Raw genomic sequence first — 142,737 nt, 5'->3', positions numbered from 1 at the left:
GATTTTATTTATTTATTATTTATACAGTACTCTGCCCCCATGTGTGCCTGCATGCCGGAAGAGGGCACCAGATCTCATTAAAGATGTTTGTGAGCCACCATGTGGTTGCTGGGAATTGAACTCAGGACCTTTGGAAGAACAGCCAGTGCTCTTAACCTCTGAGCCATCTCTCCAGCCCCCCAAAATTATTTCTTGACTCTTCATAGCCACTCCACGCAAAATTTAGGACACTCTTATGATTCAAATGGATTTGATTACCCCCGAAACGTTATTTATTTTTAGGCCGAAGTCCTTTAGTAAGTGGGAGGTACATCAGCTTGTTCTAGTTTGGTAGCCAGGAACTGCGGCGTCTGCACCCGCCTGTGGCTGTGAGGGCTGCGTATGCACCTCAGTTCTCATGCAGAGCCCATCAGAGAGTGGGAAAGAAGCAGCAGCAGCAGCAGTGACCGCTCCAGGACTGTAATCTGTGTTTCTCTGCTAAGGCTACTCAGTGTTGTCATGTCAGGATCAAGCCTGAAGCCTACCGTTGCATCTTTTTTGTTGTTTGTTTGTTTGTTTGTTGTGCTTTGTCTTTCAAGGCAGGGTTTCTTTGGACAGCCCTGGCCATCCTAGACCTTGCTCTATATAGGCCAGGTTGACCTCAAACTCACAGAGCTCCACCTGCCTCTGCCCAAAGTCCTGGCATTAAAGGCGTGTGCCACCACGCCTGGCTCGTTTGTTCACTCTTATAAAACAAGTATTTCGTAAGTTTGAAAACTTTAACCTACAGATGGGTTTCCGGAAGAAAGCAGTGGCCACCAACACACATGGAAGCTTGTTTCGTGAATTTTAACACCTTGTCTCGCCAACCCAGCTCTCTCTATACATGCCACTCCTTGCTAAACATCTGGCGCAGGCCATGAACTTCATCAACCCTGCCCCCACAAAGACTTCCTCAGCTTCTCAAGGACAAGATTCTGCCTTAATTCTAGGTTGTTAATGCAGCACCCTTATAAATACTTCTTTTTAAATATTTATTTAATTTTAATTTGTGTACATTGGTGTGAGGGTATCAGATCTTGGAGTTACAGACAGTTGTGAGCTGCCATGTGGGTGCTGGGATTCGAACCTGGTCCTTTGGAAGAGTAGGCAGTGCTCTTAACCACTGAGTCATCTCTCCAGCCCCTATAAATACTTCTTAATAGAAAAATGGAGGAAAGAAAGGAGCCTCTGTTGAAATGTAGGCTCCTCGGCTCTGTTCTGGCCACAGAAATATGCGTGTTAGCCAACCACTCAAGCGTTCCTCACCGCCACTCCTTGAAGGCAGGAGACTGAGGCAAGGTCTTCCCCTCACAGGTCAGGCAAGCATGGAATTCTCCACATTCAGGCTGCCCCTCAAACCCTCAGTCCCTGTCTTAGCACCTCAAGCCCTGGGCTCACAGATCTGATCCATTACTCAGTCCCGTGTCTTAGCATTTCAAGCCCTGGGCCCCATTCCATGGAAACGATTTTGATCTCCTTTTACAGGATGGAGGGCGTTGGGTCCTGCTGCAGAGTGAGGCTGACATGCCCTCCACCTAGGGGCGGGGCTTCCTCTCTCCCAGAGGCCCTTAACTATATAAACCAGCCGTTTGGGCTCCACTGCACCCTTGCTCCCTTTCCCCACCTCTCCGCCCTCTCTCCTTCCCTTACCCCCACCCCCAGCACGTTCTCCCTTCCCCTCCCCATCCTGCGCTGTTTCCTATATATAAACCTGCATCTATATATTATAGTTTTTGTCCTCATTAGCTCATTCCGATGATCTCATCGGAGGGTGGGCTTTGTTGCTCTGGATCTTGCCTCAGCTTGTGGTTTTGGACAGGGTCTCACTCTGTAGAGAAGGCTAGATTGGAACTTACTGCGTAACTCCAGTTGGCTTGAAAACTTAGTATATCTCATCCAGGCTGGTGTTGAACGTTCAGTGATCCTCCTGCCTCAGACTCCTGAATGCTGGGATTGCAGGCCACCATGCTTGGCTTTTACCTCTCTTTCCCCCTCAACAACTCTATGGGCCTTGCCAGAGTGATTTGCTCTCAACAACTCCATGAACATCTGGTTACATCACTGGATGAAATCTCTACAATCCAAAAGCTCTCCCCACAAAGCCAGACTGCGTATGTTCCCATGGCTTAAGCCCATTTAACGTCTCTGCATCACCAGTCTGCTAAGAAGAAGAGAGCTTCGGCTGACACACTTAAGCTGTCTCCTAAAACTAGAAGCAAGTCTTCTGTTTCTGTTTCATCCTGCCCCTTGCTCCATTCTGGCCAAATTCTCTGCCTCTGAATCACACGGTTTAAAAACAACTTCGTATACAAATGAGATCACGCAATATTTGCCTTTCTCGTTTCACTTCGCACCATGTCCTGCAGGCACATATAGATTTAGGTCCCACTAGATTTAGCTTTTGAAATGCTCCCCTTAGCCGGGCATGGTGGCGCACGCCTTTAATCCCAGCGCTCCAGAGGCAGAGGCAGGTGTATCGCTTGTGAGTTCAAGGCCAGCCTGGTCTACAAAGTGAGTCTGGGACAGTCAAGGCTACACAGAGAAACCCTGTCTTGAAAAGAGAGAGAGAGAGAGAGAGAGAGAGAGAGAGAGAGAGAGAGAGAGAGAGATATGCTCCCCCTTTTCCACTCAGCCACTGATGAGCCCTTAATTTGATTATATCCTGTGGATGCTGTGACTGGCTGGGGAGATGGCTCGGTGAGTAAAGGCACCTACTGTTGACACGCCAAGCTCCATCCCCGAAGTCCTCATGACGGGAGGAGAGAACAGTTCCTCATGAGGTGTTGCTTGTTATCCACAAAAGTCCCGTAGTACTCAAGTGCTCACACACATAATAAGTAAGTGTAAAATATTAAATACCAATTTTTTCCCAACACGCTGAGTTCACATCCTTTGACTATACCTAGAATTCCTGGATCAAATGGTTTTTAATTTTTTAAGGACCTGCCATGCTGTTTTTTGTGATGTCATGCTAATTTACATACCCATCAACAAAGTACAAGTGCTGGGCCTAGGGTTACAGGCATGCACCTGCCATACCTGGTCTAACAACAGCTCTTCTCACAGATGGGACATATTTTACCATGGCTATAACTCGGTTTCCCTGGTGACTGGTGGAAGCCATTTGTGTCTTTGAGAAATGTTTCTTCAACTTCTTCCCCATTTTCCAACCAGGTTACTTGACTTTCTTACTATTAGGCTGTTTGGATTTCTTACGTCTTGGAGGAATTAATCCCTTACGTGGTTTCCAAGTATATTTGTCTTAATTTGCTTTTTATTGCTGTGATAAAAATATCTTGACCAAAGGTAATATGGAGAGAAAAGGGTTTATTTCAGCTTAAAACTCTTGGTTTACACTCCATCACTGTTGGAAGGCAGGCCAGGACTTCAAGGCAGGAACCTGGGCTAAGAAGCTGAATCAGAGGCCATGGAAGGATGCTGCTTATGGGCTTGCTCCTCATGGCTTGCTCAGCCTGCTGTCTTATATACCCCAGGGCCACTGGTCCAGAGTGGCGTGGCCTGGGCCATCGCAAAACAAACATTATTACCTGCCTGAGCCACTCTCTCTCTTACCAACTTGTCCCCTCCACCTGCCCAAACACCCAACCACTGGCCTGGCTTGTCATCCCAACCACTGGCCTGTCTGCTGGGTGCTAACAAAGCTCTCACTACTAAAATAAATAAATAAATAAATAAATAAATAAATAAACAAACAAATAAATAAACAAAAAGAAAATGAGTCAGAGGCTTGCCCACAGGCTCGTCGGGTGGGGCGTCTATTCAGCTGAGGTTCCCTCTTCTCAAATGACTAATTTGTGTCAAGATGATGAAAAACCAAGCAGGACCCATCCTCTTATTTTATAGGCTGTTTCTTTACTCTGTTGGTAGTTTCCTTTGTTGTGTAGTTTTTTTAGTTTATAGTAATTTCAATGGCTTTGCTGTTATTGCCTGTGATTTGAGGCTCATAGTAAAACAAACAAACAAACAAATTTAAAGAACAAAACAAAAACGAAAATGCTGGGCGTGGTGGCACACGCCTGTGATCCTAGCACTCAGAAAGGCAGAGGCAGACGGATCTTTGTTAGTTTGAGACCAGCCTGGCTGACAGATCTTGCCAGCCCTCTTCTGGCAGTTTTAGAATTTTAGACCTTACATTTAAAGCCTTAGTCCATTTTGATAGATTTCTGTAGTGTGTGAGGTAAGGGTCTAATTTTATTCTCTGTATATGGATATCCATGTTTCAAGCACTGCCATTGAATACTGTCCAAAAAATGCAAAAAAAAAACCAAAAAACAAACCAAAAAACCCTTTCTAATAGGGTTGTCCAAAGATATATGAAAGCCGCCAAACTTCTAAAAGTATCGACATATGTGCCCTTGAGTCCACAACACCTGTACAGAGGACACAAAGAAGGAGAGTATGATGAAGCCAGATGATGACAGGCCAGGGACACCAAGATGAGGGACACATTGGCCCTGTGGGAGTCAATTTCAAAAGGAAGCATCTATCCTCCATCATTCTGGGGTGCTTTTAGTTTGTGTGATTTTTTGGCGGGGCCTCACATACAGAAGGCTGGCCTCAAGCGTCCTATGAAGCTGAGGGTGACCTTGATACTCCTACCTCCTCATTCACATTCCCCCCATTCTAAAGTTCTGGGACTGCAGTCAATCACCACCGCGTCTGTTTTATTCAGCAATGGGGACTGAACCCCAGGGCCTGGTGCATGTTAAGCAAGTGCTCCATCAAGTGAGCTACAGCATCAACGCCTCTTTAGTGATATCTTCTCCAACTTTTCACTTCCAAAATAAAGATTCTAGCCGGGCGTGTCAGGAGGCAGAGGCAGGTGGATCGCTGTGAGTTCGAGGCCAGCCTGGTTGACAAAGCAAGTCCAGGACAGCCAAAGCTAATACAGAGAGGCCCTGTCTTGAAAAGCCTAAATTAATTATTAATTAATTAATTAATTAATTAAAGATTCTATCTCTTGCAGCTGAGTGTGGTCATTTGGCTAAATTCTCATTAATGAATATAAAAGAAATAATGTTGTTTTGGCGGGTTTTTTGTTCTTACTTTTTATTGACTCTTTGTGAATTTCACATCATGCACCCCAGTCCTGCTCCCTGTCCTTCCATATCCATCCTCTGCCCTTGCAACACCCCCCAAATAAAAATAAATAATGAATGAATGAATGAATGAATGAATGAAAAACACCAGTGTGTCCTGGTGTGTCACACAGGATACCCTTTTGCCCAAACATCTTTATGTTCATTGAAATGAGTTATTGGTCTGGTTCAAGGCCCCTGACTTCTGATAGGAGATCCTCACCAGGACTTCCAGATATCCTGCTATTGCCCAGTGTGATGGAGATCCTGCAGCTTTGGATCTGCAGGATGGTCCCTTCATGTACTCCAACAGTTTATACGTGGGGTAGATGTTGGGGGGGGTCCATTCAAAGCCCTAAATCTGGGCCTAGGTGGTAGCTGAGTTGATTAGCTTGCCAGTGCATGCCATTAGGGCCACCTCTCTCATTTTGCCCAGGTGAGATGTAGGGCTGGCTGCTCTCCCGAGTTCTGTAGCTTACCAGGGGTGCGGCAGCTCTACCACCATGTTGATGACCTAGGGCTCCACGTAGACCCTCAGTGGCTGCAGCACTCAGGAGATCAGGCCCTATACCTTGCCTGGGCAGTGAGGTTGAGTTATCTCTGGTGGCAGAGACACTGGAGAGTTACCCTACCCCCACCCTTTACGTCCTATAGCAGGCAGGAAAGCTGGACCCATGGGTGTGAGAGCAGCCGGAGAGCTGGCCCAGCCCCTCACTGTGTACATCACGTGGCAGAGGGGGCTCCACACCTCACCTGGGTAGCACAGTTGAGCTGGCCCTGGTGGCATGGGTATGAGAGTGCTGCCTTCTCCCTGGAGGGGGCGGAGTCTGCTCTGAGGTGCTATAGCCAGCAAGGGGCATGGTCTGTGCTCCTGATCTCATGTCCTGGGGCCAGCTCTCCCAAGCTGCCCAGGCAAGGGGCAGGGCCAGCCCTGAGACATCAGTGTGACCCTAGGTGGCAGCCCAGAGAGAGGGACACCTCCACAGCCTTTGGTGGTAACATGCACCATGGACATTGACACAGACCCCTGCTGCTGCAGAGACAAGGACCTAGACATAGCTGTAAGTGGCAAGGCTGCACTAGCTGGGACTCCAGCACAGCCTCAGTGGCAGGATAGGGTGTTCACATCAAGGTACTCCTTTCTGTTCTTGACTCTCCAGTTCTGCCTCTCTTCATAGTGCTCAAGCCAATTCCACTTCTCCTTCTCCTCCATCTCTCCACCACATACTTGCTCATCATAGAGTCTGCTATATACCAAAGCTACACGGTCATGGGCAGAGGCCTCTGGCTTGTCTTCCAGCCTGCCCATCAAGCAGGTGTCTTGTTGTTGTTGTTGTTGTTGTTGTTGTTGTTTTTAAGCAAGCTCTCACTATGTAGACCTGGTTGGCCTGTATCTTCCTAAATAGACCAGGCTAGCCTCTATTCATAGCATCTTTCCTGCTCTGCTTCCTGAAGTCTGGGATTACAAGAATGTGCCATCAGCTGGAGCCGGGCGGTGGTGGCGCACGCCTTTAATCCCAGCACTCGGGAGGCAGAGGCAGGCGGAGCTCTGTGAGTTCGAGGCCAGCCTGGTCTACAGAGCGAGTTCCAGGACAGCCAGGGCTGTTACACAAAGAAACCCTGTCTCAAGAAAACAAAACAAAAACCAAAAAACAAACAAACAAACAAAAAAACAAAAACAAAAGAAGAAGGAGAAGAAGAAGAAGAAGAAGAAGAAGAAGAAGAAGAAGAAGAAGAAGAAGAAGAAGAAAACATGCCTGGCTTTTAAGATAAAGTAAGAATTCATGCCCTCACTGCTACCATTGCTCTCCTGGAACATTATCCTGAGCAGGGGTAAAACACGGGTTACCTGCAAAAACAGATTCACTGAAGGTGAAGACTGCTCAGAATACCTCAGATGACTAGATAAGTGAGGAAAGCATTGAGTATGGTACTCACGCTGATAACCGCGGACACAGGAGTCTGCAGGCTCAAGAGTTCCAGTCTAGTCTAGGCCTCACAGCAAGACTCTCCCGTTCAGCAGTTAAAAGCAGTTGCTGTGCAATCACGAGGACTAGAATTCAGATAGAATTCAGATCCTAGCCCGTGTCTAACAAACTGGAGTCCTGTGCTTTCTTAGAACTTCAGCTGTGAAGTGGTGGAGGCAGGGGGATAACTGGGAGTTTGCTGGCCACAGGTTCAGGCAGAGCGCACACAAAGCCCTGGGTTCAGCCAAGTCTGGAATGGGGCACACACCTGTAATTCCAGCACTTGTGTGGCAGAGTCAGGAGGATAAGTCATCCTGTAGCTGTTAGAGAGTTCAAGTCCAGCCCAATTATACATGAAACTCTGTTTCTAAACAAAATAAAGTTTCAAAAACCTAGATAAGGGTTTGGAGAGATGGTTCTGTGGGTAAGAGTTCAGACCCCCAGCACCTGCTCAAAAAGTTGGGTGTGGCCATGCACTCCTGAAACTCCAGAGCTTTAGCTTAGAGACAAGAGGATCACTGGGTCTTATTGGTCACCAGCCCAGCTCCAGGTTCAGTGAGAGGCCCTGTCTCAAAGTCAGAGAAGCTGACACTCTCCTCTGGCCTCCACAAGGGTACACACATAGACACCAGAAAATAAATACACCAGACGCCAGGCGGTGGTGGCGCACGCCTTTAATCCCAGCCCTCGGGAGGCAGAGGCAGGCGGATCGCTGTGAGTTCGAGGCCAGCCTGGTCTACAAAGAGAGTCCAGGACAGCCAGAGCTTTTACACAGAGAGACCCTGTCTCGAAAAAAAAAAAACAATAAATAGATAAATAAAAAATAAACAACAAACAAGAATATTAATTGTTTAATGTTAGATTTAGAAGTACGGAGATAAGCAAGGTGCAGTGACACATACCTACAATCAGAAAGTGGAGGCAGCGAGATTGTGAGTTCGAGGCTTGCTTGGGCTGCATAAGAAGAATCTGTCAAAACTAGTAAGGAATCAAGAACATAGCTAGTGATAGCAGCAGCAGCAGCAGTAGAAGAGAGACCAGGCCTGGTAAACATTACCAAAGGAGTACCTTTGGGACTTTACAACTGATCAGAGAAGACTTAAACTTGAAGGCTCACAGAGTCAGGTCATAAAGATGGAGGCAACAGAAACATGGAGTCAAACAGAGGGGCAGGCTGGAGGGAGGCAGTAACAAACCTGGCTCTCACTATGCTGAGCTGAAGAGCTGCAGGGTACCTGGGTGGAGGCGTGAAGGGGGGGCGGCTGGAAACCCATTTCTGGAGCATGACCTCAGTCTTTTGCATAGAAGTGGCAGGCTAAGCCAACGGAGGAGGACGCGCTGCTTGGAAACAGGAGCACGGCTCTGTAGAAATCACCCACCCTTGCACACAGAGACAAACCATGTTCCAGGAAACAAGATAAAACTACGAGCGGGTCCTAGTCTAACGCACACTCCTCCTTCCCACCAATAAGGCCCTGCTTCAAAAAACCCTACATGACAGCTCAGTGACTTCAGGTTGGACAGCGTCTCAGAGTCCCTCACGAGGGCGTATTGATTTGCACAGGTATCTGTTACGCTATGCTTTAAGATTACTTTTCTTCACCTTGTCTTCCTCTTTAGCTTAATTTAACTACACCTAGGATTCTCAGCAGTCTAGCGAGTCGGGGAGGGAGGGGGGTTGGGGAGGAAAGCTCTGAAAGCAGAAAGAGAAAAATGTAAAAATAAATAAATTACACAATAGATGACTGCAAAGGTTTCCCTTCTATCTGCTGTGGCCAAAGAAGATAGTAAATAAATGACATTTACAGAAAAAAAAAATCAATTGAATGTAAGCACAGGGAACCATCTTGGCCAGACACCGTGCCAACTCTGGAGCCCTAGTATGAGGCGATTAAAATCCAGTGTGTGTTCAGCTGACATTACGTGTCAGACACGCCACCCAGAGTGATGGCGTCAGAGCTCTGCTTCTCTAGGAGAGGTTACGTCTTCAGTCCGCAACTCAGAGACCCGGCACCAGCCCAGAGCGCGCTTGTTCCTGCAGAGCTGCCTCTGCTATGGGCTCAGTGCCACCCGGAGTCCCCGGTCACCTAAGGGCAAAGCTCTGCTAGCGCCCCGTGCGTGCACGCAATGACTTTCCCCATCCACCCACTCCTTTGTCTCTGCACCACAAGAGCCAACGGGTCTCTTGGAAGAAAGGGTTTCCTGCAGGAGGGAGGGTGGACTGTCCCGGGCTCCCTATCGGAGGGCGGGCACCAACCTCCGAGGGGCCCCTCTAGTCCACGGGCAGGGGCGAAGAATGCCGCGGCGTTCCAGACGCTCCCCTCCCTCTCACGCCGAGGTCGGTGTGTAGCACCGAGAGGTCCCTCTGCCTGCACTGGGAGCCGCTTCCGTTAGCCAGGGTGGGAAGTGACCAGGCGACAGGATTGGCCCACCGCCGCACGCCCCGCGGTCTCGGGAGAGCACCGCCTGCTAGTCTCACACTCCCTTTGCTGAGCCTCAGGGAGGGAGGGGCCTGGGATAGTCGTGGGGTGGGGACATGGATCTTCAGGGCTCTAATTGGTTGTAATATAGGGGGCGGGACAACGGGGCGGAGAGAGCTTCGTCCCCTCCCTCCTTCCTAAGCTGCGGCCTCAAGCGCGCCTCCTGGGTTGCATCATCTCCAGCCAGCAGCGGCTCTGAAGGGAAGGCTGGGCGCGGCGCGGTCGGCTCTGCTTCGGCTCCAGCCCGCTGCCCAAGTCTCTTCTCATCTTTCTGGAAGCTGTTCCTGTAGGGACCCGCTGAGCTCCGGAGCGGCAGGTGGCTCAGGCCACCGTCTCCGCCTGATCCATTCATTGGAACCGGTCTTTCCTCCGAGTCCAAGTTCCTTGTGTGCTGCAGCTTGGAGCGGCGGGCAAGCGACATGGAGAAGAGCAGCGAGACCAACGGCTACCTCGACGGCACCCAGGCAGAGCCTGCAGCCCGGGCCAGCGCGCCCGAGACGGCGGCTGGCAAAGCACAGCGCTGCGCTAGCTTTTTTCGGCGCAACGCGCTGGTGCTGTTCACCGTGTCGGGGGTGTTGGTGGGCGCGGGCATGGGCGTGGCGCTGCGCGAGCTGCAGCTCACCCGCACGCAGATCACCTACCTGGCCTTCCCCGGCGAGATGCTGCTCCGCATGCTGCGCATGATCATCGTACCGCTGGTGGTTTGCAGCCTGGTGTCCGGCGCCGCCTCCCTGGACGCCAGCTCCCTCGGGCGTCTAGGCGGCATCGCGGTCGCCTACTTCGGCCTCACCACGCTGAGCGCCTCTGCGCTCGCCGTTGCTTTGGCGTTCATCATCAAGCCAGGGGTAGGCGCGCAGACTCTCCAGTCCAGCAGCCTGGGGCTGGATGATTCGGGGTCTCCTCCGGTCTCCAAAGAGACGGTGGACTCTTTCCTCGATTTACTCAGGTAACGGTCCCCACCCCGCCAAAGGGCATGGTGGGAGACGCCATGTGCACTCATATCACTGAGAGTTAATTCAGTTACTGTTGGCTTTTAACACTAAATATCAAAATTACCTCTGGGCTGCGTGCTGGCCGCACCTTTAAAGACTGGAGGCCACAGCTTTTGGCTGGAACCGGTTTTCCGTTAGGTGGGGGTTATAAGAGTCTGCTTTACGCTTTACACGTGGGCTGCTCTCACTTTTTAAAAAATTGTTCCCTCCGTGACAGGAAAACCTTCACTTTCTTCCTACATTAACCCCAACGCATCTAGGACATTGAATGATTTTTGCCTGCGGAGCCATCCAGCTTGCAGTCTGAGTCTCTGATTCAGCCTTCTAGCTGTGAAGGAAGTTGGCAGTTTTCTGCAGAATTCATGGATGTGTCCAAGTATAATAAACCTGGAGTTAGTTACGTGACGCTCGTTGGCCATACACGTGGCTGTTCCTCGGGATCGAGACAGGTTGCAGACCGTCTTAGTCAGGACCACTGCCTAGCATTGTTTTTTTACAGAAAGGTGTGAGTTCCAGAGGGCTGAGAGACAGCTCTTAACTATCTTTGCTTGGTTGGTTGGTTGGTTGGTTGGTTGGTTGGTTGGTTTTGTTTTTTGTTTTTCACTTGGGGGGGGGGGTTGTCTTTCATCCCCTTAGGTGATACGGAGTAGTTTTCAAAGCTTCATCTCTCTATTTTCTACACTAATCCAAAGTTCACAGATGGGGGAAACAGCAGCCTGCAGTAGTTTACTAATCTAACCAGGTTTGTCTGAGAGCTGAGTCCAGCTGGCTGTCCTTCCAGCTTTGGGAGCCTCAGCGGTATGTTTTATCTTGAGTAGGTGGGCAAAGCCCCCCGTTGCTGAGGAGGAGAAAACTAGGAAACTCTGGGGCCGGTGACTTGTCATGTTCCTCTTTCCATTTCTTCATTTGGAAAATGTGACAACTGTCTGCCGCCACTTAAGAAAAAGAGTAGTCATCTAAGCCAAAACCAAAACCCTGAGACATGGTATTGGAAGGAAAATTAAAATCTGAGACGGACTAGAAAGTTCCTTGGAACAGAGCATGTGGGGGTGGCCTACGGGGACTTCGATGGGATTGTGGCACCTTTGGCTTGTTGATTCAGGTCAGCTCCCCTCAAGGACAGAAGATGATTATGGGGCTTCCAGGACCTTTTTTTTTTTTTCTTTTGGGAGCAATCTGGCCCAGGACAGGAGTAATATGTTCATCTGTGCATCTCTGTTGCTAAGGCACAGGGAGGAGTAACATCGATCTTTCATCTCTGTTAAAGGAACTGGGCCACGCGGTGGTGGCGCACGCCCTTAGTCCCAGCACTCGGGAGGCTGAGGCAGGTGGGGAGCTCTGTGAGTTTGAGGGCAGACTGGTCTACAAACTGAGTTCAGGACAGCCAGGGCTACACAGAGAAGCCCAGTCTCAAAACAAAACAAAACAAAACAAAACAAAACAAAACAACAATAACAAAAGAACTGACCAGAAGTTGGGGGCTGAAGGAGTGAAAACCACTTCATTGCCATATCCCACCGAGAAAGGACTTACTGCTTACAGACTTAGGGCTGTGGTTTCAGACCCCGAGCTCAATCCACACCTCCTTTCAAAGTGAATGGTGACCCAGTGTCATGGCCTAAGGGTCAGTGTAGGTAGAACTGCTCAGCGACTAGGGCCACACCTATCGCATCTGCACAGAAGAGCTGCCCCTGGCCCGCCAGCACGGAATGGTGTTTTCTAATGCTTCTACCACCTAGCAGCGCTTGCTCTAGCGGCTCCTGGATACGGGCAGGGCAGGTGGTACAGTCCTGCTCCCAAACCAGGAAACCGGGGCAAAGATTAGGGATGAGAGTGTTTAGGACCCTTAGGAGGCGGAGGCTAGTGCATCTCCTGTTTGAGACCAGCCTGGGCTACTAATGAACTCTTAACCAGGGGCAGAGTTTATGGTTTAATGGTAGAGTGCTCGTCTGGCATGCGTAAGGCCTTGAGTTTGACCCTCGTGGGGGTGGGGACTTTAGGAGAACAATGGGTCTTCTGCCCCACGGTTCAAGGCTGTTGGTCTTGCCCATTCCCCAAAATAAAGTGTGTGGTAATGGTATTATGCCCCTGTCTGAGAAATGTCCGCTGCAGGCAAAAGAGGAGCTAAGAAGGGAACGATTATAAGCCAGGTCGGTGCTCGCTCCCTCCAGCCAGGCATTTGGATGGGGCACGTAGTGAAGGGAAGTAGGCCTGCGTCTGCTTATGACAGGAAACAGGCCCTAGCCACCTGGAAATGCTTCCTGGCTCTAGTGTGGAGTCTCTAGGCCTTTTCTGCTTTTTGTTTATTTTTATTTTTATTTTTTTAAGACAGGATTTTACACTCTGTCCCTGGCCACCCTAGAACTCACTGTATAGCTAGGGCTGGCCTCACCCTTGAAACTACACACACACACACACACACACACTTATCAACAGCATCAGCTGTGCAAGTCTGCCATTCCCAGTCCTTCCTCAGCTTCCATCCTTACAGGGGGTACCAAGATCTGAAAGGAGAAGTCTTTGTTAAGTAGCTCTGAGACAATAAACACAGGGCTAACAAATACTTCGCAGGTATACATGCTATGCCTTATCCTGTTCTGAAGTCTTTGAAGTCGCTACAGCCTTAGTAAAGAATTTTTGAACTTAAATAAAAGGAAATACTTCTGTAGCAACCAGGACAAAAAAAAAAAAAGAAAAGAAAAGAGCAGAAGCGCACTACTTTATATCCGTACATAGAATGGGGAAATGCATACCCCTCACGTGACAATACATCAGAAGGACAAACAGCCCCCGATGTGTACAGAAGAAACGGTTTGAAGATTTTCACGCTGGGCTGTGCATCTGAGCAGCCCAGACAAGCCCTCCATCTGCCAGTTCAGATAAGCCTTACACCTGTTTTCCTGCTTAAGTCACGTATCCCCGTGACGTGAAGGCTGGCCCGTTCACTCTGTCCAAGTTTGGTCTGAGTGACTGAGTCACTGGATTGAACAGTGCACTCAGCATTTTTCTGTTTCCATAGTAAGAGATACTTTTTATTCTGTGGCATCTACACCCATACACTCCCAGGCCTGCACACAAAAATCACAGCAAATTACAACAGTGCCTTATATGTAGTACATGGTCATTTCTTTTTTTTTGCTTTTTCGAGACAGGGTTTCTCTGTGTAGCCTTGCCTGTCCTGGACTCGCTTTGTAGACCAGGCTGGCCTCGAACTCCCAGTAATCTGTCTGCCTCTGCCTCCCGAGTGCTGGGATTAAAGGCGTGTGCCACCACTGCCCAGCTAGTACATGGTCGCTTCTAAAAAGCTAATGAAGCCAAGAAATTTGATTTTTGTGGCCAACTCAAGTGTGAGACACTTTGGTCTAATGCGTAAGTGCTGCTCTGTAACTCAGGTGAGAGTTGCAAAAGAGAAAGCTAGGTAAGGTGAATAGTCCCAGGGTTAGAAACACACAACACAGCTCCACCCTTGGAAGGCAGAGGCAGCGGGATCGGCTGTGTGAGACTGTATCTCAAAGAAACAAGAAACACCCGTACTTAGGGAGATTAGGATGTCTAGAGATGGGGATTTCAGGTTCTGGGTCTCAGAACAGCATGTGTGTAGTGCTCAGTGAGGCTATACACCAGTCAGGTGTAGCTATTTAAATAAAATTAGGGTCAGGGATATAGCTCTGTTAGTGGAGGGCTTGCCTAGAATGCACAGAGCCCTGGGCTTGACCCCAGCACTGCATGAGGTGGTTACAGTAGCACCTGCCTGTGACCTTTGCACTTGGGAGGAGCAAAAAGTCTAGGCTATCCTTGGCTACATAGCCGGAGGCTAGCCTAGGATACACGAGACCCTGCCTCAAAATAGAACAATAATAAAAGTACTTACTTATAAGTAAGTAAAACTTGCATTTCCTCGTTTGTACTGTCAGATGGTTTTCAATGTGTAGTCTAGGCGTTCCCAGGTTATTGCCCTCTTATTTGAGGAATTAAAATAAAGGCTTATACTGGCTTGCAAAGTAGCAAGGAAACCTTATTCAAAAGCTAAATGATGGTACCAATCAGAAATAAAGTATGCCGCCGTCAAGAATGACAGGTGGCCACGTGGCAGGTTATGCAAGGCCCCTAGTTACTGTTTGAGTAATCCGTTGGTGGTGCAATTCAAGAGAAAGAATTGGGGGGGGGGCACTGAAAAGATAGCTCAGCCATTCAGAGCACAAACTAAACTCTTGAAGAGTACCCAAGTCCGGTTCCCAGCGCCCAGATGGTAACCTTCAGCCATCCCTAACTCCAGGTTCAGGGGATCCCAACACTCTCTTTTCTGGCCTCTTTAGGCACCAGGTACACACATGGTATGCAGACAAAACACCCATGCATGTAAAATCCACTAGTAAATAAAAGAAAGAGCAGTTGATTGCTAAGGTGTATCACATGGGTGGTTCTGTTTTAACCGACAGTCTTTTGGTTGACATTGATGGATGGCCGTGGGGCTATGACGAACAACGCTACGTAAACCTTCCTTCACTGCCACGTTCTTTTCTATAATGTATCTAATTTTAATCCTATGCATTCCCAGTTAAGCACAGGTATAAGACTGTAAGTAGTTTTTCCCTAAAAGGATATGTTGAGAATACTTTTTACTAGAACCTGTTTGTGTTTGATGACCATTAGGGGGAGGAGCAACTTAGTCCATTGTTTGTAGAGGAACGTGATGGAGCTCCATGCAGGTGGAGAAGGACTTAGGTTGCTAACAGATTCCTGGGTGCATTGTTCTGAGGAGTGTGTGTACGCGGATATGCAGGGAAGGGGCCTCGGTTGTCAGGCGCATTATTAGAAGGCGAAAGCGTACATAACCCAAAGCGAGCGGAGTCCCAGCTTGCAAAGCTATTCTTGCCAGTCCCTGAAAGTGCTCAGTAGCCACAGTGACCACTGGGCAATGCGCGTACAAACAATTCTATTGGATGGGGCTGGTCCAGGTAGAGCACAAAGGAAAGCAGATCCGTTTCTTGACTCTGGACCTCGGGAAAGTGTAAAATCGCCTTCAGAAGCTTTTCCTGCCCCTGCGTCCTCTGTTGGGAGCCCACTAAGGCGCGGTGCGGATGTGAGCAGTTGGGGAAATGCCTACAGACAAAGCTTTGAAGGAACCCAACTGCACGCCTGGCAAGCAGCTGTTGCTGGGGGGCCGGGTGCTCAGGCCAAGAGAAGCATCCATCTGTGTTGGAAAAATCAAAGGAGACAGGGAGAATTATGCTCCAACCCCCGCAAACCCTCCACCTCCGCGAGCCCTGGGAGCCAGGCAGGGGGAGCCCCTCCAGGCCCCCCCGCCCCGTATGTAGCACCTAGGGCACTGACTGAAAGAAGTAAGTTGGACTGAGAAATTAGTGAGGCGTACTCCTAAGTGTGGCTGTAAGGGCATTTCCGTAGATGAGTTTTTGGATCCTGAGGCTTCTGACATAAGGAATGGTTGAAATAAACCTTTGAGTCCATTTTAATGGGCTCAGAATCTGAATGGACTGTTAGGGTTGCTGGGACTGTGGGAGAGCCTGCCTGGGGGACGGAGAGCACCGCACAGAATGTTCTCAGGAGTTGCGTCTTGCCCCGCTCTGGACTTCTTCCGCTGGTCCCTGTCTGCTGTGACGTGAGCTGCTCTCTGCTATGACACACTGACCCTCCAGAAACCTTGGTAAATAATCCCTGGCTCCAAGTTGTTCTCTCTATTTTCCATTAAACACAGCTATGAGGAAGCGAACACCTCCCTGGGGCTTGAGATCTGTGCTGTAAGCTAAGTTTGGCCGTCCTGTTGAGCGTGCATATTCTTCCACTGTGGAGCCTTCTTGGTAGTGATCGTTGTGTGTTTCTGAGTTTGTTTAAGGTGGGGCCCAATGTAGCCCAGGATGATCTCCTGACCCTCTCAAGTACAGGCTCCTTTCTTCCTTCCTTCTTTTCTTCTTTCTTTAAGAGTATAAGCAGGTTTAAGGTATGGTTTCAATGTAGTGAAAGGCACCCAGGGTAAGCACACAGTTTAGTGAATTTTGATACATGAATAACTCACGTAACGACCACCAAAATGAACACCCCGAATGAAGTGTCCTCACAGTGTCTGTTCTCAGCGTTTCCCACCCTTCACCTGGGTCTTAGACAGCCAACTTTTTTTTTTTTTTGAGAAAGGGTTTCTCTGTGTAGCCTTGGCTGTCCTGGACTCACTTTGTAGACCAGGCTGGCCTCAAACTCACATCGATCCTCCTGCCTCTGCCTCCCGAGTGCTGGGATTAAAGGCGTGCGCCACCACGCTCGTCGACTTTTCTTTTTATAAACCATCAGTTTGATTTTCTAGAGTGCACTATCAGTGCATCAGTCAGTATGTATTTACTTTGGCTTCTTTTGCGCAGCTCAGTGCTATTGAGATGCTCTGTGCTGTTGTGTTTATCACTTGGTTCTTTTTATTGCCAACTGGTGCGCCACTGTAGTGATTTATCACAGCCTGCTTGTTCATCTGTGATGGGCACGGTCCTTGGGGCCTTTGTGAATAATGCTGTCATGCGTACAGATCCTTCTGCAAATACATATTTACGATTCTCTTGGTCGGATTTCTAGGCGTAGAAGTGCTGAATCATGGTGAGTGTGTTTTAACTTTATCATGGACTGCCAAAGCACAGCACTTTCTTTTGAACTTTTTTTGGGGGGGGGTCAGGAGTTGTTTTGCATGTAGTACTGTCTATATCCCTTTGCTTTTGTTGAATCTCATCGGTGGTCTTCAAACTCTGCGTTAGGATCCATTCTGGATGAGATGGTAGAGGCTTAGGGTTCATGATTAAGAGATTAGGTAGGACAGAAAAGGATTTGACCAAGGTTTGTGCTCCTTGTGAGAGAGTCCATTCCTATGCTGTGAGTGGAAGGATGCTCACACCCACCCGGGGAAGCAGCTGACCCTGAAGGATCCCAAGCATTTGCAGGGCAAATTCTTCCCTGTGGGAAGGTTACCCTAGTTAGGGTTTCTATTGCTGCAATGAGACACCATGACCAAAACAACGTAAGGGTCTATTTGGCTCACACTTCAAATCACTGTTCATCACGGAAGATGATTAGGACAGGGACCGAGGGGCAGGAAGTAACGTAGAGGCCATGGAGCAGTTCCTGGACCAGCAGCCCAGGGTTGGCACCATCTACAATGGGCTGGGCCTTTCCTCATCAAGATTAAGAGGATTAAGAAGATGCCCTTCAGCTGTATCTTAACGGAGGCATTTTCTCAACTGGAGGTTCCTTCCTTTCAGATGACTCTAAACAGTGGTTTGCAACCCTCCTAAAGCTACGACCCCTTTAATAGAGTTCCTCTTGTGGTGAGAAACCATGAAATTATTTTCATTGCTACTTCATAACTGTAGTTTTGCTACTGTTTTGAACCATAGTATAAATATCTGTGCTTTCTGATGGTCTTAGGCAGCTCTCTGTGAAAGGGTTGTTTGACCCCCACACATGTTGAGTCTAGCTCGTGTCAAGTTGACATAAAGCTAGTTGGACAGAGGTGGACGTTTTCTAACTTGGCAGTTTCCCTGGCTCGCCTGTCCTCACAGAAAGAGAGCTCTCTGGCCAACTGGGTCTGGGAACTGAGAATTGGCAAGTAGTGGGTAGAGGCAGGGAAGGTTGGCACCGGCTCTCTGCTCCAGGGGAGACTGCAAACAAAAGGAGATGACAGACTTAGTCACATGGCTAGGGGGTAGGGACAGTGGAGAGAGGTAAATGTATTGTTTTTCACAGATGTACCAAAAACTACTCAATATAAGTTGCCTGTTTATCTTTCAAAATGGGGTTTTATATAACCCAGGCCAGTCTTCTTCTCTTTTTTGTTTTGTTTTGTTTTGTTTGTTTGTTTGTTTGTTTTTATTTCTGTTTTTTGAAACAGAGTTTCTCTGTGTAGCTTTAGCTGTCCTGGACTCCCTTCTTGGACCAGGCTGGCCTCGAACTCACAGCGATCTGCCTTATTCTGCTTCCCTGAGTGCTGGGATTACAGGCAGGTGCCACTGCGCCGGGCTGCCCAGGCCAGTCTTAAACTCACTATATAACCAAAGATGACTTTAACTTCCCATCCTCCTGCCTTTGCCTCCCAAGGGCTTGGACTAGAGGTTTGTGCCCAGTTAAGTGATGCTGGGAACCAAATCCACTTCCTACATGCCATCGGCTGGGCCACCTCTCCCATACCTACTTGCTTAGGGGAAATATGCCCGTGATAAGAATTTATCACAAATTTCAGCAGTTAATTCAGCCAAGAATCACCCCTTTCTGGTTTGTTTCTGCTCTCCCGCAGGTGTATACTTTCTGGTTGTTCCTGAAGATGCCAAAAACAATTCAGGATTCACAGAGCAGCAAGTGCAGGGAGGCTGTACATGCTAGCGGGCCTCTGGGAACACAGTGAGGCCTCCGATGTTTTGTTTTTCTTTCTTTCTTTCTTTCTTTCTTTCTTTCTTTTTTTAAGATTTATTTATTATGTATACAGTGAGCATCAGATCACATATAGATGGTTGTGAGCCACCATATGGTTGCTGGGAATTGAACTCAGGACCTCTGGAAGAGTAGACAGTGCTCTTATCCGCTGAGCCATCTCTCCAGCCCCCGCTTTTGCTTTTCATCTCATTTATACTGTTGGGTTGTATGTTAACAATCTAGTACTACATAACAAGTGAGTGCACTAAAGCAGCTTAAACTCCCACACAAGTATAACCCTGGGGATCTAGGAGGCAGGAATCCTGGCGCTGGGCTTCCGTCTGTTAAGAGGACTGCAGCCAGGCCTTGAGGCATCAGCCCGGGCTGGGCTCTCAGCTGAAGGCTCATCTAGGGAGACTTCCTTAGGAGGTCATGCTGCTGTTGGCAGAACTTAGCTCCAGGAGGTTTGGACCAGGAGCCATGGTTCCTTCTTAGTTGTTGGCTGGATGCCACTCTCAGTTCCTTGTCAAATGGAGCTTTCCAGGACGGCTGCTTCCTTTCTATAGGTATGTAGGTCCAGAAGACCCCGGGAGAGTGCACTAGCGAGGCAGGAAGCTACAATTTTAGGGGACCAACCCATCACTTTTGGTGCGTCGTACCATTACAAGCAAGGCACAGACTGCATCACACTCAAGGAAAGGGTATACACTAGTGAACACCAGGAGGCTATTTTAGGTTGCCCACCACTGGGTTCTAACCATGCCTGCCATCTCAGAACCCCAACGCCATATAGTGTGTGTGTGTGTGTGTGTGTGTGTGTGTGTGTGTGTGTGTGTGTATGTGTGTGTGTGTGTGTGTGTCCATGCTGAATGAACCAGCCTCCCTTAGTTTCTTGTCCTGTCCCTGTGACAAAATGCCCTAATGAAAGCAACTTAGGGGAGAAAAGGTTTGCTTTAGCTCACAGTTCAGCGTGGGAGGAGCTTGAAGCAGCTGGCCGGTTGCATCCACACCAGAAAACAGAATCTTTATGTTCAGCCCAGGCCCAAGGAATGGTTCTGCCCGCTTTTAGGCTGTGGCTTCCCACCTCAGTTAACCAAGTTAAGAAAATCCCTGAGAGGAATGGCCAGAGGCTCATCTCCCAGGTGTTGATAATTAATTCAGTCGTCCCTGGGCTCGTCCAGCACAGGGACCTGTGTAAAGGATGAGCATGAGCCTTTCATCCCTCCAGACCTCCTGTCCCTGCTGAAAGTACACAGCTGGAATAGAGTGTCTTGTACATTCTACACAGAGTTGGGCTCCAAAGAGGATATTCCCCAGCACTTGGGAGGAAGAGGCAAGTGGATCTCTGTGAGTTCAAGGCCATCCTAGTCCATATAGAGAGATGTCTAAAAAAAAAAAAAGACATCAATAAAATTGTTTGAGGCTATGGGTGTGATGGCACACGCCTTTAATCCCAACACTCGGGAGGCAGAGGCAGATGGATCACTGTGAGTTCGAGGCCAGCCTAGTCTACAGAGTGAGTCCAGGACGGCCAAGATAACATAGAGAAACCCTGTTGGAGAGATGGCTCAGTGGTTAAGAGCTCTGGCTGCTCATCCAAAGGTCCTGAGTTCAATTCCCAGCAACCACATGGTGGCTCACAACCATCTATAACAGGATCCCATACCTTCTTCTGGGCTGCAGGATGTGTATGCAAATAGAATATACATAAAATAAATAAATAAATCTTAAAAAAAAAAGAAAGAAACCCTGTCTTGAAAAACCAAATAAATAAATAAATAAATAAAAATTTGTTTGAGTCAGGCATGGTGGTTCATGCCTTCAATCCCAGGGAGGCAGAGGTAAGTGGATCTCTGTGAGTTTGAGTCCAATCTACAGAGTGAGCCCAGAACAGCCAAAGCTACACAGAGAAACCCTGTCTCAAAAAAAAATAAAACAAACAACAAATTGTTTGCTTGAGTAGATTTTTAGATTCAGTTCTTCTGGAAACTCATGTATTTGTTTGTTTAATCTGTTTGTGTGCGTGAACCCCAGAGATCAAAGCCAGACATCTTTTTCCTCAATCATGCCCCATATTTTTGTTTGTTTGTTTGTTGTTTGTTTTGAGACAGAGTCCCTCTGTGTAGCCCTGGCTGTCCTGGAACTTGATATGTAGATCAGGCTAGCCTCCAACTCACCTGCTCTGCCTCCTAAATGCTGGGCTTAAAGCTGTGCAGCAGCACGCTAGGCTACTGCAGTCTCTGGACTCCCAGCACTGGGATCTCAGAGCTACGTCCCTGTTCCTGGCTTTTATGTAGGTCTGTGGGATCTATTTCAGGTCCTCATGTCTGAGCATCAAGAACTTTCCTGACTGAGCTGTTTTCCCAACCCCTATTGCTGTTTGTTTGTTTTTGTTCTTTTCTACAACAAGCTTTATGATAACCTCCATCTGAACGTAAAGTCCATCCCTATACATATATTTCAAGACACCAAGATGACTCTACTAATATAAAAGATAAAAAGAAAATAGTTACACAGTGTTTATTTGACTTTATTCGTTTTATGTGTATTGATGTTTTGCCTGCGTATATATCTGTGCACCACATGTGTGAGTTACAGAATGTTGTGAACTGCCGTGTGGGTGCTGAGAATTAAAGTCTTGTCCTCTGGAAGAGCAGTCAGTGTTTTTAACCGCTGAGCCATCTCTCCACTAAAAAATGTGCTTTAATATATAACTGGAGGGCTCGAGAGATGGCCCGTGGTTAAAGTGATTGCCGCATGCTGTAAGGAGCAAGGCTTGGTTCTCAGCACCCACGGAACAAGCCGGGCACCCCACATATGCCTTTAACCCGAACTCTGAAGAAGAGGAGGAGAGAGAGGATTGCTGGGATTTGCTTGCTCCAGAGTCAGAGAGAAACCTTATCTTACAAAAATAAATAAATAAATAAGATGGTGAATGATTGAGAAGGACCCCTGACTTTCATCAACATCTGACTTCAGCACGCATGACCACACAGTGTATGTACACACACACACACACACACACACACACACACACACACACACGTAAATAATTCTTTTTAAAAGTATGTGCATTCTCTAAAACAGAGAAGTTGGCTCCTTATTTCTGTTTTAGAATCACTGCTGACTGGGTATGGAGGGGCAGACAGAGAGAGCAGAGCCACGGCCGTGAGTACAGACTAACACGCCAGTGTAAAAAGGAGGACTCGGATCTTATAATTCGCCATCCATGCCACAATTTCTTAGCAAGATGAGTAATTCTTGGAAACTTTCAAGTCAAACCAACCATTATCCCATACTTTACCTAGTAGCTGTATTCTTGGAAGGTAGAATGTGTGTTGAAATTCTAAAAAGAAAAAAAAAATCTCTTCGTTGGAGTTAGTCCAGGCTCAGGCAATTATTACTAAGGCCACTGCCGTGCTGAACACTGGGGACTCTGGTGTGTTTTGAGAATGTTAATTGTGTAGGATTTTGTCGTACTTGCCAGGACAAATTTCTGGACTCTGGTACCCTCCCTTCTCAAACCTCCCGGTTCCACAAATGGATTTCAATTACTGTTAAAAAAAAAAAAAAAAAAAAAAGGTTGCTCCAGTGTGGTGATGCACACCTATAATCCCAGCATTTGGGGAGCTGTGGAGGGTTTAAAGTCAGCCTGGACTATATAGTAAGACCTTGCTTCAAAATTAGGTAAATATGCCGGGAGTGGTAGAGCACGCCTTTAATCCCAGCACTCGGGAGGCAGAGGCAGACGGATCACTGTGAGTTCGAGGCCAGCCTGGTCTACAAAGCATGTCTAGGACAGCCAAGGCTACACAGAGAAACTTTGTCTCAAAAAAAAAAAAATTAAGTTAACTAAAAATTCCTGAGTCTGGAGAAGAAGGCTCAGCAGTTAGGAGTGTGTCTACTCTTTTGAAGGGGACTATCTCGAAGTTCTCAGTGCCTATATCAGATTGCTCAATTGTCACCGCAGCTCTGTAGGATCCAGCACCCTTGGTGGACCTCCATGGGTGCCTATACACATACACACACACACACACACACACACACACACACACACACACACACAAAGTAAATCTTAAAAAAAAAAAACCAGCTGGGGGTACATAGAAGATCCATAGTTCAGCATTACCTCTGCCTCATTGTGAGGTTCAAGGTGGCCTTGGCTATATGAGATACTACCGATTTTAAAGGAGGAGCTGGTGTGTGCCTCAAGGACAGAGCTCAGAGCTCTTGCTTTCTGTAGTTATCCAACCATGACAAACTGCTTTTTTGTTTTCCCCAACAGAAACCTGTTTCCTTCCAATCTTGTGGTTGCAGCGTTCACCACGGTAAGGTTTGATGCTCTTTTCAAATATAGGGACCCTCAGATGGGAAGCTGTATAGATTAATGCCCCAGAGCTTGGTAAAGTGGGGGGAGGGAGGGATCCTGGTGTGGGCCATCCCCAGACTCCTTCAGGAACAAGGCTCATTGTGAGCAGTGGCTCTGAAGTCACAATTCCCGCCTATGAGGTGGGAGGGAGATCATGAGCCAGAAGATGGGGCGGGCGGTAAATGTTAGAGTCAAGGGATGCGGCCATGGCGGGACAGAGGGGCTTCCCTTTGAAAGCTGACGCTTTGTTAATAGTAAGAGAAAGAGGGATTGGGGCGGGGACGAAGATGAAGGGGGCGGGAGGAGCCTCTTCATGGATATCCTAGAACAATCCAGAGGGCTCTTGTTACTAACAAAACTTAGTAACACTAGGCTTGGGTTTTTTTTAATAGATGGATACTTGGAACAGAATCACAACAACAAAACTCTAAACTGTAGGAAGGGGGACTCCAAGGTCCTTTCACATCGTCTAGAAATGCCTTCAAACCGTTATTTGGAGACTATCCTAAACATTATAGATTTTTTTCAGAAATAATACTTTTGTTCTGGTTGTAAAGTATGTACATGTTGCAAAGGGAAAAAAAAGTGAGTGACTTGTATATATAATGTGAGGTAGAGAAAAAATGGATACATAGAACTTCGGGCTGTGTTTGTCACAGAAGGGATGGGTGGGGCCGGTCACACCAGTCAAGGGACAGCCGAGTACATCTGCCTCTCTGAGACGTTGACAAAAGTTGGGAGAAAGCAAAGCTCATGAAACATAAGCAGGCACTCGGGTCTGCACCTCCATGTGGACACCTGGCAGTTCTGTGGCCACGTGACCTCGGTAGCTAGCGTGAGGACGTGGGCTCCAGCGGACTTCACTCGGTAACAGGGACAAAGATGCTGTACACACCATGCAAAAGTGTGTGTCTAGTCAGACACCTGGGAGATGTGGCCCGCAGACACTGCCTTGCCTCATGTCTGTTCCTCAGGAGGTGGCAGCTCAAGCCAGATTAGAAACCGACGCCAAAGCGCAGCCACCCTCGGGCCGTTCTAGAACACAAAGTAGCATAATAAATGGTGCACCTTGGCTTGCTGGGATTTGTGTCAAACTCCTTGAAACAATATGAAACGTAGCTGTTGGCGCCTCAACAGGAAACTGTGTACATCTTCTTTGACCAATTGCCCAAGGAACGGATGGAAATTCTCTGCTTCCTTGGGTTCCTAAGTAGCCCCACAGCATTTTGAAGGGCCTTGGTGTTAATGTAAGTTTTATGCAGGTTTCAGAGGTTGGTATCGGGCCAGCCAAGGGAAGCCTGCAGCAGCACACTTGCATACGTAGCAGCAGCAGTAGACCGGGGCCTCGCCACGCCCTCAGTGCCGCTGGGTGGGGCCTTATACCTGCTCACTAACAATGGTTTTCTTTCTCTTTCTCAGTCTTCAACCAATTACACAGTGGTGACCCATAACACCAGCTCGGGGAACGTGACCTACGAGAAGGTGAGGCTCTTCAGAAGACCGTTTATGAAAATGTGCACGAAGCAAACCAGTTTTCCTTAGTGAAGGGCATCCATGATGTGTCTCTTACTCGCTGGGAAATTACTTGGAAATCAGGGTCTGAATATTTGAACCTCCAGATTAGGTTTGTTTCCTATACTATGGGGCCAAATGCCAGGGTGTGGAGCACAGGAGTCAGAGGTCTGCAAGCTGTTTCATAACGCCCCTTCTACCTAAAACTCAGTGGGAATGTGACTCAGCGTAGCCCTACACACAGAACTTTTTAAAAAGCCTGATACAGCTGGGCGTGGTGGCCCACGCCTTTAATTCCAGCACTCGGGAGGCAGAGGCAGGTGGATCGCTGTGAGTTCGAGGCCAGCCTGGTCTACAAAGTGAGTCTAGAACAGCCAAGGCTACACAGCGAAACCCTGTCTCAAAAAACCAAACAAACAAACAACCCCCCCAAAACTAATATAAGGGAGAAATAAAAATAACATAATAACCCAAAACCTATTTTACCATATAAATAGACGATAGAAGATACAACAAAGGTTTTCCATATTTGTATGTACTTGGAATTAATAAAATTGGATTTAAAAACATTGAGACCTGGTAGTGATAGGGCATGGTTGTAATCCCAGCACTTATGAGGCTGAGGCAGGAGAATCACTGTGAGTTCCAGGATAGCCTGGGCTGTACAGGAAGATTCTGTCTCAAAAGTAAAATTAAGTAATAATAAAGCCAGAGTAAAGCTGTGTGGTGGCATGCACCTGTAGTTCCTGCTCTGTGAGGAGGCTCTCCTGGACGCAGCTACAGGCCAGTCCCGTCGCTGTAAACGTGATGAAGTTGTGTCCGCTGAGAGTCCTACTACCTCAAAAAACCAAAACCACACCAAACCAACGAAAACAAAATAGTTGAGGAACTGGCGAAATGACCCAGCAGGTTAAGTCTCTTCCTGCTGAGTTTTGATGAGCAGGCATGATCTGTGGGACCCACTGGGAAGGAGAGAAGTGACTCCTGTACACTGTCCTTTGACCTCCGTGTGTGTGTGTGTGTGCGCGCGCGCGCGCACAAGCGCACGGACACATGAGTGATATGCCAAGTGTGTACATGCATAGCCATGCATGTAACAAAGAAATGTGATTGTAAAAACAGCAGCTGGCAGCAGCTACTTAGTCTTTTTTTTTTTTTTTTTTTTTTTTTTTTTTTTTTTGAGACATGGTCTCTCTGTGTAGCCTTGGCTGTCCTGGACTCACTTTGTAGACTCACAGCGATCCACCTGCCTCTGCCTCCCGAGTGCTGGGATTAAAGGAGTGGGCCACCACGCCCGGCTACTTAGGCTAATTCTTATCTGGTACAAGAAGAACTTGGGGCTGGGGAAGGCACTTGAACCCTGACCTGGGACTGCTCTGGAGTTTATACCATGTGCGCGCTTCCTATCCGTCACTTTCTGGAGGTGTTTCTTCTTGTTGTTTTTTTTAGAGTTATTTTGTTTTTAGCTATTATGTGTATGTATATGTATGTGTCTTGTGTGGGGTGTGTGCCTGAGTATAGCCATCTGAGGGGGCCAGAGGAGAGTATTACATCCCCTGGAGATGGCGTTACTCACAGTTGTGAGCTGCCTCTTGTAGGTGCTGGGAACTGAACCCCAGTCCTCTGTAAGAGCTGCTTTAACCAAAGGGTCATCTCTGCAGCCCCTGTTTGCTTCCTTGCTTGCTTCCTTGCTTGCTTGCTTGCTTTTGAGATAGGGTCTCAGTGGCCTTGGACCTCCTAAGTACTGAGTCCAAGCACTATCAAGCCAGGCTGTGATGTTTTGACAGGATGGGGTGCTTGTTTGCTCCATGCCTTTGGGAGTGGAATTCGGCATTGTTAGAAACACAAAAGGCTCTGTTATGTCTACACATTTTGGGGGTGGGGGGTGAGGTGGGGGGAGTTGTTTTTTAAGACAGGGTATCCTGAGTAGCCTTGGCTGACCTGGACTCACTTTGTAGACCAGGCTGGCCTTGAACTCACAGGGATCCACCTGCCTCTGCCTCCCTGAGTGCTGGGAGAAAAGGTATGCACCACCTCCGAAGGGTTATGCTCAGTCAGTGGTTGAGCAAAGATCCTTGGGGGGAAAGCCCACACGAATCCTGAAGATCTCGCGAGACTTGTGAGCTAGGAGGTCAACCTAAGAGCCAAACAGCAAAGGGTGTGTTGACATGTGGGAGATGACCGTTACAGTCCTTGAGTCTCTGAAGGAACTTTAACAGCCAACTTTTTGTTTTGGTTTGGTTTTTTGAGGCAGTTTCTTACTTCATAGCCCAGGCTAGCCTCAAATCTCAGTGTTCCTTCTTTCAAACCTCCTGAGTGCTATGATTACAGGTAAGAGCCTTCACTCCTGGTTAATAGGTAAAATTTTACTTGTTGACTGTGTATTATCCAACTCTATCTCCCATTGTTTTCTGCTCCTTTGGTTTTTTTTTTTTAACTCACTGAAGGTTTAAAAAAATGAAATATATATATATATATATATATATATATATATATATATATATATATATACATATATATATATATATACACATACATACATACATACATACACAGGGTGTCAGACACTGAGCAGATCCGCTCTCCAGCCACACCGTCTGTGTTGAACTTGCGTCATTCTGTCTCTTCTGACCTGCAGATCCCCGTTGTCATCGATGTCGAAGGGATGAACATCCTGGGACTGGTCCTTTTTGCCCTGGTGTTGGGAGTGGCTCTAAAGAAGCTTGGTTCTGAAGGGGAAGAGCTCATCCGGTTCTTCAGCTCCTTCAATGAGGCGACGATGGTGCTGGTGTCGTGGATTATGTGGTGAGTGTCGCGACCATCTCTCATCCTCTCGTGTCCCCCTGGCATCTAGGGAAGGTTTCAGTACTCTAGGTTACCCTGCGGGGCACCCGGCCCCATGCCCAGTGTGCAGCTGGTGACGGATAGGCCGGTCACGGTACAAAAGTGCCGGGTTGGACCAGTAAGAGTGCTTGCCGTGCAAGCAAGCCCAGCAGCCTGAGTTCAATCTCTGGAACCCACTATGGGGGGAGAAAACAGATGCCCAATAGTTGTCTTTCAGCCTTCATATGTACCCGCATGTCATACACAAACACAATAATGGTGACAATGATGATGACGACGACAACAATGACGATGCTTTAAATCTTTAAAGAAGTGACGCGGTGCAGTCTTGTCTGGGTCTCCTGGAGAATTGGTACACACATAGTAACTGTTTGGTATCCACGCTGGCTCCTTGACCCCTGCCACCACGGTCCATGTATGGGTTCCCGTGTCAGCCCGGATATTTGCCATGTCCAGTTTGCTATCTGGCTGCATAAAATAAGGTTCTTTTGTCTTAAAGGGATAAATTTTAACCTTCAGAGCTGGCTTATCAATGTGACCTTTTACAACAAAGGGGACAAACTTATATCTTCCCCCCCCCCCACGCTTAGGTAAAACTTGGAAGGTTTTTGTTTTGTTTTTTTATGAAAGCTTTTAATTTATAAGTGTTTGTTTGTGTCGTATTAATGAAAGGATGATTGCTCAGTAGAAACCGTTAGTTTGATTCCTGGCTATAATTAATTAATTAATTAATTAATAACAGCGATGATAATAATAATAACAAAAAATAATAAATTATTTGACTATCTCCTTCAAAGCAACTTTCCAGCAATCAGATCGGTCCCAGGCCTCATATCTTAAAAACTTTTCCTGGCATTTCACCTGTCTTACTTAGGGTTTCTATTGTTGTAATAAATTACCGTAAACAACATGGGGAGGAAAGGGTTAATTTACCTTGCACGTGATCATGTACCATCTTAGCAGGAAGACAGGGCATGAACTCAAACAGGACAGAAACCAGGAGGCAGGAGCTGATGCAGAGGCCATGGAGGGGTGCTGCTTACTGGCTTGCTCCTCATGGCTTGCTCAGCCTGCTTTCTTATAGCAGCCAGGACCACGTGCCTAGGGGTGGCACTGGCCAAGGTCAGCGGGGCCCTCTTACAGCCATCATACCTCAAGGAAATACACTACACCGTGGGCCAATCAGGTGGGGGCGTTTTCCCAATTGCCGTTCTCTCCTCCCAAGGACTGAGCTAGCCTGTGACACGTTGACATAAAAACTAGCTAGCCCGTCTCCTAAGCAGACCTCTGGGTCTTAGCCTCTACCCATTAGTTCTTTATGCTTTCACATACTAAGTACATCTTACTGTCAACCACTAATGATCCTGCCACTTTTCTCTCTCTCTCTCTGGTGGCTTAGGTGCCAACTGGCCCGTTTTAGGAGAAATTTGAAATGGACAGGCCAAATTTTAGACCCCGCCAGTGGTGTTTCTCTTGCTTGGTGTAGAAGTCATGCAAGCCGGCTCTGGCTGGGAACGTGCCTCTTCACTCGAGTGCCGCTGTTCTGGGGAGCGAACTGTTGTTGTTCACCTTGGCTCTGTGGGGCAACCTCTCATGTAGCCCAGGCCGGCCTTGCACTTGCTAGGCAAGCGCTCTACCACTGAGCTAAATCCCCAACCCCAGGGATGCATTCTTATCTGAAGTTCAGACTTAAAGTTCCTGATTCTGCTTAGAATGTCTGTAGAAAGAAAAGTCAAGAAGCCAGTCACACTGGCCATGGCCACCAGGGTGCCGGGGGCGGGGGAGGGACTTCTGTGAGAGACATCACACTACTCTCCCTGTCTGTGCCCCTCGAAATCTGAACTAAAAGGCATTGTTAGCTACCAGTTAAAATTTGCAAATTGAAACAACTGTAGAACTGTCACTGAACTGATATTAAATTTTTTTTATTTCAAATTTTTATAGCAACTGACTTTTGTTCTTTGCAGTTTCTATAATTTATTCCTATTCTCCTTTTACAAGGAAAAAAAAAAAGACTGCCTCTTCTGGCAGTGTTCCCAGAACCTCACTGTTAATAACGTGTTCCCACGGGATCATGTCTTCCAAACCACAGGGAATGTGAACCGTCACAGAGGCCCTGGGCTATACGCACTTTGTCTCACAGTTCTGTGGGATTCTTATGTTTCTGAGTTCTCAGGACAAGCCTGAGAAATGCTAAAAGTCAAGTTTATAGTCTTGGGGCCCTTAACTTTTAGTCTGTTGCCTTTTTTGCCATGTGGTTGGTAGTATCCATCAGTTAGGAGCAACGCAGAGCCAGGCATGCCTATAAACCCACGCCTCATGAAACTGAGGCAGGAGGATTTCAAGCTCCAGACTAGCCAGGACTAAATAGTGAAGCCTGGTCTAAAAGGAAGGAAAGGGAAAGAAAGAGAAAAGAGAGAAAAAGAAAAACTAAACGACACTAGGTATGTATATACCAAAGGAAAAGAACGCTAAAGTGGTAATCTTCATTTCCCTTAGTCAAACAACCTGTTTATCTAAGCATAATAATAATAGTAATTTTTTAAAAGGCCTTCCCCATTCTTTTCTGTTTACTCTATGGAGAGATGAAGGTGGCCCAGTTGAAGTCCCTGTTTTGGGAGACCCAGCCCCTCCTCTGACCCCTCCTCCAGCACCCCAGCACCCCAGCACCCAGCCCCTCCCCCAGCACTCCAGCATCCCAGCCCCTCCCCCAGCACCCCAGCCCCTCCTCCCAGCCCCTCCCCCAGCACGCTAGCACCCCGGCCCCTCCCCCAACCCCTCCCTGATGAAGTCTGTCCTGATCTCCTAGGTACGTGCCTATAGGCGTCACGTTCCTGATCGGGAGCATGATTGTGGAGATGAAGGACATCGTCACCCTGGTGACCAGCCTCGGGAAATACATCTTCGCATCCATCCTGGGCCACGTCATCCATGGGGGGGTTGTTCTGCCTCTTGTCTATTTTGCTCTGACACGAAAAAACCCGTTCAGATTCCTCCTGGGCCTCCTCACACCGTTTGCAACAGCTTTTGCCACCTGTTCCAGGTGAGTGAGTTTGGGACCGCCCTCAGCTACTCAGAGCCCCGCCCGGGCGTGGAGCCAGGTGCGCCCGGGGGTCCTCGGAGGAACATTTTGTACTGAGGTGGCACGTGGCCCTGGGTGAATCCCAGGACTCATGTGTGACATTGATAGTTACACTGGGGACATGGAAGGCAGGCTGGCTGTCCTCCTGTCCAAGGGAAGAAGGCTGGAAGCCTGCCGGGATGCTGCCCAAGGCTGTGTCCCAGGCTCCCCGGTGAGCGGTGTCCGGCCTGGGGAGGGCTATTTCCATGCTTGCTTTGCCCGTTTCCAGCTCGGCAACCCTTCCATCTATGATGAAGTGCATTGAGGAAAACAACGGCGTAGACAAGAGGATCAGCAGGTTTATTCTCCCCATTGGGGCCACCGTGAACATGGATGGAGCCGCCATCTTCCAGTGTGTGGCGGCAGTCTTCATCGCCCAGCTCAACAACGTGGACCTGAACGCGGGACAGATTTTCACCATTCTGTGAGCCCGTTACTCTTTCCTGTGTTTTTAGGTCTGGCTTAAAACTTTGATTTGTGTGTGAGTACCTGCCTGTGGTGTGTGTGTGTGCGCACACGCACGTGCGCATATGTGTACGTGTGCATATGTTTGTGCATGCATATGTACATGTGTGCATATTGTGTGCATATGCGTGTGCACATGTGTATGTGTGTGCATGTGTGTATGTTCATGTGTGTGTGCACATGTGTGCCTGCGTGTGTATGTGTACATGTGTGTGCATGAGCATGTGTATGCATGTGTGTGTGTGCATGTATGTGCACGTGTGGTTTCCTTTGAAAGACCAATCTCCCCATCACTCAGTGTCTCCTTTATAAAGGTAAGGTGATCAAGTCTCATCACCTTACCTTGGGGACTGTATTAGTTTTCTTGCTGCCGGAACTGAGTACCTGACAGAAAGCAATGTAAGGGAGGAAAGATGTTTTTTGTCTTACAGTTTGAGAGAGCACAGTCCTTAGTTGGCGTGGCAGTGCGTGGGAAGCTGTTTGCTCACATCTCGGTGGATCAGGGCACAGGGAAGGACGGGTGCTGGCATTCAGCTCGCTTTCTCTTTTTTCCTTTTTTATGCAGTCTAGGATTCTAGCCTATGAGGTGGTGCTCCCCACATTAGGGTGAGTCTCCACACCCCAGCTGACCCTCTTTGGAAATGTCCACACACACCAAAAAGTGTGCTTCACTAAGGCTTTTGGCATGTCTTCTTTCAGTCAAACTGATCATCCAAATTATCTATCACAAGGGCATTGGTCCAAGGACCATCTTTCCCCAACAGATGATGGGTAGTTGTTTTTGGTTTTTGTTTGTTTGTTTTTTGTTTTGTTTTGTTGCATTGCTATGACAAGACATTTGCCAGAAACAACTTAAAAGAGGACAGGCTTACTGGGGCTCCTGTTAGAGGGATTTTATTCTGTTGTGGTAGAAAGGATAATGTCTCATTTACATGAGGATAGGCAAGAAGCCGAGGGTACAGGTCCGGACAGGGGCCAGGTGTGAGCTTCAAGGCCCATCCCTAGTGAGCACAGCCAAGCTCCATCTCCCAGAGACGCCACGGCCTTCAAAGCACAGCTGCCAGCTCAGAAACAAGCGTTAAAAACAGCCTGTGGGGGACACGTCAGGTTCAAACCATATCAGTAGTGTCTTATAGCATTTGCACATCTTTTCCTCTGTATTTTAAGTCATTTCTAGATTTCTTATGTACTTAATATGTAAGTGCTGTGTGAGCCATTGTTATACGGTACCACTAAGGGAATAAGAAGAAACTATAGATGCTCAGTCGTGACAGTTCTTAGTATTTTTTGATCTGTGGTTGGTTTAGTTTGCGAACACAGGACCGGAGGAGATGAGGGTCTGAGTGGTATGCTCGCAGAGTGTATCGCGCCTCGAGCTCCGAGAGAGAGCGGCTGTTATTTATGATAAGTCGTGGCTGCAATCTCTGTAACTCTCTGGGTCCCATCGACGCTGTGTGTTCAAGGCTGGCTTGGCTCTGCTGTCCCCCCAGGGTGACTGCCACGGCATCCAGCGTTGGAGCAGCAGGCGTGCCGGGGGGAGGGGTCCTCACCATCGCCATCATCCTGGAGGCCATCGGACTGCCCACACACAACCTCTCTCTGATCCTGGCTGTCGACTGGATCGTGTAAGTAGCTGACACCAAGGACCCCGGGGAGAGTCTGTTGAGGCCCCCTGGGAACCCAATGCCCCACTAGACCTGGCGCATGCAGAGAAAAACGTAAACCCATCCTTGCTTTGGAAGGAGTCTGCAGATAAGCTGGCAAAACCAGGTTTTGCACTGTAAGAAGTCATCAATATAGCAGGCAAAAAGCCCGCGACTATCCAAGAGCAGCGTGAAACCCGACCTCGCAGGACTTGCTTGCAAGTGTTCAATAGGTCTCAGGGGCCGTGCAGGTGATTAGAGCAGTGGATGGCCCTGGCCTGCAAGTATCCAACGGATGGCCTCCCTGCAAGGAGAGCAAGCAAACGCCCTGTGCTTGGACTCGGGGGAAGTTAGGTAAGGGCATGATGACCAGGCTGCTGTCCCTGTGGTTCCTTACAGACACAAGAGTGTCTGGAGATTGATGGCCTGAGCCTTGTGATGCCCTTTTGCGGGTATAAGCAATACTGTTCTATAGGTAATGATGTTGAGACAGCAAAGAACAAGGGTAAGAAAGCGCAGCCTTGAGCCTGGGCTCTTCTGCGTATGTCCTCTTGCAATCAAAGCAGAAGCCACAGTAGCCACGGTGAGGACTGAGTCCCATTGTGTACAGTGCACAGCACATGGGGCACGTGGGACAGCGCTCACTGAACACGCTTGAGGAGGACAGCCCTGCTGGGCTGGTCACACAGGCTGGGAGACGCCTAGAGCTGGGCCTGCGATGGTCCTTGGAAATGGTCGTCTTTCCAACCTAAAATAGCAGGGATGAGTTCGGGGGGCTCTTCACAGAAGTGGGGTGACGTGTCCAATAGATTCCTGTGCTCCAAACACTTCGTGAGACGGAGCTCCCTCCCTGAGCTGTCAGAACCAGAGCCATGTGAGGAATCACCTGTCCCTTCCTCCTCCTCCTCCTCCTCCTCCTCCTCCTCCTCCCCCTTCCTCCTCCCTCCTGAAGGATGTATCTCAGAGGTGTTCAGCTGGGAAGGGAACTGATACCCCTGTGGCTGCCCAGCAGAGGCCTGAAGTCACACAGGTCACTCTCAGATGGCTTCTTTAGCCCTCCAGCGCCCTTGAAGAAGATCAGTTTTTCCTGTCTTCGAAATGGCTACAGGACTTTCTCTGAGCTCCAGTGACAGGGGTAGATGTTGAGCTACCCTGGGCTGACTAAGTAGGCTGTGGGAAAGCCGGTGCTGTTTTCTGTGACATGCTTGCCCACAGCCATGGGACGCACGCGCTGCCGGCATGCAGGATTGAAGTTCAAGTGTACTGTGACACTGAGGGGAAGAACAAGTGACCACAAAAGCCACTCTCTTCCCCCAGATGCATGCGCTCTTCTCTAAAGCAAGGCCAGTTATGTGTAATAGAAGTGTGTGCAAAGATGGCCCATCCAGGACTGTGGAATATGCACGCGTGACTTGTTTGTTCCCTTCACCCTCTCTCTTTCCGACATTTTCTCCGCGAGAGTCTTAACTCTCCTAAGAGTAAATGCTGTTAGAAGAAAAGCAGTCTAGAGCCGGTCTGTTAGTGGTGTGCCCCTCAGGATCACAGCATGCAGCAGCTCCTAGCTGGGGTGCTGGGGCAATGAGGAGAAAGGACTGACATTGGAGAAAGGACAAGCACCCGCCCAGGCCCAGGGAGGCTAGGATCGCTTGTCCTGGGCTCTTGGATGGAGAAGCCGCAGCACCCAGGAAGTTGTGTTGATCAGGGAGGCAGCGTTATTGCGTGTAGCTCAGTCAGGAATGCCGCGTTTGTGGTCCGTGTCTGGCTTATCTCAGAAGGAACAGGCTTTGTAAGACAACAGTCTAAAGGCCATAAATTGTGTGTGAGCGCGTGCGTGCGTGCGTGCGTGCGTGTCTGTGTCCTGTGTCTGTGCGTGCTATGCTGTACAGTGTCTGCATACGCTGTCAGCATCCTCGCGAGGATTGGAAGAAGGCTTTGCCGTCCCTTCTGAGCCTCACCTGGCTTTTCCACTCCCATGGGGTCCTTGGCATGGCCATTCTCATGTCGGGCAATACACATTCACTCAGGACTTCGCTCACTATAAAATCCACTTCCCCTGTGGCCACCAGCCTGCTTGGGACAGCGCCCTCTACTGGTAACTCTGGGTATAACATCGGTCCTTTCTCCCTCCTGTTTCCACCAGGGACCGGACCACTACTGTGGTGAACGTGGAAGGGGACGCCCTGGGAGCCGGGATCCTCAACCACCTGAATGAGAGGGCAGTGAAGAAAGGCGAGCCGCAGGAGCTGCAAGAAGTGAAGGTGGAAGCCATCCCCAACTGCAAGTCTGAGGAGGAGACGTCGCCTCTGGTGACACACCAGAACCCGGCAGGCCCTGTGGCCGTTTCTCCGGAACTTGAATCCAAGGAGTCGGTGCTGTGACGGGCTGGGTCTTGGGCCAGCCTGCTAGTACCAGCAACCCACCCTGGTAGCCGGCCCCATTGGCATGGGCCATGGCCCTCACAGACATTTGTGTCTCCCAAGCAATGCTTTGGCCCAATCACCAATATGAGGGTGACCTCACAGCACAGGCGTGGGGCTCCCAGGCCACGACTGGTCACTTGATCCATGTCTCAGTGGTGCCAGATACACCTTGATTCTTTTTGGGACCCTCCCCCCCTTGAGTTGCCAGACCTGGGGGGTTTCCAGGTTCGTGGAAACCCGGGGATAAAGGCTAGGGGAAATGCAGGTATATTCTTCTCTGCCCCTGATGGCTCCGCAAACCAGAGGGTGCTTTCTAGGCAAACCAGAGGGATTTAGAGTCTCTCTATCAGAATCGTCGCATTAGCCACAGACACTGAAGAAATTCCCAGAGTCTTAAACTGAGCTGGAATCTGCTGAGCTGGCACTCGGGTTAAAGAATTGGGTCCCACCTGGGTGGGTGGTTTCTAAGGAACCAGCGTCAAGTTAGATTAGGTTCCAATGTTAGCTGGCACGCCTGGGGTCTCAGTTTGCGTGAACCATAAATTCTGAGGTCCGGGGAAAGACTGGAGAGCACCCTCAAGGGGAAGAGGACAGGATTATTCCCATCCTAGGCCTGAGGCGGTTTCCTGCCCCTGCTGAGGCTTGGGCCTCTGCCAGCACTTACCCTCTAGTTCCATTTTGATTTGGCAACAGGCCCTAGGGCGACCTCCTCTTGGAGAGGTCGTGTGGGCTATGCATTGCTGACCCATATTGGTTGGTCAGTCTATTAATCCAGTTTGACGAGGTCCTCCCTAAAGTGCTGCAGGGCAGCAAAATCATATAACTCCCCCCAATAAACCCAAGCACTAACTGAGGGGAAGCTCTGTTCCCAGGCTTTGGTTTCCACAGTAAAGGCCTCGGTTGTGTGTGTCCTGTGGTAAGTCCTAGGCCTCATGTCACCTGCCTCTTACCTACACCGTTGGGACCTGGTGAGGCCAAGTATAAATCTGTGGAAATTTACTGTTTTGCATCCAATACCCTTAAGTGCCCAACGTGCCTGAGAGACAGCTCCCTCCGTGGAGGCCGCCTGGTGGTATAAGCTGCTCTTCTAGATTGTTCTTCTCATACGTCAGAACTCCCATTCTGAAGAGCTGTGGTAATCTCCAGCGCAGCCTCTCCTACCACATTTCATGGTGCCCAACTCCATTGTTACTGCTCAACCAACAGTCTCTGCCAACCCCACCCACAATGGGAGATTGATCCCCTAAGTCATTGACCTCACTCATTCGCTTGCTTTCCCCTCGGGTGTCACGGGACCCCCACAGACTTGGGACAGAGTGAAGGGGTGGGGAAGGTCCCCATGAAGAACAGAACACGCAGCCAGGCTGAGGCCCAGCCCTTTAAACCAGCTGAGCCACTCCACTCTCCTGTGGGGCCAGGAGTGGCAGGAACTAAGTGGGGGAGTGGCAGACCTTGTTGCCAACACTGCTTTTAAAGGGGGGACCGATTACATTATTTGATTATGAATGAGTACTTGATTTTTTTTTTTTAAGTTTCAGTGTATCATTTCCTCTGTGTATTTACATATACTTTATGGTGTGTGTGTGTGTGTGTGTGTGTGTGTGTGTGTGTGTGTGTGTGGTTTTATCTCCGAGCAAGTTTGAGTTTGGATAAAGGGGGACTGAACTACAGTTAATTCACATCTTTGGCATCCTGATGCTGCCATTTCTAAAGACCTTTACTAAGTAGGGACTGGAGCTGCGCAGTGCAAGCCACGGCTGGACATGGGCCCCCAGTAAAGAATGCTGCTGTGGTCTGGAGGAACGCGCTTCTGTGAGCCATGCGTGGCAGCTCCCACTCAGAGGCCAAAAGAGCCGACAGTGCCCTGTCCCCCTGCGTGTAGGCTCTGAGAGGAGTGTACGGAGCCAGTAATGAGGATTCCGCTGCAGCTATCTGAAATGTCCCCTTGCTATTTTTCTAACATGTTCATCTCTTGATGTTTTGTGTACGTGTGACATTTGCCTTAAAATGTAGCACAGCATTCAAAAGTGAGTACTGTGTTTTTACTGGCCCCTGCCTGTCCCTGAGTCCTGTCTCGTCTTTGATGGCGCTGTGTCACTCTTCTACAGGGTGACCTGGGGCGGCTGAATGCAGACAGTTTTCCTGTTCCTTTTCAGCCAGCATGAGCCCTCGGGGTAAGGAGGATGGTTCCCTGGGATGGGAAATTCTCTCTGGTGACCTGTGTCACTCCGTCCTCTGCGACTGCCTGCCTGCCACTCGTGACCATTAAGCTGTGTGTTGGTTGCCCACTCCCACGCGATTAGGGCTAGGGCAGAATTGTGTGGGTTTGCCACAGACCTCTAACATGAAATCTTAGGCTCACAGGAGCTAATTAAGAATCCACGCTAAGCCAAGCATTGGAGCAAGAACAAGCCCCATACAGTTCCTGGGCACGCCCATATTATAAAAGTCCCTACAGGCAAGGCCGTTGCCCATGCTTGTATTAGCCTCACCACCACACCCAACTTATTCTTTTATATAATCTTGGTTTTGTCTTTTGAAAACAAACCAAAAAAAAAGCTTTTTTTTTTTTTTGAGATAGGTCATTACTATGTGGCCGAAACTGGCCTTGAGCTGGTGAGGTTCCTGCCTTCTGCTTCCTGGGCACCGGGATGACAGGCATGCAGCACCTTACATCGCCCTGTTTTCAGTGACATCACATTCCTGCAGGGAGCTCTAGAGGCTAGCACAGGAAGCAGTGGTTTCCAGACCCTGGGGCTCTAGGGAAACATGCCTGTTCTGACCTGGATAACGTCAGATCTCTACGTAGTGTGGAAACTGGCTTTAATTCCTGGCCCTGCAGAAAGGGTGGGAGAGTTTGCCTACATCAAAGGCCTGATGGGAGCTGTGACAATTTAGACTCCTCCCGGGAGCTTTTTAAAAGGGTGTTCCAAGATTGAAATCAGCACCTGGTGATTCAGCTTTCCAAAGCAATCAGAGCAAGAGCAGCTGCCCCGTGGGCTGGGCGCAAGCCACAGCTGTGCAGGTGTTTGGGGAGGTCTGTTAGAACTCACCTGCTCAAAAGAAATGGCTGTTATCTCCATGAATGGCCCAGACCTCACAGCTAGGCGGAGTATGACCTGCCAGTTCTTGACTTTACTGTTTGCTCCTCTCCGACCAAGGCACCGTCACCTCCCTGTGCCTCGGCCTCCTCAGATTGAAAGGTGGATCCTAGCTGCAGCCATCACAGCCATTGTAAAGCCTGGGTTTCATGAGTGTTAAGTCTTCAGGAAAGTGCCCAGCATGTCAAAGTCGCTGTGTGTGATCTGGTTTTCACATCAAACGGTGGCTGGAAATGTTCCTCACCAGCCTGTATCCCCTTGTGGCTGGATCCATGTTTGCAAGCTCCCCCTTGGACACCCCCCCCCCCCCCGCATCACCACCACCACCAAGAGAACATCAATTCACCCAAACAGGCAAAGGATCCCACTCAGGTCTAGCTTGGGAAGCCATGGGTTCAGTTAGAGTTACACACAGAGTCATGGGCAATCATGGACCTACACCACTGAAGAAGATAGAAACACCTGTCTTCTCCACTATTAACTGCCTGTAAGTCTTGAGTTGGAGCATGTCCTCAGGAGTACCCCACACACACACACACAGTCTCTCTGTGATGGAAACCTAATGGGCCCAGTCTTTGCAGGACTCCTTTAGGTAAGCATAGCAGCTGACCCAGTGGCCATGTTACAGCTAGCAGTGTTCCACAACACTCCACTCCTTTGTCCAGCTACAGTCTCTCCTCCCCCTCTTCCCCGATGCCCCGCTTAAGGCCCAACACTCAACAGTCACTTATTTTCAGTACTCTGATGACTTACAATTCTCGGCAGTTACTGCTCCCTTCATAAGAAGAAGCTCCTCTGACGACATAGTCTATGGACATCTTATACGTGTTTAGAAGGCACTTTGACAGACGCATCATAGCCAGTGAGCAAAACAACAGCTGTGGCTTCCCCAGTACAGCAGGGCAGTAGAGTAGGCTTTGGACCAAGTGTGAAATCCCTTGTGCAGAATGGGCCTAGAATCCAATCAGAAAGCAGCTGGCTACACTCTTAATGGTCACATCACTATTAACCAATGGGCACATCTTGCCTGGTATCTCGGTGAGACACAGACCACACAGGGCCCACAGCTGAGCAGGATTGCTGCCAGGTCTACGCCCTGCCCCCCAGGAGCCTACATCTGCCGTCACACTGTGAAAGTTAACTAGTAGGGAGGAGGCCCAGCTTGATGGCCCTGTGTTCTGCACAAAGCAACAGAGTTGCTTCAGCCATGGGGCTTTGCCATGGCGAGCAGACAACAGCAGTGACAATAGCCTGTGTTCAGGAGATCCCAGGCCTCCTTGACCAACAACAAGGGAGTCAGACAACCCCAGCAGTGGGATTTTTATTTGATAAAATCTTAAGGTTTCCAGGGGCACTTCCATTCAAACTTTTGAACCAGCTGTTAATGGGTGTGTCATTCATGGTTTACCCAACTATAAGGTTCCCAAGAATTTGACAGGAGTCCTGGCAGCCTGTGTGAACTGATTCCCTACCCTTGCTCCTTAAGATTTCATACAGGCCTTCCAGATGCTTCTCTAAATCTGTAAACAAAACAAAACCCCTCGCTAGGCATGGTGATGCACGCCTTTAGTCCCAGCACTTGGGAGGCAGAGGCAGGCAATCTCTGTGAGTTCGAAGCCTGCCTGGTCAGCAAAGCTAGTCCAGGACAGCCAAGGCTGTTACACAGAGAAACCCCTGTCTTGAAAATCCAAAACCGACAGAACCCTCAAGGGTTAGAAGCAGTACATCATCTGTGAAACAAAACAAATTTGCAAAGGGTGTGCAAGGTTACTGAAATCCCACTGCTCGTCATACCTGATGTTGCTTGGTCTCAGCAGCTAAGCAGGCACAAAGGGGACCGCCAGCAGGCACAAAGGGGACTGCCAGCAGGTCCGACTGCGTGACGATATCCCAGCATTTGTAGCTACTGTGTCTTCAAGAGGTCAGTGCTGGGTATGGGGGTGTGGGTGGGAGACACTACCTTAGCCCGCCACAATCCAGTCGTCCTCTATGAACTATCCTAACTCTCATCACCATGCAGGGGCTGTTGGCCTTCCGGATTGGGTAGGAAGGCGTCCAGGAAACCCACAGCTCCAAGGACTGGGAAGGTATCCCAGCTCTGAGGCAGGGCAGTGTCCCAAGGCTGAGACACATGGGAGCCCAGGAACCACAGTTCTAAGAGGAGGCCTCTTCAGCAGGGATGTTGTAGCTCCCAGGGGGAGGGGAGGTTACCCCAACTCCTGAGGAGCTGAGGAGCTTAGAGCTTCTCCTCTTCTGGACTTCATGGCTTCTTCTGATGAGAGTCACATCAGGCAGTTAAGTCTCTTTACAAAGATTTATTGGAGGGACAAATCCAGGAGGGGCTCTTCCTGGTCTATTTAGTAAGTTCCAGGCAAACCAGGAATAGATAGTGAGACCCTGTCTTAATTAAAAAAAAAAAAAAAGAGAGAAAGAAAGAAAAGCTGGGTGGTGGTGGTTCACACCTTTAATCCCAACGTTTGGAAGACAGAGGCAGGTGGGTCTCTATGAGTTTGAGGCCAGTCTGATTCCAGGACAGCCAGAGTTACAAAGAAACCTTGTCTCAAGGCAGGGGGGTGGGGAGAAAATTTTTAAAAGGAAGGGAGAGCGAGAGAGGGAGAGAGAGAGAGAGAGAGAGAGAGAGAGAGAGAGAGAGAGAGAGAGAGAGCGCTTTCTCTCCCTCTATCCATTACTGAGGGATGGCAAGATGGGCTTGCATGTCCTCCTGGTGGGCCCCAACCTCAAGGTCTTGGTCTGCAGCGCTTGGAGTGTGGAGTGACTGGAAGGGATTCGCATTAGATGGAGAGTGAGTTCCTCCAGGACATCACGCCGATGCTCACCAGCCCTTGAATCCCAGGACCAAAATGTGTGGGCAGGTTTTCTAGTAGCAAATTTGTTCTCATACAAATGAAACCTGCTCTATAAAGACAGGCACCCGAGTCTTAAGATGGCGTATACACACTCCCACTTTGAAGGACTCTGCAAGGGAGCAGCCCTCTCTAACAGCATATCCACAAGCCAACGGGCAAGGGGCAAGGTCAGGCAACAGCCTCGTCTACAATCGTTTGCTGTTGGAGAAGTTGTGCTGGACAACAGTTGCTTGTGTTCAAAGTAATTTCAGTTCAGCTTTACTAATACTGAAAAGCATAAACCTCAGTTGTTTGCTCCACATACACAAAGCTCTGTGTTTAGTCACTAGCACCACATAAAACCAGCGCAGTTTTGCAGCCTGTAATCCTAGCATGGGGGATGTAGAGGTAAGAGGACCAGAAAAAAAAAAATTAAGGGTCATTCTCACTGCAAAGTGAAGTCAGTGCCAGCCTGGGCTATGAGACTCCATGTCAAAAAGTAAAATTGAAGTGAGTGATATTTTTCAGGTGGGGGTATTGTCTAGTCTTGTTTTTGAGACAAATTTTCTCTGTATAGCCCTGGAGGTCCTTGAACTTACTCTCTAGACAAGGTTGACCTCAAACTCAGAGATCTGCCTGCCTCTGACTCCCAAGTGCTGGGATTAAAGGCATATGGGACACCACTGCCTGGCTATAATTTTTTTCAACAATTTTTTTATTTAGAATATCATTTTTGAGACAAAAAGCAGTTAATTTTATTCAGCAAAATAAAATGTAAGAAATTCATTTAAATAAGGTACATTCTAGACTCCGTTAAAAATTTTTTTTTTCTTAGCTACTTGCTTTTCTGTGCCCTTTGGAGTCTGCTGCTGCTAGTCTAGGTTTCTTTCCAAGGCGACATAGCCATCAGAGAAGGAACTGTTACATATAAAATTTGAATAATTCAAATACACCCGTGTTCAACCACCAGTGCATTAAATGAAGCAGAAGGAAAAGGGCGCAGGGAAGTGGACTCAGGTGTTTCCCCGCCTGTTCTGTTGTCTTTTCAACAGTTGCTAGGCAGCTCTGAAGTGGACGGTAACAAGTGCACTGCTGCTACTGCAAGGTGACAGTCAAAGGCAAACAAAAGGCATGTTCCCACATCATCTTTCATTAACATTTAAAGCCACTTCCCTTCCCCAGCCAAGCCATTGCTTTACACAGAAAACACACACACACACACACACACACACACACACACACACAGAGGTTAAATAGGACAGCAAACAACGGAACATTCAACTCTGTACTGAAACATTAAAGCAGCCTGGGTAAGCTGAGGCAGGGAGGAACAGGCAGTATTCACAGAGCAAGCACATGTGCCCAGCTCTCTAGTTCTTTTTTTGTTTGTTTTCGAGACAGGGTTTCTCTGTATAGCCTTGACTGTCCTGGAGTTGCTTTATAGACCAGGCTGGCCTTGAACTCACAGATATCCACCTGCCTCTGCCTCCCAAGTGCTGGGATTAAAGGTGTGTGCCACCTGCATTCTGAGGGCAAGCCTTCTGCATTCTGGGCCAAGCACTGCTTAAACCATTTCTGCATCTCCTCGTTGTCGGCGAGCCTCGGCTGCAGCTGTGATGAGGCAGAGCATGGTGGGGTCTGGGTGCTTGCTGTAGAAGCTGCACTCTAGGGTCTCCACCTGGTCCTCCCTCCATGGGACCACTCGCAGTCTCTGCAGACACTGTCAGGGAGCATCTGGCCAGGGATGGAGAGGAGGAAGGAGACATCTCGCAGCTGCCACTCAGAGGGGACAGTAGAGAAAGCACCTCAAGACCCTGAAGAGCCTCCAGTGGAGATCCAGAGCTGCCCTGGGGACTGAGGACACACTCAGGGCTGGGCTCCCAGCAGCTGTGAGCCTGTACTTTATTATTATTATTATTATTATTATTATTATTATTATTATTATTATTATTATTATTAATGAAAGGCATAGGCTTGATATTCACAATATACACCTGATATACACCTATTTGTAAAGACTTAGGAGAGAAAAACAACAAACAACTAAGCTCCATTATGCATCAGATCCCAAATCCAACCTGCTCCTGAGAGTTAGAACCAGAGACAAGGACTTGTCCACTGTCAGTAAGTCCGTGGCCATGTAAGAACATTAGTAATCAGGGCTGGAGAGATGGCTCAGAGGTTAAGAGCACTGGCTGCTCTTCCAGAGGTCCTGAGTTCAATTCCCAGCCACCACATGGTGGCTTACAACCATCTATAATGTGATCTGATGCCCTCTTCTGGACTGCAGGTGTACATGCAGACAGAGCGCTATATACATAATAAATAAATTAAAAAAAAAAAAAAGAAGAAGAACATTAGTAATCTCCCCTGGACACATCACAACACTTTATAAACATGGAAGGTCATACATCCGAAGTTACAAATGGTAGGAAGGTGTAAAGATCTTTAATGAACTGAATAACGTAGCATCTCTTTATAATTCTGATGTTTTGTAGTATTTTGATTTTCCTGGCAGACAATGGGGCAGGGCCCCTGTGTCCTGCAGTCACTTCTGCGCTAGCTGTGTGTCCTTAGGAAAGCCATGTCACCTTGCTTCCCTCTCACTTCAGACCCTGGTCTCTTAGCTCTTAGTCTCCTCGAATCCTTTGCTAACAGAATGTGAAACAAACAGAAGGAAAGAAAGAAGGAAAGGAGGAGGGAAGGAAGGAAAAAAGGAAGGAAAGAAGGAAGGAAAGAAGGAAGGAAGGCACAGCTCTAGGTGTGTAGGAAAGAGCATTTCCAGAGAGGATTAACTAGTGGAGACGGCCCTACCCTGGTACAGGTGACAGCATGCATGGGTCGGTGCCAGAACAGAAAAGGAAAAATAAAAAGCCAGGCCAGTGCCTGCATTCCCGCCTTTCTGCGCACTTTCCACTATAAAGTGAGCTTCTCTGTTCTGCTCCGCCATCTTCTCCTCACCATGAGGGCTAAATCATCTGAAATCATGAACAAAACACTTGCCCCTACCTAAGTGTTCTCTTGGGTATTTGTCACAGTGTATTAGTTATGGTTTTGTCGCTGTGATGAAACGCCATGGCCAAACCCAATTCATACAAGAGATTATTCTGGTTGACGAGTCCATAACTGCAAGGAAGGCATGAGAGCAGGAAGCTGAGAGATTACATCTCAACTACACACAGGAAGCAGAGAGAGAGAGGACAGACAGACAGACAGACAGACAGACAGACAGACAGACAGACTGACAGACTGACAGACAGAGATAGAGAGAACAGGAAGTGGAGGGTGGATATAAAACCTCTAAGCCTGTCCCCGGTGGTATACTGTTGCAGTTATTTTACTAGTATGGCCTAATAATAAAGATTATTATTACGGCAGTATTTTCTAGCCTGCTAGCAATAAATCAAGACACGGACACCTGTTATATTTTAAAATACCCTTAGTTAACCTGAGGCTGGGCAGAAATTAATCCCCTAAACTACTTCCCATAGTGGGGCAGGTATGGAATACCTCTCCCAATCCCATGCCATCTGGTTCTAATAATTTCTATCAAGCTACCTCCCATCCATGATCCCATATGCTTGCTAATGCTCTTCATCTGGGCCAAATCTCCACCCACGACAGCCGTGTGCTTCTCCTCCACCTAACCCATAATGGCGCAGCCTCCTTCTCCCCTCTCCTCAGGTCTCTCTTCTTCCTTAGATTCCCTCTGATTCTCCCAGCCCTGGAACCTTAGCCACGCCCATCCCATTTGCCCTGCTCAGGTGTGATGGCCTCTTATTGGTCAAATAGGTTAGGCTCTTAGGCAAGGTACAGGTGGGGCAGACAGCAAGCAGTAATTAGCATCAAAATACATCCGACCAACCTCCAATAGTGTACTTCCTCCAGCAAAGCTCTAACTCCCCAAGGTTCCCTGACCTCTAAACAGCGCCATCACCCGGGGACCAAGTGTTCAAGTACATGAACCCGTGAGGGACATTTCTCATTCAAACCACCGCTCACAGTGACAGTAAAAATGCCTAATATACAATCGAACCAAATCGTCAGATTTTCTGGGAGTAGGACCCAAACACTACTGTTTTTCAAGATACACAGGATTCCAGTGTGTCTAAAGTTGAAAAACCGCTGGGTGAGCAGCCATGTGGGTAGGCATTTGACAAGCTCTCCACTGATTCTTGGACATGTGACAAATCTGGGCACCACAGACCCAGAAGCTTCAGCACCTATAGGTGATCCTGGTTCATGGTCTTTTCTTGAAAACTCCATTCCATATAATTCTCCAAAGGCTTCTAACTAGGGTGTCCAGGGGTGGACTCATTTGTGGAGGCTCTGCTTGGTTGGCATCTGGCTACCTACCAGGGGCTCTCGCTGGTAAAACGATGGTGCAGGTCTACCTTGGGTTTTTTGTTGTTGTTGTTTTTGTCTTGTTTAGTTTTTCATTTGTTGTTTTTCAAAGCAGGGATTCTTTGTGTAGCCCTGGCTGTCTTAGAACTGTCTCTGTAGACCAAACTGGCCTCCAACTCAGAGATCCACCTGCCTCTGCCCTTGTCAGCATTAAAGGTGTATACCACCACACCTGGCTCTCCACCCTGATTTTAATCATATGATTATAGACTTGGTGCCTGCTACATTTCCATGAAGGATCAGAAGGCCCTGCTGTTGTGTAGAAGCACCTGGACTCTTTCCAGAGAAAGTCTTTGGCTAAGAAGCGGCCTCTCTTGCTACAGGTGGGACTAACTAGAAAAAACCGATGTGGCTCCTTCCTCCGGAAGCCTTAAATGGCCCCTGTGAAGAGAAAAGAAAAAGCCACATTCACAGAGGTAAAAAGAGAAGAGGGAAGAAAGCTCCGGCCAGCCATTCTCTGCCTTGAAGACCCGTTAGAATAAGCCAGCCCAGTGGCTGCTAGAGCCCACACACAGAGACTCCAGTGCAGCAGTGCTAGGCTTGAGGCTTGGACACTGACGGTCCACAGGAGTGTTCTAGGTGATTCTAATGTGCAAGTCGTGGGGCAGGTCACTTTAAAGCTGCCTCAGAGCACACCTAGGTGTCCGCCTCTCACTGTCTAGTCAGTGCTCCTTACATGGAGAGGCTCCCAGATTTCAGTATCCGTACACTTGCATTTCTAGCCACCGGCCCCCTTTGTACAACAGGGCGGTAAGTATTGTTCTCCGCCAGTGGTTTTCAACCTAATGTTGTGACCCTTTAAGACAGTTCCTCATGTTGTGGTGACATAAAATTCTTTTTTTGTTGCCTTGTAACTATAATTTTGCTACTGTTATGAATCGTAATATAAATATTTTTGGAAGTACAGGTTTGTCAGAGGGCTCACAACCCACAGGTGGAAAACCACTGTTCTGTCAGAAGCCGAACAGTTCACAGGAGACATTACAGTATTAAATAACAAGTTTAGCATAGTTTTTTTTTCAGTACTACACATCAGCCAGTATAGCAAAGCACTCCTGAGAGCTCTGATCTAGGCTTGCTCATAGGCAATTTTGCATTGAGGCATGCACCTTACAGTATGTTTGCTTCCCCTTGGTCGTTGTTTCTGTGGCAATAGCTAAAAAAACAACCACAAAACACACACACACACCATACAAATAACAGTTCCATAAAGTGCCAAGTAGACACGTCAGGCTAATGTCAAAATGAAAACCTTCAAAGAATGCATAAAACACAGGGCAAGAACCAGCAGTCAGGAGGAATTCAGGAATTCAGGACACTGATTAACATCTGAGTGGGGAGGTAGCGGTCACATCTGGAGGTAGAATTCCAGTGCAGGGAAGACTCATCACAGCTGGGAGAGATTTAAGAGTGAAAAGCTATGCAGCAGCCTCCCCGGTGCCATCTCCCAGGCTCAGAATAACGTAACTGGTGAGCACCCGGAATAGGCCTCCAGAACTAGTCTGCAGTGTCTGCCGTCACTCTGTGGGGCACATCCCCTTTTCCCGACAAGCTCTGGGCTGCCTTAAACATCTGCCGTTGTATGATTTTCATGCAGATTTTTATGAACGGGCCGTGGCTGCCGCTGTGTTGTCGTCACCATTGCTAATGAGATCGTCTGTATCTCAGCTCTTTGGTACCTTAGCGCATGTGATTCCCCCGCGCCCCCCCCCCCCCCCGCGCCTCAAATGAGCGAGGAACAGAGAAATGTGTAAGGAAGAGCATAGGCCACATAAACTTTACAAAACTTCAGCGAGGATAGCTGTCAACAGTGCCTAATTCGGGTAATCTACAGCCTCAACTACACGGATGCTGGGAAAGGGCTTTCTGCGCATGCCAAGAACGCGCTTCCAGCGCTCTGGGTGTTTCTGGAGAACGTGGCTGCTTGGACACAGCGCCCTGAGGAATCTCAGAGGGAAAGCTGTTTTTAACTTTTGCATCTCCTCACTTGGATACCATTTTCCAGTTTTCATTAATGCTGGAGGGTGTGCTCTATTCTGCAAAGTAAGAAAACAGAACAGGTCCAGAGCGGGGAAGGGAAGGCTTGGAGCTTGGGTCCTTTTGTGTTGCTCCACTAGGGCGGCTCCTAGCACTCACCACTGGGCCAGGCAGCCCAGCGCCACCTTCTGGGTATGAACACAGTGCCAGGGTGATGGCTCCGGAAGGTCCTCCATCTTCGTTCGTGTTTGTCGCTCTTGTGGGCAGCTGGAAACCGGAAGGAAGCGTTCAGTGTGGATCTGATGTTGCTATTCCAGCAAGCGAGTGACCAGCACTCACTTACAGGGTGCCCACTGTGTGTAGGGACCCTGGACTGCTTGTGGGTGGATGATTGTCCTGTGCGTGGGCTCTCCTTTGGGATTACTGTGTCTGGCTAACAAATTCATTTTCGCTTATCATTTCCAATTGACAGTAGAGACTCACGTTGCTAAGGAAAACGCCAACACGCCCCAATATCATGTTGGCCTGTTGCAAACAGTGAACCCATCTGGGATGAGGAGGTTGCTAAGTGAGTAAGACTGCTTGCTCTCCAAGCATGAAGACCTGAGTTCAAATCCCCGGCACCCATGTAAAAGTTTGGCATGGTTCCTTACGTCTGTAACCCCAGTATTTGGTGGGTAGAGAGCTGAGAACTTCCCGTCTAGGCAAATGGCAAGCTTAGGGGCTAGTGAGAAACCCAGGCTCACGGCAGTAGGGCAAAGTGGCAAAGTGACATAGCGTGATGCTCAATGTCCTGCTTTGGTCTCCTCATGGGAGTACTTGTGTGAATACATGCACACTCATATACGTGCAGCACCTACATATGCCAAGTCATATGTGTACACACACACACACACACACACACACACACACACACACAGGGTCTCCAAGCCAAATTCACCTTTATTAGCTTTCAGAGAAATGGGTTAGAACATCTCTGAGTAGCAACAGCTGTTGTCATTGGAGGCCCATGAAGCTGTTACAGATGTAGAAACCACCCTGTGGCGAGTCTCCCAAAGCACAGGGCTTAAGGCCACTCTTGGGGAGGCTCTGACTCGGGCCTGCGGATGCCCCACGGGTCATTCAAAGCTTCATCTTAACTTGTCCTTTCTCTGAGCTATTCGGAGATTTTTGTGTCAGTGTGTCAAATGGCCGGATCTGATTTGTTGGCATGCCCAGAGTCCAGTAACCTTTATACCAGTGGTTTCAGCCTTCCTGATGCTGGAACCCTTTAATGCAGTTCCTCATGTTGTGGTGAGCCCCAATATGCTACTTTATAGTATAATTTTGCTACTGTTATGAATCATAATGTAAATATCTGTGTTTTCTGATGTCATAGGTGACCCCTGTGAAAGGGTCATTTGACTCCTCAAGGGGTCAGGACCCACAGGTTAAGAACCATTGCTTTATACATATGTTGACTTGAGCTTGTATAACACAGGGGTCTTTTAGCCTTGCCTGGAATAATCCATTCTACAAACAACTTTTGATGCCTATTCATATGCAAACACAGACACAAGATAACTCTACACCTTGGTGGGCACCAATATAATCTGTCTAGCACCACACATGGCACAGATCATAAAAGCTCATTCCTAAAAGTAAAAAGGCTGCTGCTCTATAAATTCATCAAAATATGCTGGGAACACATGAGTACCTGGACTTATTAAAATCCTGTCAGGGAGGCTGGAGAGATGGCTTAGCAGTTAAGAGCACTGGCTGCTCTTCCAGAGGTCCTGAGTTCAATTCCCAGCAACCACATGGTGGCTCACAACCATCTATAATGTGATCTGATGCCCTCTTCTGCTGTGCAGTGTACATGCAGATAAAGAACTCATATAGCTAAAATAAAATTTTAAATCCTATCAGGAGGCTGGGTGTGGTGGCTCACACTTTAATCTGAGCACAGGTGGCTAGTAGCTTGGTCTCTGTGTGTTCCAGGCCAGCCAAAATTATGTAGTGAGACCCTGTCTTGAAACAAAATAAAACAAAACAGACTGAAATTAAAAGCCTGTGTTTCAGCCAGGCATGGTGGCACACGCCTGTAATCCCAGCACTTGGGAGGCAGAGGCAGGTGGATCGCTATGAGTTCAAGGCCAGCCTGGTCTACAAAGTGAGTCCAGGACAGCCAAGGCTAACACCTTATCTCGAAAAACCAAAAGAAAAAAAAAAAAAAAAAGCCTGTGTTTCCCTCAGCTGACTGTCAAAGGAATTTGGGATTACTTAGCAAAGTGCTGTTAATAAATCCAACATAGTATTTTTTAAAGCAAGTGTTTTAATAGAAAAAAGCAATAAAATTAAGATTATATGCTGTTTTAGCTTCCATACAATTCGCCAAACTCTTCCTTTGCTTGTGTGTATGCCCATGTGTGAGGGTGTCATTGGGAACCACAGACCTCTTTTCTCCTCAGGCACCAGGGCCCCATCCATCTTGGCCCCCAGCACTGGTATTGTAAGTGAGTGTCACTGCCCTGCTTCTCACAAAAGAGCCAGAGACTGAGCACAGGGACTTAGAGACGCCACTCATCAAATTCCTTGTTTTTGTTTTAGACAAAACATTTTGTCTTTTTGTTGTTTTAGATTTGTGTGTGTGTGTGTGTGTGTGTGTGTGTGTGTGTGTGTATGTGTGTGTGCATATGTATGTGTGCTGGTGCCCACAGAGGCCCAAGAAGAAAGGCATCTGCTTCCCTGCACCTGCAGTGTTAGGCATTGTAAGCTGCCTGACCCGAGGGCTGGAATCTGAACTCTGGTCCTCATGATGGAGCAGCAAGCACTCTTACCCACTGAGCCAGCCCCTAGTCCCTTGATCTCCTTTTCCGGCAACACATTTGAACTTTGTAGTGTCGGACTCCAAAGAGAACACTTGTCTATATTGTTATCTGTCATGAAAGTAGCTGTTCTTAAGGTGGTCAGGGCTGGAGAGACAGCTAGGTGGCTGAGAGCACACACTGCTGTAGAAAGATAAATTATTCTTTCTATATTAGTCAACACAGTAAATTATTAAGGCAGTAGTTTTTGTTAACAAGCTAGTCCCCCAATGATTGACACAGAGAGACTATGATTTATTTTTAAGCTGTAAGCACTATGCTGGGCAGAATCTGAGCTACCCTACTCCTAGTACCTTTAAAACCCACATAAAAACCAATCACTTGCCAATCTGATGGCTCCAGGGGCGGCTTCTGCTCCATCAGTGTCCTTACAACCACGCCGTGCTCACTGTGCTTGTCTCCTGGCAACTTCTCTCCTCCTGGCTGCCTCTCCTCCTCCTGCTGCTTCTTCTCCAGCTCCTCTTTCTTCTCCTTCCCCTTCCTCTCTCAAACCCAAGCCCAGGCACCTAAAACTCCGCCCCCCCCTTCTACCCAGTCACAGACTTTAGCATCTTTATTTATCCAATCAGGGGCCAATTGGGGAACATTCCTTATCATCACATGGTTATAGGAGATAGTTCAACATTCATAACAATGCCCTTGGCAGGGGGGTAACCAGATCTCAAGGCACTGAAATTCAGCATCTGAAACACAGTTGGGCCTCCCTCCAACACGCTGATCTTGCAGAAGATTGGAGCTGGGTTCTCAACACCCACATGGGTGGCTCACAACCACCTGTTACTCTGGTTCCTAGGGATCTGATACCCTCTTCTGCCCACCAGGGATGTCTGCACTCTTGTGCACACACACACACACACACACACACACACACACACACACACACACATAGACACACACAATTAAAAGCAAATGTTTGAGGTGATTGAGAGCTACTCCTCATGACATGTAGAAACAGGATTCTTTTTTGGTTTGGTTTGGTTTTGTTTCCGAGACAAGGTTACTTCAAGTAGCCTTGGCTGTCCTGGAGCTCACTCTACAGACCAGGCTGAGCTCAAACTCAGAGATCCGCTTGCCTCTGCCTCCCAAGTGCTGATTAAATCTGTACTGCACCACTCCCTCTGACACTCCACTTGTTCATCAGTGTCTGCTTTTATTTCCCCTGCAAACCAGCAGCAATCATGTCTACGTGCAAGCACAGTTAACATACAATAGAGCCTTACTGCCATTCAGCAGTCAGACTCAACATTTACCACTCAGGTCCGTATGGATCCCAAGCCACACTCAAGAGCTGCGGGAATGGGTCTAAAATTAAGGTTAATGATTTAACTCCTTTAATTACACAAGCTTCCTCCAGCAGTCACCCAGTCTTCCCAAGTCTTATCTAATTCAGTAAATGCTTGAGTGCTCACAGCACACAGAGAGCCCTGTTAGACTGTGATGATGAATGAGGAGAGAGAGAGCAGAGATTATGACTCCATGGCAGGCAAAGGAAGCAGACATATAATTGCAGCCAGGGAGAAAGCAGGACTTGTTCCAAACACAGAGGAGGAGTAAAGTCTCTGAGAGGCCAAGTGGTCACGTTAACATTGATAATGAAATGGCGCCCTCTACTGGATCACAGCTGGGATGGTGCCTGGGGTTTCATAACAAGGACCGAGTCACTATTGTTGGTTTGTTTTAAAAAGGAAAAAAGAAAGCCAATGAGGGGCTGGAGATGGCTCAGAGGTTAAGAGCACTGACAGCTCTTCCAGAGGTCCTGAGTTCAATTCCCAGCAACCACATGGTGACTCACAACCATCTGTAATGTGATCTGATGTGCACTGTATGCATAATAAATAAACAAATCTTTAAAAAGAAAGAAAGAAAAGAAAAGAAAAGAAAGCCAGTGAGATGACTCAGAGAGTAAAAGTGCTGGTCATGTCACCCAAGCCTGACCACCTGAGTTCAAGCCACAGAACCTTCTATGGAAGGAGAAACCAGCTCTGGAAAGGTGCCCCCTAACAAAAAATATGTCTTTTGTTCTTTTTTTCTTCCTTTCTTCTCTCTCTCTCTCTCTCTCTCTCTCTCTCTCTCTCTCTCTCTCTCTTTCTCTCTCTCTCTGTGTGTGTGTGTGTGTGTCTCTCTCTCTGAGACAGGGTTCTCTGAGTAGCCTTGGCTGTCCTGGACTCCCTTTCTAGACAAGGCTGGCCTCCACTCAGAGAGCTCCACCTGCCTCTGCTTTGTGAGTGCTGAGATTACAGGCGTGCGTCACAGCACCCGACTATCTTCAAGTCTCATAAAATAAATTTTTAGATTTGTTTATTAAGTATAAATTGTTCTGCCTGCATGTGTGCCTGCCCACTAGAAGAGGGCATCTGATCTCCTTATAGATGGTTGTGAGCCACAATGTGGTTGCTGAGAATTGAACTTAGGACCTCTGGAAGAGCAGACAGTGCTCCTTTTTTGGGGGGGGCGGAGGGGAACTTTTTGAGACAGGGTTTCTCTGTGTAGCCTTGGCTGCCTAGACTTGCTTTGTAGACCAGGCTGGCCTCAAACTCACAGCGATCTACCTGCCCCTGCCTCCTGAGTGCTGGGATTAAAGGCATGTGCCATTATGCCTGGCCAGACAGTGCTCTTAACTGCTCAGCCATCTCTCCAGTCCGTAAAATAATGTTAAAAAAAAAAAATACAAAGCAAGCTCTGGGCATGGTGGTACATGGCTGCAATCCAAGCACTCAGGAGGCAGAGGCAGGCAGATTACTGTGAGTTCGAGGCCAGCCCGGTCTACAAAGCAAGTCCAGGACAGCCAAGATAACACACTGACCACTCAATCACCAGACTCGGGTCCAAAGAAATTTATTGAACACTGAATCAAAAACTGACCAGGCAGGGATGCAATCTAAATTCGGGAGTCATATTGTGCCGTTGAGCTGTTTTCAAAGTGAGTTTTTACAGGGAAAACACACAACCAGGCAGGAAAGCTATCTATATATATTTTTTTCCGGGTACAGTGTGTTCATCCAACTGAGAAGAATTAATTTTCCATTGTATCTGGGTAGCTAGACAAAGCACTTTAAGCTGATTGGCTTAGACTTAGGGTAGGGGAGCTCTCAGGGGAGCTTCCAGGTTTCTGGGAGTAAGGAATGCAGCAGTATATTAGAGTCTTAACTCTAATAGAACATACATTTCTCTTTAACTCAAGCAGAATGTGCATTTATCATCTTTTGTTTTGTTTTGTTTCTGAGCAGCAAGTACTGAACCTTTGAATTGTGCCTGAGAACTTGAACTTAATTTCGCCTTATGATCAAAATAGAGACTTGAGAGTAAAATGGCTTCTGAGATGCTAAGAGTGGTAGCAGGCGTTAACAAAGGAGCTAAGAACTAAAGTAGGTCTCAAGGAGGGGCTGTAGTTATGTGAAAAAGTTTAAGCTGATTATAACATAAGGTATTTATTTATTTACTTATTTGCATGCATTTAAATGTGGGCTGGGCTACCTATGGATATGCCATGTGGTAGCCAAGAACAGCTACCAGAGGTCTGTTCTCTCCTTCCAACAGGCAACAGCAGAGCTCAAATAATCAGGCATGACATCACGTGCCTTTACCTGCTGAGCCATCTCAGTGGCCTGAGAGATAGCGATTAGATCCATAAAACAGGCTCTACAAAACCACACTGCCTCATCATAGTTCACAGGATTTTCATCTACTCTGATAGACATGTGGAATACTACAAAAGGGACTTCGATGGCTGCCCGTTTCATCCACCAGCAGAAACGGCTTCTTGATGCCATCTCCTGAAGAACAGTGGCACCCCCTCCTTCCCCAGAGCCATAATCTCACCTTGGCCCTGCCTCGGATCTCTTGTGAAACGGGGAGAGGGGATCTGTGTAGTTTTTAAATTTAAAAATGGCATTTATTTTATTCAGTGTGTGCTTGTTTATTATTTTGTTTCTATAAGTTTGTTATCCAGTTTGTGTCACTTTATTCGGTCTGTATAGGCCAGAGGATTACTTGTGTGAGGCGAGTTCACTCCTCCGCTGTGTGGATCCTGGAGATTGCTGTGGTTGGTTTAATGTCAGCTGAACACAGATTAGCATCCTCTGACTCACCTGAAGAACTGTCCTGTTGGCCTTGATTCATGTAGAAGACCCACGGGACACTGAGCAGCATCTTTGGGTAGCAGGCCAGACTTTAAAAAAAAAGGGGGGGGGCGTTGTATTTCAGAGAGAAGCTTATTCTGGCCTTTTGCTGGTTCGATCTTTCCCGGCTGATGATTCGCCACTGCTGATTCCTTTGCTGAGAGCAGAATCGGCATTTCCGAGTTTTCATCATGGACTAGGGACCAGTTGCTCTCTAGGAGCTTTGTGGGCTTCCGGCACCAGGTTGGGACCACAGAGGCCTTGTGATGACTGCTTTCTTCCCTCCAACCCCTGCTGTCCTGTGGGAGAGACAGGGAACTGTGGTACTCTGGGACTACTCAAGCGTGGTGAGGCATCCAAACTCAGGGACTGAGGTGTGAGTCATTATTATTTTAAAAGTACACACACATACACACACACATATATATGTATATATATATACACAAGCATACATATACATATATACACACCAACACATGAACATATATGAATACGTATTCAACCCCTCAATTCTGTTCCTCTAGAGATCCTGACTAAAACAAACTGGTACCAAGAGTGATTCTGGAGAAACAGAATTTTAAGGCTGAGTTTCTCTAATGGACTTAGTGGTATCTGGAACAGGGTCCTCATCTGGATTTCTAGAACCTATGATGGCTAAAGACTCCTCAGATAGTGCTCAGAGCACTGTAAATCCATGTTGTGCACTATTTTAAAAAACTTTTCCAAGCTGGGCATGGTGGTTCCATCACTTGGGGAGGCAGAGACCAGCCTGGTCTACAAAGTGAGTCCAGGACAGCCAGGGCTACACAGAGAAACTCTGTCTCAAAAAAACAACCCCCCCCCAAAAAAAAAAAGAAAGAAGGAAGGAAGGAAAGAACAAAGAGCTTCCCTAGATAAATGTGCTTGTTCCCAATCTTCCTCTTGAGAGGTGTAAAGAATTTAGTGACTCGTACATGAAAACTCCGAATGTTGGTGGGAGGTGCTAGTTGGCTCCTTTTAGCATCTTGGAACAAAGCTACAAAAGACAATGAGCTGAGTAATAAAATTAACTGGCTCCAGAGGCACATATGCAGCCAAAGGTTTCTAAGTGTGCACTGGAAGAAAATCTTTTCTCTTGCGACCAGAGTTTGTGTGAAAGTCAGTCCCCACTCTCCACTCAACTGTGAAGAATGTCCTGTCCATTGGCAAAGATCTAGGTAGGGGTTCAAAGTTTATTGCACTTATTGTCCTTGGCTGGTGCTATAGTTTGAGCAGGACCCCTGGGCCCAGATCCACCCATCATAATGTTCTTCTTGTAGGTTTCTAGGACCCTCTGGATCCTTCTATTTCCCCATTCTCCCATGCTTCTCTCATCTAGAGTCCCTATAGGATGTCCTCCCCTCTGTCCCACTTTCCTGGTAAGTGAAGACTTTCATGGGACATGCCCCTTGGTCTAGTGTCCAGATATAAGTGAGTATATGCCATTTGACTCTTTCTGCTTCTGGGTTAACTCACTCCTTATGATCATTTCTAGTTCAATCCATTTGTCCATAAATTTTGGGAATTCTTTGTTTTTAAAAGAACCGGGATCCTCCCGACGGTGACATGTGGGAGGAGCCTGATGACTCCAGATTCTGAGGGCTCCACTCTCCACCATTAGCAGAAGACTCATCCGTACCTCACCCAAAGCCTTCTCTGCCTTTTCCTACGATAACCAGTCCTGTTCTCTATGCAACCGCCTTCTCTAAAGATGTCAGACACAGCAAAGCTGATGTCCCTCGGACCCACATATCATCACCTCTAGACCTAAAACTAGACTCCAGGATAAGCAGCCCCTGGAGGTGAAATACAAAGCGTGATCCTTGAGGAACCGCACTACACCACTAAAAAACCTAATGAGTCTGCTAATTCAGTCGAGCAGAAGTCTGGAGCTTCTGAAGCTAGAGATGCCTAATATTCCTTGGTTTCGTGTGGATGGAGGATTTTTAAGGCTTAGAGAATTTGGAATGCTGGACTGAAATCTCTGCTCAAACCTAATCCTCAGGGCTGGAGAGATGGCTCAGTGGTTAAGAGCACTGGCTGCTCTTCCAGAAGACCTTGGGGGTTCAATCCCCAGAACGCACAAGGCAGGGCAGCTCACAACTGTTCTGTAACTCGTTTCACACAGGCATACACCTTTTGGTGCAAGCAAAACACCAGGTGCGGTGCTGATGCTCAATTGGAAGGGTTAAATACAATGGATATAACTGTGTCCCAGAGTAGTCGGAGCCAGGTGGCAACACTGAGCCACCAAGGGCAACTAAGCAGTTACCATAATGGGTGGTGCATGCAAAGGGATGTTTATAATGTCAGGGCTCATATGGAACTGTGGGACTGGCTAATCAATCAGGGTTTTCTGGAATGAATTAGGCAAGATCATTCACTTTTTGTTTGATCTCTACAGGTGGAAAAACCCTAGAACTAATGAAAAGCTGGATCATCATACATTGGATCATCATAACAGAAATCACAATTTCCAGACTGGGTCCAGTTTGAGGCAGTTCCCCAGAGGAAGGACCTTGCTGATACCCAAGAGTTTTACTGTTAGCCTTTCCCCATCCCACTGAAGGAGCTGCAGTGTTTTACTAGAGGAACTGCACGCTGGGAAAAGGGTTTTGAGGGCTTATTGGATACTGATTCTGAGTTGTTGCTCTTCCAGGAGACAAAACACTGTGGCCCTCCAGTCAAGTATGAGCACGCCAGGAAGCAGCACTCCTCCACGAATTCTATCAGTTCACACCTCCAGAATCCTGCTGGGGTTCCTGCCCTGCCTTCCCTGGACGACAGACCTCAGGGTGAAAGGTGAAAGAAACTCTTTCCTTCCCAAGTCAGTTGTTGTAGGTCATAATGTTTTATCACAGCAAAACCCCTAAGACAGAGATCAAGCTGGAGTTGTCAGTCTTGGCAGCAAGCCTCTTCACCCACTTAGCCCTCTTGCCCTCACTCCCATGAGTGTGAAGACTTCTGAGGTAGAGTCTTATAGCCCAGGTTGATCTTGAACTCACTACGAAGCTGAGAGTGTCCTTGTTCCTAATCGTCTTGCCTTTCCCTCCTGGTGGCTGAACTGCAGGCGAGTGTTACTACTCCAGATTTATATGAAACACTAAATAGCTCTTGACAGGTTCCCAGTCCCCTTGCCTGCCACCATGTCACCAGAGAGTATTTACATTTGTTGTTTTAGATTTTGGAGACTGGATCATAACAGTAGATCAGGCTGGTCTTAAACTCCATATATTCAAACTTTTGAGAGAGTTCAAGTTAAAAATCCAGATCCGGAAGGCAGGATGCACTCAGAATGGCCCGAAACCTACTACAGAGCTGAGGCTGGCCTCAGACTGCAGCAACCCTCCTGCCCTCAGATTCTTAGAATGCTCAGTTTAGGCAGGAGTCTCAGCTGTGATACATAGGCATGATGGTAACACTTAAAAATAGATTTCATCATGACACACACACACTCACATGTGCACACATCATGTGTGGGTATATGTGCACATGTAGGTTTAGAGGTCAATCTTAAGGGTCACCCGCTTTTTTATTTTGTGACAGTGTCCTCTTTTGGCTTGGGGCTTACTGATTATGCCAGGTTGACTGGCCAGTGACCTTAGGGACCTACCTGTCTCTGCGTCCCCAGTGCTGGGATTGCAAGCATCTCCCACCAAGCTTGGCTTTAGCTTTTTTTAGAATGTGGGTTCTGGGGGTCATACTCGGGTCCTCTTATTTTCACAGTAGGCCCTTTACCAACTGAGCCCATAGTGGTTAGTCTTTATTATCACCCTGGCTGGATTTAGAATCACTTAGGAGACACTGAAACACACCTTTAGTATGTCTGTGGGGACAGAGGACTGAGGGAAGAGCCACCCTGAATGGAGGCAGCCTCATCCCACAGGCTGGGGGCCCACACTGAACAGCAGGGAGAGGGAAAGAGGCAGCTGGGCACCGCCACTCCCTCCCTCCTTCCTGGCTGCCAGGATGTGAACTATCCATGTCCAAGGCTCCGACATGCCCTTCATGCCATGGTGGACTGGCACTTCTGAAACATGAGCCAAAATAAACCCTCTTCTGAGAGAGACAGAGAGATGAGAGAGGCCGGTGGGGAGAGAGAGAAAGAGAGCACGAAGCCAGGAAGGAAGGTATTTTATAGGCACCTTTAACGTTCAGCCTTCCTTAAAGATCTCCTGAGGAAAGTAAAGCAAGCCTGCTGCCTGCTTCAGGATGGGAAAAGGAGAAAATTGGAGAAGGGAGAATTCCACATTTGTAGCCCAAAACATTGCTCAACCTCAAGCAGCTTAATAACATGACACTGTGAAACGTAGATGTTAAAACACGCAGTCTGTGGACTGTGCATGAATTCCCACAGTCTGACACCATGCGTTTGGCAAGGCCAATTCTGGTTGTTCTAGGTTTAAATTTCTAAGGTTATTATAAAAAATGTTGAATAGGAACAACCCAGCGAGTAAAAGTGCTTGCTGCCAAGTCCCATGACTGAAGTTCAGTCACTTGGACCCCATGATAAAGGAGAGGAGCACCTTTTTTTTTTTTGGTTTTTTCGAGACAGGGTACCTCTGTGTAGCTTTGACTGTCCTGGACTCACTTTGTAGACCAGGCTGGCCTTGAACTCACAGCATCTGCCTGCCTCTGCCTCCCAAGTGCTGGGATTAAAGGCGTGCGCCACCACGCCCAGGAGAAGCAACTCTTATTTCCACACGTGTGCCACGGCACAACACACACTATAATGTAATAAAACTTATAGGAAAAAAAGTAACAGATGGTTCAGTAGATGTTACAGCACCTGTCTGTGGCCTTCCCAGCATTCCACTCTTCTCTCACCTACGGCATCTCTTTCCTGACTGGAGTTCTACAGGACAGACCACTCATCTTATTTCTCTAGCCACAACTTCTAACTTCACCTTTGTGTCTGTGGCGCAGACACCATAAGACAGAGCCATTATGAGCATCTCACTGTCCTTCTGTATCATAACCCCACATTTGGGGGGGGGGGCGGTTGAGACAGGGTTTCTCTGTGTAGCCTTGGCTGTCCTGGACTCACTTTGTAGACCAGGCTGGCGTCGAACTCACAGAGATCGCCTGCCTCTGCCTGAGTGCTGGGATCCCAGGTGTGCGCCACTGCACCCGGCTAACTTTCTTTACTTAGCTTTCTCTATGCAGGTCCTTGTCAGCGAGACAGCAGAGTGGAGTTCATGCCAGGTTTATTCCTCTGCACTGTCCTCTCTAGAGACCTGGAAATGTCTCCTGACGTCCCTAGCATGGGCTACTTTGCAGAAGTCAAACCTATTGGAGGGAGCACTAATTCTAAGGGTACCCAAGTTGTCAGCCAACCTGGACCTGAAGTAGCTCAGAATGAAAACTACCAGTAAATAGGGAAACACTGAGATCTTCCCTGGGACTTTAAGGAGACAGGAGATTGATACGAGCTGGGAACAGGACAGATAACAGCTGAACTCCCACTGGGAACTCTTCATCCTATTCTTCACAAGAAAGATGAGCTTTGCACGTAGGTGGAGGAGAAAGTACAATGAATACAGATGTTTCTCCTTTTCCTTCTTTCATCTTCATTTATTTATTATTTGGGTAGTTTTCCCAGCGCTTGCCGAATGTCCCTGCTGGAGAGTAATGCCCACTGCTTGAATCTGGCATATTGTAGGGCCAGAACTCCTACTGTGGAACCTTAGAGAGCCAAGTACATGTCTCTCTGCACACCCCAGAGGCCTGAGCACATGCTGATCTGAGATTCAGAGTCAAGAATTTACTCCGGCAGCATCAAATATCAGCAGCAGCAGCAGCAGCACTTAGTGTCCAGTGGTCATGGTGCCAACAGCCATGACCAAGCTGGGTTGTCCCTGTAGTAGAAAAAAAAAGCTGCAAATTTATTTGAGTTCAGCTTTAAGGAAATAAGTGACTTTTCTGAAATCAGAAATAGGATCAATGAAATAATATTTTCATTGTAAGTAATTCTCAATTCTCTGACATTTCACTCACAAAGTTGCTAGAATATGTGCCATAATAAAAATGTTATTGACCTACAGGGCAGTAATGCTCACACCTTTAGTCCCAGCACTTGGGGGGCAGAGGCAGGTGGATCTATAAATTCAATGGCAGATGGTCTAAAGATTGAGTTCCAGGATAGGCAGAGCTACACAGAGAAACCCTGTTAAAAAAAAAAAAAAAAAAGACATTGACCCATTGAGTCTAAAAAGCGACTTCCAGGCCAGCCAGGGCTGTACAGTGAGACCCTGTCTCAACAAACAAACGAACAAACAAACAAAAAACATGTAGTTGAAATAAAACAGTGACATGGGATTAAGACTTGGAAGGCAGGACCAACAAGATGGCTCAGAGAACGGAGACCACTGTTCTAATCCTGATGAGCTGAATTCAATCCCTGAAACCGACACGGGGAGAGGAGACTGGACTCTCACAAACTGTCCTCTGCCATCTACACTCACACTGTGGTGTGTGTGCCACAGCCCCCATAAAGTGTCATAAAGATGAAATTAAAATCTAAAAGACTTGGAAGATAGTGCAAACCATTATTAATACCTATAGTCAGAAAATATCAACGAATAAAACAGAAGTAAGAGATCAAGGTGATGACTACAGCACAGGAATAAATGTTCCACCGGAAATGGAAACTTCCTGCTTCGGAGAATGTTCAAGTTTTGTTCACTGGTTCACTTTACTGTTTTGGTTGTGATCATGTGTAAATCCTGGTTATCATTACCATATTCCGTAGCCACGTGTGAAAGGCTCAGAAAATCAACTTACCTTATTAAGACAACCGATTAAACTATAATAGGTTACTTTTATGCCAAAAGTGTTTGAAAGCGGGTCTAGTTCAGTTGGTTGAGCGCTTACTGAATATACATGAGGCTCTGGTTTACGGTCCACTAGCACATCAAGTGTCTAATCCCAGCACTGGGGATACAGTGGCAGGAGGACCTCAGAAGCTCAAAGTGATTCCAGACTAGCCTAGGATATATGAGACCTTCTCTCAATAATAACTATGATGATAACACTACTACTAATGATGATAATAATAACAATTGAATAAAGCATACTGGGTGGAAGACAAGAAGGGCCATAGGCAAAGGTTAAAGAACACATCTGGTTGAGACTATCCAGATGCTCAATTGCATTTACCGCATTTACTTCGAACTGAGTTCATAGACCCCCTTTTTTTTTTCTTTAATCGAGTAGCTTAATGCACGCTGGTAAATGCTAACTACCCATTTGACATATTTCTGTTCTAAGTTCCTTTTTTAAACAACAACAACAACAACAACAACTTTTTCCTTTTGGGCTGAGGTGTGAACTCAGGGCCTTGCGTACACTTTTACTTAGTGTAGCCCAGTACTCGAGAGACAGAGACAAAGAGTCAAGAGTTCAAAATCAGCCTGGGCAACTATGACATTTACTCTCAAAAACAAAACAAAACCAAAGCCAAATAAAAACGCTGGGCGTGATGGGTCTTGCCTGGGCTTCCAGCACTACGGAAGCAAAGGCAGAACCACCGTTGAGTTCGAGGCCAGCCTGGCACTCATGTTTGGACAGTCTCTGGCATGCGTAGCCCAGCTCCTCTAACGGCACAGGCCCAGGAGACATAACCAGAGCTGGGCTCCAGCATCCACAGAGAGCCCCGGGAACCGACTGTGGAAGTCGCTTCTCCAGCTACTGGTGTGACAGACCCTGCGCAACGTGCAGCAGGACGCAACCCACACCTTGTCCTCTCCGGGCTCCCAAGCGCCGCACGGGGGCTCCGCCTCCAGCTCGTGCTTCGGCCACGCCCCCGGGGGGTTTCCAGCCCAACTAAATGGGAGCACACAACCTGGGACCGCCCTCCCTGCCGCCGCGAGCACGTCGGCTCCAACGCAAGACTGAGCCCACGGCGCCCCCCACCCTGCAGCCGAACCCCGGAGAGCGCGCCAAGCCACCCGCGTGGGCCCGCGGGGGAAACCGCCCAGCTGGCACGAGCGTCCGAGCGGCGGCGAAAGAAGGCACGGCTTCCCATTGGCCAGGGCTCCGCAGGGGGCGGGCACCCGTGGCAGAAGCCGGATGCGGATTGGTGAGGCGTCCTCGCCGAGCGCTCGGATTGGCGGCTCCGTCGGGCGTCCTCCGCCGAGGAGCGGCACGCGCGGAGGGCGTGGCGGGAGCTCGGCCCTCCCTCCCTCCCTCCCCCTTGGAGTGCGGGCGCCCGCGGGAGGCCCGCAGTCTCCGCCTGGGACCCCGGCTCGGCTACCGGGGCTGCTCCGGACGGTGCGGCGGCTCGGAGTGAGGTAAATAGGCTATAGCCGGCGCGGGTGTTACGGCACCGAGACTCGAGGGAGGCCGGGCGGCCCCTGCGTGCCCGGGGCTCCGCGTGGTGGGGGGCCGTGGGAGGCCCGCGGCCCGGAGGGCACAAAGGCTGGCCGCGGTGGGGGCGCCTCGTGCCTTCGCCCGCCTCCATCTTGCGGACCGAGCGGGGCCGAGGCGAGCAGGGGCAGGCGCCGTGGAGGGCCCGGCCCGGCCTGCAGAGCGCGGGGCGGCACATCTGGCAGCCATGCAGCTGTGCGCGCGACGACCTTGGTCGTGGGGAGTCACGGCAGCTCGCAACCCGGCGGCCACCGCTTCCCTGGCACGGTGAACGCAGCCGAGGAGGAAAGCAAAGCGTCTCACTTTTTATCTCGGAGATCTACCCTCGTCAGCTGTCACCTGTTAACCAGTCTCCGTAGCCCGGGGACATGGACATACCCCAAACTTAGGAGAAGCCCTTTATAATTACCAGGTTTAATTCCGTTGTTGTTTATTGTTATAAAAAACAAAACAAACAAACGAGCGGGAAACTGCCAGAGCAGAGTAGACCTCACTGGGAATTGATGGGGTCCGAGACACGGAAGGAGGTAGTCTGGTATGCCTCCCAACAGCTTCCCACACTTTCTGGTTTGGTCTTGGTTAAAATAAATACAAGCCACTACTGCTCATCTTGTTCTCTCCAGTGAGCTGGGTTAAATTCTGCATCACTTAGGAATACTGTAAGGATCGCATCATCAGGATATCCTCTGGGCAGCCTCTATGGGCCTCTGTTTTCACACATGGCACTGAATTGTAGTTTCCCCAGCCCCTAGCAGGTCTGTAAGGGAAGGAAGCCAAAAGAAAACAGGAACAGCAAGCAAAGGCAAAAGTTGAGAAAACAGGAACTTCTAAAAGCCTTTACGTTGTTGGATTATTTTTACAGGTTAGGGGAACAGCCCACTGAGTGGAGTCAGACTTCAGTGCCTTCCATACTACGAATTCAGGATAAGTTAACTTTGCTATACCTTAGTTTTCTCATCTATAAAGTGGAATTCAGGCCCCAGCGTGACCAGGAAAAAAAAATGTAGGTAGATATCTTCGATACGAGGCCAGCCTGGTTACATAGTACGTCCAGGACAACCAGAGCTATATAACACCTTACAATACCCACCCCTACCCCAAAATACCGGTATCAAACATCTGTATAATTTTTTTTTTAAGATTTATTTATTTTATTTATTGCACTTGAGTGCTTTATCTGCAGAAGAGGGCAGCAGATCACCTTATAGATGGTTGTGAGCCACCATGTAGTTGCTGGGAATTGAACTCAGGACCTCTGGAAGAGCAGGCGGCGCTCTTAACCACTGAGCCATCATCTCTCCAGCCCAAACATCTGTATAACTCTTAATTCTTCAGGGTCTCTGCCTTTTGGAGCTTACCTGAGGCCAAAGTGTTCATAGATTTACGCTTCTAAAGCCCTACTGTCCATTCACGATCAGTTACGTGGCAAAGAATTGGTCAAGTTTTACAGTAGTGTATTTATTTCTGAGACAGAGTCTTCCATTATAGTCCAAGCTGGCCTGATTTGGCATCTTCCTGCCTCAGCCTCTTTAGTCCTGGGGTTGTAAGCTTAGATCATGTTGCCTGGTTTGGTGCATGATGTAGCCCAGTCTTGTCTGCAATCAGAGACCCTCCTGCCTCAGCTTGCCACAGTTTGGGGATAACAGGCCTGATGCCCAGCTCGATAAACTCTTCCACTTCTTTGGTCTTATTTGGTCATGTAAGAACAGAGGGATCATCTGCAGGTGATCACTTGTCTGCCTTCTGGTTAACAACTAGTATAGGAATATCAAGAGAGTAATTTTTTTTTAACTCAAAAAAAATCTTGATGAGAATCACACACAAAAAAATTTAGAAATGTGAAATTGAGCTATGACAGTTTCTTGCCTTATATTAATATATTTGAATGAAGAAGCTGTCTTTTTGTCTTCAAAGTTTTTCACAGACATCTGAAAAGTGGAAGAAAACTCTATTTTCTGGCATGCCACCCCTGGGGAGTACTGCCTCACTTCTGGTAGTCTTGTGTCACAGGAAACAGACTGAAACATGTATTTCCTCCCAATTGTAATTCCCTTTAACATGTCTTTCCCCGGCGAGAAGGCTCGGTGGGTAATCGCACTTGCATGCAGGCCTGAATCCCAGGAACTCAGAGTGAAAGGAGCTGTCCTCTGCTCTCCACACGTGCACTGTGGCGCGCACACACACACACACACACACACACACACACACACACACACAATCATTATCTTTTCCTTCCTTCCTTGTAGCTCAAAAGAAAACTTAAGTATGTAATTCTGGTTTTATTGTTCCACATTTTACTTTGAATCTTTTCTAAGGAATCTTACTGTTTCTGGGAATTCCTTTTTGACATTCTGGTAGTTAGCTCTTAAAATCTGGCCACAAAGTGTGAGTTTTTTCAGTTGTCTGTTGCAAAGGGCAGATATTGTTTTCTGTGCCCTACCCTGTGCTAGTCAGTAGTCACAAGGCCATTATGGTTGATCCTTCCTGGGAGGCTGAGACAGTCCTGCTTACTTCCCTGGTGTTTAAGAAACAGAGCTGTGTTTAGCAGTTCATCTGAAGACCCTGCTAAAATGTGCGTTCTCAGCAAGCTCTGAGGCGATGTGGATGTGGATACCTGGTCCCAGATCATACTCTGTTTTTGATTTTTTTTCACTTTACAGCTGAGTCTGACCTCACACTCAATGATCCTCCTATCTCAGCCTCCAGGTGCCGGAATTAATGCACAAGAGCCACTTTACGTGGGTGTAGATCACGCTTGAGCAGGAGGTACTAGCCTAAGGGTCTGCATTTGCTTTACTTAAAGTCATGGGTTGATTTTATTTTTACAGTTCTGGAATTGAAAAGTGCCTCATTCCATAAAATATATTCCTTTTGTGTTTAATTTTAGAATTATTGGTAAACAAGGTATTTATTTATTGTTGTTGTGCATATTAAGCATTATTCTACCCCTGAACTATACTAAAACTTTATTGTGTGATTGTGTGTGCCACAGTGCGTGTGTGGAGGGCAGAGGACAGCTTTGAGAGTCAGTCCCTTCACTCTTGTTCCTGGGATTCAAGCCTGCATGGCCAGCGCAGTTACCCACTGAGCCATCTTGCCAGTGTTGTTTCTGTAGGACAGGGTTCCATTTTGTAGCCCTGGCTGGCCTGGCACTATGAAGCAGAGGCTAGCCTTGAGTTTCAGCCACTTCTCTGACTTTAGCTTATTCAATTCTGGGAAAATATGTGTGGTCCCACACCTGGCTTGTGGGGGTTTTTCTTTTGGTTTTTTGAGACAAGTTCTTTTTGTACCCCTGGCTGTCCTGGGAAGCAATGTGTAGACCAGCCTGGCCTGGATTTGAACTCTCAGAGATCTGTCTCCTCCGTCTAATTCTGGGATTAAAGGCTTGTGCCACAGTGTCTTATTCCTAAAAATGTTGGAGAATTCTAAGGTACTGGCCAAATTGGCTCTACTGACTTTCAAGTTTCTGTCCTCCTGCATCAGCGTCATAAGTGCTAGGGTTATAGGTGTGCACGACCACCCAAAGTCTCTAAGGCTTATATTTTTAAAGCCTGTAAGGGCTGGAGGCATAGCTAGGTAGTTAAGAGTTCTTTTAGAAAGCTGGTGTTTGGTTCCCAGTGCGCATGTCAAGTGGCTCACAACCTCTTTAACTCTGTTCCAGGGCCTTGTCTAGCTTTTGCAGGCACACACAGACACATAAATAAAAAGTAAAGTTAGAATATGTATTTATTTCTGTGTGCACATGATTGGGTGTGTTCATGTGGAGGTCAGAGGATGTCTTTGAATGTTGCTTCTTGCCTTCCACCTTGTTTTTAAAACAGTCTTTCTTGTTGTTTGATGCATACATATCCCAGGCTTGCCCATAAGCTCTGAGGGGATCTTCCTGTCTGTCTTTCATTGTCATAGCAGCCTAGGATTACAGACAGGCACCATCATGTCCTGCTTTTCCATGGGCTCCAGGGGTCCAGTCTCTCGTGGTCAGTCTTGTGCAGCAAGTACTTTCACTTGATCAGTTATTTCTCTGGCCTCTATAACACTTGCTGCTTTTTCTATTTATATATTTATTATGTATACAGTGCTTTGCCTGCATGTACCCCTGCAGGCCAGAAGAGGGCTTCAGATCACATTATAGATGGTTGTAAACCATCATGTAGTTGCTGGGAATTGAACTCATGACTTCTGGGAGAGCAGTCAGTGTTCTTAACCGCTGAGCCATCTCTCCAGCCCTACTTACTGTTTTTTTCAAGACAGGGTTTCTTTATGTTATCTTGGCTGTCCTAAACTCACTTTGTAGACCAGACTGGCCTAGAACTCAAAGTGATCTGCCTGCCTCTGCCTCCCGAGTGCTGAGATTAAAGGCATGCGCCACCATGCCCGGCTGAATTTTTGCTGTTGTGTGTGCACTTGTCTATATGACCCTCATAGGAGTACAGGAGGAGAGGTCAGAGAGGGCATCACTTTTCTGGAACTAGAGTTACAGTTCACTATGTGATGCCCAGGTTGGGGGTGGAAACCAAACACAGGTCCTCTTGCAAGAGCTGCAGATTCCCGCAAGAGCTGAGCCAACTCTCCACTTCCTGAAACAAAATCTCATTAGAATATTTTATTTTATGTTTTGCCTGCCTGTAAGTTTGCCATATGTGTGCAGTGCCCATGGGGGCCAGAAGAGGGCATTTGGATCTCCTGGAACTGGCTCCAGTTCACAATTGGATGGTTATGAATCCAGTTCTCAGAAAGGGAGAAATGGCATAATATTATAATCTCAAAAAGAAGTTTAAAGGGGGCTTGGGGCTGGGGAGGTGTCTCACGGGTTAAAGGCACTAGGCCCAGATTCAGTACCCAGCACCCACAGGAGCTCACAACCATCTGTACTCTAGTTCAGGCGTTCTGACGCCCTCTTTTGACTTCTGTGGGTACCAGGTACACACATGGTGCACAGACATACGCATGAGCAAAACACCCACATACATAAAATGAAAAATCTTTAAAAGTCAGAAAGTGGTGACTGCCCAGGAGAAAGAAAGGGAGTTTCTGTTGACAGTCTTCTGTGGAGTCTGCAGACAGGATGCTCTGTACCATACATGCCTTTCTTTCTTTTTCTTTTCTTTCTTTCTTCCTTTTTTTTCCCCCCTTCCTTCCTCTTTTTTTGGTTTTTCAAGACAGGGTTTCTCCCTGTAGCCTTGGATGTCTTGCTCCCATTGTACACCAGGCTAGCCTCGAACTCACAGAGATCTACGTGCCTCTGCCCCCCTGAGTGCTGGGATTACAGGGGTGTGCCACCATGCCTGGCAGGGTGCCAATGCCATTCTGTTTGTTTTGAGGCAGGGTTTCTCTGTGTAGCCTTGGCTGTCCTGGATTTGCCTGCTGGTATTACAGGACTTGTGCCACCACACCTGGTGCCATTCTTAATAGTATCTCTTGAAAAACTTTTTACTCCTTCAAAGGCACTTTTTAGACTTATTAAAGAGTGTATGCTTTTAATCCCAGCAGGCAGAGGTAGGTGGATCTCTAGTTGAAGGCTAGCTTGATCTACGTAGTGATTTCCCAGGCCATCTTAGGCTACCTTGTCTCAAAAAAATAAGGGGATAGGGGATGTATGCTACTGAGTCAATGTGAAAATAAAAAGTCCTATACCTTTAATAATTGTTTAAATAAAAAAAAAAAAACTAAGGGGTCAAGGGAAGACGACTCTAGCTCAGGGATGTGGGAAGGCCTTGCTTGTGGAACCAGGTCTGGCCACAGGGTCTCCACTGTTACTCTTGCGATGAGATCACTGGGGCAGCAGTGGTCCTGCAGGATCCATGCAGGATCCATGGTCACCTAGATCAGGACCCTGACTTCTTGGGTGTGTTGTGTCAGCTCTTGCATACCCCAGATCTTGTGTGTAGGCCTAGGTGAAGATGAAGGCCCTGTGACACTGGCAGCCTGTCACCCATCCACATCACTCTACAGCTCTGGGGTCTTTTCTCCTAGCGATTGTTAGGGGCACTCGGACTGTTCAGGCTTCTCGCCTGCAAACGTGCTTCTGTAGCATTGACCCTGAGTCTCCTTCCCTTGCCATCACTGCCTACCCTCTGTCAGGGCAGCGCCAGGGCACCACCACCATCCGCCCAGGGCCACAGCGCCAGGGCACCACCACCATCCGCCCAGGGCCACAGCGCCAGGACACCACCACCATCCACCTAGGACCACAAGGTTGAAACTTTAAAATTGTAATTTTTTTTAACATTTCATATGGGGGCTAGAGAGATGGCTTAGCATTATGTGCTCTGGCTGCTCTTTTAGAGGACTCAGGTTCAGTTCCTGACCCCACATGACCTCTCACAACTCCATTCCCAAAGATCCAGCCCCGTTCTGGCTTCGGTAGGCATTGCATACATGTGGTGCAAACATGCATCCAAGCAAAATACTCATATATTTAAAAAATAAACTCTAAAAAGGAAAATTCCATACATGTATACAGTGTCTGTATGGTGCCTGCCCCTCACTGCAGCTCCCCCCAGGAGTCCCCATCACATCAGCCAGGAGTCGGAGGCAGCACGTGTACTGTGGTGGGAGGACAGTGTGTGAGGGCATCTCTCCTCCTCCTGGGTGCTGGGGAATGAACGCGGGTCGTCAGGCCTGGTGACAGGCGCCTTCACCAACTGCATCATCTTGCCCCACCCCTTGCTAGCTTTTAACTTGGTACTGTGACTACAGAAGCCTGAAAGAGTAGAAGTGGGTCTTGTGAAACTACACGCCTGCCGTCTGTGGGAACAGTTTCAGCTACCAGGGGCAACTTGGGTTCCAGGAGAGTGGTTTTCCTGCTTTGTTCTGATAGCAGACTGAAGAGTTTGACCGTGTGCTAAGCCCTCAGCGTCAGTGCGTTTGAGGCTTGCTGGACAGTCTGCTGACGGGTGAGACGGCTGGAGAGCTTAGGCTCGAGGGGTTGTCCCAGAACCCAGCGTGGCTCCTCACAGGCACAGCCGTCTGCAGAGTTCTAGTGAGATAGGAGACTGACCTTGCTCTGCTCTTGGTGATTCTAGTCTGCCAGCCACAGGGGGGTGTCTGAGAAAGTGGGGAAAGGCTTTCAAGTAAGTTGACTCCTGACCTCCCCAGCACAGTGATTCATAGAGACCCACAGGTTCCTCTAGGACCTGGAAACACTTCCATTCTGTCGTCTTTAGGAAGAACTTAAAGGAGCAGCCCTGGGAGAGGAGGGGATCCATTGCCATGCCTCAGGAGTCATAGTCATACTTTAATTTTATATGCAGGGCCCAGGTCACCTCCCCCATGGGGAATGACAGCCAAGCTAGAGGCCTGGGGGTTCTAGGGCCTTCTGCAGCTAAGGGAGGGACAGGGGATGGGACAGCAGCTGCTTTTTTTTTTTTTTTTTTTTTTAAATCACTGATCGCCTTCTTTCCTTTGCTTAAATCTATGACCACAATTTTCCTGGGATCCACCATGCGGGCAGCCAGCCTCAGGGCTATCTCAAGCCTGTCTTTCCTTTTGTCAGTCCAGATTTACCTCCTTTGTGTTGCCATCCTGCCTAGCTTGGCCTCCACTTTGACTCTCCCAGAAACCTCAAAGCCACATGCCTGCCGAGTTCCATCTTCCTGCTCACTCCTTTCCTCTTTCTTGCTTGTTAGACATGTTCAGCCACTGGGGGTTTGTGGCATTTCTCTCTGTACCTGTGAGTCCTGTGACATTTCATTGTTGGGGCCTGAAACTGAAGAGGTGTACATGTGTCAGCACAGGTGGCTGTGCGTGGCTGTGGGTGCAGGACAGCCCTTGTCAGAACTGCTGACAGTTGGGATAAATGCAGGGGAAGCTGTTGTTGAGAGAATTGCTCCTTGGTGAATCATTCTTCTATTTGAATGAGTTAGACAGAAGTGAAACACTGCCCCTTTCCCCACTTGCCAGTCCTCTCCTATTTGGTCTAAACAGGCATGTCTGGGAGAAGCCAGGCAGCTGGGACAAGCTTGCTTGAGGGTGACTCAACAGATACCAGCAAAGGTCAGGTGTCCCATGGTGTCGAGCGTGGTTTTACTGTGGACAGCTTGCAGTTGGTCCTTTTCCTTCCCCCATGTTGCTCCCAGGGCTTGAACTCAGCTGAATTTCAGACTCCACCTTGTGTCTTAGTTACTGTTTCATTGCAATGAAGAGTCACAAGGGAACTTATAAAACAAAATATTTAACTGAGGGCTTGTTTACTGTTTCAGTGCCTCAGACTGTCATGGTAGGAAGCTTGGTAGCAGACAGGCAGGCATGGCATAGGAGCAGTAACTGAGAGCTTACATTTGTCTTTTATTTGTTTGGTTGTTTGGTTTGGTTTTGGTTTTTAGAAACAGAGTTTCTCCCGTAGCCTGGAAGTCCTGAACTCTGTAGACCAAGCTGGCCTCGAACTTACAGAGATCCATCTGCCTCTACCTCTGAGTGCTGGGATTACAGGCGTGCACCACCACACCTGGCCAGGGCTTACATCTGCACCACAAGTTGGAGGCAGAGAAAAAGTGAGACTGGCCTGGCTATCCATACTGCCTTCCTTAGGACAAGTTGAAACTTTTTGTAAATAATGGCCTTCAGGCAAGACAGAATTTTTAAAGATCTGTCATTAAAACAAAATAGGGCCATTGAGATGGCTCATCAGGTAATGAAAGGCATTTGCTGCCAAGCCTGATGACCTGAATTGAATCCCTGGGAGGCCACCTGGTAGGAGAGAACAGACTCTTAGACCTGCTTACACCCATACATGCAGAAATAAATATAGATATGCTTATACATTTTAAATTATACCGATCCTTGAATGCTCAGCTTCATTTTACTGCGGAACCAAGCCTTAACATCATACTTGTTAAGGGCACTAAGGAGCTATGGCCATTGAGAGTTTCTATGAATGGAGGAAGGAAGTAAGAGGTAAGTTTCTTCACCCTAAGTCTCCAGTTGATAGGGTCAGCTGGTGCAGGAGCTGGAGAGGTGGTTCAGCAGTTAGTGCTGTCTGATCTTCCAGAGGACCCAAGTTCAGTTCCCAGGACCCATGACAAGTACCTCATAGTTGCCTCTAATTCCAGATCCAGATCTCATGTCTTCTGACTTCTGTTGGTGTGTGTGTCTGTGTGTCTGTGTGTGTCTGTGTGAGAACACTGACACAAAAATAAGTAATGTGCAGTTTTTTAAAGAGCCACAAGGTGAGGATGTGGCTCCATGAAAGTATCTCCTCAGAACTTGGGCACTCTGCCTCCCATCCTTCGCTGGCTCTCTTCGGTTTGTTTCCTTACTGATCCTTATTTGGCACGTCAGGAGCTTGGTCCTGGAGTCACTCCTTTGCATGAACAAGGTTCTAGGTTCGAGATGTGAGGCTGATCTGGCTAGTGAGCCAGTGTCCCCTTTCATCTTCACTGACCCGTGTGTGTTCCTCCTGGTTTGATGGAGAGGGGGAAAAGGCCTCATGCACACAGATAAACACTGGAGGAGCCAGGAAAGTTCAACACACAGCTTACCTCTTTAAAGAGGTGCGCAGCTGCTCTTCCTGGGGTGCCAGGAACGATACAGTTTTATAACCTGCTGATCCTTTGCTGTCTGAGGAAACAAGCTGCCCATATCTTTGAGAACTTTTGTTTTTACTTATCCCTGACGCTCTCCCCCTAAATCTCGAGCGTTGCTTTTAGCCATAAAATCCACTCTTATGAGAGATGTCACTTGTGCTTTACAACAGCCTAAGTGTCTTCTGTTATTTTAGTGCCAGGGCAGTCCTGACTCCACAGGCGTTGTGCTCACCTCAGTCATTCTCCCTAGCCCCGAGTCCTGAGCACTGTTTCTAAGTCAACAGAAACCATCTTATGGGTTTCCATATGCCCTTTGCAAAGAGCTTCAACGTGACCGCGTCTTAAGCTTTGTTGTATCATGGGGCTGAGTTTAGTATTATCTGAATACTCTCCCCCAAAATTGTGCTGTGCTTAAATATAGCTAAAGTAAAATGATCTGGGCCAGACTCTAGAAGTGCAGGTCCAGCGCCAGCTGTAATAAAACTGGGCTGAGCCAAGTTTCATTCTTAGCCTTATCCTCCCTGATCACTTTTTTCCAGCTTGCTGTAAACTCTGCAGGGGAATCGGCACAGTTGATTCAAGAGGACAACTTCCCTCTAACAAGGAGGCTGGTCTTGGTCAAGGACACACCAGTAGCTGTGCTGCCCTTAGCTCTTAAGGTTCTAGACTCAATCCCTAGTGCTGTTTTTTTCTGAGAGGAAGAGGGAGGGGAACAGGTGGACAGGGTATTGGAATGGTATGTCCTGCCCTGTTCAGCACTTTTAAATAAAGGTATGTGTGTGTGGGAAATACTTGTTTTTGCATATGTATCATGTGATAGGAGTCATACACAGAAACTGACAACACTACTTGCCTGTGTTTGTGGACCTGTTCAGCGTTCAAGTACTTGGCTTGTTATATGAAAGGTTAGGAGGGCAGCGTGTCGAGCGCTGCATTGGAACTTGCTGAAGATGTTCTGGGTGTCTCAGTTGCAACTTTAACTTCCCTTCTAACCCAGATTACTTTTTACAGATGTCTGTTAGGAAAAAATCAAGTGACATGAAAAAACGTTTTGAAGTGTTTCTTCTAGATTTATATGTTTTGCCTGTGTTTATGTATGTGCTCCATGTGAGTGCTTGGTACCTATAGAGGTCTGAAGAGGACTTCCAATGGTTGGGAGCTGCCCTGTAGGTGATTGGAACTGAACCTTGGGCTTCTACAAGTGCCCTTAACTTCTGAGCCTTCTTTCCAGTCTCATGAAAAAAAAATGTTCAGTCAAAAGTAAACGAGGTCCCTGTCCCCAGAAAAAGCTTGCATGTTTAATACACAGAAAGGAATAGATGTCCAAGTTATGTACGGCACTAAAGGACCTTTGCCGACACAGAGAAAGAAAGCTTAGATTTTATGAAAACGTTTTGTGGGTAATTTGTCAGTTTAAAGGAATATTGTTTTCTTGTTCGTGTTATCCTGTTAGTGTACTTGCTTGCCATTGGGCTGTGTTACTTAAAGCTTGTTCATGAACTAAAAAAAAAAAAAAGAAAAAGAAAAAAGAAAAGAAAGGCTAAGTGCTATTTCTACCAGAAAAGAAATCAGGGTGGGGTCTGAGTACCCTGAAGGGTCTGGTGCTTACAGGAGTGAGCTGGTTGCATTTGAAATTCATGCTTTTTCTCTGACATCACCTCAGACTGGCCTGGAGTCCCATGGGCTGAGTTAGGGAGGGTAGGAAATTCATAGTCTACCTGGTTGCATTTCCTGGAAGGAAAGCCAAGAAGGGTGTTCCTGACAAGGCCGCTCCTACTCATTTTGGCAGCTTCCTGTGTTGCCACCAGCAACCTCATTTTCCATGCTTTGCCTCTAGTGTCTGAGGAAAATAGGCTGTTCCTGTCCAGGGTTTAGTCTTGAGATTAGCCCCGGTGCTTGGCAGGTGGCTGCAGACTCCCTGGGTGCCCACTGTTCCTTTGTACCCACTTCTGTGTCATTTCAAGTTAGACTTCCTCCTCTTATCCCACTAGTGCTCAGGAGCACTGGCTGGCCTGACAGGCCAGCCTGGTCTTGCTGTCGTCCGGAGCTCTTCCTCTATAGATCGGGCTGATTCTTCTCCTTTTCCCGCAGCTCCTCCCTCACCAGTCTGCCTGGGCTGCTCTCCTTTCTCACATGAACTCAGCCCATTATCACCCAGCCTACCATGGCTTCGGAGGCTGCCAAGGCAGCCTGAGAAGGGTGCTGATCTGTTTCTGATTATTGGTCATCATTGAGTGAGAAGCCCTGTCTGGTTGTGGTTCCTGTTCCAACAGTCTGCTCCCACCAAGACCAGTTAGAAGCATCGTCCTGAGCCCAGTGAAGGCCCAGGCATGCCTGGACTTGCTATCCTCTGGCACAGAAGGGACAGAACCAGACTCAAGGCTGCTAACAAACAAGCACGTGGTATAAGAGAGCCACTGTGAGGCTGGTGAAAAGGTAACACATGCAGGGCCCAAGCCTGGTCTCTGAATTGTCTCCGTGGAGCTGCACACTGAGGGAAGGCCTTGTGGTCAGCTCCCCATTTCATTCCACCTGAGTGAGTTCAGTAATCCCAAGAGGGCTTTGGCTAGCCTCCTTTCCACTCTGTCCATGTGTGATGTCCAGAACAGCACATGGGAAACCAACCAGTGAGAAGAGTGGCCCTAGGAAATGGTGATCTGTTCTGAGATGTGCAGAATTAAAAAGCATCTCAGGAACAGACAGGGTCAGGTGTGTCTCAGTCACAAACCTCCACCTATGGGAAGGCACCATTAGCCTTCACCTCCTCCTGTGCTGTAGGCCTCCTCTCTTCACCTCCTCCTGTGCTCTAGGCCTCCTCTCTTCACCTCCTCCTGTGCTCTAGGCCTCCTCTCTTCACTTCCTTCCAGGCAAGGAGGATAGCCTTGGAATAGAGGTCTTCCACCCGGCTCATACTACTATTTTTTTTCTTGTGTTGCCTTGGTTTGTTTGTTTGTTTGTTTGTTTGTTTGTTTTTGTTTTGATTGTGCAGCAGGCTGGCTACGCCTTTTGCTTGGTCACACCTGTCCTGGCTCTTGGGAAACAATACTACAATGACAGAGGACAAAGTCTTTCTTAGGCATCCCCTTTGAAAGGGTCTGAGCTGAGGAGCAGCCAGACCTTGGTGCTCCCCTGAGAGAAGTGGTCACCATTCCTTTGGCCAGAAAAGTTTGTCTTCACTTGAAGTCAAGATTTTGCTGCACACATGAAGAAAATCCATTTTTCTCTTTTCTTCCCTTGTTTTGTAGGTTCCCGAAGGCTTCAAGGAAAAACAGATTTAGAGAAGGCTCGATGGCCCTGGGTGAAGATGAGGCTGAGGCAGAAGCATCTGTCAACAGGAAGGTCCCGTCCTGCGACAGGTGGAACTCTGGGGAGCTGCTGCCCCCAGGGCTTGAACCAGAGCAGCCCCCACATCTGGAAGTTGAGGGGGCACCGCTGTGGAGGGCTGAGGCCAACCCTGGCTGCATCTCTGGAGTTTTCTTGTCACAGGCCCACACTGCCAGCAGAGAACCAAGAGCAGACAGGTCTAAGCCTACCCTCGGTGGCCCACTTCCTTCTGCAGGTGTGGGGACTGGAGAGCCTTTACACTCTGTGGAAAACCAAGTAAGTGCTGAAGCAGCGCTGCATTTCCCTGACTGCATGCCCCCCCCCCACCTGTCAGTCTGAGGTGGGAGCTTGGGATCCTGGATATGAGCTGTTTCACAGGGTTACTTGAAGAGCTGGACCTTGAAGCCAGCAGAGGGGTCTGTGTGCTATCTCCTGTTCTAAAGAGTCACTGGGGACCTCTTAAAGACAGTGAGAGGTTCATCAGGAGCCTACCATCCAGAGGACTAGGATCTCCTAACAAGGGGATCCCCACCCTGACCTGATAGACGGCTGTGGCTTCTCAGACCAGATCCTGCTGGAACTAGTCAGAACCTGAAAGTCCTTTCATGGGCAGCATTGTCTCAGACCTCCGTGACTGCAGACTACAATGCAGCTCCCTCTGTAGTGGGAGCCACATGGGGCGGGGCAGGGAATCCTCCCATGTCCTAAGGTCAAAGCAGGGCTCTGAATCTTTGTTTCTTTGTTTTGTTTTTTGTTTTTCAAGACAGGGTTTCTCTGTGTAGCCTTGGCTGGCCTCGAACTCACAGTGATCCACAGGGCTCTGAATCTTATAAGCCCTTGTAGTAGAATAATCCAGTGATCTGTTCCTCCTGGCTCTGGTAGCCTACCACGTTCAGCCTCCCAAGGTCCAAGAACAGCTGTGATTTGAACATTGTGGCTTTGGTTGCTACTCACTTTCTCCTTGGAGCCCCATCCTGTAAGAAGGCCCTGAGCAAGCCTGGAAGAAAATAGCACCTGGGGCCCACTTGGCTGAAAGCAGGGGTCAAGGAAGCCTCTGGCACATCTAAGTCCTATTTGTAAGTCAAGAAGCAAACCAGCAAGCCCAGGACTAGCTGTTTCTCAAAAGAGGCTATGGTGTCTGTTCTCATGCCTACTAGTGAAGGACTCAGTGTTTTCTCAGTGAGTCCCTAGGAAGGCAGTGCTGCTGCTGTGTCCACTCCTCCGCGCAAGGAAGTAAGCTCACAGCTGTACTTATGGAAGGTAGTAGAAATAGGAGTCCGTTAACATTGGGTCATTCCGGTTCCAGAGTCGTTATGTTACCCTGTCTTCCTCTAGAGTGAGTTACTCACTGATGATTAAAATCCAGAGTAAAGCCAGGTACCATGGCACATGCCCGTAAACCCAGCACTTGGGGATGCAGAGGCAGGTGGATCTCTGAGTTCAAGACCAGTCTGGTTTACAAAGCAAGTCCAAGACAGTCAAGACTACACCAAAAAACCCTGTCTCAGAAAAAGAAAAAGAAGCAACCCAAGGGAGCCAGTCATTTTGCTCCAGTGTATTGGCATGTGAGCTGAACACGGTGCCCCCTAGTGGAGCCTGCTGGATCTCTAGTTAATGGTGATGTGGGGCATGTTTTACTTGCCTTGACCTATAGTCAAAGAAGAGGCGTTGACTTCCAGCTTCCGCATGCAGATCTGTTTTGAGTTCTGTTCTCACAGAGTGAATGAGTAACACTTGAAAAGATGAGTTAGGATTCAGCTGTAGGAGACTTCCCAGGGTAGGATGGGTCTCTGCTAAGTACTAGCAGCAGGCACCTTGAAATCTTCGCTGAATACTTGTGGACTATACAAGCAAATCTATCCATCTTTCTTTCTTGTTTTTCTTTCTCTTAGTGTACTAAGCAGTAGGTTTTACCATAGAATCCTTAAACATAAGTTGTTTTCATTGATACTCTCCCCCCAATTCCCCTCCCTCAACTTGTAAAGAAAACTGTTCTTTAAAAAAAAAAAAAGTCTTTATTTTCACCTCAGTGCCTTTCCCCCTTATTATTGTAGATGGAGGAGAACAGACTTCCTGCCTCCCAGGACCTACTTCAGACTGTTAAAGTCTTTGGAACTATAAATGTTTGCTCAGAACATAATACCGACAGTGAAGATGACAGGTCCGTAGTTGGTTCATCTCAGGGCCTGGGTCTTCGCCAGCAGCCTCACGCCTCAGGTCTCCTCCCTCTCCTATCACAGTGGAAGTCCACAGCGAGCCCAGGTGCTCCTCAGCTCTCTAGCAGAAGCATCTCTGCCTCCTCAGTGGGCAGTAGTCTGCAGGATCACCAAGAGAATGCAGAGCCTCAGAGTGGCTCCTTTGCCAATGTCTCCCCTCTAGAATTGACTGTGCCCCAGGTAGCACCCTCTGTGTTGGGGGCAAGGCCTCAGTTCCACTGGCAGGGCCTCAGCTCACAGCCTGTGGCCTCTGGTGGTGACGCTACAGGCCGGGGTAAGAGACAGCTCTCCTTTCAGGCAGAGTACTGGGCCTGTGTGCTGCCAGATTCTCTGCCTCCTTCCCCTAACCGCAACTCCCCACTCTGGAACCCAAATAGGGAGTATGAAGATCTGCTCAATTACACTTACCCACTGAGGCCGGGGCCTCAGCTCCCAAAGCAACCAGAAAGTCACGTGCTGACTGACCCTGTGATGCACGACTCAGGGGTAGATCTGGACAGTTTCTCTGTCTCCCCAGCAAGTACTCTCAAGTCACCTGCTAATGTCTCCCACAACTGTTCATCAACAGAACCGCCTGCTCTGCCATTTTCTGGAGCCAGAGAGCCATGTCTTAAGCGCTGTCCCTTGGGAGTATCCCAGAGACAGAGTGGCATAAGCCTGGCATCCTGGAACCAGCTTGCCTCAACCCCTAAAGCCCCAAAGACTGAGGATGCCTCTTGGGGGAACAGAGGAGCAGCTCTAAGGGGCACAAAGGACTGTCCACCTATAGGCAGGACCCTCAGTGTGGCCTCTCCCCAGCTGAGGACGAAGGAGAGAAAGCAGCCCTTTCCCAGGCTAGAGAGGGAGAAGAAAGCCAGCCAGAGCGTTGGGCGTCCCACCTGTGTGAAGCCGGGATGGGTATCAGAAGAGGAGGTGGAAAGTGACGATGAGTACCTTGCTCTGCCCACGAAGTTGACTCAGGCTTCTAGTTTGGTGACCTACTTAGGTGCCATTCCCACCTTTGTGAACCTACCCACCGGAGCTGCTGAGGAGCACAGCTCACTGGAAGTCTCAGACAGTGATGGGCCAGCTTCCCCAACAGTGGACTCCAGCCAAAGGCAGCATCCTTCTGGCACTGCCTTTCAAGGGCCTGTGGGCCAGAACCCCTGCTTCATGCACTCTACCCAGCCCCAGGACTCCACAGGCAAAAGTAGTCTGATGAGCAGCCAGGCCCTCGGGGTCTCTTCTGGACTGCTGAACACTCAGCCCTCCTTGCAAGCTGCGCCAGACATGTGGCCATTCACAGAGCAAACTGCCAAAGAGAAGTGTTCCAGGAAAGCAGAAGAGCAGGAAAAAGCTTCCCTGGTGCAGTGTGTGCAGGTAAAGATGCTGAGCATGGAGAAGCTTCTGGAAAAAGTGTTCTTTCCCCAGCCCACCAACAGCATGTCTGAGCACCTGCAACACACATGACCCCAAAATATTATAGGTATTGTTCTCCTTTAATGACTACAAGAAAATGGCATGACATTTAGGTAACGTGTAACACTTGACATGAAGTTTATACGCACAGTTTGTTTTTACTGTAGCTCACGTAGTTCCCATTCACTCATTCATCATGCGGCTGTTTTTCTGCATAGAAAGTTTAGTGGTTGGTAATGGTCCGCGTTCCTTTGTAGTTTCAATCTCACCGTCAGGACTGTGTATTCTGAGCCTGGCTGAGGAGAGACACAACCGAGTATAACATTTGTTGTCATGGCAGAGGAAGGTCTGGAGTTACGGGGGTAGAGGTGGAGACAAATGACCCTATGAAAGAAAACTCTAGAAAGATACCTGTATGCCATAGTGCTGATATCTTTAGCCTTTGGACAAGGTATACAGCATCTCATTCAGTTGCACCATGTAGATGTCAGTTGGTGTCGCACTGGTCCCTGAGCAGGTAGGCCGGCTTCACCCACCATGTGTTCTTGTCATCACAGGCATTTTGCTGTCAGTTGGAAGAGCTGATCTGCTGGTTGTACAAGGTCACAGATGTTGCTGACTTCAGGACTCCACCGAGGTCCAGTCTTACAGGTCTCAAGTCCTCTCTGCAGCTTTACCGGGTAAAATGTGTTCCTGGCTTGTTCACCCACAGGAGTGGTGGTTAAATTACTTTTTTACAAAATAAAATCTCAAGTAACTGTAATCTTGTAGCTCAGTTGACTTTATCTGAGTAAATCTAATCAAAATGCCCTTTTCAAACTCTTAGTGCTGAATGCTACAAAATATGAGTTAACATCCAGGGCAAATAGAGGATAATTATGTGTGTTTTGAATCAGAAATATTTTAGGGCAGTTTGCATGGTATTTGGCAGCTATCTCAGGGTTAGAATCATATGCTGTGATTTACAGACACTGGTCATGTGCGGCAGTTCAGACATATGTGCACCACAGCTGTGAAGTGGCTGCCACACCACACAGTGCACACCCAGAACACATCAACTTCATCACAAGTTCCTTTGAACTGTGTTGCTGTTTATGGACTGAGCTGAAAGTGCTGAATCCAGGCATAGGCAGGCAGGCCATGTGAGAGGACAAATGTATATCAAGTTTACCTCAAAATCTGACACCAGTTTGTGTCTATGTTTGAGACTTAGGGTTTTGTCTTATGCCTGTTTGTTAAGGTCTGTTATTTCACAGCTGTGAATTTTAGCTAACTTGATACTAGACTAAAGGTTATGTTGAAATGGAGGGTAAACTCCGTTAGCTGCTACCTCAGTTGGGCTTGGCTGACTTTGGTCACATGTTGTTGGGCCATGTTTATGGCCCAGGCTAGCTGCTAGTCTGGTAGGGAGGGAGGGACACAGATTTGCAATCTAGCACTTCTTCAGCGGCAGAGAGATTTACTTCTTCAGCTTAATCAGTTTACCTCCAAATTCTGACTCATAGCGTCATGCATACCCACCTGTCTGGTGGGAGGGCCTTTGTTTTCTGTCTCGGAATCAACTGAAACCTAGCTTGGACTAGCCAGCCGTCCTGCCCTGGAAGGAATGCTGTTAGATAGAGTGTAGAGATAGAAACTAGAGGAAGGCTGAGCTGAGGGTCTTCTCTGTTCAAACACAGTGTGCCTGCATGCCTGGGGAGTGCACGGGCGAGTCCCTGGAAGAGGAGCTGCTCTATCTGACTTACCTCAGCAGCCTTTCCTGGCCTAGCTGAACAAGTCAGATAAGATTTACTCCATTCTCCATTTTAGCCCTCATAACGCTCTCTGTGAGTCAACTTCCAGGCCAGCCAGCTGCACCATCCTGCACTGTAGATAGCTAGGAGCTGAGCCAGCAGTGATCCCTGCGTACTAGTCAGCCTGAGGCCTCTTGTGTCGTACTGCATCAGGGAGACGGCCCTGCGGACCTTCCTCAGAATGCTGTGTGACTTAGGAATGAGCTCCCATGGCCCCTGCTTAGACCACGGCTGAGTGTTTGGATTTATGTGTGCTCACATTTTAGCTGTCACTCATCCCCCCCTAACCCTGACCTTATCTTAATGCAGTGGGGATGAAGCAACATTGAACCACTAGAGCACAGACGAGGAAAAAAGGAATATTGAAGACAGGAAAAGAAATCCAAAAATAAAACTAGTACCCTCAAAATATTAAGCAGGGAAGTCTGTCCCATGTCATGGGTTTAATTTTATACAGTTTCTACAGCTAAAGAAGGATTTTAAAAGTTAGCTATAGCTGGCAGTGATGGCACTTGCCTTTAATCTCAGCACTGAGGAAACAGAGGCAGGCCTGGCTCTATGAGTTTGTGGCCAGCCCAGTCTACATAGTGAGTTAAAGAGCAGCCAGAACTATATAATGAGACCCTATTTTTTAAAGAAAATAAGGATAAAAATCAACAAGGCCTAGTAGCTGTGAGGGAAAGCCTGCTTGGCATGAACTCTTGGGAAAACAGTAGCTACCCTGATGCCAAGGTGTGGCATAGAGGTCAGCAGAGGGTCATGAAGGTGGAGACCACAGCTCTGCATGCTCAGTATAGTGGGAAACTGCTGCTTGTAGCTCTTACCTACCGTGTCCATTGTAAGGGTGTAACTTATCTTGACAGTCCCTTGCTTCTGGATTTCAGAACACCATAAAGTATACAAAATGGAATCCCCTACTCCAACCTGTTCAAAGCCAGCCTCTTCCGGGGAAAACCTTCTGTAGAGCTGGGCTTGATAGTGCAGGTTTAGAATCCTAGCACTAGGGGAGGGTAAGGAAACCTCTAAGACCAGCCTGAGCTAAGCAAGACCCTGTCTAAAAAACAGAAGAAACAAAAACAATATATTCTCTAAGGGCTCAGCAAAGCTGCCACTAGACTAGAACACTGATGAGTTCTTGACTGCATGACGTCAGTCTTCCATGTTAGAGAAATCAGGTATAACCCAGTGGTGTAGTGTTTGTTTTACACAGCTTCTACAGGCACTAGTATTTGAAACCTCTTTTCTTTTTTTAATGTCTTAAGCAATTTAAGAAAGATGTGGAGGAACATCAGTCCCTGACAGAGCGTGTGTTGGAGCAGGGGGAGGTTCTTCTTCAGTGCCTGCTGGACAACACCCCAGGTGGGTATCGAGAGCAGCCTTGTCTGCTTGTGTGTATTGACACATAATGTACTCAGCCCTGGGTCCACTGTGATACTCACGCTCACTGTGTGTGGCTGTAAACCAGAGCATGCCTTCCCACTGAGTGTGTTAGAGCAGCCCTTAGGAATTCAACCCATTCACCTATAGTGAATTTTAATATGAAAGTCAACATAACATTAAAGATGAAGAGCCAGGCGTGATGGTGTACATGGTTTTTGTTTTTGTTTTTTTGTTTTTGAATTACAAAGCTACTTTTAATACTTTGGGGTGTGCCCCACAGGAATAAAAAACCCTGGGAAGGGATAACCCCTTCACCCCCAGGAGTGGCCCAGGGGGAGAGAGGCTGCCTGAGGGGAAGGATGCACAAAAGAAACCCGCTGCAGACGCAGGGCAAAGGGGAGGCCATCGGTGCTAGGCCCTGTGAGCACTGTGAGCCTGGTGGGACTGCCCAGGGCCTGTGAGCACTGTGAGCCTGGTGGGACTGCCCAGGGCCTGTGAGCACTGTGAGCCTGGTGAGACTGCCCAGGGCCTGTGAGCACTGTGAGCCTGGTGGGACTGCCCAGGGACACAGGCGCAGGGCAAGAGGGTCGGACACAAAGCCACAAAGCTACTTGGGTTCCTCCTCCTTCTCATTAGCCTTTTTCTGCTTCTGCTGCATGATCTCCGAGTCCCTCTGCTTGCGGGCGGCGGCAGAAAGCCCATCATCTCAGTGCTTTCTCTTAACCGAGTTGCTCTACTTCTTCATGTTCTTCTAGTGGGTGAGCTCTCGCTAGTTACCGGGGATCATGGCGACAGCAGCGGCTCCAACCTGCCTCCTGTGCGTCCTAGGTGTACATGTTTTATCCAAGCACTTGGAGCTGTCTTAAATTTCTGGCTAGTCTGGTCTAATAGTTCCAGGCCAGCTTGGGCTACATAGTGAGATCCTACCTCAAAACAAAACAGTAAGAAAATAATAAAATAAAATAAAGGTAGCGCCCAAATAGAACTACCCAGGAGTTGGAGAGACAGCATAGCTACTGTGAGGACTAACCTCAGCTCCAGCTCCAGGGCATCCACCGTGCTCTTCTAGAATCACATGTGCATGCGTGCACATGCGCACATACACAAAACTAAAAAGAATGTTTTTAAACTAGCAATTAAATTTAGGATGTGATGGGACTCTTTATTTTCTCAATGTAGAATTCTCATCAGCTTCCACTGACAGGAATTTTCAGATTGTCTTAACTTGGCACCCCATTTCCCACTGGAGTTCGGTCTCATCTCAGGAAGTGACCACAGTACTGTAAAGATGGCGAGAGTGCCGCTGTCTCTTCAGCAACTGCTTTCATTCTCCTTGATACACAGTGGTCAGTAGTGGGATTTCCACATTACACTGGCATTTCTAGTCTTGTGAAGACCTCCATACTGCTTCCTATTAGCAGTGTGCGAGACTTCCCTTTTCTGTCATCTTGGCTGTCGTTTTCTGTTTCATACTAGCCATCTTTGCTCTGTCCCCCAGCACTCCTGAGACATGGTTTCTTTGCATAGCCCTGGCTGTCTTGGAACTCAATATGTAGAGCATGCTGGCCTTGAACCCAGAGGTCCACCTGCCTATGCCTTCCAAGTGCTGGAATTAAAGGCGTATGCCGCCGCCGCCGCCACCACCACCACCACCATAATAGCCATTTTTTAAAACTTATTTTTATTTCATATGTAATGGTGTTTTGCCTGTGTGTATATTTGTGTCGGATCCCCTGGAGCTAGAGTTACAGACAGTTGTGAGCTGCTGGGTAGGTTCTGGGAAGTGAACCCAGGTCCTCTGGAAGAGCCACCATTACTCTTAACCACTGAGCCATCTCTCCAGCCCCATACTAGCCATTTTAATAATTATTGATCACTATAGTTTTCTTTCCTTCATGATTAATAATACTGAACATTTTTCATAGATTTGTTGGCCTTTTCTAATATCTTCTAAAGTTTCAAGGTCATTTATCCATTTTTTAAATTAGATGACTATTAATAGTAACACTAGTAGTTGTTTTGTTTCTGGGGTTTTTTAGCCTAGAATAGTCAATTTTCTTATTTACTTTTTTTGTTTGTGTATTTATTTTGATTTTTCAAGACAGGGTTTCTGTGTAACAGAGCCCTAATTGTCCTGAATGCTCTTTAGACCAGGCTGGCTTTGAACTCACAGATCTGCTTGCCTCTGCCTGCAGATTAAAGGCCAGTACCACCACACCTGGCAGTTGTTTTGTTTTGTGTTTTGTTGCTTGACTAGCCAGGAACTCACTATATAGGTCAGGCTGACCTTGAACCAAAAGGATTCTCCTGCCTCTGCCTTGAGTCCTGGGATTACAGGCTTGAGCCACCACACCTGCAGTCTGCTTTTGTGAGACAGGCTCTCCTAGCTCCTGGTAGCATTGTGGTGGGTGCTTATTTGAATTCCTATATATTATGTGGGTTTCAGAGATCAAAGTCAGGCCATCAGGCTTGGCGACAACCCCTTTAACACCTACTGTGCTGCCTCACTGGCCCTATAATGCCTTTTGTGTGTTTGTTTGCTTAATGCAGGGTCTCTCTGTGTAGCTCTTGCTATCCTGGAACTCACTCTGTAGACCAGGCTGGCCTTGAACTCACAGAGATCCACCTGCTTCTGCCTCCCAAGTGTCCCCATGCCCGATGCCCATTTTAAGAAAGGATTTACTTTACTTTTAAGTATGGATGGGGGTATATGCATGAGTACAGGTGCCCTTGGAGGCCAACACAGCAGCTCTAGAACTACAGCTGGATGTAAACAGCCCACTGCAGTGAACTCAGGTCCTCTGGAAGAGCTGTGTGTGGTCCTAGTCACTGAGCCACTTCCACGTTGCGTATCTGTCTATATGTTCAAGATGTTTTGTTTGTTTGTTTTGAGTCAGGGTTTCTTTGTGTAGCCCTGGCTACCCAGGATTCATTGTAGACCAGGCTGTCTACAGGAAGTCACAGAGTTCTGCCTGCTTCTGCCTCCCTGAGTGCTGGGAGGTAGCTCTGTGCACCACTGAGCCCAGCTGAGGCATTCTGTTTTTAAATGTGTATGTTTGTGTGCCTGGATGTGTGTATGTGTACCGCATGCATGCAAGAGCATGTGGAAGTCAGAAGGGGTTGTTGGATTCCCTGGAACTGGAATTAAAGGTATAAGCCTCCAGGCAGGCATTCGGTACCAAAGCTGGGCATTCTCCAAGAGCAGTAAGTGTTCTTAGCCATCTGTCCAGCGTGGTGTGTGTGTTGTGTGTGTGTGTGTGTGTGTGTGTGTGTGTGTGTGGTGTGTGTGTGTGTAATTAGTCCATGTAACGATAACTAGTCCATGTAACTAGTCCACTAACCAGTCCAGCTGGTCAGTTATTGGGGGGTCGAGGGGGGTCGCAACCTGTAATTAAAGACATGGGCGAGAGAGATGTAGAGCTCAAGCGAACAGTTGCTTGTCAAGAGCCGTTTATTGAAGGTAATGGCAGGCTTTTTAAAACCTGCTTTAGTGAGGGCGGGGGTACGCAAGGAGAGTAGTGGAAAAGTACAAAATCTTCTGGGTTGAGCCCCGGGAACATTTGCAAGGGGAGGGGTCTTCCAGGTGAGACAAAGCAGGATGTCTCTGTGGTTATCTCAGGATCAGATCGCTGTCTTCTCAGGACTAAGCCGGATGCCTTGCATACCTAATGAGTGGCCCAGCAGGATGTTTGCTGCAAATGCTGAATGGGTGGGGGTCGGCCTCAGGCCTTTTGGTCCCTGGCATGTGTGTGTGTGTGTGTGTGTGTGTGTGTGTGGTGTGTGGTGTGTATGTGTGTGTGTTTGAATCCACTGCTGAGAGATCAAATCCAGGGCTTTGAGCATACAAGGTAGATGCTGCCACTCAGCTGTATCTCCAGCCTTGTGACTCAAGTTTCACATTTAGCCAGAGCTTTGCTACACACCACTTAAGAGAGCCCCACAAAGAACACCCGCTGCCTCCTTCCATCACTGTCCCTCCACACTCATGGTAGGAGAGTTAGGGTCATAAAAGTAAGCCTGTTGCCAGGCAGTGGTGGCACACACCTTTAATCCCAGCACTTGGGAGGCAGAGGCAGGTGGATTGCTGTGAGTTTGAGTTCGAGGCCAGCCTGGTCTACAGAGCAAGTCCAGGACAGTCAAGGCTACACAGAGAAACCCTGTCTGGAGGGGGGAAAAAAAGTAAGCCTGTTGTAAATTGGGCGCCAAACCTACAAAAAATACATTCTCTTCTGAGAAATACATACATATATGTATTTTTTAATATAGTATGTGAGATGGCTCCTACCTTGCTTTTGAGGCAAGGACATCAACATTCTTCTCTCCCTGCCATCTTGCTGAACCACCATTTTTTTCAACTTTTTTATGTGTTTTCCACATATCAAACTCGATTGTCAGGACTACACAGCAAGCACTGTCTTTTTTGACCCATCTTGCCAGTCCCCAAGAAATGCATTCTTTGCTTTTATAAGTCTCTGGAGATGTTCTGAATGTGCAGTGCATGAGTTCAGAAGTGTGTGCATGGCACAGGTGTAGAGATCAAGAGATCAACTTTTGAGAGCTCATTCTCTCAAAATCAGGTTCTGGGGCTTGCTCAGGAGTGGTGTTTACGCACTCACTGAGCCATTTCACTGGCCCAGGAATCCAGAATTTGGTGTAGCAGTCCTCAGTTGTGGCTGTAGTCAGTGGAAGCCCTCAAATTTTCTACTTAGCTCATTTAACTGACAGGTTTCTCTACTTTATGCTCTACTTTAGGGGAGGGTTTCTGTCCAAAAAAAAAAGAGGGGGAGCATCACACCAGCTAGACATTTACGTTCCACCTGCTACCTGGCACACAGGTTAGAGACCAGCCTGGACTCCTGTGTGTGTGGAGGGGAAGGGTAGGGAACAACAGTCAGTTTTCAGGAGCAGATTGGCTAAAGCATTCGATTATTAGGGGAATGAGTGCGGATCATATATCAGAAAAGTATATGAAATTCACAAAGGATGGGTGGATATTTAGAAAAAAACTGAAGCCGGGTACTGTGGCACAACACCTCTGGGAGGCAGAGGCAGGTGGACTTCTGAGTTTGAGTTCAGCTTGGTCTACAAAACAGGTTCCAGGACAGCCAAGGCTGTTACACAAAGAAACCTGTTTACAAACAAACAAACAAACAAAAAGGTTTGGAGGAACAGGGTTGCAGTCACATACAAGCCAGACTCAAACATTAACAGGATATATTCCAAATTTAGTAAAAGATGAGAACTTCAAGCGTTTGCTTGGTGCCAAGAACTGGTGCCCATATGTGTCCTTAAAGCCTTGAGTTGCTGGGCCCATAAAGGGGCCACTAATGTCCGTGTAGTACTTAAAAAGGCTGGTCCTCAGTTCCACAGAGAGGTAGGATTTACACAGGAACTAAATGGCATACACACAGCCATGATGAACTTTGTGAGAAGTGATGGCCAGATGCCTCCTGGAAAAGTGTTAAAAAACAAGGTTTTCCAGGCTTGGTGTCACTGCTATATAGAACTAGCTAACTCTGTTTTAGCGGGTGTTCCATGCATTGCAAGATGTTCTGCAGCACAGACGCCCTCACACCCCTGCAGTGCTGACACCCTAAAACATTTCCAGGCAGTGCCAGTTGTGTACCCTGGGGAAAGTGAACTCATGGAGACGTTCCAATGGAAAGCAGCCACTAACAGGTCTGCAGCAGTGTGAACTGGTGAGCCCTGTGCCCCCACGCCCTGCTTCTCTGAAGGCCTGTTCTGACACTCCTCCTGTGTTCTCTTACATAGGATTTTTAGGGGTTGCTTTTCTGGCTAAGCCTTAATGTTTTTGTGTTCTGTATACGAATGGCATGTGTGTAGACTTAGTGATAACCGGTGGAGTTAATCCTCTCCTACCCTTACACACGTTTTAAACATTGAAGCTTTAAATCTTGCCAAGCCTGCATGTAAATGCCTTAACTCACTAAGCCATCTCACCAGCCCCAAGTTTTAGGTTTTACATTGGGGCAGCAAGCCTCACTGCTGCTGACAACACTGGCGTTTACCAGTCGTGCTTAGCATGGTGCTGGGACTTCCAGCTGCTGTCCTAGGGTCTGAAGAGCTGGGCCTGAGCAGGAAGAGCTCAGTATAAGCCTCCTCTTCACGGAGGCCATCTGTAATAGGCCTCCTAAAACGGTTTTGACTTTTGCTTGGAAATATATCCATTAATACTTAAATGAGTAAGCGAACAAAACCCCCCCCAGTTTGTCTTCTAAGAGACTTAGTTCACTGGCCAGAAGAGGCTTTGGTTTTGAGTTTCATATGCGAATCCAGACTCCTTCAGATTGGTACTCTAACCCCTCCCAGCCCTCCACCTGGAATAATTGGAGAACTTAGTGGTTTTGTTCAAGTCTCAAGTTCCTCTTGACACTTCTTACTTCCTCCTCTTCCCAGAAGCATCCTGCCAGGAGTACAGACACATACACACACACCTGTACCACACCATCCTGCTTTCTCACTTGGCTACAAGTATAATTTAGAAGTGTGACTGACACTTGCCCCTATGTCAGCACCCTGCCAAGAGCATTCTGACCCAGTTACATAAATACAGGCTGGCATTTTGTTTTACACCCCAACTGCTTATGAGTCATGTGACTGGAGCCCATGGGAATTAAGCCAGATGAGGCCCTGTACGTATATGTTCAATTAAAGTACACAAAAATCACACCAGGAACCCCTACTTTTTTGTTCCTTGAGTCTTTCTTCCATGACCTGTTTATAGTAAAGTTTCAAATAAAAGGCCCCAGAATTCTACCTAAGACTGAACAGGGCTGGGCCACCCTGACAGCATTCCTCTGCCACCAGCTTTCAAGAGTTGTTAGGATAGCACTTTGCCCTGATGTGGCTTCCTAAGGGGCTGAGCTTAACACACCAGCCTGCTGTTCCTTCCCTTCCTGCCCCATCTAGTCCACATTGTGAGGAGAACAAAGGCTTCCCCTTTCTTATCTGCTGCTGGCAGATGCTGCCCTCTGACCGGAAGCTAGGGAACGTGTGACACAGCTGATAAAGCACAGGAAGCAAACAGCTTTTGTGCTTAAGAAAACAGCCTGCCCTTTGTGAGTACTCTAACCCTAGCGTACCCCTCCTCAGCTCTACCGTGTAGGACTGACTGAATCTTAGCCTGTTCCCATACCATTTCTCCAGTTGTGGGTGCTGATCTCCCTTACCTCAAAAGTCCACAGGCTTCCCCAATACATTACTTAAGCCCTTGAAGCATCACTGTTTAAAAATAAGGATAGATTGGATAGGAGTGCGGTTCAGTTGGGAGAGTGTTGGCCTAGCCGTGGCTGCAGTCCCCATACTGATCCTGCATAAACACGTAGTGTGGTACTGTGCACCTGTATCAAAAGCTGAAGGTCACACTCAGCTAGGAAGCAGATTAGAGGTCAGCCTGAGCTGCGGGAGACCCTGCTGGAGTGGGGAGGAGACACTGAGCAACCTGCTATAACTTAATAATCTGACCTTTAGTTTTAAAGGATGCCCTTGGGAGGATCGCAAAGCAGTCTGGTGAGCTGGAGAGCCACGCAGATCACTTTTATGACTCTATCTTAGCCTCTTTGGATATGTTGGCTGGCTGTACCCTCATCCCTGACAACAGGCCAACAGCAGCAAAAGAACACCCGCACGAAGGACTTTAAGTAAGTAGAAAAACCCAAGAAGAGAACTTGCTGTCCACCCACTGTGCTAATTAGGGCACAAGGCTGTCCTAGTAAATAATTATTTCTTAGACACTTAGCTGGGGTAATAGTCATTGAAACAAATGCTGTGCTGAAGGAAGATTGCCCATGGTGCTGAAGGAGTCCCCTACTCTTGCCAGGAACGTGGGTCTTCCTGTGGTGACTTGGTTCTACCCTCTGTTTTCATGAGCTTGCTGAGGAGCATCCCACATTCCCGTATCTGTGTTCCCGTCACCTCTCCGGCCAGCCACAGACAGCAGCAGTGACCCTGACCAGTGTTGTTTCCACACAGGTACACTTCTCCAGTGTGGGGCTGTTAGCAGACTGCGCCTGTCCTGTAGGCTCTTAACACCCAACTCATTTAGCGCGTATCTCCAAGCATCTCTGACCACACACACATCTACAGAAACCCAGTTAACTGCCAGCTGTCTGCCCTACCCCTCCCCACAAAGGAGGACCTTCCAAAACCTCCCATGTCATCATTCCCCAAAGATTGTGGGGATGACACTTCTTAGAGACTTAGCAAGTTACTAGTTGTCAGATAGAACTTTCATCTTACCTCTTAAAAAGTCAAACTGGGAATGACTGATAGGAAAAGGAAGCCAGAAGAAAAGGAGGGCTAGGTGGTGCCCAGCCCAGGACCTCCACTACCTAGCATGTCAGAACCCCATAGTGCTACTGCACGTTTCTGGAACTTCCTCTTAAAAGGTTTGCATAGATGTCTCAGTGAACACATGCTGGAAGTAGTCAGGAGCAGAGCCTGCAGCAGCAGCAGCAGGAGCGGGGACAGGTGCTGCAGACCTGTGGTCTCAGCCCTCTAGAGGCTGAAGCAAGAGGATTCAGAGATAGAAGTCAGCCTGGGCTACGGACCAAGGTCATCTTTTTTATTGGGGGGTGGGGTGGGTTAGAGGTTGAGACAAGCGTGTCTCTGTGAAGCCTTGGATGTCCTGGACTCACTTTGTAGACCAGGCTGGCCTCAAACTCCTCAAGATCCGCCTGCCTCTGCCTCTCAGCGCTGGGATTACAGGTGTGCGCCACCACCGCCCAGCCAAGATCATCTTAAAACAAAAATAGTAGTAAAGGAGATGAAAGCAATGTATGTAGAAGCCATAGCATCACCATTTCTTCCTGGGCTGCATGCCTGTGACCCTTGCTGCTTTCTCTTTCAGGTATCATCCCAGGCAAAGATGGACTCACCATCACCTAAGTTGGGTCTGGGGAAGAAAACTCAAGAACAACTCATAAGGGCCATGTAACAGTTAAGGCAGGGGAGAAACCCGGCTTTAACACAGTTGTTTTACAATGCCTTCTCACCTCTGAAGGGTTCTTGAGTCACTGTTCTCATTTACAGTGAATCCCTCCAGACTAAGGCTTTTCCTTCTGGTGCTTCTCTACCAAAAACATGTGGCTTTATAGGGTTTTTTTGGTGTGTGGGCTTATGTACCCCTTCTGTTAAAAACAAAACAAAAAACAGATGAAACGCCATTTACAGAAAGCTGCTCAAAAAAGAAGATTCCAAGTACTAGGGATTCTCAGGCATACAAGGGGATGGGATCTAAGGGAGTGAAAAAGTTAGTAGGCAAAACCGTGGGTTTTTTTCATAACCTGCACTAGAGTTATGTAAAGCCCTTAATCTACAGCAAGTCAGTAGAACCTCTATACAGTCCTTTGAACTGCCATCTTCAGCAGTTTGTCTCTACTGTCTTCCTTGACTATTTAAGACAGTGCATCAGGGATGGAGGTCTGCCATCATGCTCACCTCTAGGGCACTCCATTCTTTTCTTCCTCTTTCCCCTAGAAGACTAGTCAAAGGAAGGGAATGGAAGGGCCATACAGTCTGATCCCTACAGAAACTAAAGCAGCCTATAGTGATTGAAAACAGGGAAATTCTTTGTTGCTTGGGAGTCAACAGCTAGTGCCTTGTCAGGAAGAAAAATTCTATGGATCAGTTCAAAACCAGTTACAGATTTTGAAGGGGTGATTGTGTACTGATTACCACAGATTCTACCAAGTTTCAAAGATGGTGTTTTCAGCTTTAAAAAAAAAATAAATGACAACACTGGGTGTTGTGGTGCATGCCTGTAACCTCAGCACTCTCGAAGGCAGAGGCAGATCTTTGTGAGTTTGAGGCCATCCTGGTCTGCAAAGTGAGTTGGGGCAGCCATGGCTACAAAGAGAAACCTCAAAAACAGAAAGTCTCAAAAAACAGACTAACAAACAAAAAGACCAGCTACTTAGATAAGCATGGTACTTGACTTTAATCCTAACAGTAGTATCTCTTTGGGTTTAAGACCATCCTGGTTTATATTAATTAGAGTTCCAGGCTGGCTGAGGCTATATAATGAGAAAAAGATTAGTTTTGGTAAGTATACATAAAATACAGTATTTTCATGTGTCTGCTGCTACACAGTATGACTTACCATGTTTATGGGCATGATCCAAATTAAAGGTTTTTGGTTTGGTTTGGTTTTGGGTTTTTCAAGACAGGGCTTCTCTGTGTAACTTGGAACTCCCTCTAACTCAAAGATCCACCTGCATCTGTGCCCCGCCCCCATCCCAAGTGCCGGGATTAAAGGCGTGCACTACCACCACCTGGCTCAAATTAAAGATTTTTTTTGTTTTGTTTTTTTTGTTTTTCGAGACAGGGTTTCTCTGTGTAGCCTTGGCCATCCTGGACTCACTTTGTAGACCAGGCTGGCCTCGAACTCACAGCGATCCGCCTGCCTCTGCCTCCCGAGTGCTGGGATTAAAGGCGTGCGCCACCACGCCCAGCTAAATTAAAGATTTTTAATTCTGTCATCTCCAAGTTAAGCTTAATTCTTATATTGTACATGATACATAATGTGCTTTCAAAAGGCACCAAAAGAAAAAGCTTTTCTAGCAAATGATTAATAATTTTATATGTAAAACATCCTATAAAACCTAGAGTTGGTTAAATGGTTAAAAGTCAGTATATTTTACCTCTTTGATGTGGCTTTAAACTGTCTTCCCACCAATGCTAGAGGAGCCCTCAGGAATTTAAAATTAAACCATTTGACAGGCATGGAAGTCAGTCCACACAAAAAATGAAGATGGGAGACCCTTATAGAAAAGAGCCAGCCAGTTACACCAACTGACTGCAGAATGGGGCACCTTCTGCCCTTTAATGCATAATTATAATCGCTTCAATTGACAGTGTTTATTTAGGAATGTACTGTTTCCCATAGAGTAAGTACCCATCTTGCCTGACCTTGGCCTATACTTTTTGTTCATCCTCTTTGTAACAAAAAGACTTTTTGTAACTAAAGGATGCAAACTCTGACCTTGGTTTTGAATGCTACTTAGGAATACCAACAGAATTGTTAAGTATATCTTCTGCTGTGTGTTAAGTGTGAGCTGAAATTGTTTGAGCTTAGGATGGTACCACCATATCCATGTGCTTCAAGTAGCCACACTAGAATGTAAAATTGTTCCCTTGAAGTTTCTTGAATTCACAGTAAAGTACCATCTCAAGACAGGGCTCTTTCAGGCCTACAGCTAAGCTCTAGCACAAAACCAGAGGCTTTGGACACCGGCTGTTCTGAAACTGAGATGGACCCCAAAGGAGGCATGGTGGTGGCAAGGCACGCTGGGATGGCCAAGCATGTGCGTGCGAGAACCTCCGGCCAAGTGAGCACAGGAAATGAGTGCTGAGCCCAGTGACTGCTATTCGCTAAGGACTCCCAGTCACAGCCACTGAGCAGAATGTTCCTCATTATGCAGGTACTGTATGGCAGTCATTCTTTTGTTAAAATATAACAAGGGATAATTTTCTATTATGTAGCAAAGTAGAGCCCTGATAGTCTTGAAATGTTTGTACTTGAAAAATGGGATATTTTTCCCTCCAAAACTGCAATTACTGACACGTGCATAAAAGCATATAGTGAAGTATGCCGAAATGGTGTGGTAAGCCCTAATCTTGCTGCCGGTTGGGAAAGAACACTAGAATTTTACAAAGTCTGTAAATATGTTTATATTAAAAATAAATTCATGTAATGTTTTCTGCTAACAAAGAATAAGCTGACAGTTTGAACAACGTTTGCTCTGTAAAATTAAAGTGCATGGTTTCACTTCATTTTATTGGTTTTTATATCATTAGTTATGATAGTAAACAGTTTATGAACTCTTCCTCCCTTTGTATTGACAAGGAAAAAACCAACAGTGACAAAAAAGAAAAAGAAAAAAAGATATTTATCCAATTATGGTGACTTCAGGAATTTCCAGTTGCCTTATTTTATAGAAGGATGAATAGACCCAACAAGCACATCTATAATACAAAGTAAACTATGATTTTATTGTGAAATTCTCATAGATGGAAAATTAAATTGAATATTTATTCTGTCCATTTTTCATTTTACAATAATCTTACCACTTATTTTTGTACCATGTATTTCAATTGTCTATTTAGTGAAAAATAAAGAAACCTGTAATTTTTGGCTTATTTTTAGTTTAATATTTTATCATTAAAGACCCCATAATAAAATGTGTTGTCAACAGCCACATCCTAAGCCCCCAATTGAAGAATATTAGGCTGCTGCTTAAACCAAAGGAAACAATCTCTGACCTTTGTCACCTTAAAATGCTAGTGTCCCGTAAGAGACTTTGTTTCCCACAGTAAGACAAAAGCAAAGTCTAGGATTTTGAAGGTCCTAGTTAACAGAATTTTCACACATGCAAAAATTTTCACCGAAATAAATATATTATTTCTCTCATCATTCCCATCTAGCGTTCGTGTATTCAGTTAATGGGGGGGGGGAGTTTGAGTTTCTACAGTTAGGGCAATCAACATTTCCTGCCTTCTATTCTAATGCTTAAACTTGCCTCCAACATGAGTCATAGAGTTGGAAAGAATAAAAAGTTGACACCTGGAAGTGGAGGCAGGAGGATCAGGAGTTCAAGGCCATCCTTGGTTACAAGTGAATTTGAGGCCTTTTGAGCTATGTGAGACAGTCTCAAAAAAGAAAAAGGAAAAAAAAAAAAGGTGCAGTCTGGGTATCACAGCACATGCCTTTAATCCCAGCACTTGGGAGGAAAAGGCAGGGGGATCTCTGGGGAGCCAGCCTGTTGTACTTACTTAAGTTCCAGGCCACACAGGGCTACAAGGTGAGACCTTGTCTCAGGGTGGGGGCGGGAAGGGGAGAGAAAGAGCCAGGTGTGGTGGCGCACACCTATAATCTAAGCACTGAAAGGCAGAGACAGGCGGATCCCTGAGTTTGAGGACAGCCAGGTCTACAGAGCAAGTTCCAGGACAGCCAGGGATACACAGAGAAACCCTGTCTCAAAAAGGGGGAGGGTGTGTGTGTGTGTCTGTGTGTGACATCTGACTCAGCATGGAGGAAACCCCAGCACAGACGACCAGATCACTGCCTGAGAGGAAGCGTGTGCTGCTCTTCATCTCCGCCACAGATGCCAGTGAAGCCACTTCGTGTGTTTTGGGCTGGAGATGAAGCGCTAGGAAGCATAAATTATAAACTTGTTTCCATACAGTTTGAGCTCCTTGAACCAGTGACGTTGGGTAAGTCTCTACACAACACTCTAGGTCACTCATGAGCTCTATTACTAGAAAGCAAATACTGGGTGCTGTGCTGTAAGACAGGTCTAGTGCCCTTGCTGCACAACAAGTGGCTGCTGAGTATAATGCAAAGCTCTATTCCCTTTAACCATAAGAATTAAAACAATACTTATCACCATACAGTTTGATATTACTTCCAATAAGTACAATATTTATTAAACATATCTTCAGTTTTGTTACATAGTGTGCAACAAATTACAATATTCTGCAGCCACAAATTATATGCAGAGTATGAAGAAACTATTAATCAGATAGTGTAATCTTTCCATTTATAACTCTACAAGGAAGAACTAGCAAATCAGATCTTACATATAACGTCTCACTAAACTTTATGCATGGAAACTGACAGACACTGGTTGTGCTGTTTGATACAAAATGGCTGAACTTCATCTTCAGAAGACTAAACCCAACATCTAAACATGCCAATATAAACATCAAAACAAAATATGTCCTAACCAACCACGGGAAACGATCTGGTATCAAGAAAGCAACAAGGATTACACACATTATTTTATAAACCAGCACACAAAGGTTTAAAACAGTTCTGAAAATGAAGTTAGCTGTCTTGAGTCAAGGGAATAAAAAAAAAAGTCAGTATTGACCATTTACAATCTCTGACCTTTGTGGAAACGGTAAGAATCTGTTGTAGTGCAGCTACATACAGTACAATTCAGGCAATTTTGTTTTTTTCACTTGGGTTCAGATTGCGAATTCATTGCTGTGAGAAAAGGACGGAGGCAAATTTTAGCAGCAACCTCCACCTGACTGCTTGACGGGAGTGCTCTGGATTTTCACGTTGGACTTCTCCGCACCACCAGCTGTTGCTCCAGGGCCCATTCGCTTTTTAATCTCAGCTGCCATCGTCATGAAAGACTGTTCTACATTCGTTGCATTCTTAGCACTGGTTTCCAAAAATGGAATTCCAAGGGAATCTGCAAATTCCTGAGAGAGTAAGAAGACACAATGACCACTGGGAAGCTGTTACTGCCTTCTCAAATGGGAGTGGAGGACTAAGTGGCTTTTAACGGTTGAGGCAATCTTGGCCACTGGATGTCTTCCGTCCCCATAATTAAAATTCAGTTTGAAAGTCAAACCTCATACATACCTTTGCTGTTGTGTAGTCTACTACTTTCTTTGTGGTCAGGTCACATTTGTTCCCTACCAACAACTTGTTGACATTTTCACTGGCGTAGCGATCTATCTCCTGCAGCCACTGTTTAACATTATTGAAGGACTCCTAAAAGAGAACAAAGATGGGATTCTGGATGCAACTAATGCTCAACTGATAGATCGCTTCTGAGGCAGCCATAGCTCTAACTACAATGCAAGGAAAGAAACTAGCATTATGACAAGGCACATCTAATTAATGGTAAGGAGGACGGGAAGACTGGAAGTGAAAATACCTTACTTGGAAGAGGAAATAGTTTAAGTTTAATGACAGAGCTGGGCATGGTGGCGCACGCCTTTAACCCCTGCACTTGGAAGGCAGAGGCAAGTGGATCTCTGTGAGTTCGAAGCCAGCTTGGTCTATAGAGAGTTCCAGGACTGCCAGGGCTACACAGAGAAACCCTGTCGTGAAAAAATAAAGACAAAAAGTTTAAGGACAGGCAAACCCAATTTTAAACTGAAGTTTTTTGGTTGGGGGAGGGGGGTTGGGTTTATTATATATACAGTGCTCTGCCTGCATGTACACCTGCAGCCCAGAAGAGGGAATTAGATTACTTTATAGATGGTTGTGAGCCACCATGAGGTTACTGGGAATTGAACTCAGGACCTCTGGAAGAGCACACAGTGCTCTTAACCTCTGAGCCATCTCTCCAGTCCCTAAATTCAAGTTTTTAAATACTGGCAAGACCTAGTTTCTGAATTTTGACAAAAATTGTGGTTTATGGGCTGAGAGCAGTGGCACAGCTTTAATCCCATCATGAGAGGCAGAGGCAGACTCATCTCTTGAGATCCAGGCCAGCCCAGTCTACAAAGCCAGTTGCAGGTCAGCCAGGACTACATAGTGAGATCCTGATTCAAAAAGCAAAGCAAAACAAAAAATTGGTTATAAAGAACAGGAGTTAAGTGTTGCTACTATCAAAAAGTTAATATTTGGCCTGGGGAGCAGCTCAGTGGCTGACAATTTGCCTGGTGTAGAGAAAGCCCTGGAGCTTAAGCCCCACTACAAGATATGGGGTGGGGAAAGCTGGTGAATAACTATTTGATGAGGCTTGTGTCCCTATTCTTTTGTTTTGATTTTCATCTAAATATATTTTATGGTAGGCTGGGCATGGTGGCAAATGAACACTGTCAGTCCCAGTGCCTGGGGAAGAATGACAGGCAGATCTCTATCTGAGTTCAAGGTCAGTTTTATCTATAGAGTCCCAGGACCACCAGGGCTACACAGAGACTGTCTCAAAAAACAAAACTCATGGTAATAGACTAGACATGTTTACAATTATCAAGTGGTGTCTGCTTTTTTGAGACCGAGATCTTGCTATGCTGCCTCTTCTGGGCTCTCGTCTGAGATTCTGTCCCAGCCTCCCAAGTATCTAAACTAACTACAAGCACATGACACCATGCTCAAGTAGCATTTTCTCCTCATATTCATATTCACCCATCTTTTGCTTGTAATAGCATTTAATTTAAATGTCTTAAGTTATCACCAAATTAACTGTAATTCAGATGGTTGAGATTTAACATTTGCTACAAGAAAACTGAATTCTAACTTGTTTTCAATCAGAAGAAGTTACAGAACTAATCAAAAGCCTTCAGGGCAGCCTGCCTATGTATTAAGTCCCAGGTCAGCCAGAACTACACAGTGAGATTTTGTCAAAAATCCACGCATATATAAAAAGTAACTTCCTGCTTTGCTGAGAGCACACATGTTCTCTAGGAACTTACCTGATCTGTCACATCATACACAACTATGATGCCGTGGGCTCCTCTGTAATAACTGGAAGTGATTGTTCGAAATCTTTCCTGGCCTGCTGTGTCCCACTGTTAAAAAACAATCAGGGAAGGCAAACACTCCATTAAAACATAGGAGAATACAGGAGAAACCCGTAGACTATTAGGATTGAAACACTAACAGCATTTAATGCTTACATTATTAAATTGCATTGCAACTATCAAATACATTAAAGTTCAGAAGAGAAGATAATGCCTTGAGCAGCTAGTACTGATAGCCAAATTCTAAATTCTTTGAGAACAGAAGCTGTGCTAGGCAGTTGGTAAAAATGGAGTCCAAAGCTAGGAGGCAGTGGTGCACCCAGGACAGCCAGGGCTACCCAGAGAAACCCTGTCTTTTTTTGCTTTTGTTTTTGTTTTTTTGAGACAGGGTTTCTCAAGGACAGCCTTGGCTGTCTGTCCTGGACTTGCTTTGTAGACCAGGCTGGCCTCAAACTCACAGGGATCCATTTGCCTCTGCCTCCCGAGTGCTGGGATTAAAGGCGTGCATCGCCACTGCTGGGTGAGAAGCCCCGTCTTGAAAAACCAAAAAAAGAAAAAAAGACAAAGTCCAGAGCGACTCATCGCAGACCAGGCTCTCGTGTGACAAGGAGGTGTACTTTATTAAATGAAAGAGCCCAAATGGCAAGGACCCTGCCTGAAGTCTTAGGAATATGAAAAGATGCTGACTTCTAGGGGCCATGCTGAGCATTCAGGCTAGCCATACTCAGCCATGTTTGAGCCCAAAGGCTCTGGGCAAGTCACATTTTCAAGTAGACCCAAGTTGTGGAAAAGCTCCCCACTCACAAGGCACAAGGCGGATCTCACCCTCCACCCCAGGTACCAGGAAGCCCTTCAGGCTCTCAAACATGAACAACCTCCAGAAGCCCCCACCCACCCACAGAACACAGAACAGCTGACAGGGTTGGGGAAAGTGATCCAAAGACCTAAGAACAAATACACCGGCTAATGTATTTTACAATACCAGAAAGCAACACCTGTCAGAATGATTTACCCACTTCAAGTAGGCACTATATTAATCTGAGCAAAAATAATGTAAGAAAGATGTTTCTAAACACCATTAAGATAAAACTCCTTTTTTTCAATGGCGAAGTGGCCTGGAGAGATGGCTTAATGGTTAAGAGGACATACTGGTCTTCCAGAGGACCTGAGTTCAATTCCCAGCAGCCACATTAAATAGTTTACAACTGCCTTTAACTTCAGTTTCAGAGGCATCCCATGCCTCTTTGGGCACATGCATTCAAATACACATATACCCATACTTAATAAAAATAGTTTTTTAGTGGGGAAAAACAGGCAAAATAGCTCAGCAAAAACTTTGCAAACCTGACCACCTGAGAGTGATCCCCAGAGCCCAGGATATAAGGGAAAAAGTTATCAAAAGGTGTCCTCTGGCCAAGTGTGGTGGCTCATGCCTATAATCCCAGCACTGGGAAGGCAGAGGCAGGTGCAGCTCTGTGGTTTCAAGACTATATAGTGAGAGGCCATCTTTCAAAAATAAAAGAAGTTCCACAGATGTGCCATGACATATAAGAGCCCAAACTCACACGCATGATAAGGCTTTTTAATTTTTTGTTCTTTTGGTTTTTCGGAAAAAATTTCTGTGTAGTCCTGGCTGTTCTGGAACTCATTTTGTAGGCCAGGCTGGCTTCAAACTCAGAAGTCCACCTGCCTCTGCCTCCAGAATGCTTGGATTAAAGGCACGGCACGGGCCACCATCGTGCTTGGCTGGTAATTCTTAGTAAGTTTTTTTAAAGACAAAAATACATAATTCACATTAAGGATACCCTACCATTAGGCACAAACACATGAACATTTGGAGAAATGTGAGGACTAGATATAAGACACTGAATGTTAATTCTGTTAAATATAATAATGGTGTAATAGGTGATAAAATGCAGATGCATATAATTATCTTGTAGTAAAAGTCAAGGGTTGTTTTGTTTTGTTGTTCGAGACAGGGTTTCTCTTCTTATAGTCCTGGACTCACTTTGTAGACCAGGCTGGCCTCGAACTCAGAGATCCGCCTGCCTCTGCCTCCCGAGTGATGGGATTACAGGTGTGTACCACCATGCCCAGTCCAAAGTCATGGGGTTTTTTGTAAAACTGGGTATGGTGGTAACAGCTATAGTCCCAGCAGCAGGCAAGAAGCAGAAGCAGAATTACCACAAGTTCAAAGCCAGCCAAGCCTACATAGTAAGCCTATGTCTCAAAACACCCCAAAATCTATAACATCAACATGCTTCCAGATGAAAAAGAAAAGCAGGCAAGTGTGGTGGTGCACACTTTTAGTCCCAGCACTCAGGAGGCAGAGGCAGGCAGATCTCTGTGAGTTCAAGGCCAGCCTGGTCCACAAAACAAGTTCCAGAACAGCCAGAGCTACTCAGAGAAATCCTGTCTCAAGAAAAAAGCAAAAACATCTGGGCAATGGTGGCGCACAGCTATAATCCCAGCACTCAGGAGGCAGAGGCAGGCAGAGCTCTATGAATTCAAGGCCAGCCTGGTCTACAAAGAGTTTCAGGCAGCCAAGGCTGTTACACAGAAAAACCCTATCTCAAAACCAAAAAGAAAAGAAAAGAAAGCAAAAAAACAAGGGGTGGGAGGCAAAGAAAGCAAATAATATCCATGATTAGCAGCTACTTATCTAAAATAAAAAATACAGCTGGGCATGGCGGCTCCCAGCACTGGGGAGGCAGAGGCAGGTGAGTTCAAGGCCAGCCTGGTCTACAAAGCAAGTCTAGGACAGCCAAGGCTACTAGAGAAACCTTGTCTCGGAAAAAAAAAACAAAAACAAAAAACCCATACAACCAATGCTGGCTTCATTCCTTTGTTTTGTTTTGTTTTGTTTTGGTCCAAAATGAGACTGAGAACTCAAAAAGACTATGCGGATCTAGTCTTACCACTAAGGAACTTGGCATCCTCTGGAGTCTTCCAACCTGACTCTATCAGTATGCCCCACCCCCTTGATCAATGTTATAATCATTAATTTTAATGAAGACCTGGCTATCACAACTATGGGTTAAAAGCATGATTCTGCATCTCAATTTTTATAACACCAATTCACAAAAGTCAGTCTGTCTCCTCCCGCCACACACACCTTTTCTTGTGTATATGTGGAGATTTGATTACTATCCACCTTATTCACTGAGGCAAGGTCTGTCACTTGAACCCAGAGGTCACTATTATGGCTGACTTTCTGCCTTCTACAAACTGGAATTACAGGTGGGACCCCCCCATAGCTACATAGCACTTTCATGGGTGAATTCCGATCCTCACATTTACAAGTAAGTACTTTATCTACTGAACCACTTCCCCCAGCCCATATATACCTTTTACACACACACATCCTCCAAATTAACAACAAACAAACAGCCGGCGTGGTGGGGCACGCCTTTAATTCCAGCACTCAGGAGGCAGAGACAGGCAGATTGGGAGGCAGAGATAGGCGGATCCCTGTGAGTTCGAAGCCAGCCTGGTCTACAAAGTGAGTCCAGGACAGCCAAAGCAATATAGAGAGACCCTGTCTCAAAAAAAGAAAAAGAAAAAAAAAGCAAACCTAGATCTTAACACATAAGTCCTTGAAATCCTAGAGAGGAACTTTGTTTTATTTTTATGTATATGATTGTTTTGCCTGCGTGTATGTCTGTGCACTGCATGCATGCCTGCTGGCCAAAGGCAAGACAGCATCGGATCTCGTGGGGCTGAAATTACATCATGTGCAGCACTGTTGCTGGGAATTGAACCCCCACTGCTCTTAACCACTGTACTGAGCCAACTCTATACCCAAAGGGAGAAAATTTAAGAAATTAATTCAGAGAAGTGTATCTTATAAGCTATATTGTACTGTATTTTAGGGATCCCAAAGGTTCTAGAAACTCTAAAAAGGAATGATCAGCTGAACAGGAAGAAGGTGTGATCACATCAATATGAAGGGCAGGCGCCAACAGAGAAGGAACTAACTTGGTCCACACGGCTTCAAAATACAGAGGAATTGGATAGAAGGTAAAGGAGCCTGGCTCCACGCAGTATAACAAATGGATAGCTAGACTCACTTGTAAATGGAAGCAGCTGCTGTTGAAAATGGTGAATTTCCCAAATGTGTTTGTAAGACAGCGCCAGATAGGGAAAGAAAGTTCTTATTGAAAAATAAAAGACCAACTGAGAACAACCTGCAAGATCCTTTCCAGACATAGAAAGTGACAAAAGTAAAATATTTCCAATATATAAATCCTGTAAAGATCAATGACCACATATGCCACTGGGACCTCAGCTGCAGGTTTGAGAGGGTCTGTTTTGCAATGGTGTCTACTCCTTGCCTGCATGGGGCACATCACAGAACCCTCGGATATGCAGTCTCCACGGTCTCAAAGGTAAACACACACAGCAAGAGCCATGAACTAGGAAACCAGGAAACGGTGCTGGGCTGGAGCTAAGCAAACTTGTTATTCTTCTAAGTCAACATCAAAGGGCTTGGCATACTCTCGTAACCACAGCACAACAGAGGCAAAGGCCAGCAAATCTCTCAGTTCAAAGTTAGGCAGACTGAGTTCCAGGATTGCCGGGGCTACGTGGAGAAACCCTGCCTCAAAAAATCCAGGAGAAAAAGAAAAGAAAGAAATAACAAATCAAAATAGTAATTTTGACTCAAAATTCAAGACTTCAATTAAAATCACACAAAGCCTGCTCTACAACATACTGACCTTTTAAAAGTAAAACCCAACTTAAAAAAAACAAAACAAAAACAAAAAAACAAACCAGGAAGCTGAAGGAGCGACTTAGTGGTTAAAAGCACTGACTACTCTCCCAGAAGACCTGAGGTTCAATTCCCAGTACCCACATGGCAGCTCACAACTGTCTGCAAGTCTAGTTCCAAGGGATCTGACACCCTCAAACCAACACACATAAAAGAAATTACTAAAAAAAAAAAAAAAAAACCAAAAACTTGGGGGGTGTGTGTGTGTGTGTGTGTGTGTGTGTGTGTGTGTGTGTGTATTGAGAACACCATTGCTATGGCACAAACATGGAGGTCAGGTGACACTTGCAGGAGTTGGTTCTCTGCTATGACCACATAGATCCTAGGGATGCAACTCAGGTCAGCAGCCTTAATTGACATCAAGTGCTTTTACCTGCTGAGCTATCATGCTGTCCCCATGAATATTTTTTTTATACTTTTAAGATCACAGACAAGCTGGCAGTGCCCAGACCCATACTAAAGAGATACATAAACATGTAATTGGAGGTGGGGGTAAAGGACAGATACAGTACTCAGGATAGCACAGGGACACATGCTGAAGATGGAGAGCTATAGATCACTTGGTTCTGCCAGTAGCTTCAGCAATTAATTCAAACAGCATCGATATATTCTGAGAGTAAAACAAGCATATTAGAGTTTCCTTCCAATAAAATTCTGTGTTTCTACAGTTGGAATAAAGCATGTAAGAAGAGGCTCCCCGAGTCCCTGCTAACATGCCCTGGCACTCAACACAGTTGGAGACACACAGAAGATGCCAGGTAAGCACACTGGCATGAAAGCTCAAACTTCAGACTTAAATAGAGAGAGGGACCAGGCCCAAGTCTGACTTAATGTAACTAGTAAGTAAAGTCTGCTTTACACATACAAGGATGTAGCTCCATGTTGACAGTGCAGACATAGCACATGGGTCTGAGACCTTGGGTTCAATCCTTGACACGGATGATGAACAAGAAGAAAGAAGGAATTTCAGTAAGTAAACCTGGGAAATGGCTTTTGATCTAAACAACTACCATCAATGCATGACTCTTAAGAAACTTTATGTTCAGCCAGGCAGTGGGGTTGCACACCTATAATCCTAGCACTCAGGAGGCAGAGGCAGGTGGATCTGTGAATTCGAAGCCAGCCTGGTCTACAAAGCCAAGTCCAGGACAGCTAAGGCTACACAGAGAAACCCTGTCTCAAAAAACCAAGAGAGAAAAAAAGAGACTTTTATGTTCAACCTTGAGAGCATACTAAATAGATATAAATACACTGTACATTTACCAAAACAATTTCCAAGACCACTTACTATCTGGAGCTTGATTGTTTTCCCATCTAACTCTATGGTTCGTATCTTGAAATCCACACCAATTGTGCTGATGTAGCTTTCCGTGTAGGTATCATCCTGAGGGGAACAGTTAATGAAATCAGTGTTCACAGAGAAGATTGGCTACAGTTTACCTGTACTATAGTCAGTTTATAAACAAAGGTTTTAACATCTGACCCCATCCTGCTTTGTGTTCTCATTACAATGTGCCAATTAGTTGGAAAGTTTCTTTTTACTCTGAGATATTTTTCAAGTATTCTTTATTTTCTGCATATACCTCTTGGTAACTTCCTTACATGTAAGGAAAAGATTCTGCAATTGTCAGCTTCCCCACCCAGATACATGAGCTTTCCTAACTGCCAAGCAGTAAAGCTCTTGCTCTTCAAACATCCAGTTCACTGTTTTACATCTTGGGTGAGTTTTTAAATTGAATTTAATGCACATTAAGAATCCTCTTTTAATGTGCAACTCAGCAGTCTTTAGTAAAGGCACAAACTTGTACAACTGTCAGCATTATTTAACTACAGAATATCTCACTACCCCAAAAAGGCGCTTTGTACTCAATAGCAGTTGCCACTTCCTCCTCCTCCTTCAGAGCATGGTGCCACCACACTATTGGCTATTCCTGGGGCTTTGCCTGTGGGACAGTCACAGACACAGGGTCATCACAAGTGCTTTCCTTCACTTATGTTTTCAATGCTCATCTGTACTTAGCATGTATGAGCATTTTTTTTCTTTTTGACAGGGTCTTGCCAAGTAGCTCATGCTAGCCTCAAACACGAGCCTCCTACTTCAGACTTTGGAATGCTCAGATTACAGGCATGCCCCATCTTACTCAGATTAATATTTGGTTTTTTTAAATATATGACTTTTTTAGGTGGGACATGGTGGCACGCACTTTTAATCCCAGCACTCAGAAGGCAGGGATAGGCAGGTCTCTGTGCATTCAATGCCAGTCTGGTCTACAATAGTCAATTCAATAAAGGCTATGTACATAGTGAGACCCTGCCTCAAAAAAAAATCTATTTATTGTATATATGTGTGTAGACGTGTGCATACATATGTAGACCTTAATATGTGCATGTGGAGGTCACAGGACAATCTTTCGACAGTCAGCTCGCTCCTTCTACCCTGTTAGTCCTGGGGACAAAACTCAGGCCCTCAGGCTTGGCAGCAGGCATTTTACCTGCTGATTCATTTCACCAGCCCTACTTCATTTTTCCAAAACTACATCCTTTTTTTTTTTTTTTTTTTTTTTTGCAGCTATAAAATCCCATTGGTCCATTTTGTTTATGAAAGAATTGGGTAGTTTCCACGTGGGGGTCATTATAATAATGCATGATCATTTCTTGTTTCTCTTTTTTTGGAACGTGCCTGTAATATTAGTGCCTCAGAGGCCCAGGCAGAAAGATCCTGAAAATGAGGCCACCCTGGTGTAGAGAATTAAGGTCAGTGGGGATACACGGTGAGGCCCTATCTCAAATAGAAGACCTCACGAGGACCCTAAGATGGCTAGAGAATAAAGTGCCTGCCCCACACCTAATCACCAGCTCAGGCCCTGGAATCAAAAGGCAAGGGAACAGCTCTTAGCAGTTGTCTTCTGATCTCACACCTGCTGCTGTGCTCATGCACACGCCCAGCCCATGTAAACCCACAGAAAAACAAGCAAGGAAAGCCAGGCGTGGTCCCAGCACTTAGGAAGCAGAGACAGGCATATTGCTGTGAGGTCAAGGATAACCTGGTCTACAAAGCAAGTCCAGGACAGCCAGGACTACACAGAGAAACCCTGTCTCAAAAAGCCAAAAAGGAAGTAAGTAGCTGTTTAAAAAGAAGCTTTCATTTAAAAAAAAAAAAAAAAAAAAAGTAAAAAAAGGGAACGGGGAAGACTAATCATCACTGAACTGTGAAGCTCCACCTAGGAATCACTCTACAAACAGAGACAGACCTCAGTTTAGTCAAGCCAGACTCTGATACAAGCAGCATTGACAAACTCAACTTTCTGCAACATAAACTGTTAGCCAATATGGTGGCTGCTAGCCCTAACTGGATTATAAAATGAGGGACTAAAATGTAAAGATATTTTTCAAATTTTGTCTAATTTAGAGTAAAAAAAAAAATACAGGGCTGGAGAGATGGCTCAGAGGTTAAGAGCACTGACTGCTCTTCCAAAGGTCATGAGTTCAATTCCAGTAACCACATGGTGGCTCACAACCATCTACAACGAAATCTGTATACATAATAAATAAATAAATCTTAAAAAAAAAAAAAATACAGCAAGCTCTAGAGCTTCCTCTGGGTTCCAGAATGTATCTGTGTGTCACTGTGAGCATAGGGAACACACGTAAATGTGCACTCTGCCTGCAGCTAACATTTCTTTTTTCTATTAAAATATGGCTTGAGTTCATGACCCTTTCAATGGATGCGTCACTCACTTTCTCTCATAGCTGGTTCCTTTTCTCGCTCTTTCTTTCTTTCTCTTTCTTATTTTTTGAACTGACTGACTTCAAGCTCAAAGTGATCCCCCTCCTTCATCTCCCAAGTGGAGAGATTACAGGCATCCACTACCACACCCAGCTTTCCCTTGAATTTCTTAAATAAACAACATTTATTTAACACTCCAAGATACCACTGGGGGGGAGGTGGGGTACTGTTGGGAGATACATAAACTCTAAAAGAATAAACTCATTCTATATAAAATCATTCGACTTTTGTGTAACTAAAGACAACAACGACAAAAACCACTGCACTAATTGTACAACTAAGCATACCATTATTTGTTTTGAAACTTTTTTTAAATTTTAACTTACCGCAAACCTAAGGAGAAGGCAAGACTTTCCAACCCCAGAGTCTCCAATCAGAAGTAACTTGAATAAATAATCACTGCAAAAAGAGAAGGAAAATCATATTAATAAAAGGCGTGTTGTACTGTAAGTTCTACAAGCTAACAGAGCTAACAACCAGCAGCTTGTTAGGAAGACTACAGCTCCTGAAGAGGCCAACAGCAGCCTGTGACACACATGGCTGACCATGTGAATTACCCACTCAAGTAAGGGAAGTAATGCCACTGATGGTCTCTCACATGAGTGGACTTCCTCTTCCAAGGAAAGAATACCAATAAACACTTGAGATTCCTGTTCTGAAAGGGCTGAAAAACGTATGCTAATTAAATCCTAGTCTTCTGCCCTATCAGACTAGAGAAGCTATGCTCTACCCAAAAAAATTGTCCTCTCCTGGCTTAGTGGCCCATGCCTGTAATCTCAGCAAGCACCAGAGGTGGAGACTGGACAATCATGAGTTTAAGGCTAGCCTCAACTACATAACAAGTTCTAGGGCCTGGAATACATGAGACCCTCTCAACAACAACAAAAGCTTCCTCTTCAAATTTGAAGACCAAATTACTCATGCTGCAGAGCGGTCCTCCGATGAAATGATGTCTATGATCCTTTCCTAGATCTCGGTCTAACACCCCTCCTGTGAGCTGGAAAGATGGCTCAATCAATGGTGAAGAGCACTGGCTTCTCTGGCAGAGGACCCAGGTTTGATTCCCAGCACACCCAAGATGCTCACAACCATCTGTACTCCACTCAGGCACAAAAGATCTAATGCCCTCTTCTGACCTCCCAGGGTACTGTATCATACAGTGCACAGACAAACATGCAAGCAAACCACACATGCACATATTTAAAGTACCATTAACCTCTGAAAGTCTATATTTTGAATGTTGAACACTAGAAACATAATAAAAATATTACCAACATTTTAAGCTTATTAAGGTATTCTTTGGAGACATGAAAATGTAGGTTCTGGGGCTCAAGATAACAGCTAGGGGCACATTGGCTCTGACGCTAGTATAGTGGCATGCCTACAAAGGGCCAAGGCAAGACATGAAAAGCTCCAGGCCAACCTTGGCTACCAAGTTAAGGTCCTATCAAAAAGGAAAAAGGGCAGGAGGGATACTAGCGAGACTCTGATTACATATATATTCATCAGTGTAACAATAATGCGTAAAATGAAAGAGAATTGTTTAAAGTTTTTATTCTTTGATCACTATGTGTCCCTGGATGTCCTGGAACTTGCTATGTAGATCAGGCTGTTCTCCAACTCAGAGATCCACCCGTCTGACTCTGACCCCTGAGTTCTAGGATGAAAGGCATGGGACACTATATCTACCTTTTATTTTTACTATTATTATTGTTGTTGTTCTTGTTAACTTTACATTTACTGTATGTGCTTGTGTATCGATGCACACACACAGAGGTCAGAGGACAACTTGCAGGAGCTAGTCCTCTCTACCATGTAGGTGCTGGGAAGTAAATTGAGGTTGTGTCAGGCTTAATGACAAATTGAACCAACTTCTTGACCCAGGAATGAGAATATTCCCAAGAGGAACTTTAGCTTCCCTTAAGCTATCACACTACTGGAAATCAAAGACCCCAGGGAACTGAAACATCCCCCAGAAATCTCATACTGGTAAAGAAGCACTGAGGCCTGATGCCAACACAATCTTATCAACTCTCAGACAAGTATAGCAAGATCACACCTTGGTAGAGACTGAACAGTTGTACAGAGAGAGCTCTGGCCCTCGACTTAAACCTCACAGTCATGTCAGAGCCTACAGGTGGACTTAAGGTACTGCTGGCTCTCTGTCCCTCTTCCCAATGGGGTCACATTGAATAAATGCCCCCCTTTCTGCTTTCTACTATTAATTTGGCTCTTTTAACTGGCTTACGAAAGATGAATGGCTGAGCCTGACTTGTTGGGTTCAGACTCTGATTTTGATTACAGTAACAACACTGCTAGAACTAACTCAAAACCATCTCTACAACCTGAAGACAACAGATTGCCTGTCACTGTCTCCCAAAGGGATCTCTCAGTCCCACCTAATTCTGACTACACCCATAGTCTAAACACTTTCAAAAAGCGCAGCCCCCCCCCCCTTCTCCTGCCCAGGGGATCTAACACCTTTTTCTGGACTCCGGGACACTGCATGCACATGGTGAGCAGGTATACATGCAAACAAAACACCCACCTACATAAAAATAATACAAATTTTTCATCAGTAAAGGAGGGTTCAACAATTGAGTACTTGGCCAGCACATGCCAGACCCTAAGTTTCATGTCCATAGTTGCTAAATTTGAGATTTAGTGATTTGAGATTTCCAATCTGACACTGTCTGAAAAAGCACACTCCACCAGCTGTACTGAGTCCTATAACAATAAGGACTGAACTGGCCTGAGGTGTTACTGCCCTAAGGGTCAACTACTCTGGTTTATTTCAGCACAATTACAAGGATGGGAGGTACATTAATCATTCCTGTGTTTCTAAGCTGTAGGATCAATTTTTTAAAATTAACATATTCTAAAGTCTTGCAAATGTTAATTCTGAGCATGGAGTTTTAAGTAATTCAAAGCCACTATAGACAGTAGCTAAGGTTGGTGGTGCATGCCTATAATCCTGCACTATGGAGGCTGAAGTAATAAGACTGCTATCAGTTCAAGGCCAGCTTGGGTTACCTTGGAGACCAAACCAACCAGCCAACGAACCAAAAAACGGAAGTAACAGCCTGGCATGGTGGTGCACACCTGTAATCCCAGAACTCAAGGAGGCAGAGGCAGAAGATCTCTGTGAACCCAGCCTGGTCTACAAAGCGAATCCGAATCCGGGACAGCCAAGGCTACACAGAGAAACCCTGTCTCAAAAAACCAAAAATAAACAAACAAATAAGAATAAATAAATAAACAAACACAGCAGCAATACTCCAGTAATAGCATCACCAAAATGACCAGTGAAATAGCATATGCAATGGAGTGAAATAGCATGTTGATATCATAGTCCTTCAGATACAATGCAATGGAGTGAAATAGCATATTGAAAGCCAGGCAGTGGTGGCGCACGCCTTTAATCCCAGCAGTTGGGAGGCAGAGGCAGGCGGATAGCTGTGAGTTCGAGGCCAGCCTGGTCTACAAAGTGAGTCCAGGACAGCCAAATCTACACAGAGAAACCCCGTCTCAAAAAAAAAAAAAAAAAAAAAAAAGCATATTGATATTATAAGCCTTCTGATACAATGCAATGAATAGAGCACTGACTTCTGTGGTATTTTCCCCCAAATCTATAACCCTAATCTAATAATGCATTAACTAGATGGATTAATTATACTTTTTTAATTTTAAGGGGATCAAGTGAGGAAGGAGCATAATTACACTTTTTAAAAAACAGATCTATTTATTATGTGTACAGTATTCTGCCTGCATGTATGCCTATAAGCGAGAAGAGGGCACCAGATCTCATAGATGGTTGTGAGGCACCATGTGGTTGCTGGGAATTGAACTCAGGACCTTTGGAAGAGCAGACAGTGCTCTTAACCTCTGAGCCATCTGGCAGAGATAAGGGTCAGTAGAAGTTAAAGTCTACTACTAGTGTACATAGTAAGCCTCAGATCAGCAAGGGCTACAGCGGGGAGGGGAGGCTAGAAGGTGGCCCAGCAGTTAAGAGCACTGCTGCTCTTGCAGAGGACTGATGTTCTATTCCCAGCACCCACATGGCAGCTCACAACCAACAATAACACCCCTTCCTAGGGGATCCAACACTCTCTTCTGGCTTGTGCTGATACCTCGAACACATGTGGTGCATACACATACATGAAGGTGAAATACATACACATAAATAAATATAAACAACTCTTTACAAAAGAAAAATAAAGCACCAGATAAATCTAAAGTAAGAGACCGTCTAAGCACTCGTCAAAGATACCTAGATCAGGGTTGAGGATAGCTCAGTAGAAAGAATGCTTGCTTAGGATGCATGAAGCCCTGGGACTAGTCATCAGTACCACATAAACCCAGCCTACCTACAGGCACATGCCCACACTGTAATCCTAGCTGTAGGAGATGGAGAAAGAGGGACCATGAACTCAGCTACGCAGTGAGCCTGAGTCCCACCCTGCTAGAGACCTGTCTTGGGCTGGAGAGATAGCTCAGGGATTAACAGCACATACTGCTCTTTCAGAGGATTTGAATTTGGGTCTCAGCACCTTTATCAGGTGGCTCACAACCACCTGTAACTCCAGCTCCAGGGAGATACCAGGCCTCAGTCCTCCGTGGGCACCTGCATTCATATACAAACACCCACACGTAGATATACATATATACAGATAAACAAAAATAAAATTAAGTAAACTTAGGGGGCTGGAGATGGCTTAGTGGTTACGCGTACTGGCTGCTCTTCCAGAAGACTCAGGTTCAATTCCCAGCACCCACATGGTGGCTCACAACCATCTATAATAAGATCTGGTGCCCTCTTCTGGTGTGCAGGCACACATACAGGCAGAATACTGTATGCATAATAAATAAATCTTTAAAAAAATAATAGTTGTCAAAATCATTAAGCTAAGCATAGTAGCACATGCCTATAGTCCTAGTACTCTGGAGTCAACAACAGAACGCTCTCCTACGAGTTTCCAGTCTGGTCAACATAGCAAGTCCCAGGCCAACAATAGCTATATAAACAAGATCCTGTCTCAAAAACACAACAGCCAAAACAAGTGCAGGGACCATGACAAAGGAGAGACCTCAAAGAACAAAGGTAACTAACATGATATAAATATAGCACAGTTATCTGGATTGAATCCTAGACCAGAAAAAGAACATTAGTGGAAACATTAGTGAATCAGAATGAAGTCTACTGTACCAATATGCCTGGAGAGAGGGCTAGGGTGTTTCTGTTTATCTAAGTATAGTCTTACAATGTGGCCCTGGCAGGCCTGGAACTCAGAGATCTGCCTGCCTCTGCCTCCAGACCACTGTACCGCCATGCCAGGCACAGGCTTTAATGAGATAAATGTGTCATGAATGCAAGGTATTAATATCTGAGAAAGCAGAATGGTACACTATTTTTCCAACTTTTCAGTAAATCTAAATTTAATTCAAATTTTATAAAAAATAAAAGTTTAGGGGTGGAGAGTGGCTCAGGGATTAAGAGCACTGTCTGCTCTTCCAGAGGTCCTGAGTTCAATTTCCAGCAACCACATGGTGACTCACAACCATCTATAATGAGATCTGATGCCCTCTTCTGGTGTGCAGAGCACTCACATACATAAAATAAATAAATTAATCTTTAAAAAAAGTTTAAAGAAAAACTAATAAAGAAACCAGCAAAATGGAACAGATTGATCCCTTGGGTGTACATATATATGTGTATATCTGTATATATATAAAATAAATTAAAAACAACAGCAACAAAACCTCATCATTTTAGGCAAGATGGCTCAGTAGTTAAGAGCAATAATTGCTCTTTCAAAAACCAGGGTTCAACTTCCGGTCTCTGCACAGCAGCTCATAACCATCTGTAACTCCAGCTCTAAGGCATCCCATGCCCTCGTCCGGCCTCTGCAGGCCCCAAGCAAGCACATGGTGCACATGCATACATGTAGGCAAAACATCCACAAACAAAATAAAGTTTTTGTTGTTGGCTTTTTTTTAATGTAAAAACACCTAAATCCTAGTTAGGTACAGTAGCACACAGCTATAACTCCACATCCAGGAAGCAAAGGCAAGAGGATCGAGCATTTAAGGCTACCTGAGAGGAGGAGCTGCAGTTTGAGGTGGTTCTAAGGGGCCAGACATGGGTGCTGGGGACTGAACAAGCCCTCTGGGAGAACAGTAAACAAGCACTCAACCCTGAGCCACCTCTCCAGCCCTGAATTATGCTTTACTAAACAAGAAAAGAGACACCCAGGATGGAGCTGTTGCTCAAGTGGTGCATGTTTGCCTAGCGTGTTGGAGTCAAGCCTGCATTAGGCTGGAAACAGTGGCCGAGGTGGTACTGACAGTGTACGTGGGGCTGGGGAGATGGCCCAGTCACTCAAGCTGTGCAAACATGGGGAGCTGAGTTCAGACCCCAGCACCCACAATTCAACGACATTTGTGTAGACTTTTTGTCTCAAAGTGCTCTGTTTGGGCATTTTCTGTCTTCTTGGTCTTTTGTGTATTTTGGTTTCCTGTGTGGGGAGGAGAGAGAGACAAAGATGGTTTCTTGTTTGTGTTTTAAAGAAAGAAAGAAAAGACACTGGGTAGGTAGGACGCTGAGGAAGACCTGAGAGGAGTTGGAGGCCGGGCGCAGCGGCGCACACCTGTAATCCCAGCACGCAGAGGCAGAGGCAGAGGCAGGCAGAGCTCAGAAGTTGAGGCCAGCCTGGTCTACAGAGCAAGTTTCAGAATGGCCAGGGCTACACAGAGAAACTCTGTCCTGAAAAAACAAGCAAACAAACAAAAAAACCCAAACAAACAAAAAACAAAACCCACCAAACCAACAAACAAACAAAGCTGGGCACAGCACAGGACACTTGTGATCCCGACACCAAGGTGACAGACAGAAGGAACTCTGAGACTTCTTCAAGCCAGGCTAGCCAATCAGTTCTCTTTTCTTCACACGAAATTCTGTGAATATAAAATTAATACTAGGTCTATGAAACTGAGATTGGTTCTTTCAGAAGCCTGTATTAATTATGCCTAGGATTTTAGTATGGCATTTCATACATGTATATGCATGTGGCCATCTCACATCACCTTCTCTCATCCTACTCCCAAGCATCACTGGCCCCTTTCTTCTTCAACTACCCCCCTTCTACTTTCATGGGAGGGGGAGGGGAAGGGTGGCATTGAGTCACATTAGGGTCATTTACAGGAGCATGGGCACCTTATCAGTGGCTACACCACGGAGGAAAATGTGTCTCCTTCTCTGAGCAGTCACTAGCTGCCTGTCGCTTTTCAGGGAAGGCTTTGTTCAAGAGCCCCTCCCTAATCCATGACAGGATGTCAGTGGGTTCAATCTTTCAAAGGTTGTGTGCGACGAGAGTTCACAGCTGCTCTGAGTTCAAGAGTGTAATGGCTTGCCTCCATAGCTTTTCATTCTCAGGAAGAGGTTCCCAACTTCTAAGGTCCCAGCAAAAAATATCCAAGAGGAGATAAGAAAATAAAAAATAAAACAGACACACTTAACCTAAATATTTGGGAAACTTTTAAAGACCGACCAACTCAGTACCTGAAGGAGAAAGTCAAAGGCCACTGAGACCTAACTACAGATGTCATATTCTGTTGCTGCTATCATAAAGAAGGGTGTCTCAGGGGCTGGAAAGATGGCTCAGTGGCTAAGAGCACTGTCTGCTCTTCCAAACAACCAGTATTCAATTCCCAGCACCCACATGGCAGCTCACAACTGTCTGTAACCTCAGCTCTAGGGATTCTGACACCTTCACAATAATGCACATAGAATAAAAAAAACAAAACAAAACTTTTTTTTAATTTTTAAAAGGTGTCTCTAGATTTTAAGGCTTAGAACTGGAACTTGTGCCGGGCAGTAGTGGGGCATGCCTTTAATCCCAGCACTTGGGAGGCAGAGGCAGGTGGATCTCTGTGAGTTCAAGGCCAGTCTGGTCTATAATCTCGGAAAAAACAAAAAGCAAAACAAAACAAACAAAAAAAAAAAAAAACTAGAACTTGCAATTCTGTCTCAGCCTTCTCAGTAGCTAGAATCACAGGCATGGACCACCACGCACACTTCTCAAATCCTCTCGGTCAGAGCTCACTATGTAGCTGAGACTCTCAAACTGCCTCTGCCTTCTCTAAGGATACAGGAACATGTCATTAGTCCCCTGCTCAACACACCCTCTTTCCTATTTCTTAAGTCTCTCCATTGGAGCCTAGTGGAAGGCCTTTAATCTCAAGTTACTTGGAAAGCTGAAACAGGAACATCACACATTCAAGGCCTACCCAGCTACAGAGGGAGTTCAAAGCCAGCCTGAACTCCTGTGTCGAAGTAAAAAGTAAAAGAGGCCTGGGACAAAGCTTAGTGGTAGAGTATATGCCTAACATGAGAATGACCTAGACAAATCCCCATACAAAAAGTAAGTGGGCAGGGGCTTGAAGAGATGACATGTTAAAATTTTTAAACTATTTAATTTTGCTTTATTTGCATTGACTGAGGCCATTAGATCCCTTGGAACTGGAATTATAGACAGTTGTGAATTGCCATGTGGGTGCTGGGAATTGAAACTAGGTCCTTTGAAAGAGCAGACAGTGCTCTTAACCACTGAGCCATCTCTAACCCCCATGTTAATTTTTTTAAAGATGTATTTATTTATTTAATGTTTATGAGTGCTTTATCTGCATGTACACTGCAGGCCAGAAGAGGGCATCAGATCAACTTACAGATGGTTGTGAGCCACCACATGGTTGCTGGGAATTGAACTCAGGACCTCTGAAACAGAAGCCAGTGCTCTTTAGCTACTGTTTTTTGTTTGTTTCTGGGTTTTTTGGGGGGAGGGGGTTGGTTTTTGTTTTTTGAGACAGAGTCTCTCTGTGTAGTTCTGGCCTCGCTTTATAGTCCAGGTTGGCCTTGAACTTACAGTGATCCTCCTGCCTCTGCCTCCTGAATGCTGCAATTAAAGGCAAGCACCACCATGCCCAACTTGTTTTTCAAGACAGGGTTTCTTTGTGTAGCTTTGGCTGTCCTGGAACTCACTCTATAAACCAGGTTGGCCTCAAACTCATAGAGATCCACCTGCCTCTGGCTCCCAAGTGCTGGGATTAAAGTCGTGCGCTGCCTGACAAGCACTAGATGGTCTTAGAAGACTCGGGTTCAATTCAGTGCACCCACATGGTAGCTTGCTAGAAAATCTGACACCTTTACATAAATATGCACATACCAATGCACATGAATTAAAAATCATTTTTTAAAAGAGAGAGAGAGGGAGAGAGAAGTTTCTTTAAAAATCTCTCCATGAATATTAAAAGGAAGTATCTATCCAAATGTCATCTGGCTTAAATTTTAAAATTTTAGGGTTGGGGATACACTTGGCGGTCACAAATTCAACCCCTGGTGGCACAAAAAGCAGGGGGGGGGGTTCCCCTTATCGTCTATGGGTGCTGGAGAAAGAGCCCAGCATTTAAGAGCATTGGTTGCAGAATGTTCCAGACGATCCAGGTTCAATTCCCATAATTCCAGTTCCAGGGGATTTGATTCCCTTTTCTGGCTTCCCTCTAACAGCAGGCATGCATTAGGTACACAGACAGACACTCACAAACATTAAATACTAATTCTTAAAAAATTAATCGTATTATAGGTATCAAAGCAGCAACTTATGCCCCAACTTCTCCAGGAAAACAGGAATAGACTGACCACTCCCTTCTCCTTAAAAGGGAGAGGGGGCAATCTGCCAATGTCTCTTACTAAGAAACTCAAGAGTCAATTCAGAGAGTCATAAAAACTAAGTCATATCGAAAATAGCTCATGTAATGGCACCCAGGCTTTTGTTTTGTTTTAATCTTCTCTCCCTTCCTCCCTTCCATTCTTTCTCTGAGAAAAATCTGTAGGCCAGGCTGCCCTGGAGCCAAGACTGGCCTTAAACTCCTGACTCTCGTGGGCACTGGAACTTCCAAGCCTAATCATTTTGTGAAGTTTTTATACAGCTGCCTGTCTACCTGACAATTACAGATGCTGATGCTCCAGACACTTCAAAATCATATTCTAAACAATAAGCATCCTAATTTCTTCTGCCAATTTTTCTACAATGGTTGGAGTGACAGAGGACTTCTGCCTGGCATATGCAAGCCCTGGATTTGATTACCAGCAATACACACACACACACACACACACACACACACACACACACACACCTCTCAGGAAAAAAACTACATGAAAGCCATGATAGTAATAATACATGTCAGACAGGTAACTGATTGACCCAACTTTCTTTGCAAACACTTAAGAGAGAGGACACTTATTTGAAATAGCTCTACTAATTACAGAAAAGCAAAGCCTGGAAGCTTATGGCTGGGCCCGGTGGCACACACCCTTAATCCCAGCACTTAGGAGGCAGAAGGGTCCCTATGAGCTCAAGGACAGCCTGGCTGGCTACACAGGGAAACTCTGTCTCGAAAAACCAAAAAAAGAAAGACTGCTAACATTTTCGGGACTCTAGACTCTCTAAGGGAGCGAGAGAGGGAAAGAGAAGGTCATCATCCCAGACTGCTCTGCAGAAGCCCAGGGAAGGGACTGCTCACTTTTCATCTGAGCATCTGGGAAATGGATGCTGGAAGATCAGGAGTTCAACCATCCCCATTAACACTGTGAGGTTTGGTTTGGTTTAGCTTTTTGAAACAACGCCTAATGTAGCCCAGGCTAGTCTGGAATTCACTAAGTAGCCCAGGTTGGCTTCAAACTTTAGGCAATCCTCCTGCTTCCAATCTCCGCAAGTACTGGAATCTCATGCATGAGCCACCACGCTATGCTATTTTGTCACTTTAATTAATAAACAAACAAGCCTGATGACTTGAGATCAATCCGTGGGATCCACACATAATCCACACACACATCCATGTGTTCCCCCTCCCCTTCATACACACACATACACACACTAAACAAATGTAATTTTTAAAAAAATTGGGTTGTTTTTTTTTTCGAGACAGGGATTAAAGTTGTACGCTGCCACCACCGGGCTCTATTAAAACATTTCTTTAACTTTGGTGAGTGGGAGACGCTTCGTTAGTAAAGTGTTTATCAGAGTTAGATCCCAAGCACCCACCTAAAACAAAACAAACTAGTATGGTGTCCCATTCCTGTAATCTCAGCACCAGAGAAGCAGAGATAGGAAGCTCCCTGGGGCTAACCTAGCCACTTCTGTGAACCCCAGGTCCCAAAGAGAAACCATGTCTTAAAAAAATAAATAAGGGCTGGAGAGGTGGCTCAGTGGTTAAGAGCGCTGGCTATCTTTCCAGAGGATCCAAGTTTGGTTCCCAGCAACCACATGACAGCCTCTTCCGACCGCTGAGGGCACTGTGTACACCATGCACATGGTATACAGACACAATAAGGACAAAAACACACCCACACACATAAGATAAAGGCTAAAAACAAACAAATAGGACAGCTCTCAAGGAATGAAACCCAAGGTTGACCTTTGACCACCAAATGCATGCACACACATGTGCACATACACCCAACACTCATACATATACGTCTTTGAAGACAAGAAGTTCTTGTGCTAGTGCTAGAGCTCAACTGGTAGAATGCTATGGGTTCAACCCCCGGCCAGCACCTCACTATCTCAGCACGCAGCAGGTAGAGGACCGAGGATCGGAAGTTGAAGGTCATCCTCAGTTATGAAGTGAGCTTGAAGTCAGCCTGAGACCCTCAAGACCTGTCTCAAAACAGAAAACGAATTAAAGTTCCCTAGAAGCTACTAGATTACGACAACTACTTCTGGTATAAGGATAATATTGTCTGTGTCTATGTCTGTCTGTCTCTCTCTCTCTCAAGACAAAGTCCCTATGCAGCCCTTGACAGCCTGGCATTCATTAATGTAGACCAGGGTGGCCTGGAGCCTTCAGTGAGCAACCCTCCTGCCTCTGCCTCAAGTGCTCAGAGTACAGGCTCTTACACCCCTAGCACTGTTCACCTCACTACCTAGCTCTGAAAATCAAATCTTGGGTCAGCAACATAGCTCAGTGCTTACAACCAAGAGTTTGATCCCCAGGGCCCACAGAGTAGGAGGAGAGAACTGACTGCAGTAAGCTACCCTCTGACCTCCACAGGGTCACAGGAGCACTCAGGTGACCCCTCTCCAAATACACAGTAAATGTAAAAACTCAAATCTTTCTTCAGATCTCCAAAAAGAAAAAAGGCTTTGGGCCTTTCCATATACTTTTCCACTATTACGATCACACTTTCAGAGGCAGATGGATTTCTGTGAGTTAGAGAGCAGCCTAGTCCACAAAGTGAGTCCAGGACAGCCAAAGCTATATAGAGAAACCCTGGCTCAAAAAACAAACAAACAAACAAACAAATCACACTTTCAGTTGTTGTTGTTTGTAGCCGAAATGAAAGTAACTTAGACCTCACCCTTAATTCCTGTCATAAGGATAGCAGGCTTTTTGTTTCTCCCAAATCAGCCTAAAATTGGTTTTCTTCAGATCATAAACAGACAGACAGACAGACAGACAGACAGACACACACACACACACACACACACACACACACACACACAAAATGAGACAGATTATAACTTAGTTATTATTGATATATTAATATTGATATATTGGTTACACTTACAATTTTCAGTAATAAAATATCTGTCATTAGCTCTAATCTCCCCACCACCCCTCCCCACCCCCTAAGACAGGGCTTCTCTGTGTAGCCCTGGTTATCGTGAACTCCTTTTATAGACCAGGCTGGCCTTGAATTCACAAAGATCCATCTGCCTTTGCCTCCCCTAGTGCTGGGATTATATGCGTGTATCACCATGCCCAGCCTCACCTCTAATCTTAAGCATATTTCATAAATCCTTTCCTCAAACTCTTAGACTATTTTATTACACAGTCTAGAAAGCAATTATAAACCAGATATTCACATACTTGAGAACTTAAAAAAAGGATGAATAAAATGACTGTCCATACACGGCATGGTGACTCAGTCCGTAACGTCAGCACTTGGGAGGCAGAGACTGCTGCAAATATAAAGCCAGCCTCATCTACACAGTGTGTTTCAGAACAGCCAGGACTACATCACAATGAAATCTTGTCTTAAAACTTAAGAAGGGGGGGGGAGATTATTATCCTTGTCATTTATTAACCATTCCTCTTCCTTTTCCCTCTTGAAAACAATTCCCTGGATCACTTCTATGCTAATAACTCTCTTTTTTATTCTACTTATTTAGATTACTGAGGGAGGGACACATGTGCAGCCTGGAAAACAACCTGCAGGAGCCAGCCCTCTCCTTCCACCATGCAGGTCCCAGGGATAGAACTCTTCAAGGTGGCAGATGCCTTGACCAGCTGAGCTATCTCACTGGTGCACTGGTAATTTTCTTACATGTCTTCCAAACCCAACATCCTACTAAAACAAGTGATTCTTCCCCCTGAAATCATATGGCTCTGACCCATGCTGCACATCTGTGTGCTGCTGACTCTACTAGGATTTGACATGTATAGACTCTATTTTGTATACTATGCCACAGGCCTCTTGAGGTTAAGACTCCTAAACCTTAGCTTAGTTAAAAAGGATTTACACCGTGGGCATGGTGGCGCACACCTGTAATCCCAGTACTCGGGGAGGCAGAGGCAGGTGGATCTCTGGGAATTTGAGGCCAGCCTGGTCTATAAAGCTGAGTTAAGGACAGCCAAGACTACATAGAGAAACCCTGTCTCGAAAAACCAAAACGAAAACCGAGAGGGGAAAAAAAAAAGATTTGCACCACATACAGCAGCATGCTCTGCACAGCTGCCCAAGTTTTTGTACACACTCATGAACTACACTACTACCTTAATAGATAATAAAAATGACTTTTTAATACTACTTTACAAAACGAGAAACAAAGTTTTGTCACCTAGTTAAATCTTCAAGACCTTCTTACAGTATTAAAAAAAAAATTAAGTTAAAATGGGCATGGTAGTGCATGCCTTGAATCCCAGCACTAGGGAGGCAGAGGCAGGGCAATCGCTGCAAGTTCGAGGCCAGCCTGGTCTACAAAGCGAATCCAAAAAAATTAAAAAAAAAAAATGTAAGTAACAGGGGCTGGAGAGATCACTCAGTGGCTAAGAATATGTATTGTTCTGTGCCAGCAGTTCTCAACCTGTGGGTTGCAACTGCTTTGGGGGTTGAATGACTATTCACAGGAGTCATGTATCAGTTATTTAATTACAATTCATAACAGTAGCAAAATTACAGTTATGAAATAGCAATTAAAGTTTTATGGTTGGAGGTGACTACAACATGAAGAATTGTATTGAAGGGTAGTAGCATTAGGACTTTTGAGAATCATAATAAAAATATTTAAATATATGTAACAAATATAGGGAACTTCTCAAATAGTACAAACCTTCCTAATATAGCAAATCCATGTTCTTTACTGTTGCCAGGAGAACTAACTAGGAACCCAAATTCAACTTTGCTTAACTAAACTAATTTTGTCCTGGAGAGTCCTTGGTGGGGGAGGGGCTGCCAGCAGAGCAAGTATGTTACTGTGTGAACTATTCCCAACCTCTTAAAGAAATACAAAAGCCTGGGCCAATGACAAAACTCTGTGGATAAAGTGCTTGTCTGATTCAGTACCCAAGCTACAAAGGAAGGAAAAACAAGCTCCCAAAAGTTGTCCCCTGACCTGTCACACAGCACTGTGGCACCTGTGCACCTACAGGCACATGCAACACAAATACACATACCACAATAAAACTAAAGTCTATAAAAGTCCTCTGCTTCGCACGGTGAAGAAAAAAAAAAACAATTCGGCATTAAACCACAGTCTTACAAAACTTGAACCTCGAATGCATTTTGCAAGAGCCATGTGACACACACATGACAAGTCAGCTAAACTGACAGATGGACCTCGCAAGGGGGAAACTGCAGTAACTGACCAAAGCAACAAAGAAATTCAGTTTTTATGGCAATACTGATTTCTCTTTAAAAAAAGAAAAAAAAAAAAAAAACAAAGCAACAACAAAATTCCTCCCCCTTAAAGAGTTCTGACACTAATGAGGAATAAAAATAACATCTCTGCAAGTTATTGATTTTCATAGATGGAAACCATAGAATTTTAGGTGCCGTTCAAGAGAGCCTAACAAAATCTACCCAAGAAAAGAGAACACCAACCAGTTCCCATGAAAGGTGCCAGGTGTGTCATGTCACATCTGCTCTAGTGACTTCTTGAGTAAGCAAGAAAAAGGAATGCATTAACTTTTCATGACACGTCATGGAACCTCATTCCCTATCTACACCCATTCAACTAGGTAATCTAAAACCTACAGCTCTACCAAAGGTCTCATTCCTTTTTTTTCCCCCCCTTTTTCCTTTTTCCAAATTTGTCAGCAAACTCGGACTTTAATTTGGTGGTACCAGGGAGACATTTTTAGTTTTAGTTCAATTTTTTTGTTGTTGTTGTTGTTGTTATTGTTGACCTACTGAAGACAAAGGTGACTGGGGGAGACTTAGGTGTCCTCTAAAACAAAAATTTCACACACACTGCCCAGGATTTTAGAAGGGTCGTGGCTCACAGTTCTTAGCAGAACTCTTCCAGGAGACAAGCCCCAAAGGCAACTAACCATTGTAAATAGCTTCTCGCGGTCTCCTCATTGCCCCCCCCCTCCCTCAAGCCCACGCAGTCCGGAGAAGCATCCATATTACCTGAAACCTGACGTGGAGAGAGCGAGAGAGAGAGCTCTTAACAACAAGCTCGGGATTCACCAGGAAAGCTGGTTTCCTCCCTTGCCGACGCTGACAGCTCCGCAGAGCCGGCGCAGGGTCTGACAGTGCCCTCTAGCACAGCTCTCCCACCGACCTCCCCTTAAAAACAAGTCCTCCTCCAGCCGTCACTGCCTCCAAAGACGCGCCCCTCCTGGCTGCCGTCCGAGGCCGATTCCCCCCCGACGCCCAGCCCCGGCGGCACCCAGCTCCCAGCCGGCTGCGCCCCGACCCCGGCCCGGAGGCCCGACCCCTCCCCGCCGCGGCCCTCGGCCCTCAGACAATGGGAGCCCCTCGGGCTGCTCTGTCTCGCTCGCCCGGCCGACATTCCCACCGCTGCGCAGCGAAGCTCCCTCCCGGCCGCCCTCACCCCCGGCCCGCCCCGGCTCCCCTGCACTCACTATTCGGGATTCATGCTGGACATGTCACTGCAGCTGCCGCCGCCGCCACCGCCCTTGCTGACGCAGCCGCCGCCCCAACTCTCCGCGCCACGGGTAATGGAAGGGAAGGAAGGAGCTAAGCTGTTCCGGTAGAGCAAACGTCGACCCCACTCCGACCCTTAGAACACAATCAGCAGCCGCCGCCGCCACTCAGGGATCGCTTCCACCCAAAATGGCCGCCGGCGAACCAGGAACTAGGGAAGCCTAGGCCAAGGGGCCCGTCGCGGCCCAAAGGGCGGCCGCGTCGCGCGGCACGCCGGGAAATAGAGTCGTGAGCACACAGCGCGCTGGGCAAGCTGGACGGGGCCCGAGGACAACCTGAACTCAGCTTCCCACTAGGCCCCCGCGCTTCGAACGCATGCGCACCTACGAGCTTGTCGCCGGCCCCGCCCCGATTCCCTCACCGTATCCCCCGCCCTTCCTGCTCCCCTCCCCGCTGGCTCGCTGGCTAGGACTTTGCTCGGACTCCCCCTAGCGGATTGGCTAAGGTCGAGCGGACTGTGTTGATGTCATCAGTGAGACGTGGCAGCTGGGCGAGTCGGCGCCCCACGGGGAGGGGAGGAGGAAGGAACCGGGCTGAGGGCGGTGCCGCAGCCGAGGGGGTGGGGGCTCCTGGGGACGCCAGGACAGAGTGAGGAGGGGGTCGCTGGGACTGAAGGGGAGCAGAGCCTCGCGGGCTCAGCTGTGGCGAGACAGGCGACACCATCAGAGCTTTGGGATTCCTCTAAGGACAGAAGGAAAGTCAAGCGGCCTTTGTAGACTTTGCGCTTTCTCACTCTGATTTTTTTTTTTTTCATTTTACTCCGGCAACCTGACGTTTTCTACCCCAGTCCATTTGCACACCCAGCCAGATTTATTTGTCGGAAAGTGCACCTCCATCACGACCTCCCAACCTACAAAGGTTCAGCATGTTGTGTTGTTGAGACACATGCTATAGAGTCAGCCTAAACCAGTCTTCCTACCTCAGGCCTGACATAAAAGTTAAATCGGCTTTTTGGTGGTTGGTTGGTTGGCTTTTTGTTTTTAGTGTTTTTTGTTTTGTTTTGTTTTTAAGTTTTTCGAGACAGGGTTTCTCTGTGTTACTATGGCTGTCCTGGACTCGCTTTGTAGGCCAGCCTGGCCTTGAACTCACAGTGATCTGCCTGCCTCTGCCTCCCGAGTGCTGGGACTACAGGCATGTGCCACCACACCCGGCGCTTTTGTTGTTGTTGTTGTTGTTATTGTTCTTTCTTTCTTTTTTTCTTTTTTTCTTTTTTCCTCCTTCCCTGTTGTTCCAGTTTTTTATTAGCAGTAATTCTGTATCAGTCTGCAAAATTGGGCAGTAAGACAAGGGCTGTTTTAGCTATGGACTCTAGAACTAATATTAATACATTTTTTTAGACCTTACGATCTTAACTTTAATCAGCTCAGGAATTTAAATCTCCACTAAACTTTAACACATTATCTTGGGTTATTTATTACAAAGGGCATAGAATAACACACTGTCCAAAGTTTATCTTCCAACTTGTTCTAAGCAAGAATATCATCTCCTGCGGCTGAGTGCAGAATTACTGTAAATTTCTGTGACACCAAAATATGCAAAAGAGGCTGTTCTCAGTTCTATTCATATAGTCAGTTTCATCTTTACACGTCCCCCTGGAGCTCCTCCATGTGCCTTGATTGACAGCACCATCAAATGCTGCATAGGTGGTGGTGGTGGTGGTTTTTGGTTTTTTGAGACGTTTTCACTGTGTAGTCTTGACTGTCCTAGAACTTGCTCTATAGACCAGACTAGCCTCAAACTCAGTGGTTCACCTACTTCTGCCTCCTGAGTGATGAGATGAAAGGCATGTGATATCATGGCCATCCATCCCATAAGGGTTCTTTTCCGTGTTAATTTCTGAAATGAGGCTGGGCATGATGGCACACGCCACCAGCCTGGTCTACAAAACAAATCCAGAACAGAGAAACCCTGCCTCAAGAAAACAAAACATGAACTCAGTCCCCACCCAAACATGATCCTAAATGAGTAAATGAAGCCGGCTGGGGAGCTGGCTCAGCAGTTATGAACATAGCTTCTTCTAGCAGAGAACTGGAGAACCGGAGTTCGATTCCCGGCATCCGAATGGCTCTTCACAAGGATCTCTAAGCCCAGTTTCAGTGGATGCAATCTCTCAGCAATCCCGGAAAAAAAAAAATGAATAAATGAAGCACCAAGTGTTTATAGCCCTGGACCCTGAAGCCTACAGTAGTACCTGCCTTCATTTTATAGAATAAAACCTCACTGGGCATGGTGATGCCTGCCTTTAATCCCAGCACTCGGGAGGCAGAGGCTGGCGGATCACTGTAAATTTGAGGCCAGCCTGGTCTACCAAGAGAGTCCAGGATAGCCAAGGCTTCACAGAGAAATAACCTATCTCAAAAAAACAAACAAAAAAAAATTAAGAAGTGTCCCCAAGCTTAATTTTTCAAGCAAAGTTTTTTTTGTTTGTTTTGTTTTTGTTTTTATAGGATTTATCATTTAAGCCAGGCATAGCAGAGCATGCCTTGAATTCCAACACTTGTGAGACAGAAACAGGTGCCTCTCGGTGAATTAGAGGCCAGCCTGGTCTATATAGTAAATTCTAGAACAGAGCTACATAGTGAGACTATGTCACAACCCCTGCCCCAAAATCTATCATTTAATATGGTTGTGGGCTTCTCTAAGAGATACAACCACCAAAATTCCATTTTCTAATTTGTATGTCTCCTTGGAGGTGAATTTCCTCAACTTTCTTTCATTAACTATTTTGTTTCCCAACAAATTATCTTCTAGTAACTTTTTTTGTTTGTTTTTGTTTTTGAGACAGGGTTTCTCTGGGTAGCCCTGGCTGTCCTGGATTTGGTTTGTAGACAGGCTGGCCTTGAACTCACAGAGATCCCCCTACCTCTGCCTCCCGAGTGCTAGGAATCTTTTAGTAACTTTTAACCTAAGTGACAAACAGAACAGTGTGAAGAATATATCACAATTCTTCCCTGACACCCCCCAAAGCTTTCCTGTACTTGTGCATGTGGGGGACTGAACACTCCACATCTTAGGTACTGTGCTACAATATGCAGATAAATTAAAAACAGTCATGGCTGAGGAGCAGAGTGCGTGTCAGTTTCCTACATCCTACTGCGTCATGGGTGGTGTTTATATTAAGATTCCTTCTCATAGGACCAAAGAGATGGCTCAGGGGTTATGAACTCTTACTGCTGTTGCAGAGGAGCCAGGTTCAGTCCCCAGACCTCATATGGTGGCTCACATCTATCTATAACTCCAGCTCCGTACAAGAGAACATTTTCTTTGGCCTTTTTGGGGACTGCATGTAGGTGGTGTCCATACATACTTACATACATGCAGTCTAAACACTCACATACAAAAATAAATAAATAGAATACATGTACTAACAATGAAATACTTCCTTTCTAAAACTTATGTTTTTCTCCTCTCCCTTCCCAGACAGGGTCTCACTACAATAGCCTTGGCTGCCCTGGGACTCACTCTGTAGACCAGATTAGCCTTGAACTCACAGAGATCAGGCTGTTTCTGCCTCCCAGGTGGCTGGGCTCAAAGGCATGTGCCACTACTCCCAGCTCTTAGATGTATCTTAAAATAATATTCTCTCTTTCTCCCTCTTCCGCGCATCCTCCCACACACATACACACACCCCGCCATCTCTGATTTATGTGTGTACATGCATATGTGGAGATTATGCTTGACCACGTTGCCCTATATGAAGGCTGGAGATCAACATCAAATGTCTCCACTTTGTTGTTGTTTGTTTGTTTGTTTGTTTGTCAAGACAAGGTTTCTCTGTGTAGCCCTGGCTGTCCTGGACTCTGTAGACCAGACTGGCCGCAAACTCAGAGCAATCCACCTGCCTCTACCTCCCAACTGCTGGGATTAAAGGCATGCACCACCACCGCCCAGCCGTCCGCCTTACTTTTCAAGGCAAGGTCTCTCTCTGATCCTGTAGACTCGCTGACAGCGGACTCCCGGGCCCTTCTGTCTGGACTTCCAGTATGAGTGCTTTGGATGTGCCACACACACTGGCTTTTCCAGGGGACTAAGGTTCCTCAGGTCCCCAGGCTCATGCAGCGCTTTACCTACCGAGCCATCCCCTCAGCCCCCAAGCATACCTTTAACAAGTTCGCTGGCCCAAACTTTAATATATTTCATGTTTAAGTTTTTATCAATAGTTCAGATTAATAACTCAAAATAATTTAAGCATTGGTGGCTCCAACTTGTAATCCCAGCACGGGAAAGGCTGAGACAAGAAGACTGTGGAAGGGTTTTTTTTGTTGTTGTTGTTTTTCCGAGACAGGGTTTCTCTGTGTAGCCTTGGCTGTCCTGGACTCGCTTTGTAGACCAGGCTGGCCTCGAACTCACATTGATCCGCCTGCCTCTGCCTCCCGAGTGCTGGGATTAAAGGCATGCGCCACCACCGCCCGGCTAAGACTGTGGAAGTTTAAGGAGAGTCTGAGCTACATAATTCTAACCTAAGCTACATAGGAATCTCACTCAAAAAACAAAAGTGGTTTAAAATCTCAGACTAGTTCATTAAAACTCTCTACAGTACTCTGCTAACCGCCCTGTTATTGACTGAGCGCCTTTCTAGAGGGTGGGGGTATGACAGCAGCAGGGCACTGACATGACGTGAGTGAGGCTTGGGTTTGACTCAGCATGACAGACAAAACAGAATGCCTCTCCTGTCAGCTCTTTCTTTAAAGTAAATAAATAAATAAAAGGAAAAGGCAAAAGAAAATTTTTGTTTTTATATGTATGTGTCTGTGTGAGGGTATTTGCGCATGTGTGCCAGTACCTGAGGGAGCCCAGAAGAGAGCACTGAGTCCCCTGGAGCTAAAGTTTCAAAGCGTTGTGGGCTGCCTGACATGGATGCTAGGAATAGAGTTCGGTTCCTCTGCAAAATCAATAATTACTTTTAACCACTGAACTCTCACTCTCTCTACAGCCTCCTCCTCGTCTTCCTCCTTCATATATATGTATTTTATATGTGGGTGTATGAGGGTACCTATCAGGGCACATGTGGGGTCAGAGATGTGTGAGTGTATATAGTATACATGTCAGGGCACACATGTGAGGTCAGAGATGTGTGGGTGTCTGATAGTACATGTCAGGGGACACATGTGAGGCCAGAGATGTGTGGGTGTCTGATAGTACATGTCAGGGGACACATGTGAGGTCAGAGATGTGTAGGTGTCTGAAAGCAAATGTGTAGGCATACGTGTGAGGGTAGAGAACAAGTTTTAGGACTTGATTGTCCCACCAGGTGGGTTCTGGGATTTAACTTGGGACACCAGGCTCAGCAGCAAGCACTTTACCTGCTGCGTCATCTCTCCTGTGTTATTTCCTTCTCTCCTTTTCCTTCCCCGCTCCCTCATTTCCTCTCTCTTTTTCAGATATATATGACCTGCTTCTTAGTAAATATGTGTGGACCTTATTCTGGGTTTTTGGGTAGGGGAGTAGGGTTAGGTTGTTTTTCTGTTTTGAGATAGGTTTTCATGTAACCAAGGCTGGCCTCAAATTCACTCTGTAGCTGAGGATGCCTTTGAACTCCTCTCAGACCCCGGGTCTGTGATTTCTAGCACGCCCTACCCTGGCCAGCCGCACTTGAAATGTGTGCTCAAGCAATACACGGGGGGATGAGCACAGCTCTTCGTCATTAAGGAGATTGCCATTCAGTTAGAAATATCTGACGACAGACAAGGCCCACAGCGGAAAGTGCGAAAAAGCACTTGAAGGACCGCAACCTGTAGACGGACTGCCAGGAATTAGTGGAGGAGGGTATTGTCTGAGAAGAGACACAAAGGATGGCTCTTCGATTAGGTGGAAATAGCCTGTATCTTCATTGTGATGATGACTAGTTGTGTAACCATACGCGCTTGCCAAAACCCGGGTCACTTGGGTTCGAGTCCCAGCATCACCAAAAAACTCAGTCCTATGCATCCAAAAAGATAAATTAGAACCAGCAAGATGGCTCATGGGTAATGGCGCTTGCCATGATAGCCTGACAACCTAAGTATGTTCCCAAAACCATCTAAAGGTGAAAAGAAAGATTTGATTCCTGAGAGTTGACCTCTGACAGCAATAGGTGTGCTGTGACATGGACATGTATACACACCCATACACACATGCACACATATGCGCACACACACACACACACCACCACCACCACCCCCAAAACAACAACCACAAGATTTAATATAAAAATTATTTATTTACTGAGACAGGGTTTCTCTGTGTAGCCTTGGGTGTCCTAGATCTCCTTGGGTAGATCAGGCTGGCCTCAAACTCACAGAGGTCCACCTGCAAAGCTAATGTTGGGGTCAAAGGCCTGCGCCACCACCCCCAAGGAAATTGTAATTTATTTCTATATAAATTGTATGCTATTGAAAAGCAATAGGCTTGGGCTGGAGAGATGGCTCAGAGGTTAAGAGCACTGGCTACTTTTCCAAAGGTCCTAAGTTCAATTCCCAGCAACCACATGGTGGCTCACAACCATTTATAATGGGATCTGATGCCCTCTTCTGGCCTGCAAGATGTACACGCAGGCAGAGCACTGTATACATAATAATAAATAAATAAAAATCTTTAAAAAAAAAAAAACAAGAACTCAGTAGCCTCAGAGCCAAACAGCAGCCATTTCCTCACATTCATCTGTGCCTGCCTGCAGAAAGGTCATCACTGTTTGGCCTTCTGACTGTTTGGCCTTTCTCCTCGGGTGGAGGGGGTTCGGGAGGCCATGGGAGGCCAGCCTAAGGATCCAGACCCTCTCCAGCTACTCGTATGCAATTTTTCCCTAATTGCATGCTGCCTGGGTGATCTCAGGGAGGGTCTAAAGTGTATTTATAAGCTTCGGAAGACTAGGGTAGGGGGCTCCGTCTATGCAGCTAGTGGAGAACCATCATCCGTGCCAGGTGAGGACTTTTCCAGTGCAGCTTTGCATCTGCCGTCCTGTCAGTACCACTCAGCCATGCTAGTAAGTCAGTTCAGGAAATAGGAGTGAACGTTAGTCAGTGGGACCTTAGAGGGAGGCGGGGTGAACGTGGCCTAGTATCCCCAAAGGAGCAAATTTTTTTAATGTACATCAGCTGTTACTTATGAGTCAGACATTTAGAAAATGGTAAGAGGTGAGGGATGGTGCAGAAAAAAAAAAACAGTTTCAGTATTTTCAGCTAGGTCACTGTTATGAACAAGGTTGGCAAAAAAAAAAAAAGACAAATCTGGATCACCGACAGACATTGGAGAGAAGGCGCCACTTAGCTTGGAATGTACACACTGATTTGAGAATTACTGTTCACGGGGTCTTTGGGAGCTAAAGTGGGAGACGTCTGGGCTTAGATGAGATCATGAGGCGCCCCTGGTGCCTACTAAAAAGTCAGCAACAAGCAAAGCAACGCCAGGTGGAGGAGTGGCGGTTGGTGAGCCCAGCGCTCGGGAGCTATGTGGAGCCTGCAGGTAGGAAGATCGCTTCAACTGTTAACAAGTAATTAGATTCCTTAAGGTAAGAGCTGTGTGTCCAGTCCAAGGGCAATCTACCCAGAATAGAACGGAGGGGGAGATTCCTAGAGGAGATAGGATCTGCCTGGTTGCAGGGAAGGGAGGAGCTAAGAATAACAGAACCGTCCAGCTTACCTGCCTGCCAACAGGGAAGCAGGGCCCCAGCAAAGCCAGAGGACAGAGGGAAAACGGAGCAGAGAAGGAAGGCTCTGTGCTCTGAGGACAGACGAAGCTGGCCGCTGTGGAATGCCAGGGCCACTAGAAACCGTCATCCTAATTTGGAACATACACACAGAATGAGAGAGAGAGAGAGAGAGAGAGAGAGAGAGAGAGAGAGAGAGAGAGAGAGAGCGCCTGGGTGCTAGAGGTGAGATTCAGGGTTAGAGAAAGCTAGTACTAGCATGTGCAAGACTGTTCAATCCCCTGCACCTCCTCCTCCCCACCAAAAAAAAAAAAGGCCTGCAAAATAGAAGTCTGTCAGAGATGAACAAAGCTAGACTTGGGCATTGGAACTCCTCTTCCAGGAAACAAGAGGCAGGAAATGCTCTTAAGCTAACTTAAGATCTTGGGGAAGACCTTTGCGGAAGCTAGGGTTGGCTTATTTAAGTAGGCCAACTGAGTTTGTTCATCCAGGTTTATTTGGAGAAGAAACAAACATTTATTTTTTTTTTTTCTGAATGTGCTTATGAGTGTATGACTCCTGTGTACAGGCATTGCGGAGGCCAGAAGAAGCTGACGGACCCCTGGAGCTGCAGTTTTAAGTGGTTATAAGCTGCCAATCCTGGCTGCAGGGTAAAAGGACTGAGTCACAAGGGAAAGCACCCTGACCATGACTTGACACCAAGCCCAGGACCAGGGTCAAGAAACAGAATCCCAGCCGGGCGTGGTGGCGCACGCCTTTAATCCCAGCACTCAGGAGGCAGAGGCAGGTGGATCACTGTGAGTTCGAAGCCAGCCTGGTCTACAAAGTGAGTTCAGGACAGCCAAGGCTACACAGAGAAACCCTGTCTTTAAAAAAAAAAGAAAAGAAAAAAGAAACAGAATCCCACCAATTCCTGAGCTTGCCACAAGACCAGGCCACAGAATCCCACCAACCTTTAAGTTTGCTCCCACAAAAATTTCAACAATCTCAGGCCACCCCCAAAAGCTCCACCTGGCCCCCCAAGAAACCCTATATAAACCCTGTCTTCTCCTCAGTGCCCTGCCGCTTCTTATGTCTTCCCTGACACCCCCAAAACAGGCAGCTACACTCCTTACCAGTAAGTCTCTTGTGAGAGGTCTGCTATGTGGTGTGACTGTGGTGTTTCTCGGCTCCTGACTGCCAGGACACCTCTTGGAGCAGAGCTGTGACACATATAATGGGTGCTAAGAAGCAAACTTGAGACCTCTGGAGAGCAGCAAGTGCTCTTAACTGCTGGGCCACCTGCCCAGCGGCCAAAACAAACTCTTTGAATCTCCATGACCAAAGCCAAGTTAAGGCAAGGCACACAGTGGGCTGGGAGTGAGAGCAAGAGTTAACTCCTTAAATGTTTCTTGTGCTTCAGAGAGAAGCTGTCAGCCTGGGGATGTAGCTCAGTGAAGGGCTTGCCTAGCTTCTGAGGGGCCTTTGAGTTCAATCCTCAGTGTGGTCGGATTGAGAGCTCCGTGAAATGGGTTGCTAGCCGGCTCATAAGCCTGTAAATCTCCCAACCTGAGAGGTGAGGCAAGAGAATCAGAAATTTAAAGTCCTATGCTTGCTTTGGCAGCACAGAAATTAAAGTTGGGAAGACACCGAGATTAGCAAGGCCCCTGCACACCGATGACATGCAGATCTGTAAAGCGTCCCATATATATATTTTTGTCTGCACAATTTTGTTCCGGTAAGCGCAGAACCTGGAAAAGCTGTTGCTGATACTAATTCAGAACATAATGCTATTATTAGTCCTACATATATTATACACATATGTAAATGCACACATATAATTATATATTTCATATGTAATTTGAGATTTTGGAAACTTTCACTGTGCTGTCACCTTTGGTGGCCGAACTCTATGGTGGCCGTAGTGGCCATCAACAGGACTGGAGTGGCATAACTAAGGTACCCATGCCCACCAGCTAAGTTGTCTCTGCCATCCATGGACTGTGTGTCTGTGGCTGGAGAGATAGCTCACTGGTCAAGGACACATGTTGCTCATGCAGAGGGCCCAGTTCGATTCCCAGTGCTCACACGGCAGTTCACAACCATTCATAACTCCAGTCCCAGGGGATCTGATGTCCTCTTCTGACCTCCATGGGCCATGATACACAGACATACATGCAGACAAAACTTTCTCACATAAAACAAAATATATAAATCTAATTTTAAAAAAAATCTGTCCAGAAAAATAAGCTCTTGGGCAAAGGCAGACCCTTCCTCTTCTAGCTCAGAATGATTGCATAATGTAGTCATTTTATTCCAATAACTCTAAGGCATAATATTTGATTTGCGAACAGTAAGTAATAGGAATGAAAAGTCTCACTGAAGCCGGGCGTGGTGGCGCACGCCTATAATCCCAGCACTCGGGAGGCAGAGGCAGGGGGAGCGCTGTGAGTTTGAGGCCAGCCTGGTCTACAAAGCGGGTCCAGGACAGCCAAGGCTACACAGAGAAACCCAGAGAAACCCTGTCTCGAAAAACCAAAAAAAAAAAAAAAAAAAAAAGAAAAGAAAAAGAAAAAAATAGAAAAGTCTCACTGAAGTTGGAAGAAGTTCTCAGGACTCCAATGCCCCAGTCACCGCACCACCCGGTTTCTCCAGACAGTCCCTCCCCCACTGCAGCCTTGCCCCAGACACCTTTAACTACTGCCCACTTCCTTTTAAGGTGCCTCCCACCTCCTCTCCAGACTTACAGACACTCTCCTATTGCTGTGGGGAGGTAGGGGAGTTCTCTATCCTTCACCTCAGCTTCCTCCAAGATGGCGCTGCATCCCTGTACCGCTTCATCTGAGACCTCCTCACATGGAGCCAGGATGCGCTGCACCAGCCTGTATCTTTAAATCCCAATGAGAGGACAGAATACTGGTGCAGCAGAGGAACCTGGAAAGCACCCAGTACAGAACCATTGATTCGCTTTGGATAGGAAGCCAAGTGCAGTGGGAAGTTACTGGTCCTGTCTCCTGACGCCCATGCCCTCCCCTTTGTTTATAAAGGAAGTATCAGAGGGCACTAAGGGGAGAGAATTTGCCAGATGCGGTGGCACGTGCCCGGAACCAATACCTGAGAGACTGAGACAGGAGTAGCACTGCAAGTTTGAAGCCGTCATGGACCACATAGAGTTCCAGGCTTGTGAAGGCTACATCTAGAGACCTTGTTTCCAACACACAAAAAGCAATCGGGCTTAGTAATTAAAATGTATGCTGAGCAAGTGTAAATACTAAATTTGAATCTCCAAAACTCATGTAAAGCTAGGCACGGTAAGCCAGGCATGGTGGCGCACGCCTTTAATCCCAGCACTCAGGAGGCAGAGGCAGGCAGATCTCTGTGAGTTCGAGGCCAGCATGGTCTACAAAGTGAGTCCAGGACAGCCAGGGCTGGTACACAGAGAAACCCTGTCTCAAAACACGCATGCACACACGCACGCACGCTCACAACAGAGGTCCTGTCTCAAGGTGGAAGACAGAGTCCAAGACCTAAGGTGGTTCTCCAACATTCATTAAGTGTGCCACAGCACATACATACACTGCATCATGGCACACATGCACTTTTACTCACACTCACAAACATATATACATACACATCATATACAGACATAAAACACACACACACAGAGTAAACCCCAAAACAAAACAACTAGCAGCTATATGCTATATGGTAAGATGAGGCCACTATTAGATCTCATGGAAACTCCTCTGGCAGACAGGTGTGGTGGCTTGTATAATCCTAGAATTTGGAGCGTAGAGGGAGGAAGATCAGGAGTTCAAGGGAAGCCTGAGTTACACCTAATTTTGTCTCCCCCCCCTCCAAAAAAAGAGTGGCAGTGATCTACATGAATGAGAGAGTAAGCCAGGGCCCCAGGTTATCGCATGGGACTGCCCCCCCCCCCCCAGAGACAGAGTTTCTCTGTGTAGTCCTGGCTGTCCTGGACCAGGCTGGCCTCAAACTCACAGAGATCCACCTGTCTCTGCCTCCATGATGCTGGGATTAAAGGCATGTGCCACCACACCCAGCTCTGCAGGGGCTACAGGAGAGGTTTGCTTGGGCAGGCTTCTGTTTTGATTGACAGATTTGAGTTACATAACCTTTTCTTTCTGTGCTGGTCCCTTCCCATGATGACTCTAATTTTAATCATATGCATACCCACTTATACATATGCATAGGATAGCAAGTGGGGATTTTTCTTAAAATTTCACTCAAGGAGAACAAAAGCTAGAGTCCAGTGTGGAGGAGGCTGGTCTATGCCTTTAATGCCAGCACTCGGGAGCTGAGGCATGCGGCTCTCTATGAGGAAACTGAGGGAGGCCCAGAGAGGGTAAGTGTATTGGGCAAAGTCAAACAGCTTGTAAGTGATGGAGCCAAGACTCAAACTCAGCTTAGGAGCCATGTCCACTTTTTTCCCTTCACTCTTCCTTTGCATGACTGAGACACTGTGGTTTAATCTGCACCGACCCTGTGTGGAGGAGACAGAGCTGCAGCAGCAGGAACGGTAGCAGCAGGCCCAGCTCCAAAGCATCGCAGAGAAAAGACAGCAACCATGATACCTATTGACAAGCCTGCCTCAGAGCACTATGGTGATGAGGACGGAAAGGATGATGGAGGTGGTGAGGACAGTGAGGAGGAGGAGGGCACGCAGGTGAGATGATGACTATAAAAAGTCAGCTGACGATGGAGGGGGTCAATGAGGTGGTGACACGGAAGGCAAGGAGCAGGATCAGGACCAGTGGATGATCTGGGGAGACAAGCCAAGGTGGCCTCAGAGTGATTCCAGGCCACGCCAACCCATTTTGCACCCACAGCCTCAGCCCCTCAGCCTGAAGAACCAGCTTGTGGCTGTAGTGCCTAAAACTTTGCCTTGGACACTTTCTCAGCTACTGCCAGGACAAGGTCTTCTTGGGCCCTTGCAGGCCGTCAGCCTGAGCTCACCCCACCTTCTTGGCTAGTACCTCATTCCTTGGTTGCCAGGTGTGGTCCCTCTCTAACCCTCTTTTTTTGTTTTGTTCTGTTTTGTTTTTCGAGAAAGAGTTTCTCCATTTAGCCTTGGCTGTGCTGGACTCACTGTGTAGACCAGGCTGGCCTCGAACTCACAGCAATCCACCTGCCTCTGCCTCCTGTGTGCTGGGATTATAGCTGTGTGCTACCACGCCCGGCTAACCCCCTCTTAATAAAGACACAGGACTGACTTAAGGGACAGAGTTTGTCCAAAACTGTCTACACATGATGGCTGTCAAGGATAGGAAAACTCCACATTTGGAGGCGTGTGAGGTGTGTGAGTGTGTGTGAGTGTGTGTGTGTGTGTGTGTGTGTGTGTGTGTGTGTGTGTGTGTGTGTGTGTAGCGCCCTGCAGATTGGAGTCACAGATTTCTAGCTACACTGTGAGGAGATGGATATTGCCGAGCCCTTCCCTATGTTTGCCTGCCCCAGGGAGGAGATATTCCTAGAACTGGGTCAGAGTGGAAGGGCAAGAGAAAGAGGTGAGAGGAGTGTTGAAGCCAGGGTTCCTGGCACAGGCCCATGACTCTAGTGCTTGAGACACAGCGGCAGGAGGATCAGCGTGTAAGGCCATTCCTAGCTACATGGTGTGAGTTCAGAGCCAGGCTGCGCTATGTGGGAACCAACCAAAATAGACAGGCAAAGGTACAGTTTAAATTAATTAATTAATTGTGGTTTTTATCATGATGAGGCTTCTTTGTGTAACAAGCCTGGCTTTCCTAAAGCCTGCTCTGTAGACCAGGCCAACCCCCAACTCACAGAAATCTACCTGCCTTTACCTCCTGAGTGCTGGGATTAAAGGTGTATGCCACCATGACCAGCTGGCTACAAAGGTGGAAATTCTTCTTCTTACTTTTTCTTTTTCTTCTTAAAATAGAATCTTACTACATAGACGAAGCTGGCATCAAACCCACAGAGATCTGCTTGCTTCTGCTGAGCTGAGATTAATGGCTTTTTCTACCTTTTCTTTGCTTCAAAAAGCTCAGCCAAAAACATCTTATCAGGAAGAGCTGCTTTGGCATCCCCCAAGAACCTGGTATCTATCTGTTTATTGATCCACCCTACCATCCATTGATTATATACTGAGCATATCACAACATTGAGATACATCAGTGATCAAAGCTCACCGGGTCTGTGGGAGAACATAAATTGATGAGAGAGAATCATCTAACAGTTTCAATTATTTTTTTTATTTTTTTATTTTTGGTTTTTCGAGACAGAGTCTCTCTGTGTAGCCTTGGCTGTCCTGGACTCACTTTGTAGACCAGGCTGGCCTCGAACTCACAGCGATCTGCCTGCCTCTGCCTCCCGAGTGCTGGGATTAAAGGCGTGCGCCACCACGCCCGGCTCAATTATTTTTTAAAGTACAAAATATCACTGATTTCCAGCATGGGTTAAATTACAGCTTTCCGAGAAGGACAAAGAGGAAGAAGAGGAGGAGGAGGGACACTAAATATGCATTTTAGTTAGATGTTAGTATTAAAAATATAGCCAGATGTGATGGTGCACACCTTTAATCCCAGCACTAGGGAGGCAGAGGCAGGCAGATTGTTGTGAGTTCTACAAAGTGAGTCCAAGACAGCCAAGGCTACACAGAGAAACCCTGTCTTGAAAAAAACAACAACAACAAAAACTAAAAAATATCTCCCCCAGGTAGGCTCAATGGCACATGCCTGTAATCCCAGCACTTGGGAAGGCAGAGGCAGGCAGATCTCTGTGAGTTCTAGACCAGCCTGGTCTACAAAGTAAGTCCAGGGCAGCCAAGGCTACATAGAGAAACTATCTCAGAAACCAAAAATTAAAAAAAAAAAAAAAATAAAAGAAAGAAAGAAAGGAGAAAGAAAAAAAAGAAAAGAAAAGAAAAGAGGGTCTGGAGAGATGGTTCAGCGGTTAAGGGCTTTGTCTACTCTTCCAGAGGACCTGGGTTCAGTTCCCAGCACCCACATGGCAGCTGACAACTGTCTGTAACTCCAGTTCCAGAGGATCCAACACCCTCACACGGACATACATGCAGGCCAAACACCAAAGTACATAAAAATAAAAAGCCAGGGAAGGAAAGAAGGAAGAGAAAGGAGGGGGGAGGAGAGGGGAGAAGGGACAGGGAAGGGAGAGACAGGGGAGCCGGGAGGGAGGAGGGGTATTTCCCCAGACTTCACCAAAGCAGCATATTGGATAAAATTCAGTTTATTGCTTATGTGGCAAGACAGAACACTGTCTAGACAGTCTTTGCAGCAGCTGAGAGCAGGTGAGGGCAAGATCGGGCTCTTCTTCAAAACTAGAGTTTAAGGTGAGTGTTTTAATGAGGGAGTGAGGACCAGCTGCCTGGGAGCACACGCTTCTAACCTCAGCCCTTGGGGAGCAGAGGTGGAAGGATCATGGCAAGTCAGAGACCAGCCTGGCCTCACAGTCTCACAGTCAGTGGACCGGTGACCTGTGCTACAAGGGAAAGTGTATCTCAAACACACACACACACACACACACACACACACACACACACACGCACACACACACGCAAAGGGTCCAGAGAAGCCTAGGTTAGCATTTTATGCGGGTTACCCGTGAACTGGTAGGATGGGGGTTGAGTGAGGGGAATCTTGGTAAAAGTATTATCTTCTTGATGCTTTAGTTTCCTGAGTTAGTAGGTCCTCCTGGAAGTCCCTGGAATCAAACAATGCAGTTATTCATGACTTCTCTTCCTGGGTCAGAGTTTCCTAGAATAGTGTTCGTCTCGATGGAAGCGTCAGATAATAGATTCCTGTTAAATTAACCATGAAGATGGCCCCCATGAGCATATGAAAAAAAATGCTCTCTCTCCTTGAGAGAAAGGAAGTAACTGCCAGCGGCAGGGCTGTAGTTCTGCTTACAAAATATGCTATGAAGAAAATAAAGCGCTATGGAAATACACAACTGGGGCATCTCACGCCCTCTGCAGAAGGCAACAGAAACAGCCTGTGTGAGAACCGAGGTCAAAACAATGTTTGCTTAGATGAAGTAATGGAGAAGTGCGAGTGGGAGGACGAGAGCGCGCGTGCAAAGGTCCTGCGGCAGCAAGGAATCTCTGTTTGAACGCGTTGACAGATCAGCAAGACAGGAAAGGGAAGAGACGCACTATGAGGGCCAATGGAGGGGAGAGCCTTACTGGAGACTGCTACTGTGTTTCACAGTGACTGGCCCCTCCCTTTCTTCCTCCCTCTCTCCTTCTTTCTTCTTTCCTTTCTTTCTTGATAGGTTCTCAAGTAGTTGAAGTTGGCCTTGAACTCCTGATCCTCCTGCTGCTGCCTCTCCCACCCCCCCACCCCCCACCCCACCCCCCCACTCCCCACCCAGGCAGGGTCTCTCTGTGTAGTCTTGGCTGTCCTGGACTCTCTTTGTAGACCAGGCTGGCCTCGAACTCACAGCGATCCCCCTGCCTCTCTGGCTCTGGGATTACAGGCCTGCACCACCACGCCTTGCTGTTGCTGCTGTTTCTTGAATGTTGACATTATAAGTATGCACCACCGTGCCTGAGGCAGGAGGATGACCACAGGTTTGAAAAAAGCCAAGACTACAGGACTACATAGCAAGACTATCTCAAAACAAAACAAACAAACAACACACACGCACACACACACACCTATATGTTCTGCCGTGAGATCTGAATATTTTATTCTCAGGAACATGACCAAACCCCTAAAAGTTGGTAATAGACAGACAATATTCTTGTTACAAGCCTGTTTTCCTTTTAAATAAAGACATTTGTCAGGATGAGTGAGCATCCGAGCCCAGCTAGCTTATCAACATCAGATTAAAATTCTTGCTCAACAACAGCAAAACCAGTTCCAGAATGTCCTCGTGCCCGGGCTCAGTGTGGTCAAACAGGTTGCCTGGATTCTGGTGTGAGATCTGGGCGTGCCCGGGAGGAAACAAAGAAGCCGCAGCAGCACCGAGGGCAGGCGGCGCTTTAACTTGGGGTGTAAGGTGTCCTTTGCCTTGGTAAGTTTGGTATAGTCATTCACTAGCTCCTACAGGCGCCTTCCTGATGCTTGTAGGTTCAAGCAGCTCTGAGAAAACTTTAGCTAAAACTGTGTTGAAAGCCTTTAACCACATCTAAATTTAATCTATGTTGTCTTTAAGTTCTTTGTAAGCAAATACCTTTTCATCCCATAAACTGTAAAGAGCTGCCCACCCCCCTTCCCCTCGTCCCCAGCCCCACTCCCGCCCCCCTCCGCGCCCCCAGTGAGCAGGACAGTTTGGTTTTTATGGACAGCGAAGGGGTAAAGACAGAAAAAAAAAGACACAAAGAGCACTGACTTTACCTGCATACCAAGGGCAGGGAAAACAGCTGACTTCCTGTCTTTTCAGGTGTTGTCTTCTTGTGAGAGGATTAGGGCAAGGTGGGGGAGGGGTGTGATTCATTTTATCGCGCCAGTTAAAGTGAGTTTGCTTGGGAAATTCAGTTATCTGCTTGATTTCTCACACAAAGAGCTTCAGTTGGCGGCAGACACTGCAGCTTGAAGGACACTACTTTGATTTTCTGAATCAGTTTTAGACACGGGGTTCTCAACCTGTGGCAACCTGTGGGTCAAATGACCTTTTGACAGAGGCTGCCTAAGACCATTGGAAAACACAGACGTTTAAGTTACAATTCATAACAGTAGCAAAATCACAGCTATGAAGTAGCAACAAAGATAACCCACTACCAGCTGGCTGTGGTGGCCCACGCCTTTTTTTTTTTTAATATTTTATTTAATTTATGTGTGCTGGTGTGAGGATGTCATATCTTGGAGTCAAAGACAGTTGTGAGCTGCCATGTGGGTGCTGGGAATTGAACCCGGGTCCTTTGGAAGAGCAAGCAGTGCTCTTAACCACTGAGCCATCTCTCCAGCCCTTTAATCCCAGCACTTGGGAGGCCGAGGCTGGTGGATCCCTGTGAGTTCGAGGCCAGCCTGGTCTACAAAGTGAGGCCAGGACAGCCAAGGCTACACAGAGGAAACCCTGTCTCGAAAAAACCAATAAATAAATACCGATATGAGCAATTTCATTCTAAAAGAGCTAAATGGTAACACCGGTGGAAAATCATTTCTACCTCCTCCAGAGACCTGGGAGCCTGGCCTAGCTCACACAGGCCTCGCCCTAATGCTCTAGTGGCTCCTGAGAGGAACAGGACCTTTGGTCTCCAGGTCAATCCATTCTCATTCAGAAGCAAGCGGCACCTGGACCAGCCTGCCAGACACTGAACAACAACCAACCAACAAAAAACCCAACTCCAATTCACGTTATCTATATGCTGACTCACAGCTGAGTCCTCCCCGCCCCCATCCCTGCTCAACGTCATCTATCGTGAAGGGTGACACCCCCAGAATTCTACCACAGTTTTTAAGAGTTCTCTCCAATGGCTTCCAGTCTAGGCTGTTACTTTTGGGGGTGCGGGGTAGGGCATGTCATAGACGTCTTCCGAGTCCCTCTTTCTCAACTCCGCATCTACAGCCATTGATAACGCTGTGAAAGCAGCTTGCTTTCTCTTTATGGCTTCTGGCATTGCGTCGGCACGGACCACGAACAGGGCTCCAGGTGGCAGCATTGCCCATGGATGTTCACATGGTTTCAGGCTGCGGCATCGAGCCCAGACATCCCTGTGGCTTTCTGTTCTGTCCAGGCACAGGCCCTGGACATCCATACAGATCAGGCCACAGTAAGACCACACACCCTCCTGTAACGTTCACTTAACATTTGTTTCCTGCCTGGAAATAGTTAAGCAGAAGATGGGTTTAATACTGTGTGATCAAGTGAGATGCTTTACTCAAAGTTATCTTAAATTCTTATATATTTATTTTGATGCAGGGTCTCTGTTGTGATATACCTATATAAATAGAGAGAGATGCCACACAGCACATCTGATGTGAAGAGATGTATTTGGGAGAAGGGAAGGGAAGGAGAGAGGAGTTGGAGCCTGAGTGTGTTGCAGTTATTGTATCTGTAAGGCCTAGGAAGCCAATAATTGACACAATGAGACTGAAGGGTAGTTCAAAGCTGCAAGCACTACGCTGGACAGGCTCTAAACTGCTACTAATCTACTAGTAAACTGAAATAAACTACTCTAATCCTATGTCCTCATCACCTACTACATCCCAACCACTTGCCAATCTGACCCTCCTAGGGCAGCTTCTCTCCACCAACTGGCCACTCTCAACTGTCAACTCCCGGCTCCTCCTCCTCTCCTGGAAGCCCCGCCTTCCACTTCCTGTCCTTCTGCCCAAGTGATTGGCTAAACAGTGCTTTATTGACAACTGCTACATCCACTCAAGGCATTCTTCTACATAAGTGGGCCCGTGAGGACAGAGAGAGAGAGAAGACAGTGGGAGGGTGAAGGAGAGAAAAGGGGGCACCCCAGACACAGGGGTAGAGAAACAGGGGCAGAGAGAGCGCAGTG

The 142,737-nt window shown here is 46.8% G+C and overlaps 3 protein-coding genes and 1 pseudogene across 6 annotated transcripts; 3 read left to right on the top strand and 1 right to left on the bottom strand.

Moving 5' to 3' along the window:
• The first annotated feature begins 9,715 nt into the window (after nt 1-9,715).
• SLC1A4 (solute carrier family 1 member 4) lies at nt 9,716-37,382 on the top strand. 2 transcript variants are annotated; one of them, XM_084798543.1, is made up of 8 exons: nt 9,716-10,513; nt 23,245-23,287; nt 24,748-24,810; nt 27,479-27,645; nt 30,494-30,727; nt 31,035-31,229; nt 32,761-32,895; nt 35,054-37,382. In XM_084798543.1, exons 1-8 carry the CDS (start codon nt 9,987-9,989, stop codon nt 35,289-35,291), a joined length of 1,602 nt encoding a protein of 533 aa, XP_084654669.1. In that variant the 5' UTR covers nt 9,716-9,986; the 3' UTR covers nt 35,292-37,382. The 2 variants fall into 2 exon arrangements, with proteins under 2 accessions (XP_084654669.1, XP_084654670.1); XM_084798544.1 differs by lacking the exons at nt 9,716-10,513; nt 23,245-23,287 and adding an exon at nt 23,465-23,582.
• Nucleotides 37,383-62,844: 25,462 nt separating this feature from the next.
• On the top strand, nt 62,845-95,105 carry CEP68 (centrosomal protein 68). Of its 2 annotated transcripts, XR_014782717.1 has the most exons (8): nt 62,845-62,955; nt 75,801-76,155; nt 77,934-79,454; nt 80,051-80,173; nt 82,549-82,645; nt 90,158-90,327; nt 90,507-90,658; nt 91,536-95,105. XR_014782717.1 is itself a non-coding variant. In XM_084799741.1 (7 exons), exons 2-6 carry the CDS (start codon nt 75,844-75,846, stop codon nt 90,325-90,327), a joined length of 2,223 nt encoding a protein of 740 aa, XP_084655867.1. In that variant the 5' UTR covers nt 62,845-62,955; nt 75,801-75,843; the 3' UTR covers nt 91,536-95,105. The 2 variants fall into 2 exon arrangements, 1 of the variants encoding a protein (XP_084655867.1); XM_084799741.1 differs by lacking the exon at nt 90,507-90,658.
• Nucleotides 95,106-96,079: 974 nt separating this feature from the next.
• Nucleotides 96,080-123,845, bottom strand: RAB1A (RAB1A, member RAS oncogene family). The gene is made up of 6 exons (XM_084799742.1): nt 123,601-123,845; nt 107,778-107,850; nt 104,953-105,048; nt 98,846-98,941; nt 97,062-97,193; nt 96,080-96,898 (listed from the first exon to the last, which is right to left on the bottom strand). Exons 1-6 carry the CDS (start codon nt 123,621-123,623, stop codon nt 96,701-96,703), a joined length of 618 nt encoding a protein of 205 aa, XP_084655868.1. The 5' UTR covers nt 123,624-123,845; the 3' UTR covers nt 96,080-96,700.
• An 11,799-nt stretch (nt 123,846-135,644) lies between these two features.
• On the top strand, nt 135,645-136,279 carry LOC311607265 (anaphase-promoting complex subunit 15-like; annotated as a pseudogene). The gene is made up of 2 exons: nt 135,645-135,681; nt 135,717-136,279. The product of its transcript is annotated as an anaphase-promoting complex subunit 15-like (transcript).
• The last annotated feature ends 6,458 nt before the right edge of the window (nt 136,280-142,737 follow it).

Source organism: Acomys minous (assembly GCF_964271855.1).
Source record: "Acomys minous genome assembly, chromosome: 10".
NCBI classification, from domain to species: Eukaryota; Metazoa; Chordata; class Mammalia; order Rodentia; family Muridae; genus Acomys; species Acomys minous.
This window is presented reverse-complemented; position numbering and strand designations above follow the sequence as displayed.

Bases quoted from the DNA above. Each gene is read 5' to 3' on its own strand.
- CEP68 (XM_084799741.1), top strand. From the start codon at position 75,844: ATGGCCCTGGGTGAAGATGAGGCTGAGGCAGAAGCATCTGTCAACAGG. The intron at 76,156-77,933 runs GTAAGTGCTGAA...TTATTATTGTAG, and splicing joins TACACTCTGTGGAAAACCAA to ATGGAGGAGAACAGACTTCC. The intron at 82,646-90,157 runs GTGGGTATCGAG...TCTGACCTTTAG, and splicing joins CCTGCTGGACAACACCCCAG to TTTTAAAGGATGCCCTTGGG.
- RAB1A (XM_084799742.1), bottom strand. From the start codon at position 123,623: ATGTCCAGCATGAATCCCGAATA. The intron at 98,942-104,952 runs GTAAGTGGTCTT...GTTTTTTAACAG, and splicing joins AAACAATCAAGCTCCAGATA to TGGGACACAGCAGGCCAGGA. The intron at 97,194-98,845 runs GTAAGTTCCTAG...GTTCTCTTTTAG, and splicing joins TGTATGATGTGACAGATCAG to GAGTCCTTCAATAATGTTAA.
- SLC1A4 (XM_084798543.1), top strand. From the start codon at position 9,987: ATGGAGAAGAGCAGCGAGACCAACGGCTACCTCGACGGCACCCAGGCA. The intron at 24,811-27,478 runs GTGAGGCTCTTC...TCTGACCTGCAG, and splicing joins GGAACGTGACCTACGAGAAG to ATCCCCGTTGTCATCGATGT. The intron at 27,646-30,493 runs GTGAGTGTCGCG...CTGATCTCCTAG, and splicing joins CTGGTGTCGTGGATTATGTG to GTACGTGCCTATAGGCGTCA.